This window comes from Capra hircus, chromosome 3 (assembly GCF_001704415.2).
Source record: "Capra hircus breed San Clemente chromosome 3, ASM170441v1, whole genome shotgun sequence".
In the NCBI taxonomy this organism is placed as follows: Eukaryota; Metazoa; Chordata; class Mammalia; order Artiodactyla; family Bovidae; genus Capra; species Capra hircus.
The window spans coordinates 31476219-31578277 of record NC_030810.1 but is presented as its reverse complement, the minus strand read 5'-3'; the positions used below and the strand labels follow the sequence as shown (position 1 = coordinate 31578277).

The window sequence follows — 102059 nt, the reverse complement described above, 5'->3', positions numbered from 1 at the left end:
ACGGGGGAGCATGGTGGGCTGCCATCTATGGGGTCGCACAGAGTCGGACACGACTGAAGCGACTTAGCAGCAGCAGCAGCAAACAGCAGGAGAGCCAGCTTAGAAGAGTTCAGTTACTTACTTTTCCAAGGTTATACAGTTAGGGAGTGGGGGAGCTGGACTGCAAACCTGGGCACTCAGGCTCCAGAGTTTTAAACTCTTAACAGTGATGCTCCTCTCCTCTCCATATTGGACACTGGACTAACAAAGAATTTTTTATGAAATGTAGAAGAAGGTGCTGTGTGTGTGTGTGAGTGATTGGCAAATCCCCACCCACTGCATCCCAAAGAGCATGGATCCAAGTTCCTCAGCTCCTTTTGATGCTGAGCACAGGAAGTAAGTATTTGTTCTGGGGCAGAGCTGAGTTGTTGTGACATGAGTGGGTACCCAGAGAAGATGCTGAACAAGAGACAAGAACAAGGGAAATTCATCACTGAATGAGAGACAGTTTGAAAAGAAGGAAAAAAAGAGAGGTTGTGGTGTTTCGAAGAGGAAACACATCAGGAGATGCTCAAGCTGATGGCTGTGGAGTGATGGGCAGTGTAAACCTCTGTGCGTCTGTACGCTGTAGTCTGCTCACTCATGCTTTTGTGAAAATCTCGTTTGGGAAGGGAAGTACTTAAAGGTGAGAATAAGAGTGCAGTTGATCTTTAGGTTAGTAAGCACCAAAATATTTTTATTTTTTAGACTGAGTCAAGTGATCATTTAAGCTCTGTTTTTCTCTCTCATTCCATCTCATTAGAACATCCATTAATATTTTCTTTGCTCTCAGGCACTTCCTGTTGGATTGCATAACATCATGTAAATTTGTTGAAATCAAATTGATGGGGGAAAAACAAAACAGTTGATTGAAGGTGAATTGGTTCATCCTGTAGTTTTTCAACCGATTTGTTTTCAGCCATATGATCTGCTGTAAGTTTGCCGCTGGGCTAGGTAGTTGGACCCAAGACCATAACATGTCCATGACACCAGAGCACAGGTCCCCAGCACCCACCAATCACGCCGCCTAGCTCTCTGGAATTGAGTCAGTAGAACAACATAGAAGAGGCCGATCCTTTACTGCTCAGGGCTTGCTGCAGCAAGCACGTCCATTCTGTCTGCCTTCTGCATCCTCGTGTCCCCTGCAATTGAACTGACGGGTCCAGGCCCTTGTTTGGCTTAATATTATTGCTTTGCCGTCTGCTGTTATTTCAACAGGCTAATCCAATAATGTTTTATCTCTTTCATTATACCGAGGCTGTATAATTTTCTTGTGTTATAATCTATCTTCTTTTAAGATTCCCCAGAGACGGGGAAGAGAGGTTCTGTCTTGGGTTGATGGCAGGCTCCCATGAAGCTGATACAGGCACGTGGAAGGCAGCACTGCCAAATTAAATTCTGAATCTCAATCACAGCCACCGCTTCTAATGGGAAATTTGAGTTGATTATGGAGATGACAGCGCAGGTTCACGTTTATTGCATTTAGCAGAAATTGTTTATCCTATTAAATACAGTCTTGAAGGAGAGACAATTGAATTGTAGAACACCGGTGAATACCCGGGTGACGCCCAGGCACAGCTAAACTGTGTAATAATTATATTCTTATTTGTGGGCTGAACTTCCCCTCGTGGCTCTTTCTGCAAACAAATGCATTTAGGAGGAGGCTGAAACAGAGTGTAAGAATTAAAATAAATGCAGACTGTGCTTTTGGAAAACCTTGGCAATGGTAGCTCACACCGGCATCCTCGTGAAGGAGCTGCAGCCTCCGTGGGGCCTGGGGCCAGGCAGTGTGTAGCCTGGCAGTGGTCCTGGACGCTTGATCACAGCCCAGGATACCTGGGGGTGGGTGGGTTTTGCATCTCAGAGTGTGAATCTCTGAAATGCTGGGGGCTTGGCCATGTGCTTGATGTCAAGACAGGGAGTTCTGTGTCTACACTTCCTCTGTGACCTTGGGGTAATAATTTAACTTCTGTGGGAATGGTAAGTATTGTAATTATTTTCACAATAGTAGTAATAATAATAGCTGCCAATTATAGAGCACTTCTCTGTTTATGAAATCTTTTAACCTGCATCATCTCGTTTCATCTTTATTTGAATTTGATGGGGTAGATATTAATACAGTCAGCAGGTGACATGTAGGGAAAGCTTCAAAGGGAAACATGATCCTTGCCATGAACGGGCTGACTATGAAAATCAACACAGATGCTGAGGCCAAGAGAAGAGGATCTGCTGGCAGAGAATCCAGAGGAAAATGGCATCTTCGTTTTAAAGGAGAGGGCTCCAGTCTGCTGCCAAGCACATATACAGAAATCCCACTGGAAAGAGTGGGGCTGGAGCAGAAAGCCCTCAGGACACTTGGCCAGGTCTCCCTGGGGACCTTTGTAATTAGCATCTTGTTGGACACATTTTCTTTTACAGGTTGAAGATGTCCTTAATGACAGCTGTCTATTTGCCAGTGTTTCCAGGCTCTGCAGATACTGTATTATAGTTTGTTTGCTGTCTCCTATTCTTTCTGAAATATCATGTCCCTGAAGCAGAGATAGTGCCTATTTACTGCACTCACGTGTCCCAAGTATCCAGTACAGGGCCTGGCACAACAGGCAACGATAAGTCATTGCTGCATGAATTGATGAGAAGGAATGTGAGTAGGGCCAAGGGCAGAACCATCCCAGGCCAGATAGACTCTTTAGTGGATCGGTGGTACGTGATGGTGGCATCATAAAACTTGGGGTACTGCAACCTTGAGATAGTGGCGACCACCCAGCACTGACAGGGAGGTGCATTCAGCCAGCTTGGTGGACAGCTCCATGGAAGAAGAGTAAAACAAAAGAGGCAGAAAAATTGCTGATGCAGGTAAGGCTGAAAGCACAATCCTTGCTAGGGGACTTCGAGGCACATACTGGGGACCACTGGAAATCTCCAGGGAGACTTTACAGAGGAAGAGAGCTGAAAACTGTCATCATTGGTGAGGTAAACCTGAGAAGCACACATATATATATAGAGAGAGAGAAAGAAACCAAAACTCAAGAGGGTTAAAAAGCCTGCCCAGTGTGCAGCAGAGGTAGGAGAGGAATAAAGAAAAACTTAGGAAAAAAATCTTCCAGCATCCTCTCTTCACCTCATTTTCTCCTTTGTGGATTAGTACTGAACCTAGTATGACCACCTCAACCCTAACAGCAGCACGCAGAATAGTACGCTTGACACCTCTGAGGATTCCTGTTTATAGGATGCTGCCAGGAAATCCGATGTTTCTATTTGGTGTCTTCCTCTTTGAGTTGTCTTTCTGGACTGTTAATTCCAATACTGAGGGAGGAGGGGTTCAGAAACTCAAGGGTGAGTTTGCTGCGATTCCTTGGAGGGGGCTGGGGGTTGGGGGAGCACCACGACCTCTTGGGCAGAGCTGGAAACAGGCGAACAGGGACGGTGTGAGGCTGTGCTGAGAAGTGTGTGCCCTGGTGCCAGGCTGCTGCTTCTGTATCCTTGCCTGGCTCTGTGATTTCCTAGCTCTGTGGCCGTACACAAGTTCCATGCCCCTCTGTGCCTCGTTTGCTCGTCTAGATGATGGGGATAGTCACAGCAATGTCCTCCTAGGGTTCGGGAGGATGTGAATTAACCATACTCAGGAGAGTACCTGGGACAGTCAGCACTCCATAGTATCCTTGACATCACTGCTTCTGGGGATTTTCAAAACATCAGCAAGAACTATAGTTTGTGTGTTTGGTTTTCTTAAAAAAAAAAAAAGTCATTTCAGACTGCTTTAAACTGGTTTAGTACATTTCGGTACTAAACCCACTGTAACACACAAGAACAAGAAAGACATAAAATAGCTTAGCTCCTAGGAGATATCTTAATAAAGGACATGGAAGGCTTTTATATCCCAAGCTCTGGGTTATTAAGGGAAAATGTAACAGCATAATAACTAATATTTGCAGAGGGCATTACCAGTTACAAAGAACTTTCACATACCTAATCCAGCTTAATCCTCTCAATGCCTGCAAGAGGAAGGATTTATTATCTGCCTTTGACAGGTGATGAGACAGAGCCTCGGAGAGTCTGGGTGATTTGCCCAAGACCACACAGCTTGAAAGTGGTGGAACTGCCTCAGTCCGTGGGTGGCTGCCGCAGGGCTCCCCAACTTGCTGCAGGTCCAGTTTCATTGTAGGGTGGGTGCCTACCCACCTGCCCACTTTCAAAGAAGAGAGAGAGAGGCCCCTGGTCTGGCATTCCTCCACTAGAGAAGCAGAGTCATTTATTAATAGAAGACTTTGAGGCAGACAGACAGAGAGGTCAGACCCCACACCACCGTTTCCTAGCTGAGAAGCCTAGATGATTCCCTCATCCCCTCTGTGCCTATGTCCTCGTCAGAATATAGGGTCAGTAATCCCCACGGCACAGGCATGAAGCTTGAATGACATGGCACGTGCAAAGGGACTGCTCTCACCCCAGAGTGCTTGGTCCACAGCGGTGCTCAACTGCCTTCCCCTGCTTGGTTGAGAAACCAACCCTGCCTGACATCTGCTCGATTGCACTCTGCCTAGCGACTCTCCCTGGTTGAGCGTGAAGATTGCATTTTACAGAATGGAAGAGGAGAGGAAATGGGACTTGCTTTTACAGCAGGGAATTCTTGGAGGACTGTCAAAGGAAAGCAAGTGGCTGTTCTGACATTCACCTCTGTGCAGGAGGCTGCATCGAAGCCTGGACACTCCCATTATTGGAGGCTGCGGCCCGCAGTTATCTCGTGTCTACACCTTGTAACCCCAGGTGCTCCTTCATCCATCACTGGCCATTGTCTGGTACCCATTCCTCCTTCCTCCACCACCTCCCGCCAAAGGGGCCTCCTTGTTAATAAGCCAGTTTGTTCAGATCCTGAAAACTATCTGATTCTGGTCCCTTTTATCCCAAACACCATCCATCCATCAACTGCCTGCTCCATGTGCTTGGTTAGGAAAATGGGAATGGTCGGGGGAGAGAGACAAATAATAGATAAAACTTCTTAGCTGCTATCTCTAAAGAAATAGAATGGATAAATAGATCCATCAGACATGTATCATGCCATTGGACAGCAAAGTCCATTTGTGAAAAACAGGATGGGAGGATTTATCTCACATTTTAAGCTGTTAATATAGGAGGGAAACATATTTTCCTTTATCTCTCCCAGAGGAGAGGGGAGTCCCTAAGCTACAAATGCATAATTTTTAGTTCAGTTTGATGGTTTTCCCTTCACTAAGGTGGAAAAGGTGAGGGTCTCCCTTAAATGTATGGTGTGGGCTTCTCTCTGATGTGCCAGGAAGGATGTAGGACCTGAGAGCACTATGAAAACGTCTTCCATGGGGTTGTCTCTCACCAGTTCCTACATGCTATGTGCAGAGGCTGTTTCAGAGCCTTTGCCTCTAGCACAGAGGGACCAGAGGGAGAACAGCATCCCAGTTTTTACTGGGAAGCTCCTAGGTGTTCAAGAGCTATGCTAGATACTGGGGCTTCAAAAGTAAATCTCAGTCCCCATCTGCCCTGCAAGATGTCACTGTGTAACTTGGCTACAGTGATGGGGTATGGAAAGTTCTGGAATCCAGAGCTATGTGAGGGAGTAGGATCTGATGACATGTAGGGGGGCAGAAGAGGTCAGGGTTGGCTTTCTGGGTAAACGGACAGCTAATTCTTAGCCTGCAGAGTGTGGTTAAGAGCTGGGAGAAGGTGGGGGCCAGTAGGCAGCAGGGCTTCTCAGGCAGTATGTACAAAAACCTGGAGGGGACACGAAGCCTATATAGGGGATTAAATTGGAAATATTAGGTTGCCCAAAAAGTTTGTTCAGCATTTTCTATAAGCTCTTATGGAGAAACCTGAACAAACTTTTTGGCCAATTCAGTAGTTCATTCAGCCAACAAATATTGATCTAGTCCCCTCCTAAGGAGAAATACTATTCTAGATACTGGGGGTCCAGCCATGCAAAAGCTTTCATATTAATGAGGGGAGGCACACCAAGAAAAATACCTATAATCTCAGGTAGTGACAAGTACCATATGAGAAAAAATAAAAGAGGGTAAGGTGTTTAGAGGGGAATTATTTGAGCAGAGAGGGGAGTGAAACAAGAAAGTGAGTCTTGGATGAACTCCTTTAAAGGATGAGCATTTCAGGTGCAGGAGAAAGCAGGTGCAAAGGTCCTGAGGCCTGAGAGAGCTGGATATGTATGAGGAACAGCAAAAAGACTCCCATGACTGGAACAGCAGGACTGTGGAAAGGGTGAGTGGAAGGAAATGACATCTGAGCGGTGAGGGCTCAGCATTCAGGGCTCTGTTGTCCTGTTAGGGACAGCAGATGTTTCAGTCTATTGGCTCACAAAGTCTGCAAAGGGAGAAAAGATGGTGTGATCCGTGGCATCAGACCAGAGAAGACCTTGTGAAGCTAGCTTTAGATTCTTATGCTTTAATATGATGTCTGTGGAGTGTTGAAGCTCCAGGACCTCTCAAGGAGGGCAGGGTCATGACTGGAAAGTGGCCATCTGTGGAAATCTCCCTAGGACCACAAGCTGCTGCCATCAGGAAAGGCCCCATGACCAAACCAAAACATCAAACCCAGCTCTTCCCAGCCTGAGGAGGACCAGTGACCACCCCCAGGAGCTGAGCGGAAACTGTTTTCCACCCCCTCGTGAAATTGGCCACCTCTCAGCCCTGCACACGCTCTTTCCTCTGAGATGTCCAACCCTTCTTCACCTTTCTTTGCTTTTCTAGTGTTAGTCGCTCAATCGTGTCTGACTCTTTGCGACCCCATCGCCCACCAAGCTCCTCTGTCCATGGAATTCTCCAGGCAAGAATACTGGAGTGGGTTGCCATTCCCATCTCCAGGGCATCTTCCTGACTCAGGGATCAAACCTGGGTCTCCTTCATTGCAAGCAGAATCTTTACCGACTGAGTCGACTCCCACACACTTCTTAGCCTCTGCTGGCCATCGTCTCCTGTCCTATTCAGGCTGTCTTACTGCTCCCCAGGTTGGGCTTCCTGCTGATTTGGGACCTGAGGCCCTGTTCACAGGCCTCCTCCATCAGACCAGATAGTTCTTCCAGTGCTGGGACTGTGTCTGACTCATTTCTGTTCCCCAGCACCCAGCCTAGGGCCAGGTACAGGGGTCCCTAGAGTGCTCACCCGTATCCCAAGCAAGGGGGTAGCCTCCCTGATTTTCTTCGCAGAGGATAAGCCTCTTTCTGCCAAGCTGAATCACTTGCCCTTCCTCAAACGGCACCCGGCGGCTTCCTCTGCTGTTTCTCATTTCTGCACCGTGCTTTTTGAAGCCTCCCCTTTCTCTCTGTCCATTTTCTTCACCCTAAAGGCATCTAGTTCAGAAGAGATTCATTGAGTGCTGAACTCTTTAGATCTTCCTCTATCTCAAAGCAGAAAAAAAGAAAAAAGCCTCTCCTTATTGCTTTTCATTCTGTCATTAATTTACTTTTCAAAAGACACCTTGTCAAGCTGAAGATTATATCTTTAAACCATGTTTTTACATCCACTACCTATAAAACTGTAGATTATAGATCTTCTGAAAAGACCTGAGGGAGAATACATTTGACGGGTTTTATGCCTTTTGCGTGATGAGAGCCAGACATTCTTGGAGAGGGAGAGATGCTGATCTGGTAAAGGGTGGCTGCTGCTGCTGCTGCTGAAACTGCTGGTGCTGGGGCTGTGTTTTCATTTCTAAAGATGCTGGGGATTCAGCATCCTCAGAGGGGCAGGGCAGACACTGGCCTTGCTTCTGTGGTTCAGACGACAGGAAATTGGCATCACTCAGCTGGTCGTTTTGGCTCACAGGTGGGCCAGGCAATTGTTTAATCCCAGTGTTCTCGTCTTGCGTCTAAAGCACTACACTTCCTAATGAGCTCCCTGGCCCCCGTTTCTCCCCTCTCCCCTGCACCCCACACGCCACATCCCTCCACTGGCAGGGAGCCCAGAGCAAAGGTTGGGGAGCGCATGCTTGATGGACTGCATTCACACCCTCGCCAGCCTGTCGGCTCCGTGGCCTACCAGATGCAGCCTCACTGGGACCCAGTTTCATCAGCTATAAAATGGGACTCGTAAAACACACCTAAGAGGGCTTCATTGAGGCTAGGTAAAGCACACAGGGAAACAGTACTGCGGTGCCCTTTGGTCACCCATTTCACAAACGTGTGATGACTCCTCCACTCTCAGGAATGCCCAGCCTTGACTGCCCTGGAATTGCCTGGGAAGCGTTCATCGATTTATTTACTTTTAATTGAAGTGATACTACTTAAGTGAAGTATAGTTGATTTACAACATTGTGTTACTTTCAAGTATATAGCAAAGTGATATATACATATATATATAGATAGATAGATATTTCTTGTTGTTGTTTAGCCGCAGAGTTGTGTCTGACTCTCTTGTGACCCCATAGCGGGTTCCCTATAGGAACCCCGCTAGGTTTCTCTGTCTGTTGGGATTGCCCAGGCTAGAATACTGGTTGCCATTTCCTTCTATGGGGAATCTTCCCGTCCCAGGAATCAAAGCCATGTCTCTTATGTCTCCTGCTTTGGCAAGCGGGTTCTTTACCACTAGCGCCACCTGGGCAGCCTCCAATAAATAATAAGTGGAAATTACTTATTATGATAAATTAAGTTTAAAAAGTAGGAAGTAAGTTAATGACGGAAGAGGCTGGTAGGCTGCAGTCTATGGGGTCGCAAAGAGTTGGACACGACTGATCGACTTCCCTTTCACTTTTCACTTTCATGCATTGGAGAAGGAAAAGGCAATCCACGCCAGTGTTCTTGCCTGGAGAATCCCAGGGATGAGGGAGCCTGGTGGGCTGCCGTCTGTGGGGTCGCACAGAGTCGGACACGACTGAAGCGACTTAGCAGCAGCAGCAGCAAGTTAATGACAGGATGAGAAGCAATCTGAGAGTCTTTTTTTTTTCTTTCAGATCAGTCTAGAGTACAGAAATAAACTTCTAAACTATAAGCTTTAGTTCATAATAGTAACAGTAAGAGTGATGCTAATCATTTCACATATGACTGGCATTGTGCCAAGTATTTTATATAACTTAATTTATTCCCCACTCCCTATTCCAACACATAAGCACCCACACACACCCCTAATACACTTTCTCGGGTTCAAACTTTCTCACATGCTGTATTTCTACCTTAAAGTTCTTCTCCCTTTCTACCTAGTTCAAAAATCCCTCAAGGTCTAGGTCAAGCCCCATTCCATATATTTAATATACACAAGGAAAGGTAAATCTCTCTTTCACCTGGTCTCCTTTGGCACTTATTTTATGTGCCATATATTTTGACGTTAATTTAGCAGTTAACTTCCTGTGACCCTAACTTCTGATTTTTTTAAATATATATGAATGGTTGAGGGGCTCCCCATGTGGTGCTAATGGTAATAGAACCTGCCGGCCAGTGTAGGAGACATAAGAGACATGAGTTCAATCCCTGGTTGGGGAGATCCCCTGGAGGAGGGCTTGGCAACCCACGCTAGTGGATTCTCTTGCCTGGAGAATCCCATGGACTGAGGAGCCTGGCGGGCTACAGTCCATAGTGTTGCAAAGCATTGGATGTGACTGAAGTGACTTAGCGTGTATGATTGAGGATTCTGGAAGGATAGGGAGATATATACATATATATATATATGTGTGTGTGTGTGTGTGTGTGTCTGGAAAAGGTGATGGCACCCCACTCCAGTACACTTGCCTGGAAAATCCCATGGACGGAGGAGCCTGGTAGGCTGTAGTGCATGGGGTCGCAAAGAGTTGGACACGACTGAGCGACTTCCCTTTCACTTTTCACTTTCATGCACTGGAGAAGGAAATGGCAACCCACTCCAGTGTTCTTGCCTGGAGAATCCCAGGGACGGGGGAGCCTGGTGGGCTGCCGTCTACGGGGTCGCACAGAGTCGGACACGACTGATGCGACTTAGCAGCAGCAGTGTGTGTGTCAGTCAATACATGGTTTTCGCACCAACTGGGAGGGCAGGTTTTACCCTCAAGGAGCTCACAATCTTTGGGTCAACAGAAAACTCAGTGCAACACCCATGTTTGCTCTTTGAGGACTGATTGGAGTACTGTGGGGACAGTGAGGCAGGCTGATATGACTGGCTCTTCCACAGGTGAGCAAAGTCGCAGCACAGGGAAAACCACTCAGTTGCATCTGACTCTGCGACCCCATGGACTATACAGTCCATGGAATTCTCCAGGCCAGAATACTGGAGCGGGGAGCCGTTCCCTTCTCTGGGGATCTTCCCAACCCAGGGATCGAACCCAGGTCTCCTGCACTGCAGGCGAATTCTTTACCAGCTATATCCGAAGGGGAGCCCGAGGTGCCTGGCAGATGCATGGATTTCACACTTCCCTCTGGGAGTGGAGGAGAGACCACATTTCTGAAGTGATTCTTTGTTCAGTCCCTCACTTCACCCACAGATGCTTGTTAATTCCCTCCGATTCAAGGCGCAGCCCTGCCCTCTGGGGACGCAGTGCTGAATGAGACAAAGCTGATCCCTGCCTTCCAGATTACCATCCATGGGGAGAGAGGTCAAAAATAGTCACAGGAAATGTGGGATCCAATATATAATTACTAATTGTGAAAAAGGCAATGGAAGAAAACTAGTGTGCTGTGAGAAAATAAGTGGGAGAAAGGTGATATTTGTGGTAAGAACTCAAGCAAACATGAGAGATTAGTTGAAGAAATACAAGAATATGTTGAGTCCCAGTGAAGGAAAATTGACGGAACTTGAGTCAGTCTTTAATTTTTCTGTTTGTTTCAGTATGTCTTCTTATCTTGCAAACTAACAATGGTTCTCCAAATGGACAAATGTTATCAAAGAACTGAGACTGTTCTCATGGTGCTTTGTTTCATTGGTAATTGATGGTTTCAAAAGTATCTGCCTGCCTTGTCCCTCCACCATCCTAAAAGTTCCTCTAAGACATGGATGGAGATAGTTCATTTTCTTTTCTTTTCTTTTTGGATGATCCAAAGTGCCATGAGCAGCTAACCCTCTAATTAACTCTCAACACCCAGTTTTGACTGAGTTGTGTGGGTGATAGAACTGTTGGTTGTTGATGGCACAGTCTGGTCCAGGACAAAGAAAAAGTCCGTGCTGATGGGTATCGTCTGTCAGCTGAGTGAGGTCTGTCTCCATTGGTCAGCACAAGCAGTGACATCCGCTGTCCCTGCTCCAGCCTGTGCCTGGAGGCACTCAGCATGCCTGGGTCTGCACCCTGTGGCCTGGACACGAGGCACCTCCGTTCTGGGGTGCGGGATTGTTACACTCTCTCCTCCTCTCCTGGGTGCCCGATCTGCAAGCCGACCAGGAACTCCAGCAGCTCCAACGACCATCCGCCTTAGCTCCTGCATGGATGATTTCCCGGGGAACAAGGTTAGCATACCAGCAGCAGCTCGGATAGTGAAGAATGAAGCCCATCCCACCGCCCTAGAGTGGTCTATACGCTCTCCTTGGGGAAATGCCTGGGTGTAGCCAACCAAGACCTCTGTGCTTGCTGCCTCACACTTAATTTGAAACTCTTGAGTGGAGTGAGAAGAGGCCACTGGGAGCCCATCTCATGAAACTGGAACCCACGGTTCCATGGAAGATGGATAGCAGAGAGAGGCATGGAGGTGTCTGCCTCTGGAAGAATGACTCCAAGCCAGTGAAGTGTGTGCAGAGAGGGAGCTCATCCCAGCTAGAGCTTCACAGACAAAGGCCAGTCAGACATCCCTAGGGAAAGGATTACTGGGCTTTTAAATGAGGGTTCAAAAACCAACCCCCTCGTCTCTGATGGAGCCTCAGTGGTTGATAGATTCTCTGCACAGAGCATCAGAACCCGTGCTGAACATGCACTGTCTCTAGAAACCCAGCTTACACAATCCCTCTAGCCTGGGACATACTGTCTGTATGCCTCTGGACCAGCTCGTCTCCTCTCTTAGCCTGAGTTTTCACTTCTGTGAAGGAAAAAGGATGGATTCATCCAGTGGGGTTTTTCCATCATAACTTTTTACATTACTGTTGTTGTTTTTTCCTTAAATGAAATCTTGGATGGGACCTGACATGGAAGTCAGATGAAAGTGAAGCTGTCCTATTTGTAGCTGTGGTGTCTATTAGGTTTCCCTGCTCCCCTGGGGCAGCCCCTAGGAGACCGCAGGCTTCGTCAGATCCCAGTGTAAATATCACTGGGTTAGATTATCTTCAAGTCCCTTCCAGCTCTGCAATTATACTCCCTGGTGGGGCAGCCACAGCAGGGTTCTCTATTCCTCTTACCTCTGTGGCTTGGTCCCTACAGGCAAAGATTTGCTGGGAAAATCCCTCGGGCCCTCCATTAGTGGGTCTCCATGGTGGCTGATTCCCCAGCCTTAGATTTCCTTGCCAGATTGATCTCTGTCTGGCTGAAAGTTCAGTCTGATAGCCTCACGGCCACCCAAGGTCCATACCCTGCTTAGAACAAGGTTAATGGAACCCCCATGAGCTGAATGCAACTGACTGAATGTACTCTTGCAGGGAAAGCAGGGCTGTGAGGAGGCCCAGCGCTCTGTGCCCTGCCACCCCCTAGATCCTTGTTATCATGTCCCCATTCTCTAGTGCCCGCCATGGTTCATGTGAGTCGGCGTGATCACCACCAAGCCCAGCACTGGATCGCTGGCAAGGCATCTCTGGGTAGTCCACACCGCCTGTTCCCTTTGTACTATGCTGTGTGGACAGGAATCCAAACAAGTCCCTGGCTCTAGGGGCCCCTGACATGCTCTGATTCTAATCATCCAGATAGAGCCGACATCTGTTCTTTTAAACGAGGTCACCGTATAACCAGCACTTGGACCATATCCTCCCTGTCCACTCCCCAAAGAGATAGTCAGTGCACTCATCTCAGACTCTCTGCCTTCATTCCCCACATGTCCTGATGCTTAGGACAGTAGTCCCCAGCCTTTTTGGCACCAGGGACCAGTTTCACAGAAGATAGTTATTCATAGACCGGGGTGGGGGGAGATGGTTTCAGGATGATTTGAGCGCATTGCGTTTATTGTGCACTTTTATTTCTAATCTAATGCCACCTACAGGTGCACAGCCCGAAGGTTGGGACCCATCTTAGAATGTAAATTAATAGAAGGTAACAGTTAAGAGCCTGGGTCCCAACATCAGATCACCTGGATCCAAACGCTGGCTCTGACTCTCCCCAGGTAGATGACCCAGCAAGTTATTTCACCTTCTTTCTGCCCCGTATCCTCATCTGTGAACTGGGGTGATAAAGCATCACTGACTCTATGAATACGAATTTGAGCAAACCCCAGGAGATACTGAAGGGCATGCTGCAGTCCCTGGAGTCGCAAAGATTCAGACAGAATTTAGCAACTGAACAGCGACAACATCACATTCTCCGAGGGACAAAGGGTTTATGCACATGAAGTGTTGCAATAGTGCCTGGTGCAGAATTTGTTATTCTTTCTGTTCACTGACCTTTGGTTCCTCTGGAAAGTTGCCTGGCCAATGAGGCAAATGGGAGCTGAAACGCAGTCCAAACTCCACTTGAAAAGTTAAGAAATCCCTGGGCCTTGGAGCTGGGCAGTATCAACCCTGCACGATTTTCTGTGTATCTCCCAACTTACACACCTAACAGGCAGTTTCTTTTTCTCCAGTTCCCATGAGGAAACTGTACCAGGCTCGGCCCATATAATGGTTCTGCTTGGGTTTTGTTCTCTGCCTCTTCCTTCATAAGGACTCTAGAATTGACTCACATCTTTGCTTACCCTTCTTGGAATTCTTCCTACAGGATATCAGGCAGCTTGTTGGGACCCCATTTTTATTCCCTTTAGCCCACAAAGGAGGGATTTAGATGCAGCTCCAACTCAGGACAGATCTTCTATCAGTAGAGTTCTCTCTTCTTTTTTCTTACATGAATGAGCTTGCCACACAAATTAGCTAGTTTAATTCTCAGCACACTGTGATGCAGGTACCAACATCACCCCCACTTTACAGGGGACGCCTACCCAACATGAAAATTAGCACCACTGGGATGTGAAGGCCTATTTGACACCACAGCTGTGTTATCTTGCCTCCCATTTAGAACAACGCTCCCATCAATAAAATTGTTACCCACCATCATCTCACTCTAAAACCAGGCTCCTATCCCATCTACCCCATGCCTCAATAGTTTGTTTTACAGATAACCTTAGATAGACCCTTCCAGAATTATTTTTCTTTACATTTTCATCATTGCAGTTGTCAAATGAGACTGATTTATGCATTGATTTGGTAGCCCATATTTTTACCATCATTCTGTGTACAAGTATACATGGAAAAATTGGAAGCTTATGGATTAAAACGTGCATAGAGAGTCTTGAAGCTCAAATGGAAACATAGATGAGAAAGATGGGTCCCAGAAAGAAGAAATGATTATCAGCATATCAGTAAGTTAGTGAAACAGCTGAGATTCACACGCAGGTCTCTAGACTTCATCTTTAAGGGACTTGGACCCTCATTTGAGAAACTTCTTTTCTGATGCAGTTGCTTTGTGTTGCAGCTTAATAGGTTTAACTTTGAAACCTTAAGCATTACATTACTTGCCCCAAGCTTGTGTTTAGTCACGACAACTTACTTATCCCTTGTAGTGGATCGAATAATGCCCCTCAAAAGATAGGTTGATGTTCAACCCCATTATCTGCAAATGTTACCGTATTTGGATATAGAGTCTTTGAAGATAAAATCAAGTTAATATGATGTCATGTTGGATTAGGGGAGGGCCTAGTCCAATGACTAGTGTTTCTATAAGAAAACAGAGATGTAGAATGGAGACCACCATGTGAAGACAGAGGCAGAGACTGGAATGGTGTAGCTACGAGCCAAGAATGCTTAGTGTTGCTGACAAGCGCCTGAGGCTAGGAGAAAGAACAGATTCCCTCATGGAGCCTCCAGAAGAAAGCAGCCTAGCCAGTACACCCAGAATGGGATTTCTGATTTCTAGAAGTCTGAGACAATACATTTCCATTGCAATAAGCCACCCAGTTTTTGATAGTTTGTTGTGGCAGCCTTCAGAAACGAATACATCCCTCCAGAAATGAGCCCTGTTGTCCATATGCGCCTCGGTCTAAAACTGTTCTCATCTGAGAGAGGGTCCTGATAGCAGGGAGAGAGCATAAGAACTGGTAAACACAGGAGTCAGTCACAGAGCTCAGAATGTGGGTTCCTATAGCATGGGCAAGACGGCACAGAGGAGAGAGGCTGGGAACCCCAAGAACCCTCTGAGCTGGAGTAGGCTAGAAGCTGAGTAAGGATGCACGGGCCTTACCCTCTGACTGCATTTGCTCACAGGCAAGGCCCTGGTGACCCACGGGGCACAGACACTTGCAGCTGGTACCCTCAAGGATGGGCTCCCCATTATTGAAGCAGGGCCCACAGCGGCAGGCGTTGAATTCCATCAGGTACTGGTCCAGGGCCCGCCTCAGGTTCTGGCGCTTGGTCTCCAGGGACCCCAGGTTCGTGTGCCGCAGTATCTCATGGATTGGCCTTATCTGTGGGCACAGAAAGAACAGAGGACTGCACCCTGGGCTCTGTACAGCTTCCCAGAGCCCAAGAACTGGTCATCAAGCCTCGGGAAGGCCTGCTGCACCCCAGGCACAGAGCCAGATTATCCTGTTGCATTAGATCCAAGCAGCCACTCTGTAAAGTGGGTATTAGGTTTCCCAGGCCATGGATGAAGAATCAGAGTCTAAGAGTGTTTGAGTGACCAGCTCAGTACCACACACAATGGACCATACTGAACATGGTGCTACATAACTCTGAAACCTGTGGTCCCCAGATCCCAGAGGAAGACAAGAACCCAAAAGCTAGCTGTGCCAACTCATCCGCCCCCTCCAGCATTCTTAGGAAGCAGGAAGAGCATAAAGTACTTATATGTCCATGTGTATGTTTTATTGTCAGCCTTCAATGCAGGGATTAGTTAAGTTCCTGATAGGCAGTTGTGTTGCCACTGCTGAGCACAACCCCTAATGGTGTGAGTGTGGGGTTTGCCTGTGTGTATGCTGGGGTTGTCTTATATTTGCAGCAGCCCATTCTAGGCAGGAATGTAGCCCAGGGTTTCTCAGCCGCAGCACTATTGCATCTCCAGCTGAATAACTCTTTATTGGCAGGGACGGGCTGGCCTGTGCATTGTATGATCATTAGCACCATTGCTGGCATTTACCCACCAGATGCCAATAGCATCTTCTAGCCATGAAAATCAAAACTGTTTTCTGATATTGCTAGATATCCCCTAGTGGGGAGCGGGTGGTCAATCCCTGCTTGGAAAGTCATAGATAGAACAGAGAGCATTGAATCTGGGGCTAGGAAATCTGGCTTCAAATCCCAGCTCTGCTTCTAGCTGTGTGATTTCTGTCCCATTACACATGGAGCCTTCCTTCCTCGTCTGTAAAGTGAGAAAAATAGTCCTACCCTCCTGGTTTATCAAGAGGATTAAAGTTGAAAGACAGGCAAGGGCTGTCACACAGTCACAGCTGAATGAATGCTGCTCACTTCTCAGCTGTGTGGCCCAGAACTGCCCCTCCTAAGCCTGAGCCCCATTATCTATAAAATGGGGATAATAACTTACTTAAAATTCATGTGAGGATCTAAGGAAATAATGAATGTGAGATACCATTGCAAAGAGGAAGAACAGAATAAAATAAAGCACCATTTTTATTAGATGTGATGATAGTAAAAAAAAATTTTTTTAACTGCATGTATATATGATTATCTGCAATATGCTTATAACACTATTTTTTAAACACATAAACATGAAAATTCTTTCCCAGGTCTCTCATTTTACAGGAGAGAAACCTGAGGAGCTGAGAGAGGAAGGATTTGCCAAGGTCACAGGGCCATTCTGAGATGGGACTGAACCCTACTGGAGCAAACTTACTTCTCAAGAATCAGAGGTCAGGAAGGGCACTCGCCCTGCTTTGAGTGGGTTCCTGGAAATGTGTACAGAGAGACCTGTGGCAAACACACCTTGTCCTGTGACCAGGGGCTGTGGCTGAGGTCACCAGGCTGGTCATGTTGGTACTGGCTGGGCCCCCAGCCACGGGGAGGAGACCATTACTGGAAGTGCAGGGAATCTGGCCCCACTGTTAGGAAATGGGTGCAGAATGGACTGCCCTGGATAAATATGACTTTTAGTTCCAGAGAAAGCCAGGACCATAGGGCAGCTTCCCTTTCACCTTCCGGGGGAGCCCAGAACTCAGACCTCCATGTCTCCTTTCTATTCCCTGAATCCTCAAGAAGAGGGTGTGGAAGGGCTGGTGGGACTTAAAGAGGGAAGAAGATTGGGGAAATGATTCTTAAAATGTTAGAGCTTGAAAGCTATTGGCAATGGTCTTGTTCCCATTTTACAAATGAAAAAAAAAAATCAGAGAAGGAAATTAGTATGATATAACACACTATAAAATAACAGATAACATATAATAATGTATACCATAACAACATCATCACATGGCATGATTCCTGTGTTCACTCAATCTAAGCACCTGCCATAAATAGACACTGCTAAGCCCTGGGAATATGCAAGTGAAAAAGGTTCTTTCCACTGTGAGCATCAAGTTCCAAATAACTCTCTAACTGGCCTCCCCTCTATGTCTGTAGTCTGATTGCCTATCTGTCTGTCTGTCTCTGAGCATTTTCGTTTAAAGCACAGCTTTAGTTGCATCAATCCCCTGCTCTATGACCTGCCAGCAGCCTCATGCATCGAATCCAACTTTCCAGGGGTCATCACAGGTTGTGAAGAGATCCTGAACATTAGAATCAGTCAGTCTTGGCTCCAGCTGGGCTGTGCCATTTTCTAGTTCTGAGATTTGGCCAGCTTCCTTAATCTCCACAAACCTGCCTCCTTATCCGACTTCACTAAGTACTGATACCTCTTTCCCTAACCTTGAGACGTAACATTTTACTATCCCCATGTTACACAGCAGAACCCTGAGCCTCAGAAAATGAAGTAACTCATCCAAGGTCACACACACACATCAAAAAGGTGGCTGACCCATGGGCCAAACTACATCTTTTTCACTCCAAACCCAAGCTCTCTCTCCCAAAAGACAGTATTGAGTCTTCTCCAAATCACGCACGTCAGTCTTCCCCTTGGATGTTTAGCTCAGAGCAAACAAAGAGCTTACCTCTTGCCCATGAAAGTTGATATATTACTCCTGATATCAATTTTACAGTTTTGCCCAAATCACTAATAGCTTGATGATAGCAATTTTCAGACCCTATGTGAATTACAGGTGCGTGAAAATGGTCCCTTACTTATTGGAGAAGAAATGAAATCAAGGTTAATCCATCTGACCTCTTTCTTCATAGAAAAGAGGGTGTTGAAATAGATTTTTAGGTTTAACTGTTTGTATATATTTTAAAGAGAAGGAATGTGTCCACACCTGGAATTTTTACCTATATATAGAAAATGAGCAAAGGTTAGGAAAAATGGGCAAGAAAACAATAATATTTTACTTAAAAGCCCAAAATGCAACTCTCGTTTTCTAATGGCTTACACCTTCTTCACCCTAAACTCAAGCTGTCTCTCCCAAAAGATAGTATTGCGTTTTCTTGCATATGAATTGAATAGTGTGATGATACTGGTAGAACAATTTACTTGCTTTACAGTTTGAATACAACTTTACTTCCTTTGTGGGGTTGGAGATTTAAGGTAAGCTTTCTCAATTTTGGTGCTGTTAGCACCAGCAGCCAGGTGTTTCCTTGCCGTGGGGGCTGCCCTGTGCACTGGGGAGTGTTTAGCAGCCTCCCTGGCTTCTGGCCCCTAGATGCCAATAGCATCTTCTCACTTGTTACAAGCAAAAATGTCTTCAGATTGCCCAATGTCTCCTGGGGGAGAAAAATTGACCCTAGTGGCTGAGAACCATGGCTGTAAGGACAGTGCTAGAATAGAGAGAAGAGAGAACTGGACATGAAGTCCAAAGGTCTTGGATCCAGGTACTTCCACTTATGGGCTCTGTGACCCTAAATGATTCCCTTGATGACTTGGAACCTCAATTTCCTAATCTTTTATTTTATTTTTTTATTATTATTTTTTTTATTTTAATCTTTACTTTATTTTACTTTATAATACTGTATTGGTTTTGCCTTACATTGACATGAATCCACCACGGGTGTACATGCGATCCATGGGGAGAATCCTGTCTGTGCCAGAGGTCATCGTGATGAGATCATTTAGAGCAGGGGCAGCAGACTGTAGCTTGAAATCACACTAAGCCCACAGCTTGTTTTTGTATGACCTTTGAGCTAAGAATCATGAACATTTTTACAAGATTGGAGACAAAGAAGAACTTGTGTGAAAGAGACTGTATATAACCTAGAAACCTAAAGTATTTACTATCTGCTCTTTACAGAAAAAAGTTTGCCAACCTCCAACTTAACAGATGTGATTTAAAGTCTTTTATGTATAAATGTGAATAGTGCTTTTTTTATAAGGTGGCCTACTCCTGAAGAAATTCTAGGACTTCTAGTATAACACTAGACCCTAACCAGATGGTAAGCTTGTGACCCCAGCTCTCCTGTGGCCTGCACATAGAGTCACACATCCCTGTAGTCAGGCTTGGGTAAGGCCACCAGTTCAGCGTGCTGTTACATTTAATCTTGTTTTTTGATGGACTCATAATAAGAAATATAAAATGATCTGGTCTGCTTCACTTTCATTCCTTGTGGACCTAGAGTTTCTTCAACTGCGAAAAGACTTACCTCAAAATCAATAACAGCAGGATTATACTTTAATGACCTCCCCCAGGAACGGTACGTAATGATGCTGCTGTCTTGTGTCAAGCCACCTCCCCAGCCAGAGCTGCCACCGCGCACCCGAGAAATGAAGTCTTCCATTCCCATGGCCTTCTGGTCCTTAGCTATCATCGAGAGAATAATCACATTAGCGCATTTCCTTAGATGCCAAAGGACCAGTTGGCAAGCTCCACTAGATGAGATTTGGAACAGAGTTTAAGTGCTCTCCTTACAGCTGTCTCCCAGTCTTCTACCTTGCTCAGTTAACTAGCAGGACAAGGCAGAAAAGAAGCACCAACACTTGGAAATTGGCTCATCCTTTGGGTTAGAGCAGGCCCTGGGAAGACAGCTCAACCCAACATGGAGGAGGGAGAAGAAGGGAAAATGGATAATGACTGATTCATTCATGTATTCATTTACAGGCTGAATGTTTGCTTGGCACTTACTATATGCCAAATAGCTTCAACCAAATATTACAGGTGCTATAACTGATTTCTCAGTAGAGGTTCAGAGAAAGATGTGGTCAGATCTACAGTAGGAGGGGGGAGGTGGTCAGGTAAAAAGTCAGTTACCTAGAAGAATGGATAAATCTTGGCAGGTAAATGGAGGGAGGAGGGAAAAAGGCAACTGAGAGAAGTAGTTGACTTAAGCCCCTGAGACATGAGTAGCCCAGTGCAATGGAAGTAACTTGAACCTCGTCTACTCATCCATCTATTATAAACTATTTTAGCATCCTTGCATCTTGTGTGTCTTCCGCCTGGAAAAAAATGACTCAATACATGTTGAATGAATGAATGAATACATGAGCATGTATAGTGACCTGTGCAGGAGATGTTATAAAGTATTCTTGCACAATTTTTCTCTAATAATTATTCTTTGACCTTGGACTTGGTAACCATATTTTTATCTCTCAGCAAACTTGTGTCCTCCCTCTGAGCTGTACCTGATGGGGCTTGACTTCAATCGTTAACTTTCCAGATTCTGTCTGCACATGCCTTTCCTCCCAGCTCTTACTCAGATCTTTGGTGCTTGAAATCTAAGATGTTATACAACTAGGAAGTCAGGCATTTCTAAGGTGATCTTAGCCCACGTTGAGATTCAAAATAGGGTCACTACAGGTCATTGGTTTGAGGTATTCAGCAGATACACAGTGCAACCATCGACTGAAATGGAATCAACTGGGAAGAATATATATGCCTCGATTATGTGTCCAAGGGGGAATCTGGCTTCTTTGGGGGGAAGCCCATTATTAATACTTGCTTAGTTTGCCATCTCCAGATTTTTCACAGGGTCCTAATGATAAACTTCCTCTAGTTTGTATCTTCTCTGAATACTCAATGCCCAAAGAGACTCCAAAGCATCTCTTGATTTCAGTGCTGTTAATACCTGTAACAGGAAGCAGAGAAATACAGAATGCTGAGACACGAAAGACAGTGAATATGTACAATCAGCTCATAATAGTAGCTCATATCTCACCAGCTCACAGTAGTAGAAACTAGCTTCTATTTTAGAGTCTATGAGATCTGGGTTGAAATCCCTGTTTTTAACTCAGGTTCAGTGTTTTCTTCCCTACGGTCCCAATGCAAATATTCTTGAAATAAGAAGGAATATGCATTGCACATGCTGGTTGGTCAAAAGTGCTTGTTCCATTTCCTTTGCACACTCTCCACGGGGCCTCCTTGAGAAGGTGATTCTGTCTGATCCATCTCCTTTACCCCTGTGCCTCATGCAGTGCCTGGCCCACGATTGGCACCAATCTTGCATATGTTACCCCTTCTTCTCTCCTTTTTCACTGTCATTCTGAAGTCCGCACAAGCTCCAATTTAAATACCATTTCTTCCGTGAACACTTTTGAATCAGAACACGTCCCCCTTTCTTCAAAGATACCCATGTGCTTTGTTTGGGCCTGAATGATCATTTGTGTCCCAATTCTTTTTGCCCAGGTCTTCTTTGCACCTCGGAGAGGCTAGGTGCTGTCAGAAGATTGATAGATCTCCGTGGGGAGGCTGCCTGACTTCTGACCCCATGAGAACCATGAGGCTCATATTAGCTGCCTCTGTCTATATCTGAAGAGCTGTTGAGGAATCTGCATTTTGCAAGTGAAGAAAATAATTCTCAAAGGAATGATGTAATTTTGCCCCAAATCCCACAGACTGTAGGTGAACAGATTGGGGTTTCCAACCCTTGGTCAAGCGGCAAGATAAGGCTGGAAAAGCAGACCGGAGCAAGATATTGACCATTGCTACAAAGTTCAACTTCCTCTGTAGCTAAAGGCTTCTGAAGGCTGTGAACTGGAGTTTGTATTTTCAGCACATCATTGCTTTTCACTGCAACTATAAATAATTATAACTAGTCAGTGTATTATCCTGGCAACCACAAAGGAAAGATCATTTAGGTTGTAATTCAGTTAAGCTAAAGATTAGATTCAATATTTTCAAGGGAGTTTTGGGCAGCAAGTTTACTTGCTGGCATTCCTATGAAACTAAATTCTATGAGGTCAAGCACTGACATCTTATTTAGCACTCTGTCAGTCTGCCATGGAGAAGGATCTCCATAAATACTCTTAGGATAAATGATTGATGAAAGTGAAAGAGGAGAGCGAAAATGTTGGCTTAAAGCTCAACATTCAGAAAACGAAGATCATGGCATCCAGTCCCATCACTTCATGGGAAATAGATGGGGAAACAGTGGAAACAGTGTCAGACTTTATTTTTTTGGGCTCCAAAATCACTGCAGATGGTGATTGCAGCCATGAAATTAAAAGACGCTTACTCCTTGGAAGAAAAGTTATGACCAACCTAGGTAGTATATTCAAAAGCAGACATTACTTTGCTGACTAAGGTCCGTCTAGTCAAGGCTATGGTTTTTCCTGTGGTCATGTATGGATGTGAGAGTTGGACTGTGAAGAAAGCTGAGTGCTGAAGAATTGATGCTTTTGAACTGTGGTGTTAGAGAAGACTCTTGAGAGTCCCTTGGACTGCCAGGAGATCCAACCAGTCCATTCTGAAGGAGATCAACCCTGGGATTTCTTTGGACGGAATGATGCTAAAGCTGAAGCTCCAGTATTTTGGCCACCTCATGCGAAGAGTTGACTCACTGGAAAAGACTCTGATGCTGGGAGGGATTGGGGGCAGGAGGAGAAGGGGACAACCAAGGATGAGATGGCTGGATGGCATCACGGACTCGATGGACGTGAGTCTGAATGAACTCCAGGAGATGGTAATGAACAGGGAGGCCTGGTGTGCTGCAATTCATGGGGTCACAAAGAGTCGGACACGACTGAGCGACTGAACTGAACTGAAATGATTAATGAATGAAAATGAATGCCAAGAATTGTTTGGTAACAGCTTCTGATGGAAAGAATCTTAGAAGCCAGGAATCATGAATTCAAATCCCAGTCGCTTAGATGAATGGACAAAGAAATGACTATATATGGAATAATTATATACATATTATATAATTAATAATGATCAAATAGTTATATATAATTATAACTTATATATAATCATTATAATTATATAAGTTATGTTATATACTTACATATAAATAATGTATGATGACATAATTATATGTATTAGTGTATATAATATAATAATATATAATATATGTAGTTGTTATATATTAAAAATTATATACTATGTATATACTCTGTATAGCCCATATATATGTGTATATATATGTATGACATATATATATATACACACACACACACACCCTATAGATATATCCCATATAAAGAGATCCTACCTTAAAATGTAAAGAAATCCTGCCATTTGGGACAATGTGGATGAAACTAGAGGACATTATACTAAATGAAAAAGGTCATACACAAAAAGAAAAAAAACTTTACGATCGCACTTATCATGAGCTCTACAAAAGTCACATCTATAGAAGCAGAGAGCAGAATGGTGGTTTCCCAGGACAAGGAGCTGGTTGGCAAAAGGGGAGATGCTGCACAAGGTTGCGGTTGTGTTGGAGAAATAAACCTAGAGAGCTAATACACAGCCTGGCGACTCTAGTTAATAACACTGTATTGAAAACTGGAAATTTGCAAAGGGAGTAGATTGCAAGTAGTCTTATCACACACACACACACACACACACACACACACACACACACACATACACACCTGACTGTGAGAAGAATATGTGTTAATTAGCTCGACTGTGATAATCATTTCATATATATATATATAATCATCATACTGTATATTTTAAATATATACGAATTTTATTTTTTTTAAGTGATACAGAACACATCCCAGTCCCTGACACCATGTATGAACTTAGAAAAGGTCCCCAATCTCACAGGGTCTCAGTTTCCCATATATGGAGAGAAGGAGTTAGACTTTCTCATCCCCAGGCCTCTCTTGGCCAGGGCCCTCTGAGCCTCTGTGTGCAGTGGTTTCTGAATAACTCTGAGCTGAGAGTTTCTGGGAGAAGTGATCCTTTAAGTACTAGCACTCAGCACCAAGCAAACGGCTTCTTCTGCCATTTCCGTTCAAGTACTTTTAATTTTTAATGCACTACTAATTGAGGAAGATTTAGCATATTTAATTGTTTTGATTAAAAATTGCTTCAACAGTGATAAACAAAAGTGGATGAAAGGAATTCATGGGCAGAAGCCAGAGTGATTACTTAGGTGAGTGGTGGAGTGCTGCTGAATTAAAGTGACAGGACGGGCTGATTAGTGGGGGCTGGAGGATGCCTGTGGAGTGATTATGCTCATGAAGGGTCTGCCGACAGCTTGGCAGGCGCTGCTGGGAAAAGCAAATTTTACAGTAAGGCTTGATTGCAAAGAATTGCCTCCTGAGGACCCTGAAGGAGGGTACCAGCCAGCAAGGGGAGGTCTGTGACTTAAGAACCACACAGCGTGAGGGCTAAAAGTATCCTTAGTCACCTACCTGACATGTCTCACGTTTAGCTGTGACATGCTTGGTTCATAAAGATTAATTGTCTTGCCTAAGACCACACAGTTAAAAAGAACAGTGGAGCTGAGATTCAAACATGTCTGTCGTGCTTAGAAGAATTAGTGGTACTTTCACTAATTCCAGTTATTTCATCAGAATAAATTCTGCTGAAAATTTTAGTAAGCATCTACTATTACCATCCCAGGCCTACTGTATGTTGGTCAAGGTAGACACTCTGAGGATAAAACTGATATAAATATGATGCCAGTCTGAACAAGTAAGGTCCTGGCCTTGAGAAGTTAGCAGATGCGGGCCATATAGTCAGTGAAGACTCAGTTGGATCTGAGAGTTGCTCATTTCGATACACCAGGGCTAGAAGAGGAGTCTCTTGCCAGAAGTCATGGGGACTGCAAGTCAGAGCTGTCTAGAGAGCACCCATGGAAAACCAAGACCAGTAAGCTGGGATAGGGGCCGGGGGAGGTCAAATGTGATGCCAAAATCCAGGACTTGAGGCTGGTATAGAAGCTAAGACACAAAGCCAGAGTGCCGGATGCAGAGAGCAGAGGAGGGGCTGAGGGGACGAGCAGAAGCGTGTCCAGCACGACTGAGTAACACTTGCCCAGACGGGCACACGGCGTGGGGGGACAGACAGGACCAGGCGGTGCTCTGCCAGGGCTCCACCCCATCTCAGCAGCCCCACTCCTTAGATGTCAGCTCTGGACCAGATCAAAGTGGCATTTGCTTTGGGCTGTTGAACTCAGTGAATTGGAGTTGATGTTTGCTGAACCTGGCTACATAGTGAGATCTTCTGGAATGCTTATTAAAAACAGGTTCCAGGTCCCCACTTCTCTCGATTCTGATTCTGTATTTCAGAGTAATCAGCAAATGATATTTTAAACAAGCATCTCGTATGAAACCTATGCAGTGCCTCTGGGATCAGATATTAAGTACCCTCATCCTACAGAGAACCTCTGGTGACCTGTCACAACAAGCTGTCCTCCACCCTGTCCTAGTTAATGCCTTAAATAAGGACCTAGCAGCCAGGCTCATTGTATCTACCCAGGCGGAAGGAACTAGAAAATGAACCAGGATCCAAAAAGCCCTCAAAAGGCTGATGAACAGACAGACCAAGCACGAGAAATGAGATTCAGATTGGAAAGTTACAAGATCCTGTCCTGGAGATAAAATACCAAGTACATGAGCACAGTAAGGGATAGAGTCAGCTTAGCAGGAGAACCAGAGAAAAGGCCTAAGCGTTTTAGATAACTTCCAGCTCAGTAGGGCAGTGACACCAAGTGAAAATTATAATCAATAGAGGAAAGGCAGTGATAACCTCACTCCTTCTGCACAGGTTAGAGAAACCCGGAACCTGGAGCCAAGTTCTGGGAGCTATACTTTTCAAAGGAAATAAGAAAATGAGACATTCGCTGGACACCACGCAGCCTTTGAAAAAAAGGAAATCCTGCTGTATGCAACACCATGGCTGAACCCTGAGGACGTTATGCTAAGAAGCCAGTCACAGCAAGACCAGAACTGCATGATTCTACTTAGTGTGAAGTATGTAGAGTGGTCAAGCTCACAGAGGCAGAGCACAGAATTGTGTTTCCCAGGGGCAGAGGAAGAGGGTAATGAGGCATAAACTCTCAGTTACCCTAGATGAATAAGTTCCAGAGTTCCTGTTGTATCACTCTGTCCTTAGAGTGAAGAATTCTGTATTGTATGCTAAAACATTTGTTAAAAGAGTAAATCACGTGTCAAGTGTTTTTACCACAATAAGATAAAAAAAGAAACTGGGGAATGATTGGGTAAGAAGAAGCATAAGGTTGAAGAAATCCAAAGCCTGGTCCTTTTGGGAATGTTTAAGGTTATGTGAACTTCCAGATGTTCAAGCTGGTTTTAGAAAAGGCAGAGGAACAAGAGATCAAATTGCCAACATCCTCTGGATCATCAAAAAAGCAAGAGTTCCAGAAAAATATCTACTTCTGCTTTATTGACTATGCCAACACCTTTGACTGTATGGATCACAATAAACTGTGGGAAATTCTGAAAGAGATGGGAATACCAGACCACCTGGCCTGCCTTTTGAGAAACCTATGTGCAGGTCAGGAAGCAACAGTTAGAACTGGACATGGAACAACACACTGGTTCCAAATAGGGAAAGGAATACGTCAAGGCTGTATATCATTATCATGCTTATTTAACTTATATGCAGAGTACATCATGAGAAACACTGGGCTGGATGAAGCACAAGCTGGAATCAAGATTGCCAGGAGAAATAGCAACAACTTCAGATATGCAGATGACACCACCCTTATGGCAGAAAGTGAAGAAGAACTAAAGAGCCTCTTGGTGAAAGTGAAAGAGGAGAGTGAAAAAGTTGACTTAAAGCTCAACATTCAGAAAACAAAGATCATGCCATCTGGTCCCATCACTTCATGGGAAACAGATGGAGAAACAGTGGAAACAGTGGCAGACTTTATTTTGGGGGGGCTCCGAAATCACTGCAGATGGTGACTGCAGTCATGAAATAAAAAGGCACTTACTCCTTGGAAGGAAAGTTATGACCAACCTAAACAGAGGATAGGTTAGTTATGACCAACCTAAACAGTAAGCAGAAGTAGAGCATATTAAAAAGCAGAGACATTACTTTGTCAACAAAAGTCCATCTAGTCAAGGCTATTGTCTTTCCAGTAGTTATGTATAGATGTGAGAGTGGACTATAAAGAAAGCTGAGCACCTAAGAATGGATGCTTTTGAACTGTGGTGTTGGAGAAGACTCTTGAGAGTCCCTTGGACTGCAAGGAGATCCAACCAGTCCATCCTAAAGGAGATCAGTCCTGGGTGTTCATTGGAAGGACTGATGTGGAAGCTGAAACTCCAATACTTTGGCCACCTGAAGGGGAGAACTGACTCCTTAAGAAAGACTCTGATGCTGGGAAACATTGAGGGTGAGAGAAGAAGGGGACAATGGAGGATGAGATGGTTGGATAGCATCACTGACTCAATGGACATGAGTTTGGGTAAACTCTGGCAGTTGGTAATGGACAGGGAAGCCTGGTGTGCTGCAGTCCATGAGGTCACAAATAGTCAGACACAACTGAGCGACTGAACTGAACTTAACTGAAGGTGATGTGGGATGTTTATCGGAACAAGGAAGGAGAGATTTCTCTCTCAGAGAACTAGACTGAACTTCCCAGAGGGTTGTCTTAAGGAAAAGGAATTAATGGCTTGTTGGTGGGGCTGCAAGGGCAAGAACTAGGACCAAAAGGGCAGATGCGACAGAGAAAGAGTTTGAGACGCAATGTAAGGAAAATCACTGCAGCACTCAGAGGCCAAGATCATTGCTTTGTGAGGCAGTGAGCTCCCCACATCTGGAGGGTACCAAGCAGAAGCTGGCTGTGTGCTTGTGAGTAGAAGGGTTTGGAGTATTGACAAGTGATCTTTTAAGAGCTCCTCTAAAGTCAAGATTCTGAAACTTTAAGAACATACCAGAATACTTGAGGAATATTTGGGATAACTTCATCCTGTCCTTAGTAATTTCTTGTTGTGTGCCAGGCATCTGGGAAATAAAGAAGGGTAAAGGGAGTGTTCGCTCTCAGGGCGCTTACAGCCAGGTGTGGAGACATGGATAGGTGAGCTGACAGTTCTTGTACTGTGTGCTGAGGACTTTGAAAGAAGGCAACAACTGCACAGGTATAAAAGGAAGGGTACCAGAGGCAAGTGTGAAAGGATGAGTAGGGATTAACCAAATTGTGAGGAGGACATTGAGAGCAGAGGGCGGGCACGAGGAGGCCTGGGGACCCCGGCAGCAAGATTCTGCTCAGAGAGGCCAACATGGTCTAAGCTCAAGAGTGGAAGAAAGGGAGACGCAGATCAGTCCAGGAAGTGCTGGGAGACCCCTGGGGCCCTCCACACTCTCATCTGGTCCCTAGAGGAGCTGCTGTGCCCGCCAGGGAGGCGAGGAGCCCGGGAGACGTGTCTCCAGCCACCGCGTCTGCTCCTTGTTTTCCACCTGGTCTGGGCTGTGTGCAGGTGCGAGAGCTCTCCTCACACCTCGTATCTCCATGTGGAGACGCTGGATCCACACAGCTCCGAGGCAGAACCAGGCAGCCTGACTTCTGAGGTGTCAGAAGCAGCAAGTCTCTGTCATTCCTCAGATGAAAAGCATCGAGTGGAAACAGCAGGTGTGATGCATTATTTATCTCTATGCAACAAACAAATGCCACTCAGGTGGCTGTGATTTATGTGCTGTGTTGCTTTGCTACATTGGTTGCTCCCAAAGACAGCCTCAGAAAGGAAAGGAAGAATCTTACAGTCTATTTCATGCCGTAACATTGGAAAAGATGATTGTTTAGTGTGTGGCTGGATGAGCCGGGAAGTGTTGGCTAACTTACTTGCCCCGTCTGTGCTTCTGTGTATCCAATAAAATGCATGCTTCTTCCCAACTACCTGAGAATAAGAGTGCCAGTAACTCTGCCCTGGCATGTGCTGTTCCCTGTAAAACTCCCCTTACTTCCTTCCCTGAGTTCCTCCCACTCAGCTCGAGGAAGCTTTCCCTTACCCCCAAAGGCCCTGTATCCGTGTCCCCACGGCATCCCTATGCGTCCATCATGGTATCCCCATGCCTCCCTATAGCATAGTATTTAGCGCACTATGGCAATTGTCAATTTCTTGATCTGTTTTTCCAATTATTCTGCAAACTTACAATGTCATCTCTTGGATTTTCAAGACTTAGCATGTGACAGGCCCCAGAAGTGCCCAGGGATGCGCAAATTCCAACCTATTTAGACAGTACCTCTAAAATGTTTCTTTGAGAGTCACTGGTCTTCTTTTGGTTGGTGATACAAATTGCATCTTTGTAGTATCTCCTGTTTGATTGAGTTGGTATTTTATAACGCTCTTTCATCAACATTATCTTATCAGAGCCTCAAAACAATCTTACGGGACCAGGAGGCTTTGCTCTTTTTACAGGCAAACTAGGGTTGGAAAAGGAAGTAACTGTGGGGGTTAAGCGTGTGAACTCAGGAGGCAGAGTTCTACCCATCCCTGGGAGTGTGGCTTTGGGTGAATGACTGAGCTTCTCTGTGCCTCATGTTGCCCATTTGAAAATGGAGATGAAAATGGATTCTATACATGAGTCTCTAAAAGCAGTGTCTGGTACAATTAAGTGTTCAACAAATTTTGTTAGTCTTTGCTGTGGTTGTTAGGTAACTTGCCTTAAGATCTATGACTAATAAGCCCAAGAATCAGGGTTTGATGCGAGGTGTGCTATACCCAAACTCAGGGCCCACTCCATCTCATCAAGGCAGTCTTACTCTGCAGGAAACATTCATCACGGGGCATGAGTAGCAGCAGCCTCACCAAGACTTTCATTCCACGACCCCCTCATTCCACAAAGCAGCTCAGAAAAGGACTCTGTGCTTCCAATGGCTATTCTGGGGGCTGCGATCTCTTATACTCCCCTGCCTGATGAGAGGCTACCCTCAGAAACTCTGGCCCAATAGATGACTGTGGTCATGACAAGAGGCTGGAGGATAGCTGAGGGCCAGGCACTGTAGTGGAGACTCATCGAGCTGGAACGTCCATGCACACTGACTATCTGGACCTCTCTATATCACAGTTATCTATAGCATGGAGATTAGAACACTCTCTGTCTCACAGGGTTGCCCTAAGTGTTAAATGAGTTAATCCATGCCACGTACAGTGCTTCAGATAGTTCCTGGCTTGAAAGTAGCCAAAATGGTCAAGAATTACTATTATTACTGCTGCCAGAAATGCCACACCATACACAGGCTGTGCTGTTGGTTCCTGATTCTGAACTGGAAAAATCAGAGACTAAGGGAGGCTGAAGAGCTTATGAACACCTGTTTTCTTAATCAACTTCTTTGTGGTGTTAGCTGTACTGTAAACTGAGACAGAATGAATGAAGAAGATGGAACATCCACATTATGTGCTGGGCAAAAATTTTCCAGGCATTATTTAATATGCCAGATCATTCCACAGCAGGTATACTTTTTCCCATTTTAGAGATGAGCAATTCAAGGCTTAGATGGTTTCAGCCACTTGCCCAAAATGATACAATAAATAAATAGTAGACCAGGGATTGAACCAAGATCTGTGTCCAGAGCCCATTTTCTCCTTGCCACATCACTTGTGGGAGAGGGAGCTAAGGGTGGCCCTGGGTGTAATTTTGATATCATCATCACCTTCCTTTCAGGCTGAGGCTGTTTTCAGTGATAGAGGTGGAAAGTCAAAATCAGGATAAATTCAGGAGGATGGTGCTAAGGGTCTCAATTCCATGTGTATGTAAATGACTTAAGGGGGGTGGGGACAGAGCCAAGACACCAGGAGTCTGTCAGTCAATCAATACCATCCATCACTGTGAAGCCTGGTTGTCATGGTAACTGAAGATAAAGCCCGGAGCTTGTTAGAATCTAGTGCTTCCCTGTTCAGGGTGATTGGTTGGTTAGCAAACACAGTGAAAGACCTTTTGGGCCAACCCAGACTACTTAGCCATAAGTACAAGACCCTTTGCAGTCAGGTTCCTGCCCAGCTCACCGTCCTCACTGTTCAATCCCACTCAGTCTCTGTAAGGATTCACCTCTGACTCTTCAGAGTATAAGAGAAGCTCCAGAGTGTGCCCAGCATCTATGGGTTTAGATTCTGAACCAGCCCTGCTAGAAAGCACTGAGTTTCTAATGTGAGTCAGCCTCAGCCTCTGGGCAAAATTCCAGGGACACATCATTCACAATTTGCACTACGGAAGCAGGTGGTTGTAATAGTGTGATATACATAGAGCTATGTCCTGGGTACATTGAAGTACCTAAGACAGGCTCCCAAACCAGAGCCAGGGAGATGGAAAGACTGCCTGGAAAATCCTGAGTGAGCAGAGACCAAGGGTGAGTAAGCATTAGCCAGGTGATGAAGACTGAAGGAGGGGAGGGGAACAGAGTCCCAGGTGGAAGGAACAGCACCAAGGAGAAAGTGTGATCAAGTCAAGGGACCAGCAAGTAGCTCAGTACAACATAGACCCAGCAGGAGCTGTGGGCTGGAGGGCTGAGTGCATGCTCCCTTGTCCAGGGCAGGGACCCTCCTGTCTCAATCCTCACCTTTGCATGGCTCCAGCAGCTTGCTGTTCTGTAACTTGTCACCCTCTCTGTGGCTTCCTGGAAGCCGACACTGACTACATTTCCAGGTTACTGATACATCGTCACTCCTCCTGCAATAACCTAAACACTGGATTGTTCTCATGTATGCACTGGCCTCAGGGGCAAGCCCTCCACAGAGAGTCTGGCCTTGGGGTGAATCACTCCTCTCCTGTTGCTCATTCTTACCCCTTGCTGCTTCAGCCACTCCCACGCAACTCCCTCCTCTTAGAAAGATCCAGCTACGTGTTCCACCAGGCACGCTCCTACTCCACCTAATTTCAGAAGATCAGGTTTCAGTGTCTCTGGAGTCTAGAAGATGGGACGGAAGAAAGGGGCGGTGCTCCCTCCTTTGTACTTCTACTGATTTTTTTTATCACAGTGTATTCTTCTTAGCCCCCAACTGACTACATATTTCTCCAGGATGGAGATCTATGTGTTTTACCCCATATCTCTGGAAATCATGGGTTCTCTGAATATTTACTAGAAAAGTAGATAGATTGCTGAATGGATGGAGATTGGATTATGAGAAGAGTTTTCCTTGGAGATTGTTTCCTGCCTCTTAAGAAGGGAAAAATGCTCTGCTCAAAACCTTCCTGAAAGGGAATTATAAGCAAAAAAATAGCAATAATATACAAATGTGATGGAATATATGAAAAATTTGAGAAACTTAGATTACACATCCATCTTCCCCAATTATTTCTCATATACAGCTTAACCATCTGGGCTGCCTTTGTCCCATTCTAGTAAAGGAACAGAAAATACATAGCTCAGAGGTTCTCAGTCCCTGCTCAGACCCTTTAGGAATCCACCCCTGACTCTCTAGAGTGCAAGGAAAGCTCTGGAGGCTGTCCAGGATTGGTGGGATTTGATATTGAATTACCCCAGCCAGAAAGACACTGAAGCTCCTCCATGGGTCAGCCTCTAACGCTGACAGACATCACTGATTGGCCACAGTACTTTCTGGCTGAGCCCTTCTCTGGTGTCACAGTCCTCGACTCAACAGTCCCAGTAGCATTTGCTATTAAAACTCCCTGCCATTGGTGGCTTAGATACATTTTATGGCCTACAGGTCTTTAAGGCTTACTTCTTTGTGTGCCCTGGGTGCCAGCACACCATGCTTGTTCCTAGCTCTGTGAATGTACCCAAGCTTCAGAACAGACCATCAGTAGCTAGTCAGGTTAACCCTTAACAATTCTCTGTTATAATTCCCAGTCAAGGTTCAAACTGACCTAATACTGCCCTTAGGAGTGAATAACGAGTATAATACAACTTTGTGTGTGCATGCAGGCTAAGTCCCTTCAGTTGTGTCAACTCTCTGTGACCCCATGGACTGGAGCCCACCAGGATCCTCTGTCCATGGGACTCTCCAGGCAAAAATATTGGAGTAGGTTTCCATGCCCTCCTCGAGGGGATCTCCCCAACTCAAGGACAGAACCCACGTTTCTTACATCTCCTGCATTGGCAGGCTGACTCTTTACCACTAGTGCCACCTGGGAAGCTGATACTACTTCCTTCAGTTGAGTCGCTCAGTCATGTCTGACTCTTTGTGACCCCATGAATCGCAGCACGCCAGCCTTCCCTGTCCATCACCAATTCCCAGAGTCCACCCAAACTCATGTCCATTGAGTCGGTGATGCCATCCAGCCATATCATCCTCTGTCGTCCCCTTTTCCTCCTGCCCCTAATCCCTCCCAGCATCAGAGTCTTCTCCAATGAGGCAACTCTTCCCATGAGGTGGCCAAAGTACTGGAGTTTCAGCTTTAGCATCAGTCCCTCCAAAGAACACCCAGGACTGATCTCCTTTAGGATGGACTGGTTGGATCTCCTTGCAGTCCAAGGGACTATCAAGAGTCTTCTCCAACTCCACAGTTCAAAAGCATCAATTCTTCGGTACTCAGTTTTCTTCACAGTCCCACTCTCACATCCATACGTGACCACTGGAAAAATCATAGCTTTGACTAGACGGACCTTTTTTGGCAAACTAATGTCTCTGCTTTTGAATATTCTGTCAGGTTGGTCATAACTTTCCTTCCAAGGAGTAAGTGTCTTTTAACTTCATGGCTGCAATCACCATCTGCAGTGATTTTGGAGCCCCCCAAAATAAAGTCTGACACTGTTTCCACTGTTTCCCCATCTATTTCCCATGAAGTGATGGGACCAGATGCCATGATCTTCGTTTTCTGAATGTTGAGCTTGAAGCCAACTTTTTCACTCTCCTCTTTCACTTTCATCAAGAGGCTTTTTAGTTCCTCTTCACTTTCTGCCATAAGGGTAGTGTCATCTGCATATCTGAGGTTATTGAGGTTTCTCCTGGCAATCTTGAGTCCAGCTTCTGCTTCTTCCAGCCCAGCATTTCTCATGATGTATTCTGCGTATAAGTTAAATAAGCAGGGTGACAATATACAGCCTTGACGTACTCCTTTCCCTATTTGGAACCAGTGTGTTGTTCCATGTCCAGTTGGAACTGTTGCTTCCTGACCTGCATATAGGTTTCTCAAGAGGCAGGCCAGGTGGTCTGGTATTCCCATCTCTTACAGAATTTTCCACACTTTATTATGATCCACACAGTCAAAGGCTTTGGCATAGTCAATAAAGCAGAAATAGATGTTTTTCTGTAACTCTTGCTTTTTTGATGATCCAACGGATGTTGGCCATTTGATCTCTGGTTCCTCTGCCTTTTCTAAAACCAGCTTGAACATCTGGAAGTTCACAGTTCACATATTGTTGAAGCCTGGCTTGGAGAATTTTGAACATTACTTTACTAACGTGTGAGATGAATGCAATTGTGCGGTAGTTTGAGCATTCTTTGGCATTGTCTTTCATTGGGATTGGAATAAAAACTGACCTTTTGCAGTCCTGTGGCCACTGCTGAGTTTTCCAAATTTGCTGGCATATTGAGTGCAGCACTTTCACAACATCATGTTTCAGGATTTGAAATAGCTCAACTGGAATTCCATCACCTCCACTAGCTTGTTCTTAGTGATGCTTTCTAAGGCCCTTGGGTATTTTTAAAACCTCACTTAACCACTTTCAAATCACAAGTGGTTTAATTGTTTTAAAAAAAGAAGATAAGCAAAATAATATCCAGAGATATCACAGAAGCGCTGAACCAAGAATTAGAAATCGTTATTTCATCGTTCACTTTGCTTCTAAGCGGTGGTGTCACCTTGGATGCATCATTTATCATTCAGTACCTTGTTTTCATCATTTGTAGAATGGCTACAGCCATAAAAGACAGCTCAAAGCATTGCCAGGAAGCTTAAATGGGATGAAATTCATGTAAGCACTCAGTATGCTGCCTGCCACAGAGTTAGAACTCAGTGATTGCTTGTTTTTTTCATTTTTATTTAGATAAGCTGTTTCATTACATGAGCGTTCACACACCTGTTTCAGCAGTTAATACTAACAGCTGCCTCTAGATTTCCCCTTTGACTACCTTCCTGTATTGGTTAATTGCCTGCATCAATTTGACTGGGCCAGGGTGTCCAGATATTTGATCAAACGTTATTCTGGGTGTTTCTGTGAGCTATTTTTGGATGATATCAACATTTAAATCAGTAGCTTGAGTAAAGCAGATTGCTCTCCCTAAAGTGGGTGGGACTCATTCAATTTGAAATCCTGTATAGACAAAAAGACTGACCCTTCCCTGAGTGAGAGAGGATTCTTCCTGCCTAACATTCCTTGACATAAATCACAGCAAGATCCTCTATGACCCATCTCCTAAAGTCATGGAAATATAAGCAAAAGTAAACAAATGGGACCTAACTAAACTTAAAAGCTTTTTCACAGCAAAGAAAACTATAAACTAGGTGAAAAGACAACCCTCAGAATGGGAGAAAATAATAGTAGATGAAACAACTGACAAAGAATTAATCTCCAAAATATACAAGCAGCTCATGAAGCTCAATACCAGAGAAGGAAACAACCCAGTTAAAAAGTGGGCAGAAGACCTAAATAAGCATTTTTCCAAAGAAGACATAAAGATGGCTAAAAAACACATGAAAAGATGCTTAACATTGCTCATTATTAAATAAATGCGGATCAAAACTGCAATGAGGTATTACCTCACAAGGATCAGAATGGGCATCATCAAAAAAATCTACAAACAATAAATCCTGGAGGGGGTGTGGAGAAAAGGGAAACTTCTTGTACTGTTGTTGGAAATGTAAATTGATACAGCTACTATGGAAAACTGTATGGATCCCTTAAAAAAAAAACTAAGAATAAAACTACCTTATGACCCAACAATCCCACTACTGGGCATATACCCTGAGGAAACCATAACTGAAAAAGACGCATGTACCCCAGTGTTCATCACAGCACTATTTACAATAGCTAGGAAATGGAATCAACCTAGATGCCCATCGACAGATGACTGGATAAAGAAGTTGTGGTGCATATACACAATGGAATATTGCTCATCTATAAAAGGAACACTTTTGAGTGAGGTAGGTGAACCGAGAGCCTGTCATACAGAGTGAAGTAAATCAGAAAACGAACATTGTATATTAATGCATACATGTGGGATTTAGAAAGAGGGTATTGGTGAACCTATTCGCAGGGCAATAAAGAAGGCACAAACATAAGGAACAAACTTGTGGATACAGCCGGGGAAGGAGAGGATGGGACAAACTGAGAGAGTAGCATTGAATCATATGCATTACCATATTTAAAATAGATTGCCGGTGGGAATTTGCTCTGTGATGCAAGAAGCTCAAATCTCGTGCTCTGTGACAACCTAGAGGAGTGGGATGGGGTGGAGGGTGGGAGGGAAGTTCAAGAGGGACATATGTATACCTATGGCTGACTCATGTTGATGTATGGCAGAAACCAACACATTATTGTAAAGAAATTATCCTCCAATTAAATTCAAATAAACTTTTTTAAAAAGGGAGGATTCTTCCTGCCTAATTGCCTTGAACTGGAAAATTGGCTTTTTTTCTTGCCTTTGGACTCAAACTAAAACATCAGCTATTTCTGGGTCTCAAACCTCCAACCTTCACATTGGGACTACACCATCAGCTCCCCTGATTCTTAGGCCTTTGAACTCAAACTGGAACTAAATCATCAACTCCCCTAAGTCCACAGCTTGCCAAATATGGATCTTGGGACTTGTCAGGCTCTATCGTTGTGTGAGCCAATATTTTACAAGAACTCTCTTTACTTATATAAGTAAAGTGTGTATTGGAGAACCCTAATATACTTCCTAGTGCCTTTGTCATGGCTAGTGATGACTTTTCCTTTATTTAAAGTGATTAGATGAGTGGCTACAGTCAGCGGAGCACACTGGGTTAAGACAGTATGACTACCCCCAAAAGCAAGCAATACAGCTGACATCATGATCCAGCCCATTTACAGCCAGCTGAAATAACCATACTTTCTGTGATGCTTGCTGAGGCTTCCCTTCCTACTGTATTCTGTTTCATTTTATTAAATGCTAGTCCTGGCTCACTAAATTTCTCTTACAATCTGCTAGTGGGCTGTAGCCTATAGTTTGAAAAACCCTAGGTAAAACATCTGTGAGGCATTATAGAATGTTTATTAATATCACAGGTTCTCACGCTGAACTTGGACTCCACCCGTAATAACAAGGCAAACTTGACCTTGCACAAGATATTTAACGTTGCTGAGCTTCAGTTCTTCATTTGTAAACTGAGTGTTATAGTATGCTCTTCCCAGGTCTTTCCTGAGGATAGAATGAGATAGTGCATTTAAATGCCTAATTCAGTGTCTGCCATGTGATGAGATGCTCAGTAACTGCTAGCCATTTTACCACTGCTTCTAGAGTTTAAGCCCTTGGAATATAGTATCAGAATGAATGACAGAGTGTGAAGAAATGGGGAGGAGGTGATGGGAGGTAAATACATGGACAATATATAAACTCTATCAGAAGACCTTAATTCAATACCAATTGAATCATACTGAGCCAGTTACTTGGGCTCTTTAGACCTAAGCTTTCTCTATAGAATTGGGGAGAAAAATATTAATAAATTCCTTATAAGCAATTATGAAGATCATTTTCAATACCAGATGTGAATGACTGTATTTTACCAACCTTAGGAGTTAATATATTTATTAGAATCAAATATTTTATATATATTTTGTTAAAACCAAATATTTTAGTTATTTCTAAGTACAGTGAAAACAAAAATAAATTGTTAATTCACTATAGGTGGTAACCAATCTGGTTGTCCCTATAATAAATCATCCCTGACTATAATCACATGATTATAACAGAGAAACCCTGTTACCTGCTATATGAGATAATAGGATCCATGTTGGTGTCTAGACAGTGCTAACCATATTTTGTGCGCTTAATATATGTTTGTTGAATGAAAAGCGATTGAATAAATAAAGAGAAGGAAAGAGGACAAAGGAAAAGAATGTAAAACTATAATTGGCATCAACTTTAGTGAGATTTTTGCCATGCCCCTATGGCTTTTTCTACCCAGTGTGTTAGGTAGTAGACCAGTTGGCCCAAGGACCCTAGTTGGAAAGTGATGATCAGTGATGGGCTGAATGTATTGCATTTTCACTGAAAGGGTCATTTCCAGGGTCATTGTTATCTGGCATCCATCAAAGGGAGGCATGATGGAACATAGGCACTGATTGGGCTTGTTAAGACTTTGAAAGATAGTGAAAAGAATTCAAACTGACCTTGATCAATGGGAGGAGCAGTCCCTCCAAAATGGGATGAAGCTCTAGGGACAGAAATGAATGATCTTGATTTTTTTAAATGGCCAGGTAAGGGACAGAAGCATGAATGCTAAGATTCCAACTCTTACAGCAGAAGTGTTGGCCACTGCAGGCTGGGCATAATGATGTTTCTTCCATTTGAACAATGTTTCAAAGCTGACCAGTTGCAGAGACCTATGAGATAGGTTGCCTTATTGTCCCCACATTACAGATGAGAGGATAGTTAAGATTGTAGAATTAACAACTGGACAGCTGGGAGTAATGAATATGGTAATAGTAACACCAACATTGTTGTTGTTCAGTCATTCAGTCATGGCTGACTCTTTGCAACCCCATGGACTGCAGCACGCCAGGCATCCCTGACCTTCACTATCTCCCTGAGTTTGCCCAAACTCATGTCCATTGAGTCAATGATGCCATCCAACTATCTCATCCTCTGTCATCCCATTTTCCTCCTGCCCTCAATCTTTCCCAGCAGCAGGGTCTTTTCCAATAAGTTGGCTCTTTGCATCAAGTGGCCAAAGTATTGGAGCTTCAGTATCAGTCCTTCCAATGAACATTCACAGTTGATTTCCTTTAGGATTGACTGGTTTGATCTCCTTGCTGTCTGAGAGACTCTCAAAAGTCTTCTCCAGCACCGCAGTTCATAAGCATCGATTCTTTGGTGCTCAGCCTTTTTTATTGTCCAGCTCTCACATCCATACATGACTACTGGAAAAACCACAGCTTTGACTAGATGGACCTTTGTTGGCAAAGTGATGTCTCTGCTTTATAATATGCTGTCTAGGTTTGTCATAGCCTTTCTGCCAAGGAGCAAGAGTCTTTTAATTTCATGACTGCAGTCAACATCTTCAGTGATTTTGTAGTGCAAGAAAATAAAGTCTGTCACTGTTTTCATTATTTCCCATTCTATTTGCCATGAAGTGATGGAACTGGATGCTGTGATCAAAGTTTTTGAATGCTGAGTTTTAAGCCAGCTTTTTCATTCTCCTCTTTCACCTTCATCCAGAAGCTCTGTAGTTCCTCTTCATTTTCTGCCATTAGGGTGGTGTCATCTGCACATCTGAGGTCATTGATATTTCTCCCCACATCTTGATTCTAGTTTGTGCTTCATCCAGCCTGGCATTTCTCATGATGTACTCTGCATATAAGTTAAATAAGCCAGGGGACAATACACAGAGCCTTGATGTACTCTTTTCCCAATTTGGAACCAATCTTTTGTTCCATTTCTGTTTCTCACTGTTGCCTCTTGACCTGCATACAGATTTCTCAGAAGGCAGGTAAGGTGGTCTGGTATTCCCATCTCTTTAAGAATTTTCCACAGTTTGTTGTAATACACAAAGCCAAAGGCTTTAGCTTAGTCAGTGAAGCAGAATTAGATGTTTTCCTGGAATTCTCTTGCTTTTCCTATGATTCAACAGATATTGGCAATTTGATCTCTGGTTCTTCTGCCTTTTCTAAATCCAACTTGTACATCTGGAAGTTCTCAGTTCATGTACTGTTGATACCTAGCTTGAAGGATTTTGAACATTATCTTGCTAGCATGTGACATGAACACAATTGTGTGGTAGTTTGAACATTCTTTGTCATTGCCTTTCTTTGGGATTGGAATGAAAACTGACCTTTTCCAGTCTTGTGGGCAATGCTGAGTTTTCCAAATTTGCTGGCATATTGACTGCAGCACTTTGCAGCATCTTTCAGGATTTGAAATAACTGGCTGGAATTCCATTACCTCACTAGCTTTGTTAGTAGTATTGCTTACTAAGACCCACTTGATTTCACACTCCAGGATGTCTGGCTCTAGATGAGTGATCACACCGTTGTGGTTATCCATGTCATTAAGATCTTTTTTGTAGAGTTCTTCTGTGTATTCTTACCACCTCTTCTTAATATCTTCTGCTTCTTTTAAGTTCATGCCATTTCTGTCTTTTATTGTGTCCATCTTTGCATGAAATACTCCCTTGATATCTCCAATTTTCTTGAAGAGATCTCTAGTCTGTCCCATTCTATTGTTTTCCTCTATTTCTTTGCATTGTTCACTTAAGAAGGTTTTCTTATCTCTCCTTTCTATTCTTTGGAACTGTGCATTCAGGTAGGTGTATCTTTCCCTTTCTCCTTTGCCTTTCACTTCTCTTCTTTACTCAGCTATTTGTAAGGCCTCCTCAGACAACCATTTTGCCTTATTGCATTTCTTTTTCTTAGGAATGGTTTTGGTCACTGCCTCCTGTACAATGTTATGAACCTCTGTCCATGGTTCTTCAGGCACTTTTGTCTATCAGATCTAATCCCTTAAATCTATTTGTCACTTCCACTGTGTAATCATAAGGAATTTGTTTTAGGTTATTCTTGAATGGCCTAGTGATTTTCCCTACTTTCTTCAATTAAAGTCTGAATTTTGCAATAAGGAGCTCATGATCTGAGCCACAGTCAACTCCTGGTCTTGTTTTTGCTGACTGTAAAGAGCTTCTACATCTTCAGCTGCAAAGAATATAATCAATCTGATCTTGGTATTGACCATCTGGTGATGTCCATGTAAACAGCCTTCTCTTATGTTGCTGGAAGAGGATGTTTGCAATGATCAATGCATTCTCTTGGCAAACTCTGCTAGCCTTTGCCCTGCTTAATTTTGTACTCCATGCCCAAACTTGCCTGTTTCTCCAGATATCTCTTGACTTCCTACTTTTGCATTTCAGTCCCCTATGATGAAAAGAACTTCTTCTTCTTCTTCTTTTTTTTTTTTTTTTGGTGTTAGTTCTATAAAGTCTTTTAGTCTTCACAGAACAGTTTAACTTCATCTTCTTCAGCTTTAGTGGTTGGGGCATAGACTTGAATCACTGTGATGTTGAATGGTTTGCCTTGAAACAAACCAGGTTCATTCTACCATTTTTTGAAATTGCACTCAAGTACTGCATTTCAAACTCTTGACCATGAGGGCTACTCCTTTTTTTCTAAGGGATTCTTGCCCATGGTAGTAGATATAACAGTCATCTGAATTAAATTCACCCATTTCCATCATAGTTTTACTGCACCAACATCGTGTAGCAGTAAGTACCATTTTTAAACTCTTATTACTATATGTCAGGCCCTGGGCCACCTAATCACATCTCTTTCTTTCTCTTAGTCACTAAGTTATGTCCAACTCTTGTGACCCCATGGACTGTTGCCTGCCAGTCTCCTCTGTCCATGGGATTCTCCAGGCAAGAATACTGGAGTGGGTTGCCATGTCCTTCTCCAGGGGATCTTCCTGACCCAGGAATCGAACCCAATGGAGGCAGATTCTTTACTGACTGAGCTTTGAGGGAAGCCCTGATCACATAGACTGTTTCATTTCATATTCATAACAGTCCTATGAAGTGTCTTCTGTCATTGCCTCATTTAGGGGAACAGGAACCAGGCAGGAAGAGGGAGGCATTTGCCTGAGGGCATTTGCCCAAGGGTCCCATGGTCAGTCAGTGGTAGAGATGAGATGTGAACACAGGGAATCTAAATTAGAACACTTTTCAGTAATTGATGCTTAATGAGTGCTCATTATCATTAGCATTACTCTAAATATTTTCTGTGGATAACTTTTCTTATTCCTCACAATTAATATGAGTTAAATGCCATTAATACCTCCAGCTTAAGGGATGAAGAAATTAAGACTTAAAATGATTAAATAATCTGCCCACAATCACACAGTAACATGACAGAACTCATATTTTCAAACACTAAGGTATACTAACATCCTGCATTTAGGGGAAATCAAATCTCTTTAAACACTTACCATCCAAAATGTACTGATGCTTGGAATTATTCTCAAACAAGCCTTTATTATCACTCCTATTTGGGTCTTAAAAAAAAACTGAGGTTCAGAGAAATTAAGTTCCCTGATCGGGGTCATGCAATACTAAATGGTAGAACCAAGCTCTCCACCCAGATGTGTCTGACTCCCAAGTTTAGATTCCTCACTACCATCTGCCAGCATATTTCTTCATTCCACAGACTTTGATCAAATGATTCTGCTACTTACTCACCCCACCTAAAACTGTAATCTATAATAATAACCACTGCTTACACAGTATTTTCTTTATCATGATGCTTTTTAGAAATATCTTCATTAATTCTCATAATGGTTTTTAAAAGTAGTTTATTATACTTACATTAGTTGTGGGAAAACTGAAACTCAGAGATACAAAGTAGTAGCTTTTAAATGGCAGAACCAAAAGCAAAGATATCTTTGTAAAAAGAACCCTTTTCACTACCACATTGCCTGATGGCTTTCATGGGGCCATAAAGTACTATTGGCTTCCTTCACAAGTGGAGCATCAATAGAAGTCACTCTCTGTAAGATCATTGCAGACCTTCTCAATATTCCAAACTGCAGAATCCAGAGACTTCCCTGGTGGCTCAGCAGTGAAGAATCCACCTGTAATGCAGGGGACTCAGAGACATAGGTTCAAATCCCTGGGTCAGGAAGATTCCCTGGAGGAGGAAATGGCAATTCACTCCAGGAATCTTGCCCGAAAAATCCCATAAACAGAAGATCTTAGTGGACTATTGTCCATGGTGCCACAGAAGAGTTGGACACACCTGAGTGTCTAACACTCAGCAACAGAATCATGAACCTTTAGAGCTTTGAGGGCTAGTAGTTTACTTTCTATTCCATGCATAGCTTCCCTCACATCATCCCAGATGGAGGTATCTTATCTGACTTACTTAGATACCTTAACTTATAAGAAAATCTGTTTCATGTGGCATTTGAGAGACAAAGGTCACCGAAGCTAAGCTAAATGTGTCAAGGAAGCCCGAATGCCTCAAGAGGTAAAGAATCTGCCTGCAATGCAGGAGATACAGGAGACAAGGGTTCGATTCCTGGGCTGGGAAGATACCTTGGAGAAGGAAACGGCAACCCCCTCCAGTATTCTTGCCTGAAAAATTCCGTGGACAGAGGAGCCTGGCAGCTACAGTCCATAGGGTCACGAAGAGTCGGGCACAACTGAGCATGCATGTGCAAGGCCTACCTACGTTGGCCATCAAGGGGAAGCTAGCCCATTGTCTAGCAGAAAAGACACATAGATAATTACAATCAGTATGGTGCATGAATTTATATATACATACATATAGATTCTGGGTTATTTTCCTGGCTCGAGAATCCCTGCCATATTTCCAAATGCCTAGAGGTACCTCTCCTAGGAAGTTGGCCCTCCCAGGCACACTCATCATGTTCTTCTCACCCTATTATGTGTGTGTGTGTGTGTGTGTGTGTGTGTGTGTGTGTGTGTGTGGTTGAAATATAATATAGAAGGAGTATTTACACTTCACAATTCACACCCAGGTCATCTGCAAATTACCCAAACTCTATTTTAAAATATGTCTCGAATCGATCATGTTCTTTCATCTCCATTCTGATTCCTTACCTGGATATCAACAGGAGTCTTCTAACTGTGCTCCCTGAGTCTGCTCTCACCCCCTCAAATCTGTGCTCTCCAAACAGTGGAGGGACCTACTGACGCAGAGATTAGGCCATGGCACTGCTGGGTAGCATTTTAGTGATTTCCTTTTCACTACTGACAAAGTCTATACTTCTTACTATGACCAGCAAGACCATCTGCAGCTATTTCCAACCTCAGCTCCCTCCATCCCCTACCTTATCTGCAGGCTTCAGCCACACATTCTTATTTCAGTTCTCAAACACTCCACGTTGTCCATTCTGCCCAGGGCACCTTCCCTCTGGTCTTGGGAATCTCCTTCTGAGTATCTTTTTGGACCTTATCCTATTTACTCAAGAGATTTTCCCAGATAATCCTAAACTGATTGTCTTCTCCCTCTCCTTCCGCAGTTAGTCTCTATTTCTACAACCTGCTCATTTTTCTACGTAGCTCATATCACAATTTGCAATTGGCTCAGCTGGTAAAGAATCCACGTGCAATGAGGAAGACCTGGGTTTGATCCCTGGGTTGGGAAGATCCCCTGGAGAAGGGAAAGGCTACCCACTCGAGTATTCTGGCATGGAGAATTCCGTGGACTATATAGTCCATGGGGTCTCCAAAAGTCGGACACGACTGAGTGACTTTCATTTCACTTCACTTCATGTATCTATTCATTAGCTCACTCAGCAGAAGCTATTGAGGCCAAACACTGTTCTACGAAATGAATATATAATAGCAAACAAAACATATGAGGTCTCTGCTCTCATGGAACATGCACACTAGGAGGAAGAGGTTGACAATAAATAAGCATGTGAACATGCTAATTACTGAATATGTGATAGCCTGAGAATTAAAATAGGGTGCGGTACCAAAGAAGGACTTGCTACATGGTCATAAAAGGCCTTTTAGAAAGGCAGGTATTTAAGTTGAGATTTGAATGGTTAGAATACAGCTATGCAAACATCAGAGGGAAGGGTAGCCCAGACAGAGAGAACTGCTAATACCAAGGCTGTAGGCTAAAATAAGCTTGCTATGTTAGAGTGTTTGCAGAACAACAATGACAACAACAAGAATAGAAAGAAATGAAAGAAAAAGTAAAAGGAAAGAGGAGAAAACTAAAGAAAGACAAAATAAAAGCCATCATACTCTAGCAGTGGCCAGATAAGAGATCACAGTAGTTCGGACCAGTTAGATGGTAATGGAGATGGGGTCAGATGCCATGTATGCTTTAGAAATAAAAGATGACAGATCTCACTGATGAGGGGCAGAAAGTAAAGGAGGAACCAAGAATGACATCTGGATTTTAAGGTGTTTATTTAGTTTCTTCCACTAGATTGTAAGCTTTGCAAGAACAGGAACCATATCAATTTTGTTTACCTGCCACACAATAGAAACATATTTGATAAATGCATATCTGTATGAACAAAACTATGAAAGAATGGGCAGAGGGATGTCAGGGCAGGTTTCACAGAGGTGGGGATACCCATACAAGGTTCCAAAGAATAAGTTGAAATCTGTCAGGTTGACAAGATGGGGAAGCATTTTGGAGGCTGACAGACAGCACCAACAAAAGGAGGCAGGAAACATGCATGAACAGAACAGTGTCACTGAAGTACTAGGTAAATTATCAGCTCGGTAATAGAGCCAGACTCCAGAGAGGCCATATGGTGAATGCACTATTCTCTTTGTCATATTTTTATATAAAGACAAATAATAGGAGCTCCAAAGAAGGGATGAAGGAGAAAAAAGTCTAAATCCAGAAATTCCAGCCCAAAGCCATTCTGATCCCTGTAGAATGCAGAAAGCTGTCAGCAGCAGCCCTTGAGGAAAGTCTAGGGTCCCATTGAAGTCTAACATCACCTCCTCAACATCCAAGACGTCCCTTGATTTTTGATTCACGGTTTCATGCTGTCTTTAGGGGAGACGCATTTTATCTAAAGGACACATAGAAGAAAACAGCCTTGCGCATCCTCTGGGATGAACCCATAGAGGATCTGAGGCAAACCCAAGGACAGATGAGTCCCCAAAGCAAAGCAGCCCATGTGTTCATTTAAATCATTCCATTCCAAGCTCAGCTCTTTGAGGGAGGGGATGTATTCCACACTGTGTGTTTCTTAGAAACAAGCACTTAATAGAATATAAATATTATTAAAATCATATAGATCAGAGAGAAAAAAGACATTGAAAAAGACGAGAGCGAGAGAAGGAGTGAGAGAGAGGGTGAGAAAGAGACAAAGAGAAAATTAGACAAACATCAAACATGGAGTGAGAGTATGCGTGAGTCTGTTTGTCAAAGGGAAAGAAGGTAGATGTTTTTGTTCTTTGTAGGTTAATATGTAAATGACATTCTGATTTATTAGCGGGCTCCAGCAGATGAGGTGATGATTAGCACATTTCCATATTTATAGAAAAGCAACACTAACTTTCCGGATTTATAGAAAATCAGCTCTTCACAAATAGCAAATTGTGCTATTATCGACATATGGCTTTCTATAAACAGAGCTGAGGTAATTATCCCTGGGACAATTCGTTGGTGGGCTCCTTTTGAATATTAACCACATTGGAAGCCCATTTCTGCCTCACAGATTTTAAAGCAGAGGGGGCTTGAGATACCCCAGGCAATTAATTAGTAATCCAGTACCAAAGACAGAGCCCAGATGAAAGGCTGTACCAGAACACATGGTGAAAAGACGCAGGTCCAGGGGTCTGATGCCAGTTTCCTGCAGCCCTGGGCCAAATATAGGGAAGTAATTAACTTCCCTAAGGAGCCTCAGCACTTCTGGGGCTAAAACTAGAATAACACCAACCTCTAAATGTTGTCAAGAATATTAAATAAGAATATATACAACAGCCCCAGAACTTAGTATGTACTCAATAAATGTTAGCTCTTTGTTCTTCCTCATGGTTTTGAGTGACTCTTAAAAAGATCCATGTGAATTAAGTTTTTCAAACTCTTTTTTTATACTGATCTATCCTGAACTATTTCATTTGTCATGACTCTGCACATATATATGTCTTTAACCAAAAGAAGTTTCTTGAAGCAATAACTTATCCTCGCTGCCTACAAACCATTATGATATTTTCTCTTCTGTTCTGTGTTGTTCAAAATGTTTGTGATCCATACATTGATTTCAGGATCTACTATTGGTTTTCAACCTACAGTTTAAGTATTATGCCACAGGAAGGTAGGGACTGTATTTAGATTTGCTTGCCTTTCCTAGCACAAACCTGTAGAAGATACTGAATAGATATTTGAATTATAAAAGAATGGATACAGAGATAGATGGACAAGTTTATGAATGGCCCTAGTTAGGAATCTAAGTTAACGCCCTCTTCAAACTCAGTGTCTTGTTTTGCTCACTCACTGTGTAAACCCTGTGTTGAGCGCTAAAGAGGTGGAAAAGTGTCAGACACGAGGCTTGCTTTCAAGGATCTTGCTGTCTAGATGACATGAGAAATAATTAACATTTGGAAAATTGCTTTAAAGACTAAACTGTGGAATTTATATGAATGTGTTGAAGGAAGGAAGGAATTGACCAGCCTGAACTGGTGCAGTCAGAGAAACTTCTTGAAACTTGGAGGTTGAACCTGGGCTTGAAAAATGGATACACCTCTCACCCTTCTACTCATTCACTGGTTCTCAAACTATACTAAGCATCAGAATAACCTGGAGGGTGATTGTCGAAACACACTGCTGGACCTACTCCCAGAGTTTCCCATTTAGCAGGTTTGGGATGAGAACCTGAGAATTTGCATTTTAACACATTCCCAGGTGATGCTAATGCTGTTGGTGGGAGTCCGCATGTTTTAGAACCACTATTCTAGCAGTTTGGAGTGAGACCATGGAGATTGTTGATGTCTTGCTAAGGATTTTAGGTTTTAGTATTAGCCTTGTAGGATCTTAGGCAAGGAGGTGACATCCTAAGATATGTGAGGCAGAAATATCCTCCTGGTAGCAGTGTTGAGAATGGATTGGAAGGAGTGAGTCTTCCTTTGAAGACCATTTCGGAGTTGCTGCAGTAGTAAGTGAAAGGTATAAACCCAGCCTCCCATTGCAGGAGGGGATGTAGAAGAAAGGATGGAGGAGAGCTGCTCAGGAGAGAGAGCTGAAGGGTCTTAGAGATCTACAGGGATGGAGGGGAAGGAGGGTCTGGGATGACTCTAGGTTTCTGCCATCACTGACTGCTTGGATGGCCGTTCTACCCACCAATAATCTACATTTAAAATGTTTTAACATTTTAAACAGCAAAACCCCAGAGACCCTTTATTATTAAAGAGATAACTATGGTGCCATAGAAAATGCATGATTTTGGACAGCCAGACAAGTCTGCATTCAAACTCTATCTGTGGTGCTTCCTAGCAAGCCACTTCACCCTATTGAACCTCAAGTTTCTATAAATAATAATACCAATGCTACCTTAGAGAGTTGTCATGGAGACTAAGTGAGATCATGCGTGGCTGAGTCAGTGACTAGAAAACTGCTCACCACGTCTGGTGTACGCGTTGAACACCATGTGCGTCGCGCACCCATTCTACTTACCAGCTGTTTCCATTTTTTCTCTGTTAAGCACGAGGATATACTCATAGACACCACCCATCGATCCAGACGTTATGTAATGGGTGCCATAGTCATTGATGAACTTGGCGTACATGCCATAGTGGTATTGCTCTGGAAGCTCCATTAGTGACTGCTGCATACCTTCATCCAGCATGATGTTTTCCCTCCTCATCTTAAAATGAGCAGTCTGCACCTTTGTGAAAATTCTCATAAAGATGTATTTCTGCCAACAACAACAACCACCATTAAATGAGGGAAAAGAACAGAGAGAGTATATATTTTACCACACGAGATCACGTAAAAGGTCAGCATTTAGTACCTGCAGATATATATATATACCTATGTATAACTGTGGGAATTATATGTAAAGGTATAGATATACTTACATATATATGTATATAAATATATATAAGGGGGGATTACTACATTTTGCAAGCATATATTAGGCACCAGTGTGTGCCTGGCTTCTCCTGTGCCTTCATCTCTTTCCTACTATGCCGTCCAGGTCAAGCTCTCATCAGCCCTCCCTGGGTTCATTATCTCAGCGTGCTTCACTGTGTTCCTTGCCTCTACCCTGCCCTCAGCCCACTCTTACCGCCGCATCTTTCTCTAATTAAAGCAGTATGCAACTTCCAACATAAGTATTAGGCATCCATTAAAGATTATGCTTAGGAATATTTTGATGACATTGTGAAATGCCAGTATCATTTAATTCATTGAACAAACTCCTATCAGTGCCTGTCATCACATGCTTTCTGCTAGGTGCAGGGAACATGATCTTGAATGAGATAGTCCCTGCCCTCATAGAGCTTATATTTTAGTGGTAATCTTATACCATTCAGCAATCAAGAAATGCAGGATCCTGATATAATAATGAAAAAAAAAAAAAGACAGGACCAGGGTGAGGTTGGATTGGTTTAAGAGGAAGTGGGTTATGCATGCACTTTCCTTGCAGAGAATGTAACCCTTGTTCCAAAGTGATAGTGAAAGTTGAAGGAAACGACCTGGTTTTTGAAAAGTCCACATTACCCTGAGAGTTGTATCTCAGAACAACACTTCCCTTCAGATCAATAGCTTATTTGTGGCCAAGCTCCAAAATGTAATTTATATTTGTTAACAAAGTTAACTTTTATAACTGTTTTTTCATCATGTAAAATCATGTTTTGAGTCCTCTGTAAATCCCAAGTTCTGGTACAATGTTTTGAGGCTTTGGGGTAAATTTCTGATCAATTCAATGAATATTGCTCTGGCTCCTGGTTGCCTCTCCATCGTTATCACTCCCTGTTTTCCCTTCCCACCTGGGCTTCAGACAGTGGAAGTCCTTTCAGTCCACATCTGTGTGAGGCAGTTTCTCATCTCCAGGCTTTTGCACATGCTCTTTCCCAGGCTGAGAATAGCCTTCTCTTAGCTTCTGCCTCACTTCATCCAGACAACTGGTACTAGTCTTTAGATATCAGTTAAGTCAGACTCCCTGACTTCCTCAAGGAAACATTGCCTGATAATAGACAGGATAATAGGCAATTAGTAGTAAATGGTTGATGAAGAAAGATTCATTGAGCAGGCCAGCCATCCAATCTATGGAAAAGCCTGGAAAAGCCAGGCTTGCTGTAGAATTCTTCCAAGTCTAGTTTAGAGGGCTTAGCTGTTTCTCTTTAAGACATTACCATTCTAAGTATTTCCCTGTATGCTCCAGGTAACCATGAAAAAGGATGGGGAAATGATAAGAGTACTAGTCTTATCATGCAATGTATTCCCTTTGTGATGATTCTGTATGTGAAAGTGTAATAAGAAAACAAACATGATTACCACTGATCAGACATTTCCAATTATACAAGCAAATGAAGGTTCAATTACTACTGTACTTTTTAATGCAGTTAAGGTAGTACGTGTTTGGCATAGATTATGGGATAGTGTGCAACATGGGCATTATGTTTTAATACCTTCTCATTATACTTGCTTAACTTTTTTAAGAAGGAAGCATCTTGTGACGTGGATACACCTATAGTCACCATGACTGGGTTGCTTGTAGAGCTCACACCAACGGTCAATCCTTTTGACACAGAATTGTCACTTTTCACTTTAGTAAGAAGATCATTTACGTCATTATATTTCTCTGCAGAGAATTTAGTATCTGCCAGGGCCTGAGAGGAAACACATAATGTTAGCTTTGTACACATAAAGTTATATTCCAATTCATAGGTAATATTTAAATCTTTTCTCTGTAAATAACCAATGTTTCAGATTATTATAAATACTCCTTTAAAAAGGCTATTCCAAATTGATACTAAAATGCAGAAAATTCAGCAGTGCTTAGTAATTAGTGGTACTACTAAAATATTTATTTAAACATATACACATGATTCTTATAAAATGTTATAATGTTCTGTGCATTTATTTCTTTCCAGAGGGCTTATCCTTCCTGTATAGAAGATAGGAAGATAGACACCCTTCCTTCCTGCTTGACTCTGTAGTGGGGAAATACAGAAAGCCGTATCTAGGCATGGACAAGAGGCAAAGGCAGGCAGGTGGTGACAGTTCTAAGTAGAGGTATGCTTAGGGACCACCCAAAAGTGTTTGGTTATTTCATTCCAGGATTGCATTTCTCAGCCAGCTTGACCTGAGGTCTGGTCATGTGCTCTGCTTGAGCCAAGGAAGTGAGGGTTAGGAGCCCATGGGTAGTTCGCTCTGTAATCACAAGAGCACGTGTTGAGATGGAGGCTCCATTAATTTGGGTCCTGAGTGTCTGTGATGATGACAGTTTCCTATCTATGTTAGGATGAATGAATAGCAGAAGAGGGGCGTTACTGTTTTAAGCACTGAGATTGAAGAATCTTTTATTGCCACAGCATAGCCTAGTCTATCTTGCCTGACACATAGGCCCTAGACCGTTCTCCGGTTAGGAAAACGGCAGTGCCTGTCTCCCAGCTTGGCTTACTTAGACCTGATGACAGAGGTGGAAGTGGGCTGGGGAGAGCCAGTTTCTTTTTTTTAATGTAACTATAGTTGATTTACAGCATTGTGTTAGTTTCAGGTATGTAGCTTCAGATTCATTTCCATTATAGTTTATTACAGGACATTGAATATGTTCTCGGTGCTATACGGTAAATCCTCATTGTTTATTTTATATGTAGTAGTTTGCATCTGTTACTCCCATACTCCTGATTTATCTCTCCCCTTCCCCTTTCTCCTTTGGTAGCCCTAAGTTTGTTTTATATGTATGTGAATCTATTATTATTTTGTGCTTGAGTTGATTTGTATTAATTTCTTAGATTCCACATTTAAGTGATCGTATAATGTTTATCTTTGCCTGGCTTATTTAGTGTGATTATGTCTAGGTCCAATCATGCTGTTGCAAATGGCATTGCCATTCTTTTTTTATGACTGAGTAATATTCTATTGTATATGTGTATCACGTCTTCTTCATCCATTCCTCTGCTGATGGACATTTGCTTCCACTTCTTAGCTATTGTGGACAGTGGGAACCAACTTCTTAAAACAGAATCCATAAGCCTAGCCTTATCCTCTGTCAATATTTTTCTTTTTAGAAATTTGAGTGGGGGAGGGTGAAGGATGTGACTAGATAGTTGTTCAGGGTCCTGGCATCCTATCATCTCTCTCTATAGATAGAATGTAGATAGAATATATATGATATAGAGAGAATTTGCATCATCTAGCTTCCCTTCTAAATGCTGTATAGCCAGGCTTAGTTCAGATAGATCTGGATTTAAATCTTGTCTCTGCTACCTATTGGGCCTGACATTTATCCCTCTAAGTCTCTGGGATTTTTTTTTTCTTTTTTTTTTTTGTTATTTTATTTGTTATTTTACTTAACAATACTGTATTGGTTTTGCCATACATTGACATGAATCCCCCTCGGGTGTACATGAATTCCCAATCCTGAACCCCCCTCCCACCTCCCTCCCCATATCATCTCTCTGGGTCATCCCAGTGCACCAGCCCCAAGCATCCTGTATCCTGTAGCAAACCTAGTCTGGCAATTTATTTCTTACATGACAGTATACATGTTTCAATGCCATTCTCCCAAATTGTCCCACCCTCTCCCTCTCCCACAGAGTCCAAAAGACTGTTCTATACATCTGTGTCTCTTTTGCTGTCTCACATACAGGGTTATCATTGCCATCTTTCTAAATTCCATATATATGTGTTAGTATACTGTATTGGTGTTTTTTTTTTTTTTTCTGGCTTATTTCACTCTGTATAATCGGCTCCAGTTTCATCCACCTCATTAGAACTGATTCAAATGTATTCTTTTTAATGGCGGAGTAATACTTCCTTGTGTATATGTACCACAGCTTTCTTATCCATTCGTCTGCTGATGGACATCTAGGTTGCTTCCATGTCTTGGCTATTATAAACAGTGCTGCGATGAACATTGGGGTACACGTGTCTCTTTCAATTCTGGTTTCCTCGGTGTGTATGCCCAGCAGTGGGATTGCTAGGTCATAAGGCAGTTCTATTTCCAGTTTTTTAAGGAATCTCCACACTGTTCTCCATAGTGGCTGTACTAGTTTGCATTCCCACCAGCAGTGTAAGAGGGTTCCCTTTTCTCCACACACTCTCCAGCATTTATTGCTTGTAGACTTGGATCGCAGCCATTCTGACTGGTGTGAAATGGTACCTCATTGTGGTCTTGATTTGCATTTCTCTGATAATGAGTGATGTTGAGCATCTTTTCATGTGTTTGTCAGCCATCTGTGTGTCTTCTTTGGAAAAACGTCTATTTAGTTCTTTGACCCATTTTTTGATTGGGTCATTTATTTTTCTGGAATTGAGCTGCAGGAGTTGCTTGTATATTTTTGAGATTAGTTGTTTGTCAGTTGCTTTATTTGCTATTATTTTCTCCCATTCCGAAGGCTGTCTTTTCACCTTGCTTATAGTTTCCTTTGTTGTGCAGAAGCTTTTAATTTTAATTAGACCCCATTTGTTTATTTTTGCTTTTATTTCCAGTATTCTGGGGGGTGGATCATAGAGGATCCTGCTGTGATTTATGTCGGAGAGTGTTTTGCCTAAGTTCTCCTCTAGGAGTTTTATAGTTTCTGGTCTTACCTTTAGACCTTTAATCCATTTTGAGTTTATTTTTGTGTGTGGTGTTAGAAAGTGTTCCAGTTTCATTCTTTTACAAGTAGTTGACCAGTTTTCCCGGCACCACTTGTTAAAGAGATTGTCTTTAATATCTAAAATGGGTCAATGGTAATATCTGTTCCATTGTCTTATAATGAGGATTCAGTGGGAGAATTTGTGTGAAAGTAGGAGGGGACACTTGGTAAGCCTGCAGTGAGGTGTGCTGTGTAGATGGCTCACCCACAGGGTGAGGGGCAGAGAAATGAATGGTTAGGAGCAGGCCCTGGAGCTGACTGTGAGCTCCATGGTGACCAGGAGACTGCAGAATTTTAAAGATGTGGAGAATCTTAGGGAACCTTAGCAGTTTTCAAGCACTTTTCAAGAGCAGAACCTCTTCTTCTTACAAAATCATGTACAGAAAGCCAAGAGATGAAGATCATCAGTGAAGACCTGCCCTCGGGGAAGCAGGGGCGCAGGTCTCAGGACCCACAGCCACCTCCTATCTTGCCCCCACTTTATATCTTAGGAACGTGAGCCTAGGGAGGGACAGTGAGCTGCTCACGGTCTGATATACATCTGTTCTAATAGTGTCAAAACCTGGAAATAGGGCTTCTGACTAGCAGCCAGAAAGTAGGGCCTCAGTCTATTTCACTGCTTTAGGACCAGAACTGAGATCTGGCAGAGGTGGTCCCATTTACAGTACAGGCCCATTTACAGAGGCTCCCTGGCCCTGACCTTGACTCTTCAGCCCTGAGCATGTGCGGGAGCAGGTGCACTGGGAGCTTCAGCCACCAGCAAGCCCCATAGGAAGTAAAATCTTCCAAAGCAAGTCATCCTATCTTCACCAACAGACTTCCCCTCCATGCCTCCCTGCCACAGTGGCCTGTGAGCACCCTGTTCAGACTTACTTCAAAGTGATATTTCAGGAAATTGTAGGGTTTCCGGAAGTATTTATCATCATCTCCATAGTAGAGACGCTCACAGGCGGGATCATACTGAAGCTCCCTCCATTCCCCATTGTATACAGTCTCACACTGGCCCCCGTAGTACCTGGCATCATACACATTCTGAGTTTCTTCCTGGGTCAGGATATTATACCTAAATTGAAAAGGAAAGCAGCTTCTAAGAGAGAGCACTGGAAAAGCAAAGAATAACACAAAATCTCTGCACATTGATGTAACTGGTAGGCTGAGCAGTGTTTCTCCAACTGAGTTATGTGAGGCACTAGGTTTCCTTGAAGTACCTTATGGGCCATTTTGGGTAAAGGTGGGAAACCAAGTGGGCTGGGCATGAGCCCCCACCTTCCCTTAAACCAGATCAGCCAGACAATGTCATTCAGCATCTAGGACAGGGCTCCCACATAGGAGGCCCTCCTAAATATTTGTTGAGTAAACTGAAGAAGAATATGCATGATTATCAAAATTCTGAGCCCAGGAACTAGACAGTCCAGACCAGTTTCCTGTCTCTCCCACATCTAGCTGTGTGATTGACCTCGGCCAGATCATTTAATCTCTCTGTGTTTCAGCATAGTCATTTGTTAAAACAAAAACAAAAAAAAACAGCTAATACTACTGCCCTCACAGAGTTAAGCATGAGTTAAAACAAGTAAAGGAATCATAATAGTACTCATATGAAATATTAAAAAAAATGTTGCTGTTGCTGGTTTTTGTTAGTATTATTTCAGAAGAAGTTCTGCTGCTAAAAACTAACTTTGAAATATTAGTATAGTTCATAGTGGTAAGCTGATGATCTAATCCTCAGAAAGGCTATAGTCCTCTAGGCAGCATGGAGAAACACAGTGTGAAGTCAGGGAGTTGAGTCACTAAGTCATGTCTGACTCTTCGCGACCCCATGGACGGTATTGCCCACCAGGCTCCTCTGTCCATGGGATTCTCCAGGCAAGAATGCTGGAGTAGGTTGCCATTTCCTTCTCCAGAAGTCAGGGAGACACCTGGCTCTGTCATTTACTAGCTGTGTGACTTTGTAGAAAGTTTCTACAAACTTCCTGAAGATCATTTTCCTCATTTGAAGAACAGAATAGTAAAAGTGTCATTTAGTGAAGTCTAAATGAGAGCATTAGGGTAAAACAGAAATACACCTGATAGTAATTCTTCTTTTCCCCTGGCCCAATACCATTCCAGAAATATTTTCTAATACTTCCCTCTCTGAGGGTGTTTCACGTCTATCTGCCTAAGTCCTCTGTTTTAGGTCATGGATGGTTTAACCATATTTAGGTAACAATAATGTGAAACAGGTGAAAGACAGCTTTGATTTCTTGAAAAGAGAAAGTTAACAAAAGCATGAAACTTGACTAAGAGTTCAAAGACCTTGCAATCTAAGCCTCTTATGTTGTAGACAATAAAATGATTGCTTTTCTTTTCATCTCAAACTTCTGTTCAGCCTTTAAGACCCAACTCGAATGCTGCCTCCTCTGTATCACCTTTGATTATCCTGGACAGATAATTGTCCCTCCTCTGTGTTCCCAGGGCATTCGGTGATTGCCTCTGGCATAGCATACATCATGTTTGTTTATTTCCTTTGTGAAAAAGCACAAAGGCAAATTAGCAGGGGAAGGATTATGAATAAAACCTGCTTCAAAAGAATAAGTGGATAATTATAGAGCACTTGGCGTATAGTAGGAATTCAATGTAAGTAAACTTCCTTCTTCTCTTCCTTTCTCCATCTCTTTCTTCCTATTAGTGGAAGTGATGTAATAATAGCTGTGATGAATTGAATACACATTTTACCAGACATTTAGTATACATGAGCTTTCAACCTCATAACAACTTTGCAAATGTGAAAATTGAAGCTCAGAAAAATTAAGTAACTTGCCTATAGTCAGAACTGGGATTTTTTTCCTAGATTTTTTTGGACACTACAATCTAGGTTCTTACTCTTTACCCTGCAATTTCTATCTTTCCACCTATGGGACATGTTGCTGCCTAAAGCTGATAAATACAGTCTCTCTAATGGACCAAAGAAAAACTCAAAAGAACCATAAGCTCCAAGATTGTACTGCAATCTCTAACCATAAGTAAAGCCTATGTATATTTGGAAAATCTGATTGCAGAAGCCCTGGTGGAAATAAAAAGAGAGAAATTCCACTTTTCGGAAACTTCTTCTGCAGAACTATTCATACATGTGTACAAAATTATATATATGAAAATGTTTATTGTAGCACTGTTTATGAAAGGGAAAAGGGGAAAATAATCTAATTATCTTTCAGTTCCATATGAGGTAATTTAATTATCATACAGTTACACTATAGAAGAATTGGGAAATTGTTTTGTTTTTCTTTTTTTTTTAATTTTTTTTTACAAAGGTCCATATAGTAAATAATTTAGGCCTTGCAGGTTGTGTAGATTTCTGCTGCAACTACTCAACTCTTCCACTGTAGGGCAAAAGCTGTGTTTCAATAAAACTTTATTTAAAAACAGACTGCAGGCTGAATTTTGCACCTAGGCCGTGGTTTGCTGATCCTTGTTATGGAATACTACATTGTTGCTTAGAAAAAGACAATAGATGATATGGTAGGAAATCTTCAAAATATTAAGTGAAAACAAGTTGTGGGCAGTATGTATAGTCTAATCATATTTATATAAAATATACTTATACCTATAATGCACAGTACATTTAATTGAATTCTTTCCATACAGTATATGTTGGCAGTGCATTTTTACATGATTGGGAAGTCCCAACTTAACAAGGGTCAGCTCCAGGGAAGGAAGAGAGAGAGGGTAAGTGGGTGGGACAAGGTTAAGGACAGTGAAGGAAAAAGTTCAGTTTTTACCTCAAATAGTTATTACTTTTGTAACAATAAATAAAAATTAAAAACTGGGAAATGCCTAAATAAGAAAAAAATAAAATATCAGGAAAGGCCTCTAAGATGAATAGAAAAACCACCATAATGTCAGCTGTTGGGAGTGGAGATGGCCCCTTTCTGCTGTTTTCAGTGTTCAGTGTGAGCAAAGTACTCGACCCTACAAGTATTACTATATTTTAAATTCTCCTGATGGAATCACATGAGATCAGGGTCATGGTCTGAGATCTTTTTGTCAATAAGGAGGTAGTCATTTTCCAAGTCAGCACCTCAGTATTTCATGCTCATACTCTTTGTATCCCATAGTCACTTTCAAAATCAAGATTTTGGTGGTAGAGCCTGAAATATGCCCTCCCAATATTCAGATGTTGAAGTCCTGACTCCCCAACCCTCAGAAATTTACAGTATTTTGGTGATAAGATCCTTAACACTGCAACTGAGGTAGAATGAGCTTGTTAGGGAAGGCCCTAATCCAATATGACTGGTGTCCTTACAAGAAGAGGAAGTTAGGGCAGAGTCATGGGCAGAGGGAAGACACTGTGAGGACCCGGGAGAAGACGGCCATTCAGCAGCCACGGAGGGAGGCCTCAGGAGAAGCAATCCTACCTTCATCCCAGGTTTCTAGCCTCCTGAGAAGAAAGTTTCTATTGCTTTAAGCCACCTAGTTTGTGGCATTTTGTTATGGTAGTCCCAGAAAATTAATATTATTGGTCCAAAAGAAACAAATACTTGCTCATCTTTTCATGCGTGTGTGGCCACATGCACTTACTGGATTCTGCCCTATCTGATAGGTGGGCTGTGATCTGAAGGTGATTAAAGCACAGTGAATGAGCGCTGCACGTCACAGAACCCACAGTGACTGGGAGTGGGCTGCCACATGGCCCAGCTGCTGGGTGATGATTACTACCTCTCTCTGTCTCCTCATCTGCAAAGATCCAGCTGCTGCTATTGATTTGTTTCACTGCAATCAATACTCAGTGACAGCCTGTTCTAGGAAAAGCTCTGATACAGAGGCAGAGGAGATGAAAAACATGAATCAGAGCAGCCTCTGCCCTCAAAGAGCTTATGTTCAAGTTAGGGGACAAGGCCCAAAGCAAAGACTAGCAACGCCATGCGTCACTATAAGCTCAGCCCTGTGCTGGGTGCTGGAGAAGCAGAGATGATGAGGGATCCCTCAGCTGGGAAACAGATGTCTCTGCCCTGTTGGCTAAGTGCTAGGAGAGGAGGACACACAGGGATGCTGGGAGCAGCGGGAGGGGACTGTCAGCCTAAACAGCATTGTGAGGAGGAGAGGGGGTGTCAAAAAGACCAGCTATAGGAGATGATGCCTGGGTGTCTTAACTGGGCTATTGTAGCAAAATACACCCAATACAATACCCAAGTCTGGGTGACTCAAAGAATTTTGACAAATTTATGTTCTCTCAGTTCTGGAAGCTGGAAGCCTAGGAGAAAGGTACCATCAGGGTTGGTTTCTGATAAGGCCTCTCTTCCTGGGTTGCAGATAGCCACCAGCTCACCATGTCCTCACATGGTGCCTTCTCTGTGCATGTGGTGAGGGAGAGCTCTCTGGTGTCTTTTCTTCCTCATATAAGTATACCAGTCCTATTGGATTAGGGCCCCACCCTTATGACCTCATTTGACCCTAATTACCTCTGTAAAGGCCCTATCTCTAAATATAATCACATAGGTATTAGGGTTTCCACATATGAATTTTAGGGGGATGCAATTCAGTGCATAACACTAGGTAAAAAGGTAACCAGATAGGAATATAGGGAAGGATATTCCAGAAAGAAGGAACTAACTTTATGAAATCTCAGAAGAAAAGTGAGTGTTGTGTGTGTGGGTTTGAACCTAAACATAAGGTATACAATGAAGTAAAGTTAGAATCAAGGATGACTGGATCACAGCAGATTAAAAAAAACAAACATGTGTCCTGAGAGGTGTAAGTCAGCAGCCGCAAAGTGGAGATTCAAGCTCCACTGTGTCTCACCTTAAAGTCCATTTTCTTGCCGTGTCTTGGTTGTATCAGCAACTGCAGTGCAAAGCAGAGTATGAATAAGGCTACCGGAAAGCGCACTTAGTCAGAGAAGAGTTATTTGGGGGAATATTGGAAGCCTTCGTAGAAAGTGTAAATGGGCCTTGGAAATGGAATTGGGGCAAGAGGAATGAGCAGTAGAGTGGGAAAGGGTGAAATAAGGATATGCAGATGGAGACACAGAGGGGAAAACAGGAGCTGTGTCATGTAAGAAGGACTGAGCAAGTCACCTGTTATGGACTGAACTTTGTGCAACTCCCAAATTCATATGCTAAGACTCTAACCCCCCACGTGGTGGTATATAGACAGAGACCTTTGGGAGGTACTTTGGTCATCAGGGTGGACCCCTCATGAATGGAGCTACTGCTCTTACAGAGGAAACCCACAGGGCACCCTGATCCCTTCCACCATGGGAGGACACAGCAAGAAGACTGCTAACTGAAAGAACACCCTCACCTGGCCAGGCTGGCACCCTGACCTCAGACTTGCAGCCACAGAAGTCTGAGAAATAAATTTCTGTTGTTTACAGGCCACCCAGTGTGTGGTAGCTTGTTAGAGCAGCCTGAATGAACTTAAGACACTAGAGGGACAGTGGCCTCTCAGGATGCACTCTAGAGGAGTTCGTCCCAAAGACCCTCTTGTTTCCCTGAAACCAATACTCATGACTGATGGGAGATCATGCCCCAGACTCACAGAGCCAGCAGGCAGTGACTCACCCCAAGGCCGCCCTCTCTGATCCTGGAATTGGGTCATACTGGCTGCAGTCATTTTCTGGAATCCTGAAGTCTTCACAGTCATCCTCGTCAGAGCCATCCAGGCAGTCCTGGTCTCCATTACACACCAGGTGGCGTTTCAGGCAGCGACCTGAGCAAGGAGAGGCAGTGGATCCTTCTAGAGCCTCCAGGACTCCTCCCCCTCCCTCACGATCCGTATCAGTTCAGTTCAGTTCAGTTCAGTCGCTCAGTCGTGTCCAACTCTTTTCGACCCCATGGATGGCAGCATGCCAGGCCTCCCTGTCCATCACCAACTCCTGGAGTTTACTCAAACTCCTGTCCATTGAGTCAGTGATGCTATCCAACCATCTCATCCTCTATTGTCCCCTTCTCCTCCCGCCTTCAATCTTTCCCAGGATCTTTTCAAAGTCAGCTCTTCGCATCAGGTGGCCAAAGTATTGGAGTTTCAGCTTCAACATCAGTCCTTCCAATGAATATTCAGTGCTGATTTCCTTTAGGATTAACTGGTTGGATCTCCTTGCAGTCCAAGGGACTCTCAAGAGTCTTCTCCAACACCACAGTTCAAAAGCATCCATTCCTGGATGCTCAGCTTTCTTTATAGTCCAACCCTCACATCCATATATGACCACTGGATCTGTTTAATCTCTGAAACAGCCCTTCAGTCCTCGGTGCTGTCCCAAATCCTCCTTTAATCCTCACTGCCTCCACCCTCCTCCCAGCCTCGCTGTCTCCTACCTGCAGGCCCTCAGATCAGACCCTGCCCCAGGCTCCTCCTTTCTATTCAGTCTCCACATCACAGCCCCAGGGGTCTAAAATGCTCTGCACCCTCCAGAGTCTCCCCATTCCTCTGTCTCCAAATGCCACCATGTGGTCCCCAGTTAAAAACCTGGCCCGTCCCCTGCCTCTCTTCCCAGAGCACTTATTTTGGGCTGATTGCAAGTTCCTAAACCCTTGTGCTTTTGCACATTTTGTCTATTAGCAAACTTGTTCATTTTCTAAGTCTCAGTTCAAGTACCGTGTTGAAGCCTGCCCTGACTCTCCAAAGCAGATTTAGGCACCCCCTGCCAGAGAATCTGTACATTGGACCCTATACATACACTGATTACACTGGCTATCACAGGATATTGTCATTGATGGCTTATTGGTCTGTCTCCCAAAGAGTCTAGGAGTACTGAGGGTCAAGCACATGAATTTTTTAATCTCTGCATCACCAGCAGGTAGCACATTACTTGGTCACCATATGCACTCAATTAATATTTATTCAATGAATGGATGGATGTGTGAATTGTACCTTTTAAAAATCAACATATGTTCCCAAAAACTTGCATCAGGGTTACTTGGATTGCTGGCCTGCCTTCAAATCCGGGTTCCTAGGTCCCACCCAAAACTTCCAGAATGATAATTTCCAGGGCTCTGGAGTTCTGCATTCTAACAAGCTCCTGGAGAACTGTTTTGTACATTAAGTTTGACAGGCACAGCTGTTATCCTGCTGAGATGCTACTCACCTGTCTCCTTACACTGGAAATCCTGTCCACACTGTGCTTGACTCAGACAAGCTGTGGGACTGTGACAGCTGGCTTGGTCCCAGACATTCCCACTGCAGATGGTTCCCCCAAACTTGTTTGGCTGCAAGAGGCTCCGGTATCTGTACTAAATCAGATTTGGAAACAGACACATTCATTGTCTTATCAATCAACCGAGATTGGTGCAGGCAGGTCTCAGCTCAGCATAAGGAATGACTGTCTTCATGATTGAGAGCTCCCTGCAAAGCTGTCTTTTGAGGGGATGAGTAATCATAAATGGTGATGTTCAACCAGAGGTTGTCATCAGCTGGAATATTGAATTAGGGGCTCCAAACATCAAATGAGAAGTCTGGACTAGGTATTTCTAGGGTCTTCCTCCTTGTCAGGAAGGACCTCCATCTTCTCTTTCTGAAAGTACCAGCTAGTACCTATTCATCTTTTAAGACTCATGGTTTACCTTCTTGGGAAAAAAAACTTCTATAACTCAGTTATATATTCTCAGTTCCCTATGAACCCTCTCTCCTAGCACTTGTCATACAAGGTTGTTATTGTCTACTTGTTACTTTACCTACCTCCTTATTTTAGGAACAATTTTCATATGGGGTTAGGGCTGCCAAAGGGAGGACCTAATTTCCACTTCTACTGCTTACTTTATTTCTTACTGTCTTATTTGGCTTCATATACTTAGCATTTGATCTATGATGCACTGCAAGGGAGGCACTTTTGGAAGATGTTTATTGCTTCTCTTTTGTAAAAATTTTTCTGCTCATGGCATCTCCTCTTTCCTTGTGACATATCTCATTGATTCAGGTAGGGGTGATGTCACCCCCTTAGTCACAGGGTTTGTGTGGATAAGAATGAGGCAGGGAAACCAGGGCCCCATATCTGCCAAGTCACAATGATTGGTTCATGACTCAGCCTTATGGCAATTATAGTCCTCTCTGGGAATTTTCTTTCAGACCTTTTGGAAAAGACAGTTCGTTTTTAGCTGAAGTTGCCTGGTATCAAGTGATCATGTTGCCTACGAGGTAGAAAGAGCCCACGCAAGAGGTTGAGAGACAAAGAGAGCTCTGAAGACACCATCTGCGCCTCTGTGTCCAGCTTTGATGGCAGATGAATAAATACTTACTGAAGGAAGGATAGAAAGAATAAAATGCATATCAATCTTGGGCTCAATGCTTTTATGTTACTGTTTTCTATAGGGTGTACAGTATGAGGTACTAGTATATAAGGAGGAAGCTGAACAGTAAGATATTCCAAGAAATTGAAGTTCCATCCCTGTCTCTGAGAACCTCAGAGTCTAGTTGACAAGATGAAAAAATATAACAACACAGAACACAGGGGTATAGAGAGCTTCATACAGTGTCAGTCAGCACCATATTTTCCGCTGCCTCTTATGCTGGCTCAGCCCACAGGCCCTGCCTTCAAGACTGTAAGTAAGTAAATAGGAAGGCAATGTCTTGAAAAGCAAGAGAACTGAGTTCCTGACTTGAATCTACCCCTGACTCACTGTGTACAGTATCAGTGCCTGGTACTTTCTGCCTCAGTTTCCAAATCTGTAAAATGAGGTGGTTGACCTAGTTGATTCACTAATCATAACTACTAATGATTCCTCCATCTGTGTCCTATAGTTGGAAGAGCACAGGCATGAACTTAGCCCAAAATTAGACCCACTTGGGTTCAAACCCCAGATTCACTTACCAACTGCCCATGAGCAAGCCACTTATCTTTTCTGAGCATCTGTTGTCTAATATGTAAAGTGGTTGTGATGATACCTTAGCTCAAGAGGGTTTTGTGAGAGCTAAGCGAGAGGTCTGAGACCATGTAGCCTTGTGCCTTGCATATCATTGGTACTTAATAAGCAGAAATGTTTTCTACATCTTTACCATTATCAATGCAGCCTTTTCCAGACGCTTCCAGGGATGAGTGCAAAGCAATGTGACTTCCCTTCTCTTTCATCTTGCTCACTTCTGCCTACATGACTGGTCCCTAGCAAAGAGGCAGTTGTAGCAAAAAGAAGTGAGGTTCCAACCAGTCTATCTGCCTTTTGTGCCTGTCACTTAGTAACAGCGACGGCAGATCTGTAAACTTGGTGGGAAGAGATTATAATTAATGGTCAATGTGGGAATAGAAGATATTTTCCGTGTCTACCCACATTCTTGTTCCACAATACAGTGAATACAAGAGAGCTTGTCATACCAATATAGAGCCAGCTCTCTTCTCTTCCTTGCCCTTAAAACACCTTCATTAGTTATGGGACCTGCAGTTCCTATGTGTTGATGATGATGGTGGTGGCTACCAGTTATTGAGTGCTTCCTATTGGCTAAACACTTTACATTCTCTTAAAAAATATTAGTATTTATTTATTTGGCTGTGCCTGGTCTCAGGAGCAGCATATGGGATCTTTAGTTGAGGCAAGCAAGCTCTCAGTTCGTGGCATGTGGGATCTAGTTTCCTGTGTGCATGCGTGAGGGCTAAGACACTAGTCATGACTGACTCTGCTGTCCATAGGATTCTCCAGGCAAGAATACTGGAGTGGGTTGTCATGCCTCCTCCAGGGGATCTTCTCCACCCAGGGATTGAACCTATGTCTCTTATGTCTCCTGCATTGGCAGGCAGGTTCTAGCACCATCTGGGAAGCCCTCTCGTTCCCTGACCAGGAATCAAACCTGGGGCCCGTGCACTGGGAGTGTGGAATCTGAGCCACTGGACCAACACGAAAGTCCCTCTACCTTGTCCATCTCACTTAATGCTCACAAATCTAGGAGGTTGCATTCTATTAATGCTCCCATCTTAAACTGGGTTAGAATTCCAGTTCTGCAGCTCACAGTGTGTGTGTCACTGGATAAATTCCTTAATTCCTCTGCCCCTCGGTGTTCTCATCCATAACATGAGAGAGATCTGAGAGTGTTCTGAAGATTAGTGATCACACAGGTAAAGACATCAGCTCTCTGTTTCATTCTGGTGTGTGCCCAGTAATAAGAGCTGTCAACTTTGTCATCATCCTTGTAGCTGTTGGACTACTCTGGAACAATTATGGCTGAGAAGGTATTGGATTAGGTAACCACTAATATCACTCACTACTCTCCATATAGCTCCAGGAGAGGCATACAGTTCAGATTCATGGGCATTTTGGAATCAGACTGGCCAGATTTTAAATTGAGGCTCTGCTGCATTCTTAATGGGCAGCCTAAGCAAAGGGTAGGACAGGTCTATCACACACTACTGGCTGCCAAAGTCAAATAAGAAGATGATTTATTTAAAGCATTAGCACAGTCCTTGGTCTACAGAAATCATTTAATAAATGGCCACTGTTATTGTCATTAACATCCTTCCTGTGGTTTCTATACTTGGAATGCTGGTGCAGGCATCAGGTTCATTCCCACCCACTCCCTAGTTTCTAGGTTGTTATCAAGTAATAAAGACATTGTATTGCAGACAGGTTGATAAGGATACTTCCCCAGGGACTTCTCGGTACCATTGCCCATGGTTGGTATCATTAAGACATAATTTTCTTTACCACCTAGTAGACAATGTTTCTTTTCAGAAATGTGCATCTTTGGGAGACTTTTGAGAGGAAGAAATATATTAACGAAAAGAAACTCAGATGGCCTTTCAATAAAATAGTTAACAGAATTTAACAGAATCATTTTAAGAATTCCTTTAAAGACATGACATTTTGAATCACTAAGAAAGTAATCAATGTTTATGTAAACTGTAAGTCAGTCACCTGTGCTATCTGCTATCTAAACTGTAACACAAGAGAAAAATGTAGCTTTAGGACGTTATTTCAATGTATAATAGGTTGAATAATGGCCACGCAAAGAAATCAAGTCCTAATCCTTGAAAGTAGTAAATGTTACCTTATTTGGGGAAAGGATCTTTGCAGACATCATTAATTTGGAGAAATTACTCTGGATTATCCAGGCGGACTCTGAATGGCATCACAGTGTCCTTGTAAGAGGAAGGCAGAGGGGGATTCCACTTATACACATAAGGGAGACACATAGAGGGGAGGGAGTGGTGCAGACAGACGAGCAGAGATTGGAGCGAGCAGTCCCCAGAAACTGGAAGAAGCAAAGAGCAGCTTCTCCTCTGGAGCTTCCAGAGAGAGCCTGACTCTACTGACACCTCGACTACAGACTTCTGGCCTCCAGAACTGTGTGAGAATGCATTTCTGCTGTTCTAAGCCACCCAGTTTGTGGCATTTCTCACAGCAGATTCAGAAAATTAATCCAGAATGTCAAAGCAGAATGAGAATTGGGAGGCAGATGTTTTTAAACCGGAATGCCTAAAATTCTTTGGCATATCCCAGAGGTGGGAGAGGCAAGATCATAAATTCTAGACTTCAGAGTCGAATAAACTAGGTCCAACTGGTGTTTCCATCACTGTCATCAGACCTTCCCAGAGCACTTTCCTGTCTCCCTGAGGAGGGGGCTGGAGGCAGGAGAACCATCCGCAGAGTCTGTAAGAGGTCAAATGAGAAAAGAACAGGGCTTGATTCGAGGCAGAGGGAGTAGGGGTAGAGAGGAGGACACAGAAAGGAAGTAAAACCGCTCACATTTATTAAACACTTACTATGTGCCCTGGTGACTCAGCCAGTAAAGAATCCTTCTGCAATGTGGGAGACCTGGGTTCGATCCCTGGGTTGGGAAGATCCTCTGGAGAAGAGAACAGCTACCCACTCCAGTATTCTGGCCTGGAGAATTCCATGGACTGTTTAGTCCTTGGGGTCACAAAGAGTCAGGCACAACTGAGCGACTTTCACTTCCACTGTGTGCCGGATGCCATGAAAAGCACTTTTGTATGCATTATCCATTTGATGTTCTCAGAAACTCTATGATGTACATACTGTTCCTACTTTCACTTATATATTAGGAATCAGAGGCACAGAGAAGGTAAAAGATATGTCCAAAATAACACAGCAATTAAGGTGCAAACCAGAATCTACGCTGTTCAATCAAAGCTGAAACACAGGCTTGACAGCAACAGGCTAGTAGACAAGGCTCAGGTAGTGGTGTACCACATAAGGGGGTGTACACGCACCCCTGTATCCAGTGAAGGTGTGTGTTATCTGCAGAGATTTTTAAATGCTAAGAAAACAGAATAGAAGTTAGTCTTTTTCTATCATGATAGGCCCATGATTCTCAACAAAGACAGAGCTGTAATACTTCTCCCTGCCAGAGCAGAGTGCACCCAACATCCCCCTTATGCTACTGAGTTTAGCAATCATTTTGGACCAATTAAAACCGCTTATGTGGGCAAGATAGATATACATCTGTTCATTGGACATGTCAGCCTTTTTCAGTGCATGAAAGTGAAATCCTCAGAAATACCCTGTGTGGCATGCCTTGGTTTATCTCAGTTTTCCATAGGTCAGGGACAGCTTGGCATTTGTTCCCAAGTCATTGGTCCCTCCAGATGACTCTCACAAGAGGGCAGTAGGTTGGCCAAGACCCAGAGGGGCCAGTGGGGATCATTGTGCCCATGTCTGGAAGGCTACTTTTTTCCAGCTAAGCCATAACATACATGTCTGTGTAGCCTCATCCAAATGCCTTACAGACAAAATCAGAATCAGAAATGTGTTCCACCGTCATGTGTGTATGGCTTCTGAATACCTATTTCTAGACCCATTTTCTCCCCAGACTTCTAGATTTATAGTGCCAACTGCTTATCCCCATTTGGATGCATACTACACAATTCAAATGCTAAATGCTCCAGAATTGGTTATTAATGTCTCACCTTTTTGTCCTGGCACGGAAAGCAGTCTGTCCACTCTGCCCAGTTGTCCAGCTGGCAGGAGACAGCTGTCGGGGTGAAACTCTCAACAGCTCGACTAACTCTCCTAAAGAGACGGAGGACCTCGATTCAGTTTTTAATTTTTTATCATGATCATTTTAATTTCTGTAATTATAAATGTGAAAAGGTGTTTTAATATGATGGCATCTTAATAATATGTAAACATGCTGAATTTTCCCCCAGCTTTATTGAGGCATAATTGATTAAAAAAGTGTATGGTATATTTATGATGACGGGTGTGATAGTTTGATATACATATACATTGTGACACGATTATCACAATCAAGGGAAATATATACCTCACCTCCCATAATTACCTTTTTTCCTTTTTTGGTGTGCTAAGACATTTCAGACTACTCTCTTAGCAAATTCCGACTGTACACTATGCTCTTACTAACTCTAGTCACCATGTTGCACGCTAGAAATGCAGGACTTTTCATCCTGGGAATTGAGAGAGTCAATTCCCAGTCAGGCTGATAAGAAGTCCGGGGTCCCTGAGGAGGAGAAAGTGGTCTGGGGCTCTCAAAGTGGAGATAGGGGTCTGGAATTCTCAAGGAGGAGGAAGGGACAAACATTTTTCTTTTTTCCTCTCTACATTCCTTAGTCTTAGTCACATAGTTTTTTTCTGATGATTATACAACAAACAACTCAGTTTAAACTTTGTACTAAGGATTATATAACAACAGTGTATTCTGCTTGAGGACAGTTTCTCCTTCCTGAAAACCTTCTGGCTAAGCCTGTTATCTTAAAATGTAAATTATGGGAGTAGGTCTAGGATGATCTTTACAACCTTGGGACTTTCTTTTGATTTATTGCAGTAACTAATTTAAAATGTATATAACTCCCCTACTTAGACTAGCGAGGGGGGAACTGTCTGCTCCCTTTCTGATGTCTATGTCAGAAGCTTTTGCTGTCCCTTTTTCACTTTAATAAAACTCTGCCACACAAACGCTCTTGAGTGATCAAGCCTGGTCCCTTATCCCAAAGCTAAATCTTCTTCGGAGATCATGAATCCGACATCATTCACCATTAAGATATCACTATGACAGAAAGTTAATATCCTGTTACCAACCTTTGCCCATGTTGTTCTCGCCCCAAGCCCCTCTATTCTATCTCTGGTTCTATGAGTTAGACTTTTCTTTAGATTCCCACATATACCTGAGATCATGCAGTATTGCCTTCTTTCTGCCTGGCTTATTTCACTTAGCATAACGTACTCCAGGTTCATTTATGTTGTCACAAATGGCAGAATTTCCCCCTTTTTTATGGCTGAACAGATGCTTAATTTTTTTTAATTTGTACAGGTTGCCCATTGATTTGGGCATCTGGTTACTTGTAGCCGCAGAACATGAAACAATATCACAATATATATTCCCTTAACCTTCAAATTATCCAGAAATAAGAGTGGGGATAGAGCAAGGAAATGAGAGGAACATTCATTCATAAAGGCACAGTTTTTACTTGGAACCCTGGGCTGCAGCAGTATTTCCAATACTTGATTAATTCTATCATCCTTCTTAAAAATTGCATGTGCTGTTTTTAAAACAAAAGATATATGGCCTATTGCTCTTTTTACCCCAATATTTTATTGTGGCAAAATATACATAACATAAAACTTATACTTTACCATAATCATTTTTAAGTGTGTAGTTCAGCGGCATTGAGTACATTCATATTGTTGTACAACCATCACCAGCTTCCATCCCCAGAACTCTTTTCATTTCCATGCATCAATTTTGAGATGTAAAATTTAAGCAAATAAAAAAAAATAACTGTGCATGTTTTCCCTTCAGTCAATCACAGTTTTAAGAAATAAAGAATAAAAATTTATTGTGCCTCTACCATATACAAGGAATGTGCTGCAGTGCTTCAAAACTCAGTCTGATTATGCCATGAGCTGGTCCTCATAATGAATGATGCCCTCCTAGGCTGCAACTCCAGACAGGAAGCCCTAGGATCCTCAGGAAAGTGGTGTTCACATTTATCATTGGTTCTTAAACTTTGGTCCTAGGAATCCTTTATACACTAACATACGATGAGGACCCTGAAGAGCTTTTATTTAAGGGGACTAGACCTATTGATAGTCCCAGAATTAAAAATCAAAACTGAGAAATTTTGAAGTGTTTATTTTCCCATTTAAAATCACTGTGAAGCTGTTACATGTTACCATGTATATTTATTTAAAAATCCATTTCCAAGAAAAATAATTATTGAAAAGTGTTATGTTTTATGTTTTTGCAAATCTCTTTGATGCCTGGTTTATAGGAAGCAGCTAGACTCTCACCTCTGCTTCTTCACTGAATATGTTGCTTTATGTTGCCTTAATTGAAATCTGTGAAGAAACTCCAGCGTCATACAGTTATATAGCTGGAAAAGTAATGTAGTTGAGGAGTGTTTTAATAGTCTTCTCAGATAATTGTGGATGTTCTTTGATGTTACACCAACACTTTAAAAGCAGTAATTTCTTAAATGTTAGTTGTAATCTGAAAGCCTATCGGTGAATTTTTAACCTCTCTGTTACATTAAAACTCACTGGTCTGTGCATGCCTTAGATGGATCCAGTACCCATACGCGGGCTACCCTGGTGGCTCGGTGGTAAAGAGTCACCTGCCAGTGCAGGAAATATGTGCTTAGTCCCTGGGTGGGAAGACCCCCCTGGAGAAGGAAACGGCAGCCCACTCCAATGTTCTTGCCTGGGAAATCCCACGGACAGGGGAGCCTGGTGGGCTACAGTCCATGGGGTCTCAAAAGAGTCAGACATGACTTAGTAAGTAAACAACAACAACATCCATACATAATTTTTATAACAGCAAGCATTGGAAATTGAGAAAATAATGGCTCCCAGAGTGAATGTATCTTAAAAATATTCACATATTTCAATATAAAATATTTTGAAGTCAAATTTATTAATATTAACAGTGATCTCAAGCTCATAGTAGTGAATATGTTATCCAAAATTTTAGTTTTCATTGGAAAGCCCAAATTTTGTCATTGGGAACAAATAATGCTATCTGTTTTCCTGTAAGTAATAGGCCCTCTGCTCATTTTTGAGACAATGTCTACCAATTATCTTAGCCTGAATAACTGTAGTTTGTCTAGCAGTCATTTTGTCAAGTAAAAACAATGTTCTAGGAAAAAGACATCAACATTGATTTAACTCAAACAGTTGCTTTTTCTCAGGACAGTCATCAGACTCAGGTACAGTAGAAGTTCTATATGCATTCTTTTCATTTGGCCACAAATGATATTTAAGCAACATGTTTTCAAAGATTGTATTTTAATAAAATTAACAATTTTAACTGTTTTAAGGAATTTTCTAAGTGAAACAACTTCTTTCCTATAAGTTTGACGTCACTGCCTTGATTTGTCGAGGCCACAGTAGCTTTATTCAACATTAATTTTATACCATCAGGGCAAACATAAACACAGTGAAAAGAGAAAATAATATCTTAGTATTATTGTGAAATTGTTTTGAATTCCCAGATACTGCCCTCATAAGATCTTGGGGACTGCCTACAGTCTGCAGACCACACTTTGAGAAACTCTGATTTATAAAAAGATGTTAGTATAGAACACCAGCTCTATCATCCCTTCAAAGAAAACTTTAGTGTTCAGCTTATCAGCTTCCTCTCTACTCCAGTTCCTCTCATCGCCCTGGGAGACCTCAGCATCGCTATAGACGAACCACTCAACGCTCTCTGCTCTCAGTTGTTCCTTTCCTTCCTCTTGAGTAACTCTTCTTTGTTCCGTCATCTTCCATGATTTCATCCTGGACGTTTGCTCTCTGAAACAGCTTCCCTTCCAAATGACTAATTCATGGGTCACCTATGAAGTTATTTGGGGTTCCACAACCTCTTTTCCTTCTATTTCTATATACTCAAGGATTCCCGCGAACTTTTCTTGGACCTCGTTGGGGCCTCCATTGACTCCTAAGCTTTCTCTCTAGCAATTAACACCTCCCCTGTTTTCATTTTCCTTCACAATCAGTTTTTATTTCATGACCCATCGTTTTAAAATTGTAATTATGTCCCAAATTCCTGGAACTCACTGTTCTGTTGATCACACCTACCAATGAAACCCAGTCTTGAAAGAATCCAAGTATCTTTCTCCTGGTTAATTCCCAGGTGTCTTCAGCCTCATCATAAACATCGGTTCCTTAGGAAAACATTTCTCAATACTCTGACTGATGAGACATCTTTCTTCACATGATTTGGTCAATCTCTGCACATTTTTGTCTCAAAACTTAGCACACTTATAGTATTTGTATAGTTTCTGCCATCTCCACCAGCTCATAAGCTGTATGAATGTGGGTACTTGTACTGTTCACATGTTTGCTACTGAACTCCCAGCACTTATCATGATGCCAGACCCAGGGAAGGTGTTCAGTAAATATTTAGGAAAGTAAAGAAAGGGAGAAAGAGAGAAGGAGAGGGAAGGAGAGGAGAAGGAAGGGAGGAAGGGAAGGAGGGAGAATTAAAGGGGATGGAAAGAATGAAACCAGTTTATGGACAATAGATGGACATTGTTTAGAAATTTATTTGAACTTAATTTCCAGTTAGAATCTAATTAAATAATCCTGGTGTCTAGACATTCAGATGGCTCAAAGTTTGGTCCATATGTTATTTTTCTAATAGATTGTCCTAATATTAAAAGTGTGAAGCATAGAAACACGGAGAAAAGCAAGGGTTCTAATCACCAGAAGATGGGAGAGAAGTTACAAGGGCAGAGGTTTGGGAGCAGAAAATGACTACAGCGTTAGTTCTGCGTCTCACTGTAGAACTGTCAAGATAATGTCATTGTAAGCCCACAGAGACTGCATTATGATGTCAAAATGGAAGGAAACAGTATTAATGGATGGAAGCAAAAGTTTAGACAGAGCAGTGGTGTGTTGCTGTGGTTTTAAAAGCTTTGTGACATGATGTCTAGACAGAGGCACACACAGTCGTGCTATCACTGAAGCAAGGCTACAGAAAGTACACAAGGACCATTTATTAAGTCGTTACAGGGCTCCAACCTTTTAGCCAATATCAATATGACTGGCGTTTTCTCTTATCATGCCAATGAATTTTTTAATGTAGTTTATTTTTTATGGATTTTGAAAGTCATGCATTCTCCTTAAGAGAACATAGAAAAGATTATAAAAGAAAAATATTATCCCAACTTTCCACCACCATTAATTCTGTTTTCTTCCCTTCTTTATTTCCATAAGAGAGTTGAGGTCATACTATTACATTTTTATATGTTTATCTTTCCATTTAATATTATCAAGGAAATATAAATTTTTATGATGACTGCACATTGTTCCATTCCACTAACATTAAACAATTAGAGTATTGAGCATCCAGTTTTTCTGTATTCTGTTATTTACTGAAGATACATCCTGTAGAATAAGATGGCTAAACTGAAGGATACAAATGGTTTTAAAGTTTATGACACATATAGCCAAATGGCTTTCCAAAAGAACTGTATCAATTTTTCAATTTCTTAAGGGACATTTTTTTTCTGTTCATTTATTTATTTTACTTTATAATATTGTATTGGTTTTGCCATACATTGACTTGAATCCACCATGGGTGTACATGTGTTCCCCTTCCTGAACCCCCCTCCCACCTCCCTCCCCATCCCATCCCTCTGGGTCATCCCAGTGCACCAGCCCTGAGCACCCTGTATCATGCATTGAACCTGGACTGGCAATTAGTTTCACATATGATAATTTACATGTTTCAATGTCATTCTCCCATATCATCCCACCCTCGCCCTCTCCCACAGAGTCCAAAAGACTATTCTATACATCTGTGTCTCTTTTACTGTCTCACATACAGGGTTATCATTATCATCTTTCTAAATTCCATACATATGCATTAGTATACTGTATTGGTGTTTTTCTTTCTGGCTTACTTCACTAATAAATCTGTGGCCTAGTAAATCTTGGCAAATAGTTTGAAAGCATCTCCAAGCTACTGAAAATTTACTCCAACAGTAAGATCCTGGAGTCTTTGATACTAGTCTTTAGTTGGCATCTATCTTGCTGTGCCACTCTGAGCAGAACCCAGAGAGGCTTTTAAGTTTTTCATCTGTAGAATCAACACAAGGAAACACAGGGGTCTGTGCAGGGTTCCCTCCACTCTGCATGGTGTGCTCTGTGGGGCACTGCTTCCTGAGTTATGCACTAGAGGTGGAAAAGGAAAAGAAGCAAAGTTACCTGGTCAAATAGATTTGGATAAATTGCATACAGCATACTGCTCTTGGAGATTTAAATGTCCAGTAATACTTTAAAGGCACTGAGAAGTTCTGCATTTTATTTGCTTAATCCAGCAGTTACCCAATTTTTGACCATAGGTCATTTTTTTTTTTTTCATGTAAGAAGACCATAGAGCACAGCTGAAGAAACACTGATGTAACAGAAAGGGGTTTAGAGTATACCAAAGATGTGTATAATCCAGATTCTGCTGTTTAAAGCTGAAAATCAGAGATGGTAAAGACTTGTGAGACTGTTTTGAACATGGGAATAAGATTACATATGCAAAGCCCTAAGCATCAGCCTGACATACATGCTAATTTCTTCTCTATAACCTTCTCAACCCCAGACATGCTCATCAAACCTCTTCATCTTCATCAAAAACATATTGAATGCCCACTCTGTGGAGTGCCAGAGACTAGTGATATGCTTCCCACCTGCCTTTTTAGATAGGGTGACATATTGGGCAGAAGGCCTAAAACCTGGAATTGAATGTGGCCATCTTAGCAATGTAGATCACGGAATAATTAATTAGCTACTCATCCCAGGTGAGAAGATCAGAAAGCCCAACCCTGATTACTTCCAGTGGGTCATCCTAATAAATTGGCTATGCATATATTCAAGGCTGATTGTCACTAATTATACAACCTTGAGCCACTCTCATTCAGTTACATGGAAATTTACCTCATGAAACAAGTATTGGAAAGTACTGGACTTTCAAAGTGCTGAGTCTCCAGTGACCTCCATGTTGCTAAATTCAGTGGAAAGCTTTCTGGCTTGGTCTTAATTGCCCTCTGTTAACCAGCATTTCCTTCTTGAAATATTTCTTCTCTTGGACTTCTTCAGCACCAAACTTCCTTGTTCCTTTCTTACCTCTGTGGCCAGTTCTCTTTGATGTCTCTGAAAACTAGAATCCTTCAGGGTACAGTCTTGCCTTTTTGCTTTTCTCATTTTTGAGAAAGTGGGATCCATTTCCTGAGCTTCTCATACCATCTGCCGTAATGCCTCTAGATTGAGATCTTCAAACTTGGAAAATTTGTCTTATTTATCCAATTGCCCCATTTTATATCTCCACTCATGCCTCTCAGGCATGGTGAACTTCATGGCTCCACGTTTAAACCCTTAATTTTCTTCTTTTAACCTGTTCCTCTCTCAGTTTTACCCAAGTCAGTAATTGGAACAACCCTAACACATGCTTGCTCAAGCCAGGTACCTAGCAGTGGCCTTTAATTCCTTCCATCCCCTCACACCCATAGCCAGTCCTTTGGAAATTTCTGTTGGTTTTGCTTTCAAGATGTATCTCAAATATCTTGCCCTCTGCCTATCTAGACTGCCTCATCCTAATTTTAGACATTATTATCTCTCACCCAGATCACTGCTTGGCCTCCCATGGTCTGAGATGGTCCACTCAATTTCCTCCAATCTTTGCTCTGCACAGACACATTTTAAAATGAGAAAGCAGATAATACCCGCCCTGTAGAAGACATTCCATGTGATTTTTTGTTTGTTTTTCACTACACATAGACTAAAATCCAAATTCCTCATGAAGGTGCCAAAGGATCTCTGTGATCTGGCCCCTGACCACCTTTCTGACATCTTCTCAGGACACAATCCCCTGATCTCATGCTGTCCCAGTCCTGCAGGTCCTTGAACCTGACAAGCCATTTCCCCTGGGGTTCCTAGCGTGTACTGACTTCTCCACTCTCCCTGCTCTTCACATGGGTTCTCCCTCCTCACCATCCTTCATCTCTCAGCTTAAATTTTAACCACCTCCACAGAGAACCCCCCACTTGCCTATTTTTAGATTGCTCTAGAGAAAGTAACAGGCAGGAAGGCCAAGGGTCTGCAAATGGAGGAAACAGGCTGCAAGTGTTAGACATTTTTTTATCTCTCTCTTAAGTGGCAGAAGGAAACAAGCTACCAGTGTTGGATTTTTTCCCCTTCTCGATACAAATTTAAAAAGGTGTCTTTTAAAATTCTATGTTGCCATAACACATACCTGATTCCACCTGAACTGAACCAATGCGTTTTTCTTATGGAAATGTTTTTCTTCAGCTATGGTAATGAACTATGTATTTACCCTAAACTCTGTCTTTAAGTTGGTTCCACCTAAGACTCGGAATCCATTTCACAAACCAGCATGCTTTACTCAGACAGTTGTTCCCCTAATCTATGTTAATGAGACCATACATTTGCTTGGAAATCTGCCTTTCTTCAAGATTCATGTCAATCATTTTATGGCCTGGGATGACTCACCTTGTGCCAATATTATCTCAAAATGTATGTTGTGGGTGAGGGGTCTGGTGCCACTCTGAGTTTTGAGACATCTCTTGTCTCTAATTAACAGCTTGCTGATAGGTATTTAACATACTGCTAAAGGCTAGCAGGGCAGCGCTTTCTGACCCCTTCTGATGTCTATGTCAGAAGCTTTCTCTATCTCTTTTATACTTTAATAGAAGTTTTAGTGCACAAAAGCTCTGAGCGATCAAGCTTTGTCACTGGCCCTGGATTGAATTCCTCTCCTCTGGAGGTCAAGAATCCCAGCGTCTTTCATGGCTCAGCAACAACCTTTTGCTCCGATAGCCTCTATTAAAGACGCTTTTTGTTTACTTCATAGTATTTACCACAATTTTTCCTGAAATGTTCAGGTTACATGCTTACTGACTGATTCCATCACTACACTGTAAATTCCGTGAGAGTCAGGGCATTATCTGTTTTGTTTGCTATGGACCATACCTCTTTTTTGTTTGTTTGTCTAGTCACTAAGTCGTGTTGGACTCTTGCAACCCCAAGGATTATAGCCAATGAGGCTCCTCTGTCCATGGGATTTTTCAGGCAAGAATACTGGAGAGGGTTGCCATTTCCTTCTCCAGGGGATCTTCCCAATCCAGGGATCAAACCCAGATCTCCCTCATTGTGGGCAGATTCTTTACCACTGAGCCACCTGGGAAGCCCATAAGCATACCTGGAATATGTATTAAATGAATGAATGAAAAGAAATGAATGAAAGAATGAGCAGTATCTACTGTGCTCCAGGTACACATAGAATTCCACACAGAACTTCTAGTTCTGACCCTTCTCCAGGCTCTCCCACAATATGCATAATACTCTTTCTTCCACATGGAGTAATCACACCCCATCCGTCTGCCCAGACTGTCCCAGTTCAGTTAGGTCTCATTTCCTCCAGATGGTTTTCTGCGTCCCACCGTGCATATTAAGTCTCATCAGTCATGTCTGACTCTTTGCAACCCTGTGGACTGTAGCCCACCAGCCTCTTCTGTCCATGGGGATTCTCTAGGCAAGAATACTGAAGTGAGTTTTCATGCCCTCTTCCAGGGGATCTTCCCAGCCCAGGGATCGAACTTGGGTCTCCTGTCACTCCTGCAGTGCTGGTGGATTCTTTACTGCTGAGCCACCAGAAAAGCCCACCTACCCTCTGCTAACATAATCCCACATGTGTAGAACCTCCCGCACTTTATGTCAACCCCTATCCTGCAAATTCTGCAAGGTAGGGGAGCATGACTCTACTGATCACTGTGGTCCCCTAGTGCTGAGCACAGTACCCGGCATACAGTGGGAATTCAATAAAAACTTTTGTATGAATATATCATCTCATTCAATCTTATATAATTTAAATTTTATCAGACTCCTGTGGAATATTATATCTATTTTATAGATAAGTAAAACAGATTCAGAGGAAGATGAAATAATGTGCTTAAAGTTATAATATATTGATAGTAAGCGGTGAAGCAAGAATTTACACCAAGACTTTTTCTGACTCCTTTGAATGAAAATGAATGAATGAATAAATGAACAAATGAATTTTTTTAAAAGTATCTACTGTGTTCCAGGTACACATAGAATTCCACACTGAACTATACATATTTAGAGAACATTCCAATATATACTAGAATAAAGTCTATATTGGAAAACATTCCAACATATATTCCAATATGTATTGGAAGATTTTTAGAAAACATTTCAATTTATACTGTGAAGGATTGCTGACAAAAGGGAAATAAAGTAATAAAAGTAGTTTTCTAAAAGCTTACCATGTGCCAGCTTCTATGATCAGCGCTTTATGTGAACTCTTTTAACTCTTGACAAGCACTCATGAAATATGTATTGTCTCTATAGATGAGAAAGTTAGCCTTGAAGGGTTTAAGCAACTTACCCAAGTTCCATAGCCACTAAGAGGTGAAGCCAGGATTTAAAACCAGGTTAATCGCACATCAAAGCCCACACCCAGTGCTGCTTGAAGTACAGCTAGAGATTAGTTACCCCGAAAGAAAAAAGTGTCCATAGTAATGAGACTCATTTTGAGTCACATAGACTACTGCACTGTTTATATTAGCTGAAATTTCATGTAGCCTGAATACATATTGATTTCCAGTCATCTGGACAACTACAGAAAATATTCACATGGCCCTGGCCCAGGATACTTTGGTGAATACTCTGATGCCCATGAAATAAAATAAAAAAAGAGGAGGGTGATTTAAATTTCATTAGGCTCCACTGCCTATTTCGTCTGTTTAGAGAAACAAACAGACCCGTGTAATTATTCTGTATGTTTGAGATCTTCACTTGTATTTCTCTAACCCCCCGCCCCAAGGGATTTATGTTCACTCTTCACCGGTGGAAATGTTGGGTTGGAAGTGGTATAAAAGCCTTTGGGATTCTTAATCCCAAACTAAATGTTTTTTTTTTACTTTTTAAAAAATTTGTTGGAGTATATTTGGTTTATCATATTGTGTTAGTTTCTGGTATATAGCAAATTAAGTCAGTTCTACACATACATATATCCACTCTTTTTTAGATTCTTTTCTCAATAGGTCATTAGAGAGTATTGAGTAGATGTCCCTGTGCTATACTGCAGATCCAAATTAGTTATCTATTGTACATACAGTAGTGTGTATATGCCAATCCCAATCTTTCAGCTTATCCTCCCCCACTTATCCCTTCTGATAACTGTTAACTGTGTTTTCTTACATCTGCGACTGTATTCCTGTTTTGTAAATAAGTTCATTTGTGCTATTTGTTTTGAATTTGGGCATTGTTGCTTTACCATGCTGTATCAGTTTCTGCTATACAACAAAGCGAATCAGCTATATGTGTATATATTCCCTCCTTCTTGGATCCGCCTCCCACCCACACCTCATCTCACCCATCTAGGTAAGTGGCATAATGTGATGTTTATATCTCTCTGTCTGATTCATTTCACTCAGTACAGCCATCTCTAGGGCCATCCGTGTGGCTGCAAATGCCATGATTGCATTCCTTTTATGTCTGAGTAATGTTCCGTTGTATGTATATACCATGTCTTCTTTAGCCATTCTTCTGTCGATGGGCATTTAGATTGCCTCCATGTCCTAGGTGTTGTAAACAGTGCTTATCAAAATGGGTGCTCAGTTATGGAAAGATTTTTTTTCTGATGGGCGAAGTGAAGTGCAGTCACTCAGTCATGTCCGACGCTTTGCAACCCCATGGACTGTAACCTACCAGGCTCTTCTGTCCATGGGATTTTCCAGGCAATAGTACTGGAGTGGGGTGCCATTTCCTTCTCCAGGGGATCTTCCCAACCCAGGGATCAAACCTGGGTTCATCGTAGACAGACACTTTACCATCTGAGCCACCAGGGAAGTCCCTGTAATAATACTGATCTAGGAATTAGAAGGCCTGACTGTGCCACTAGGAAGCTGTGTGACTTACATATGAAACTGCTTTGTTTCCTCTCTGGCCCTCAACTGCTGGGGACAATAATTACAACAATCTGAGGAAAATAATAAGGATTGAATTTGTCAATACTCATAAAATGCCTAGAGAAAACAGTCTGGTTGTTATTTAATATTCCACTTCTCTTTCTGGGACTCAGTTTCCTTATCTGTAACATGAGTGGATTCAGTTTGATGTCAAAGTCCTTCCTAATTCCAAAGACCCATGAAATAAAAGTGATGGAAGTGGCAAACAACGATTTTAAGAGAGTTATTTTAAGTATATTAAAGGGAATCATAAACATTATGAGAAGTGAAATATGTCCAAAAAAGTACCAAATGAAACTTTTAAAGCTAAAAAATTATAATAACCAAAATGAAAGATTCATTAAATGGGCTAAAAAAAAAAAAAAGATTAAATATTGCAGAAGAAAAGATCAGTAAACTTGAAGTTAGGATAGTATTTACAAAATGAAACAGAGAAAAAATGCTGCCAAAAACCATTTTTAAAAAAAGAAGAGAGCCTCAGGGCCCTGTAAGATAATATGAAGTAGCAGACTATATCTACAGTCAGAAGGAGAGGAGACGGTATGGGGCAGAAAACATATTTGCATTAATAAAAGCAAATTTCCCCCCAAATTTGATGTGAACTATAAATCCACAGAATCACACCAAGGCACATCATAATCAAACTGCTGGAAATCAATGATAAAATATTTGAGTCCATTTTTTTTTAAAAAGTTTGACACACAAAGAATAGCAAAGTAGACTTTTCCTCAAAGACTATACAAGCCAAAGATAATGGAATGATATCTTCAAAGTCATGTGGAAGGGAAAGACGAAACTTTTCATGTAGAATTTCATATTCATCAAAGATATCCTTCAAAAAAGGCAAAATAAAGAGCTCTTCTGACTAATAAAAACGGATCATTCTCTCACCAAAATTCATTCTGACCATAAGAAAGGTCAAAAGAAGTTTTTAGGAAAAATAATAATGGTATTAGAAGTGATACGATATTATTTGAAGGTAGGCTGTGATAAGTTAATGATGAATGTTGCAAAGCTTAGAGTAACAGCCAAAATAAATAAAACAGAATCACTAATAAGTGATTTGGAATTAGAAAAAAAAAATAAATCCAAAAGAAGACAAAAAAGGAGAAAAACAGAAACAAAGAACAGATGGGACAAGTAGAAAACAAATAGAAAATTAGTCAACCCAAACCCATGAGTATCAGTAATTACATCTTATATAAGTGGAATAAATACTATGATTAAAAGACAGAGATTGTTAGACTAGATAATAAAGTAAGACCCGCCTGTATGTTATCTGCATGAGTCATACTGCAAAATATAAAGAGTCAGATAAGTTAAAACAAAATATTGGGGGAAAAAATCGCCATGCACAGCCCAGGGATATAAAGCCTTTTGTAATGATAAAGGGGCAAATCATGTATAAACCTGTATATAGATAGATAACAAGAGAGCTTCAAAATACATGAGGCAAACAACTTAAAGGAGAAACAGATAAATGCAAAATATAGTTGAGGATTGCAGCATCTTTCCCTCAGTAATTGTTAGACAAGGAGGTGAAACTTGAGCAGCTTTAACAACCAACTTAATGACTTAAAACTGCACCCAACAGATGAGAGCACACTTTGAAGTACCCGTGGAATATTCACTAAGAGCATATTCTTTGTCGTAAAACAAATCTCAATAAATTAAAAGGATGGAAAAAATCTTTTAGCTTTTTAAAGCAACACACATGCTGAAATGCATTTTTTGTATAAAACACATAAAAGAGAGTCATGATTTTTGAGCTGAATATTATAATGTCTTTTCATCAACATTATCTTAAAATATTTTTTCTCAAGCAATTCCATTTTTCTAAGAATTTATAGTAATGGTGTAATAACACACAGGCAGTATAGTTTATAATAATGGTAAATATGAGCTTATAAAAGTAAATGTATGCCATTAAAAATGTAAATATATACCATCTGTTTTCAATGTTAGTGTTTATATAAGATTTTATTTGAGAAAAATAGTTATTTATTTTGCCATTGTTAAATTTTCTTAAAGTTTGAAATCACAGACTAATCCAAAAGATGCATACTAATTGGCACATTACAAATTTATTCTCATTTTTATCAACCATTGGAGAGAAGAAAGTACCCCCCAAAATGACAATAACAGTCACATAGCACCACTGGTAACAGCTGTCATTGAATGCTTATTAAGTACCAAGTGTCAGTTTAAGTACTTTTATGCACTTAATTGTTCCTGTTACTTGCCTCCCACTTTACAGCCCAGAAAACTTAAATAACTTGCCTAAGATCACACAAATAGTACATGCTGGTGCCAGAATTTGAACCCAGTCAAGTTATTTCACCATGTAATTTTGCATTTGCAAAGGCAGGGTCAGACAGTCTGGCATTAGACACAAGACCTTGTGATTTCCTACTTCAGCACTTTGCAACATATTTAATTGGTTCGCTTTTGCCTTGACTTCAAATTTGCCTCTTCACTGGTCTGTCTTATTTGATAAGTTCATCAAACATCAAGACTCTTTGTTCATTTTCAAAAAGGATTACAATGATAAGCTTTTATAATTAAGGGTATCTCAGCAGAGATTTCCTTTACCACAGTTCTCCGGCCTTTTATCTTCTAATTATTAGAGATGAATTTTCTGATTTTTCAAAATGGTATTTGCTTGAAATACAAGTTGCAAATTAACTGATTATAAAAATGCCTTTCCCCCTTCTGAACTGTTGTTAAAGGAACTCTCTCGCTTAGCATTTAAAAGCAATAATGAATTCAAAATTTTGAATAATGATTCAAAATTGAATCATCCAACAAGAATTTTAATAAAATTGCTCTACTTGAAATTTTCAATGTTTAGGAGACAGGGACCCCTTTAAAACTATCCCACAGGCAAAATCAGAGGCTATTTAAGCACTACAAAATACTTGATGTTAAGATTTAAAAAAAAAAAAAAACAACACATGAAGCCAGTTTGGGATATTCAAGAAAAAGGAATGCATAAAATGCAGTGCACATAGATAAATATCTCTTCCATTCAGTCCTCCATAGCAAAAGGTTGACTTTCTGGAATGAAATGACTATCTTTATAGTCTCTGTGTTTCCCAAGATAATTTTATATACTTTATCTAATTTTATCCTCCCCCAAACACTACGAGATGTGTATTCTTATATTTCACAAATGGACAAGCAGAGGTTAAATTGTCCAGTATCATTCAAGAGAATTATCATTTATTAAGCTGAATATATTTTATATCCAGGATCTTATTTCATGTTCATTAAGGGTATCCATGTGGTGCTTGTGGTAGAACCGACCTGACAATGCAGGAGACATAAGAGATTCAGGTTCGACCCCTGGGTTGGGAAGACCCCCTGGAGAAGGAAATGGCAACCCACACCATTATCCTTGCCTGGAGAATTCCATGGACAGTACAGTTTGGTGGGCTACAGTCCATGGGGTCGCAAAGACTCGGACACGACTGAAGCAACTTAGCACAGAACAACTGTGCTAAGCAACTCTTACAGAAGAGGTATCATCATTTTCATTTGACCAATCGAGAAACAAGTGAAAAGAGATTATGCGATTTAGTCCAGATGACCCAGCTCCTAAGTCTTGGATTTGCACACAGGCTTATCTGACACCAAGTGAATGCTCTTTTTACTGACCTGGAGTCCTTCACTGAATTAGCAATAGCGTGGAAAACAGTCACGTTCCATCCTATAACAGCCTGTTGCAAAAATGACAGCAGCTCATTTCCCAGCTAAGTAACCCTTTAAACTGCAAATTTTGCAGAAGCTCTTGGCCAACTCACCAGTTCACCTTCTCCTGTATGGTTACCCCAGGCTGATAAGTCATCAAAAATAAGAGGAAAAAAGCAGCAGCAAACATCTCATCCAGGAGCTACCAACCTGTATTACCTAGAGAGCAATAAAACTACTCAGGGAGTTAGAATAAAAGACATCTACAGTCTGGGATCTATCTAATGTTTGAAACTAAAAAAAAAAAAACTCACTTGATTCTCATTCAAATATGGTTAATTACTTACTAGGGTATTGATTAGCCAAATGCCCTAAAATTGTAAATACCAAAGGCCACTGCCCCTCAGATCTTTGGAAAAACAATATATATATGGTTGAGGAAAGGAGGATATTTATAATAACCAATATCAGCTGAGCAGAGGGATCTTATTTTCAGAATGAGGCAAAAACCAAAGCAAGATATAGCTCCAGAATTCATGATCTTTTCAAGTAGCTGCTGGAATTTCTAAGGTCAGATCAGTTTGTTTTGTAAGACTGAAATAAGGCTAATACTGGCATTTCAAACTCAGCCATAAACAGCCAGCAAAATACAGGAAATGCTACCGGTTACATGGGGAAGTTCTCCAATGTATTGCCAAACATCTGGGGTCTGAGAAATGTGGATAACTGAATGGGCTTTCCACCTCTCATCCAGACATTGGGTATCATTACCATCTTGTTTTTATTTTTTACCTTTTTTAAAATATTGGAGTATAGCCAGTTAACAATGTTATGATATTTTCAGGTAGACAGCAAAGGGATTCAGCCGTATATATACATGTATCCATTCTTCCCCAAACTCCCCTCCCATCCAGGCTGCCACGTAACATTGAGCAGAGTTCCCCTTGCTATACAGTGGGTCCTTGTTGGTTATCCATTTTACATACAGCAGTGTGTACATATTCATCCCAAACTCTCTAATTCTCCCTTCTCCCTATTCCTCCCCCTTGGCAACCATAAATTTATTCTCTAAGTCTGTGAGTCTGTTTATGTTTGTAAATAAGTTCATTTGAATCATTTCTTTTTTTAGGGTCCACATATAAGAGTCATACAATATTTCTAGCCTATTTGTGTCTTCAGGGAACCAGTTGCCTTAAATGGACATCTCCAGAAGCATCCTCTAGAATTTTAACAACAACCACGCACTGGACTGATGGCGCCATGTCCACATACCTTCTCTTACTTGTCCAGACATAGTCATAAATCAATTACATAGAGATGGTTAGATAGAAAGATAATAATTGAACATGTGTCAGGCATTTCATTTGTCTTATTTTACTTAATCCTCACACTAAGTTTATGAGCTGGAAATGATTCATTTCATTTTGCAGTTGAAGAAATGAAGATCCAGAGAAGTTAAGCTGCTCAGGAATAGACAACTGTCTTGATATCCTCAGCAATCATTAGATTCTATCATTAGCAGGATTGGCCAGTACTCTCATTATTCATCTCAAAATTATTTTTTAAAAATGTACTGAATAGCTTGCATGCCTAAGAAATCTGTTCGTGGTTTAATTGTGGAGATTTAAACAATGTCCTCGGTTGTTATTATCTCTATTTCTTCAGAGATTAAGGTGCAGTTTGACAGAGGTGAATACCAGTTATTCCAGGCCCTAGAAACCGCGCCTCATCCCCCACCTGCCCCGTCTCTGACTTCTGTGTCTCTCTTCCTCCCTGTCTTTGTTTTGACTCCTGGGTCCTCTTGGCTGTAATTTTACAATCCTTCTGACCTATTTGGAAAACTCTGTTCTTTTACTTTTTCCTCAAGTAATCTAGCCATGATTAATACCTCATAATGCTTTTACTGACATGTGGATGTGATGGGAGGTGTTATATCTGGACACCCTAGCGGCAGCTCTGGGAGGCACACGTGGAACCCACTTCTTTCCACCAACTCCCTAGGTGCCTCTGTCTTCCCTCCAGGTCCATCCAAAGTCCAGAGTCTGAACCAGGTCATCAGCTCCCTGGGGCATGTGGCTCAAATTTTCCTTCCGCAGTTCTGCAGCGATTCTCATAATGAGCAGACCTCTCCCTACGACAGGGGTCTCAGAGGCAATGACTTTGCCCCTCGGGGAATATTTAGAAATTTCCAGGGACTTTTATGGTTGTCACAATTTTGGAGGTTGTGTGGCTGGCATCTAGTGGGTGCTAAATACCCTACAGTGCAGAGGGCAGGTCCCCCAGCAAAGAATTCTCCAGCCCCAGATGTCAATAGTGCCAAGGTTGGGAAACACCACCAAAAGAGTGGTCTGCTCTTCCCTGACCCCTGGAATCCTGGTGAATTAAGCTTCTTTTTCCTTTTGCATGCAGATCATATTGTCTTTTTTGTTAGATCAGTTCCTTCTTGGCATTTCCCTGTGCAAGTCCCCTCAACCAGGACTTCAGTGGCACCCAGGATTCCTCCTTAACTTCAGGTAACCTCTCTCACCTTCCACACCTCCAACTTGCTTCCTTAAATCCTATAATATTTTCCCTCCAAGCTTCTCTCCTTCACTTTCCCTTTGATCCATTTCAGGGCCTTGGCTCTCTCCTAAACTTGTCTAATAGACTCCTAGGGTGCCTCTGTTTGACCTCACTCCAACCCTCCCTATGCATTACAGCTGGATTCACCTTCAGGAAAGCTGGATCTGAAAACATCGCTCTCCTGCTCAAAGACCTTCTGTGGATCCTCCATTTCCTGTGAGGTTAGAAGTCCAAATTCCTCCATAAAAGCCCAATCCATCTTTGCAACCTTATCAGCCACAACCCTCTAATTATCCTGCACATTATGGTCTAGTTTCCCCTCACCTTTCTCACACGTTCTCACTGCCGTGATCGTGCTCATGCTGGATCTGGACAACTTTTATCCATTATCTGCTTCTCTTCAGCCAAGTGTTTTCTCAAATAGCAGGTCCATCATAGAGCTTTGGCTGATGGCCCCATCTGGAAGGTGTCTCCTTTTTATCTTTGAACCTTACAAATACATCACCAGCACTTCTCATTTTTGCCATATGTTAAGTCCTTCCAACAGAGTGCTGTGTATCTTGAAAATGAAGGTTTCTTGAGGGTAAATTCTGTCTGATTCTCCTTTGTTGTCACCCTTATCATTGACCACTGAATCTTTCCTGAGAAATATTGAGTGATTGACCAAAGGACTAAAAATACTTCATAATTTCATGGTAGTTTCAGGTATATTTTCTCATTTAATCCTCAATATAATGTTGCAGATAAATGTCATTATTCTGAAGAGAACCCTGAGAGTCAATGATACAGTGATTAAAGTAGAAAACAGAACTAAGAGATACAAAGTACCAGTTTTTGTGTTTTTTATAAATCTCCTTTAATGTATTTAATCTTTACATGATCTTACAAGACCAGTAATAACAGTGTTGTTTTGCAAATGAGGGTATTGAATTTCAGAGTAGTTAAGTACTTTGCCTGCAGTTGCACAGCTGGTGAGTCTCAGAGTCATGGGTTTATTTGTCCAGCTTTAAAAACTCAGATAGTTTTTGGTCTGGTCACACAATGACTAAAGCAATGTATCAGGGCTAACACTTGGGTCTTCTAGCTCTAAGTCCAGTTCTCTGTTTACTATGCTTTAGCTCAGAGAATGAATACCATTTTCAAAGGCAAAAAAGCAAAATAAAGTGAATGGAGAGAGGCTCACAGGATAGTCTCAAGAGAGAAGCTAAATCAGATGGGATCATTCCCTGCCTCTGTGACTAACTGTATGAGTGCAAGTGTGTGTGTGTGTGTGTGTGTGTGCACGTGTGTGTTGGAATGGGGGCAGGGCACTCATCTGCTTTCAGCCAAAATCTTCTAAGATGAATGGGAAATGCCAAAAAGTTGTTAACTTTGCATATGCGGATTTCACCTTAATTGCAGCATTCTGTTATCAGAGATAGATAAAGTATCCTGCAGAGTAGACAGCAAGATGGCAGTTCATTTTGAAAACACATAACTTGTCTCGGGGAAATTCTTTCCACTATCTAAGTCAGCGTGTGAATTATGGCCTCAGAGTGGAACATGTCCTGTGTCAGCCTAGGCTCTCACTGCAGGGTGACAGCCAGGCCTGTGCTCTTTGAAAAGCTGCAAAAGCCCTAGGCCTATTCCCCTGTGCTGGGCCTGCAGGGTGCTCAGTGCAGACACATCAAAGTTCTGCAAAATGAATGCAAATAGAGGCAATTTGCTAGAATGGAAAGAGTGCAGCTGTAGGTCAGAAGACAACATTAACCCGTAATTGTTTCCTAACCTCAGTTTCTTTGTCTGTAAGATGGGCAAAATATTAACTATCAGATAGGATTGAAGAATTGTAGAGGAAATTAGAAAATGTATCACCTGGGAATTCTGAACATTAGTAGCTTGTTTATTAAAACAACCCTTCCCCTTCTTTTTGCTCCTTCTTCCCAAGACCAGTTTATCTCTTTCGTACTGTGGAAGCTTTCATTTAAGAACCAAGGAAGGGGGGAAGTGGGAGAAAGGTGAGGCCTGGCAAAGAGAATGATGAAGGAGGATCAAACGCATGTGGGAGGTTCATGTCTCCAGGTACCCCGGGCTTGTTGCAGGAAAATGGAGCATAAGAGAGTGGTCATGTCTCAGGTCTTGGGTGAGTCCCTGGGACAGGCTGCCGATGAGGGTTTTTAACTTCTCGCAGGAAATAATTCAAGAACGGGTCAGGGGAAACTGAAAGCAGGTTTACTGAGATACACGTTCCATAGGCCGAATGAGGTCTGTCTCAGAAGGCGAGAGCAACCCAAGGGCTTAGAGTCATCTTGGAAAGTGATAGTGGTCTGAAATATTGGGAAGATAGTGTTTATGGTCTGGGTAATTTTCTAGGTTAATGAATGGGAGGACTTTTCAAACTATTTTCAGGAAGGGGCAGGGATTTCCAAAAGTTGGGCCACCATCCATTTTTTGACCTGTTAAGGCAAAGGAGAAGCCCCAACAAGACGGTAGGAGGGGCACAATCATGTTTAAAATCAAATATCATACCCGCCAGAGATGCTCAGAGGGCACAAATGAAACCTTGTGCACACCAGGACCAAGGGAGAGGGGCAGTGACCTCCACAAGAGACTGGGCCAGACCTGTCTGCGAGTGTTTGAGTGTCTCCAGTGGAGGCACGGGTCAGCAGTGGCCCACCTTGGGGACAGGAGATCTGGCTGCCGCAGACCTGGGAGGCACGGTGTGTGGCAAAAGTCCTCTTAGAGAAGGTCACCATTAGCCCCACCATAGAACCGCCGAGCAGGCGACCCACAAACTAGAGAACAGTTACACCAAAGAGGTTCTCATACTGTTGCATAAGTACTAGGGCCCACAACAGACTTCCCAACCTGGGATCTGGCAAAGGCAGTGAGAACCCCCAGGGAATTTGACTTTGAAGGCCAGAGGGATTTGATTACAGAAGTTCCACTGCACTGAGGAAACAGACTCTTGGAGGGCACAAACAAAACCTTTAGCACACCAGGACCCCGGAGAAAGGAGCAGCAGTGGCCCTACAAGAGACTGAGCCAGACTTGCCTGTGACTGTCCAAGTCCCCCACAGAGGCATAGTCAACAGTGGCTTGCTGCAGAGTCAGGGCACTGACTACAATAGTCCTGGGAGCCTCAGCAGGCTGGCATAAGTCCTTTTTGGCCTCAAACCAAACTTCAGGGAGGGAGCACAGCCCCACTCATCAGCAGAAAATCGGATTAAAGATTTACTAAACACGGCCTTGCCCACCAGAACAAGACCCAGTTTTCCCGACAGCCTGTCCTTCCCATCAGGAAGCTTCCACAAGGCTCTTGTCCTTATCCATCAGAGGGCAGACAGAATGAAATCCATAATCACAGAAAACTAACCAAACTGACCACATGGACCACGGCCTTGTCTAATTCAGTGAAACTATGAACTATGCCATGTAGGGCCTCCCAAGATGGAAGGGTCATGGTGGAGAATTCTGACAAAACGTGGTTCACTGGAGTAGGGAATGGCAAATCACTTCAGCATTCTTGCCTTGAAAATCCCACGAACAGTATGAAAAGGCAGAAACATATGACATGGAAAGATGAACACTCCACTTTGGTAACTGTGCAATATGCTACTGGAGAAGAATGGAGAGATAGCTCCAGAAGGAATGAAGAGGCTGAGCCAAAGTGGAAACAACACCCAGCTGTGGATGCAACTGGTGATGGAAGAAAAGTCTGAGGCTGTAAGGAATATTGTATAGGAACCTGGAATGTTAGGGCCACGAGTCAAGGTAAATTGGAAGCAGTCAAACAGGAGATGGCAAGAGTGAATATCTACATTTTAGGAATCAGTGAACTAAAATGTACTGGAATGGGTAATTTAATTCAGATGACCATTATATCAACTACTGTGAGCAAGAATCCATTAGAAGAAATGGAGTAGCCCATATAGTCAACAAAAGGTTCCGAAATGGGAACATACAACAGTATGATCCCAGTTCATTTCCAAGATAAACCATTCAATATCACAGTAATCCAAGTCTAAGCCCCAGCCCTAATGCCGAAGAAGCTGAAGTTGAACAGTTCTATGAAGACCTACAAGACCTTATAGAACTAACACCAAAAAAAGATGTCCTCTTCATCATAAGGGACGGGAATGCAAAAGTAGGAAGTCGAGAGATACCTGGAATAACAGGCAAGTTTGGCCTTGGAATACAAAATGAAGCAGGACAAAGTCTAATAGAGTTTTGCCAAGAGAACAAACTAGTCATAGCAAACATCCTCTTCCAACAACACAAGAGACAACTTTACATATGGACATCACCAGATGGTCAGTATGGAAATCAGACTGATTATATTCTTTGCAGTTGAAGGTGGAGAAGCTCTATACAGTCAGCTAAAAAAAGACCAGGAGCTGACTGTGGCTCAGATCATGAGCTCCGTATTGCAAAATTCAGACTTACATTGAAGAAAGTAGCAAAAAAATAAAATAACTTATTCTACAGTGGAAGTGACAGATAGATTCAAGAGATTAGATTTGTTAGACGGAGTGCCTGAAGAACTATGGACAGAAGTTCGTAACATTGTACAAGAGGTGGTGATCAAAACCACCCCCAAGAAAAAAGAAATGCGAAACAGCAAAATGGTTGTCTGAGAAGGCCTTAAAAATAGCTGAGAAAAGAAGAGAAGCAAAATGCAAAGGAGAAAAGGAAAGATATACCCATCTGAATGCAGAATTTCAAAGAATAGCAAGGAGAGATAAGAAAGCCTTCCTAAGTGAACAGTGCAAAGAAATAGAGGAAAACAATAGAATGGAAATGACTAGAGATCTCTTCAAGAAAATTGGAGGTACCAAGGGAAGGGAATATTTTATACAAAGATGGGCACAATAAAGGACAGAAATGCTATGGACCTAACAGAAGCAGAAGATTTTAAGAAGAGGTGGCAAGAAAACACAGAAGAACTACACAATAAAAGATCTTAGTGACCCAGATGACCATGATGGTGTGATTGCTCACCTGGAGCCAGACATCTTGGTGTGTGAAGTCAAGTGGGCCTTAGGAAGCATCACTACAGCTAGTGGAGGTGACGAAATTCCAGCTGAAAGACTGTCTGCGAACCCATGGCCTATATAGTCCATGGAATTCTCTAGGCCAGAATACTGAAGTGTGTAGTCTTTCCCTTCTCCAGGGGATCTTCCCAACCCATGGATCAAACCCAGGTCTCCCACATTGCAGGCAGATTCTTAACCAGCTGAGTCATGAGGAAAGCCCAAGAATACTGGAGTGGGTTGCCTATCCCTTCTCCAGTGGATCTTCCCAACCCAGGAATCGAACCAGGGTCTCCTGCATTGCAGGCAGATTCTTTACCAGCTGAGCTATTTCAAATCCTAAAAGATGATGCTGTAAAAGTGCTGCACTCAGTATTCCAACAAATTTGGAAAACTCAGCAGTGGCCATAGGACTGGAAAAGTTTAGCTTTTATTCCAATCCCAAAGAAGGGCAATGCCAAAGAATGTTCAAACTATTGCACAATTGCACTCATTTCACATGCTAGCAAAATAATCTCAAAATCCTCCAAGGTAGTCTTCAACAGTATGTGAACTGAGAACTTCCAGATGTTCAAGCTGGGTTTAGAAAAGGCAGAGGAACCAGAGATCAAATTGCCAATATCTGTTGGAATATAGAAAAAGCAAGAAAATTCCCGAAAAACTCCTACTTCTGTTTCATTGACTATGCTAAAGCATTTGACTGTGTGGATCACAATAAACTGAAAAACTCTTCAAGAGATGGGAATACCAGGCCACCTTACCTGCCTCCTGAGAAGCCTGTATGCAGGTCAAGAAGCAACAGTTAGAACCTGACAGGGAGCAATGAACTGGTTCCAAATTGGACAAGGAGCACATCAAGGCTGTATATTGTCACATTACTTATTTAACTTATATGCAGAGTACATCATGTGACATGCTGCGCTGGATGAAACACAAGCTGGAATCAAGATTGCTGGGAGAAATATTAATGACCTCAGATATGCAGATGACAACACTCTTATGGCACAAGAAAAGAGGAACTACAGAGCCTCTTGATGAAAATAAAAGAGGAGAGTGAAAAAGCTGGCTTAAAACTCAACTTTCAAAAAATGAAGATTATGGCATCTGGTCCCATCACTTCATGGCAAATAGATGGAGAAACAATGGAAGCCATGGGGAAACAATGGAAGCCGTGACAGACTTTATTTTCCTGGGCTCCAAAGTCACTGCAGATGGTGACTGCAGCCATGAAATTAAAAGACGCTTGCTCCTTGGAAGAAAAGCAGTGACAAACCTAGGCAGCGTAATAAAAAAGCAGAGACATTACTTTCCCGACAAAGGTCCATCTAGCCAAAGCTATGATTTTTCCAGTTGTCATGTATGGATATGAGAGTTGGACCATAAAGAAAGCTGCATTGAAGAATTGATGCTTTTGAGCTGTGGTGTTGGAGAATATTCTTGAGAGTCCCTTGGATGCAAGGAGATAAAACCAGTCAATCCTAACGGAAATCAATCCTGAATATTCACTGGGAGGACTGATGCTGAAGCTGAAGCTTCAGTACTTTGGCCACCTGATGCAAAGACCTGACTCATTGGAAAAGACCCTGATGCTGGGAGAGATTGAAGGCAGGAGGAGAGGGGGACGATAGAGGACAAGATGTTTGGATGGCATCACTGACACACAGACATGAGTTTGAACAAACTCCAGCAGATGATGAAGGACAGGGAAGCCTGGTGTACTGCAGTCATGGGGTCACAAAGAGTCAGACACGACTGAGTGACTGAACAACAACAGATGGACAGTCTCCGAACTGTCATGGCACTGGTGGGTGTGTCATCTAGAATATACTAATACACTACAATGAGCATATAATGAGGTTCCAGGTCCACTGGAAGTCAAATCTTCCACCATCCTCGATGTAGCTGATTCTAACTAGGTTTGGTCCACCGTCTCTGTCATTCTCTACCAGTTGTGTGCTGCCCCTTTCCCTCCTGTCTCAGGCTGATCTTGAGCCTTCTGGAGGGAGACTGCTACCAGCAGAAGCTGATAGAATGATTGCAGCTGCGGGGCCTGGGTGACCAAGTGGCAGAGGGCCTGTTACCCTATCATTGTCCGGTTTCCAGTAGCATTCCAGCATCTCAAGGTTTGAAAACTTGGGGATCAATTCAAAGTAGCAACTTCAGGTGGGATAAGCCCAGTCCCACAATGATTAGAAGCTAATGAAGCTTCTTCAAGCTGGTTGGCAGTCCACACAGATGCGAAAACAATTTTTTATTAGTTTGTCTGACATCTCTCTCCTGGTGTCTATGGGAGTGTGAGTGTGGGGGTGTGTGTTTATGTGTGTGTTGGGGCTGGGTGATGACCTTCTACTCCATGCAGAAACTGCCCAAACATTCCAAGACCTGGCACAAACTCTGCAAGTAGTTTGCAGTCCATGTCCGCTGCATCGCCTTTCCCTCAGTCCTTTCTCAACCCTTTGCAAGACTGTGTGTCTCTGATATCTGTTTTTCCTTCTGATTACTTCATCAGCCTGGGGTTGCAGCCAACAGATTTCAGTAGAGGGTGTTCGGCTGGAAATGAAGTGGGGCGGGTTTGAGTAATTGGTCTCAGAGGCTTTACAGTGGGAGGGCTAATGCATGCCTGCTGCTCCCATGCTCTCACTTCCTGGTGAAGCTTTGCCTTTGCATTTAAGGGTTAGGATGAGAGGGAGTCAGTGGCTGGCTCATTGGCACAGGAATTAAAGACCTTTCCTCAAAGACGGCGCAGAGTACTTAAGCAGCTGTGGCCAAATCAGGGTGGTCCTTTGGGAAGTTCCTCTTGGACTTTGGCTGCAATAGAAACCAGAGTATATTTTGCACCTGAGCTAGTTCTCCAGGCAGCATCAGTTAATTGTCTCCTGTGTGATGCCTTCACTCACTGCACGCCGTGCAGCATCCTTCCCCCCTCCTCCCATTGTATACCCTGGCCTCATCCCCTTCTCTGAAAGACAGTGGACTTATGATTCTGCGACTCTAGGAAGATAAGGCCATGCTGACCCACAGTCTCCATGAATCGGATCTGTGAGAGTTCAGGAATGGAGCTAGCCTTTCTACAGCCAGACTGATTCCCTGTGCCCCATGAGTAGACAGCAGACAATAAGGGACCACAGAGTGTGCACAGATATTAAGAACAGTAATAAAGCTCACCGGAAGTCAGTCTGGCTTTTGGACGCTTACCATATATAGGCAATTATAAGCCATGTCTGAGGTGATGTTTCCTTCCCCACAGCCTTCCATCCTCCGTTCCCTGCCAGCATCACCCTGAGAGAGCTGGTTCCTTTCCATACCCCCAGGACACTGGGGTCTTCTTGAGGGCAGAGGCCAAGTTTCCATCACCTTTGTGTCCCCAGCTTTGGCACACAGTAGGTACTCCATAATATGCAGCCCAGTAGGAAGACTACAGTTTTCAAGTCCGACACACCCAGATTGAAGTCCTAGCACCATCATGAACCAACTGCAGATTTGGACAAGATATTTTGCCCCTATGCCTTAACTGCCCCTCCTGTGTAATGGGTTTGATAACATCATGCTATGAGTGAAGGCATCACAGAAAAGGAGACAACTGATCAATATATGTGTAAGCTCATCTGTGGTACACATATGCACATCAGTTCATTCAGTCGCTCAGTTGTGTCCGACTCTTTGCGACCCCATGAATCGCAGCACGCCAGGCCTCCCTGTCCATCACCAACTCCCGGAGTTCACTCAGACTCACGTCCATCGAGTCAGTGATGCCATCCAGCCATCTCATCCTCTGTTGTCCCCTTCTCCTCCTGCCCCCAATCCCTCCCAGCATCAGAGTCTTTTCCAATGAGTCACCTCTTCACACGAGGTAGCCAAAGTACTGGAGTTTCAGCTTTAGAGTCAGTCCTTCCAAAGAACACCCAGGACTGATCTCCTTTAGAATGGACTGGTTGGATCTCCTTGCAGTCCAAGGGACTCTCAAGAGTCTTCTCCAGCATCACAGTTCAAAAGCATCAATTCTTCGGCGCTCAGCTTTCTTCGCAGTCCAACTTTCACATCCATATATATATGTACATGAGTGAAAGTGAGTGAAAATCGCTCAGTCGTGTCTGACTCCTTGTGACCCGATAGACTATACAGTCCATGGAATTCTCCAGGCCAGAATACTGGAGTGGGTAGCCTTTGCCTTCTCCAGGAGATCTTCCCAACTCAGGGATCGAACCCAGGTCTCCCACATTACAGGTGGATTCTTTACCAGCTGAGCCATAGTACCTCATAAATCTCTGGAGAAGGAAATGGCGACAAACTCCAGCATTCTTGCCTGGAAAATCCCATGAACAGAGGAGCCTGATGGGCTACAGTCCATGGGGTTGCAAGAGTCAGACACAACTTAGTGAGTAAACCACCACCACCTCATAAATATTTGTTAAATTGACCTAAATTAACATGTATTTCCATGCAAAATCAAGATGGATCCTGTTTTTCTTTGCAGTCCTCTTGCTTCTTGCCTTCTCTGTCATGACCGTCTGCTCTAGAAACAGCCCCCTGTGACACTGAGGTGGGGGCCTGCCCTCAGCAGCAGGTGTTCACGTGTCATCTGAGGACTCAGCGATGCAGTGAGGGCCACTGAGAAACTGATAGAATGGACCTATGCGGCTGTCATTTTTCTCTGTATTGCTGCTGCTGCTAAGTCGCTTCAGTCATGTCCGACTCTTTGCGACCCCATAGATGGCAGCCCACTAGGCTCCTCTGTTCCTGGGATTCTCCAGGCAAGAATACTGGAGTGGGTTGCCATTTCCTTCTCCAATGCATGAAAGTGAAAAGTGAAAGTAAAGTCCCTCAGTCGTGCCCAACTCTTAGCAACCCCATGGACTGCAGCCTACCAGGCCCCTCTGTCCATGGGATTTTCCAGGCAAGAGTACTGGAGTGGGTTGCCATTGCCTTCTCTATATTAGGCATCTGTTATCAGGCCCTAGGCATTTACTGCTTAAATGAGGCTTCTTAAAGACAGCAGCACCTGTAAAACTCCAGCTAACAGTAACCCAGGGGATTGATCAGTCAGACCATAAGCTCTGGGAGGACTGCCCAGGCATGTTTTGTTCCTTGTCGTATCACCAAGTATTTGCGGATTATAACCAATCAGCTTGTTATCTTCATTCTGTCAGAGGTTGGCACTCAGTACTATGGCGGGCACTAAATACTCAGGGGTGGGTGAAGGGAACACAGTCCCTGCCATCACAGTGCTCTGCCCAGATTCACTGTGCCATGGGGACCTGCAGGGGGCCAAGCTGGGAGTATCATGAACAGCTGCTTATACGTGGTTTGGCCTTTGAAGAAGGCAGTGGGGGATGGGTGGGAGGGAGAAGTTACTTTAGACAGAGGGGCGATGAACGGCATTCCAGATGGAAGAAACTATGTGAGCGAAATCATGAAGATACAAAGGGACGTGACCAGTTTGAGGACCAACAGCTACCTGGTGGAATAGGCAGACACATAGGTAAGGACCACATCAAAGGGCTCCTTTCTTTTGCCAAGACTAAGATGTAGATTTTACCCCTAAGTGCATGGAGGGGCTACTGCATAAACTGATGCAGCAGGGCCCCCTGATCACAGTCCTTTGCACTCGGGACACGTGCTGCAGCTGAGGCAGAGGAACCAGCTTAGAGACAGACCCCTGGGGGGTGGAACCCCACGCACCTGACACACAAGAGGAAATGCTTGGGGGTGGCCAGAGAGGATGCTTGGAACTCAGAAGCCCGGGAGTCAGGCCTCAGCATGCCTATGCTGCCCTCTGCAGGGTGACATTGCATACCCTTGGGACAGTCACCTCAGTGTCCACACCTGACGGCTGCCTCTTCTCTACAGCCTCCTCTGGTCTGAAATCTTAGGCTTCTGCGATTCTGATCTGAGACCTTGCCCTTCGACTACAGGACTAGGAAACAAAGCTCTATCTATTTCCAAACCCGCCAAGTCTCTCTTAATACTTTTATTCAGGACCTGTCTTCCCAGGAGACACTCGGGGCTGTCAGTCTGTAATTAGACTCTCTCCCCACTCGTACAGCCAGGCGTGCAGCATGGTTGCTGAAGCCGGATTAACCCACTGTAAACAAATTTGGTCAGTCCCCTTCTCGCCAGCCTCCGTTCCAGTTGAGCAGATTTCAGCAGCTCCTGGGTGAATGTTAATGCCTCCTACGTACGCGGTTGCAAGAAAATTATCACGTGTGCCTCTCCTTGAGATGCTGTGGGTTTCGCTTCTCAAACATCTCTGTGACACAGCATGGGGCAGGGGTGTGGGAGGGGGCAGGGAGACAGCACAAAGACATTCGAAAGAGCCTCAGGCAGGAGCTTGGGGACCTGGCTTTCAAGGCAAGCTCAGCCACTAATTTTCTTTGTAACCTTGCAAAACTCACTTCGGTTCCCTGAGCCTCAGGTATCTCAACTGTAAAATGAGTCTGAGAACACCTGCCTCGCAGGCCTGCTGAAAAGGGTAATTGAGGTAATGGACGTGAGAGCCTTTGGTAAAGCTTTGTGGGCGAGGGGCCAGTGTTGAGGATCACAGGCTCAGCTTTCCTGTGCAAAGGATGAGGGAGTCAGTGCAGGCCTAGAGCATGTGGGAGTGTGAGGTTCAACAACCTCATCAGCAACAGTCCTCGAAAACAGGAGGAGAGCAAACCTGATGCCCCATGCTCTGCCCTCTGACCGAAATTGCCCGGAAAGCGGATGTAGGTTTTCAGTCTACAAGAAGAAGAGTAGTAACATTTATTGAATTGACTTAATTGTGTTCTTCTTGGGATCTTTATGACAGCTTCAGATGAGAATTCTTATGCCCAGTCCACAGATGGAGAAACAGACCAGAGAGGGAGATAGGATTTGAGGCCATATCAGTCAGCCTGACATTAAAGTCTATCTCCACTCACTGTCTTTGGAATTACAAGCAGATGAAAGTCAGATTTAGATGTGAGACAGATATATAGTGTGTGGTAAGTCATTTCAGTCATGTCCAATTCTTTGTGACCCTGTGGACTGTAGCCTGCCAGGCTCTTCTGTTCATGGGATTCTCCAGGCAAGAATACTGGAGTGGGTTGCCATGCCCTCCTCCAGGGATCTTCCTGACCCAGGCACACCTCTGTCTCCTGCGTTGGCAGTCAGGTTCTTTACCACTAGCGCCAGCTGGGAAATCCATAGTAGGTTATGAAGAAAACAAAGGTTGTGTTTGGTAGAGAACTACTAATCTTTTCCCAGGGAATCTAGGAGGATGAATCTATGTCATAAACTATAAGCATCAGGCAGGCAGTGACTGTGTTCATCACGATCCTCACCCACCCCCCACCCCCCCATACCTAGAACACTGCCTGGGATAGAGCAGGCCCTCAGTAAACATTTGTTGAATGAATGAATGAATGAATGAACCCCATGAGGCTCATAGTCACCCCTTTAGCTTTTCTGGCTGATCGCAAATAGAAAGTGCTTCACAGAAACTGCCCAAGGAATTTATACACCTTTCTTCCTCCAATTGTTTCCATCTCTATCACTATATAACAAACTATCCCACAGTTCAGTGGCTGGAAACAACACTGATTCGTTATTTCATGGGATCCTGTGGAAGGTCACTGATGGGACTGCATTCAGCTGAGAGCTCACCTAGAGCTGGAATAACCGTAGTGGCCTCTCTGCCTTCTGGATTTTTTCCTACAAGTCCTCTCAGCATGCAGTAGTCTAGCCGAGGTTTCTTTCTAGCAGAGCAACTGACTTCCAAGAGAGAATGCTCTGCTTATAGCATACCTGCTAATGTCCAACTGGCAAAGCAAGTTGAATTAGGATCACTGTGGGAGAAGGCCACACAGGAATATCAGGATGTTTGGTTCATAGAGACCTATTGGTCCCATCAATCTTCACAAGCAGCACCTAATAGTGAATTTATGTGTGTAAAGTGGTTAGAAATGGGCCTGACACTTAGTTTACACTATTTCAGCATTAGTAATAGCTGTTCAGTGTTAATAGCTAATTACTGTAAGTAAGTTAGTCACTGCAGTTGTCTTTATTTTATTGACTATGAAATAAGAAAACTTCCCAGGCGGCTCAGTGGTAAAGAATCTGCCTGCCAATGCAGGAGATGCGAGAGATGCAGGTTCAATCCCTGTGTGGGGAAGATCCTTGGGGTAGAAAGCGGCAATCTGCTCCAATATTCTTGCCTGGAAAATCCCAGGGACAGAGGAGCCTGGTGGGGTCACAAAAGAGTCTGACACAGTCCTTGGGGTCGCAAAAGAGTCTGACGAGACTTAGCAACTATACAACAACAATGAAACAAGAACCCCCATGCTAGGGACACTCCAGTGTATCCCTCTTGGTCTAAGCATAGTAGTCACTGTGTTACTGAAACGACATAACTGTGTTTGAAGACCTGCATCAGCAAGAAACTATGAAACTGAATACTTATTTCATCTTTTCCCCTACTCATGTCTTTTTACATACCTTCCCTAACTTGGGTATGCTTTGTGCTTATTCCTGAAAGTGATGTCAGACCCTAGATGAGGATTACTTCTTTCTGTAAGAACCCATTCACTGAACAACAGTGTTTTTGCCTGGAGAATCCCAGGGACAGTGGAGCCTGGTGGGCTGCCATCTATGGTGTTGCACAGAGTCGGACACGACTGAAGCGACTCAGCAGCAGCAGCAGCAGCAGCAGTGTGGTATCTTTTCCCTTTTCCAGAGATTCACTTGGAGATGGACAGGAAGCCCAGTTCTGACAGATGAGCTGTACAGAGAAATCTGCTGAGGAAGGCATTCCACCCTGATGAAAAGAAAAAGGTATGCAAGGAGAATCCCTGTTTCTCTTCCTGCTTTTGGACATAGTTGTGTGCAGGCCTGAGCTTCCCTGGTAAAGAATCCATCTGCAATGCAAGAGATATGGGTTTGATCCCTGGGTTAGGAAGATCTGGAGAAGGAAATGGCAACTCACCCCAGTATTCTTGCCTGGAGAACCCCATGGATGGAGGAGCCAGACGGGCTACAATCCACAGGCTCACAAAAGTGTTGGACATGACTTAACTAACTAAACAACAACAACAATGTATCCCGGCATGATAATCAGAGATGCCTTTTAAGCCTCTGCTATCACCATGAGAAGAATATGCTCTGGGTAGCCCTCTAGTCCCAGAGGATAAAGACACATAAAACAGAAAAACTCAAGAAGCATGCAGAACTTCAGCTTGAAGTAAGAGCTGCTCAGTTAGATCCAGGCTCGATCTGGCTGCCACACCTCAAGCAGAGCTGCTTAACTGACCATAGCTGGATCTGCGGGCAAGGAATGTGGTTTAAGCCACTGAGTTTGGGGACAGCTTGTCATGCAGCACTATGTGGCAATAGCTAACCCATGTTATTCCCTCGTCTACTGTCAGCTGAGCTTCTGAACTTGCTGTCTCAGCCCAGAACCACCCTGAAATGAAGGGGAGTAAAGAAAGTTCTTGAGAGTGGTGCCCTTGGATTTAAGAAAATGCAAGGCCTCCTCCGGGTTTATGAACACCAGAGACTTGCTGACATGGCACACGTGAGCAAGGTTAAGTAGGGACCAAGGAATAGAACAAGGAAGTTGTTCTTAAGTTGTTCTTAACTTCCTTGGGATAAGGCAGTTGAAATACTGGGTTGAGTCTATCCTAATTCCAGAGAGCAACCAAAAAGCTAGATTTACAAATAAAATATGAGAAAGCCGATTTCAAGGGAGCTTAGCTGAAGGCCATGACTGGAAAAGAAGTGAAACTGTATCCGGTTTATACCCCTCACTGTAATTATTCAATAAATCTGCTCCACCTGGTACTTCACTCTGCCTCAAAAATACAGTGTCACTTCCAACATGGAAATGTCACTGTGCCCGCTGTCACCTGGGCCGTCAGTGAAATTCTCGACACTGCTCTCAGCACGTCTCCCGTTCTGTCTGTTCCCTATTTTCTCGCTTTGGGCCAATATATTCCTCTATACCTGGCTTTTGCAGGAGAAATCTTTCAAAAGATATTTCAGTGTATACGTAATTAAACCTTGTCTCCACGCTTATAGAAACTTTCAAGGAATATTAGGAATTTAGTCAAGTGTGATCAACACTGTTATTGCTAAAAATTAAAATTATTAACGGCAGCAGCAATGGCAACTACCATTTCCTGGGCACTTTCTACTTGCCTAGCTCTGTGGAGGTGTTTTGCATGTAATTTATTTAACACTCCTGCCAGTTGATTAGATGGATATTATTAGCCCATGTTCTCCTAATAATAATAAAGCAACATCTGCCAGCATTGCCTCCACACCAGACGTTGAAGTGAGCCCATTACATGCAGTGCCCCCTCCCCACCCACCTTCTCACACAACCCTGTCAGCAGGAGTGATCGTTTCCCCATCTGTCAGATAAGAAAGCTAGACATCCTGAGGATAAAGGGACTTGCCCACGGCACACAGTCAAGAAGAGGCAGTGCCAGGATTTGAACCTTGATCTTCAGACTTCTAATTCCATATTCATCTGTTCCAGGATTATTTATCAAAAGCAGAGACCATGTACCCATCTTGCTACTCTGACCTTGTGGCCCCAGTCTAGACTGGGGCTCATTTGCTCCAGAAATCTCACTTAGCCCACCCTCCCCCACAAAAAAAAGAACTAGATTATAAGATTCAAGTGTGATCCCATGGGGATGAAATATGGTGATTTCAGGGCAAAGGCAAGCACACACAAAAAAGTCAAATGACTTTTAGCTAAAATCCAAGCAGCAGCTCCCTTCTGTCCCCTCTGCCTCAGAGATCAAACTGTCACCAGCCCCAGGACGGAGGGGACCACACCTTGCTGATGTTGGGGCTTTGACTAGGGAGCAGCCAGTGGGCGTTTAACAAAGGAAACACACACACATTTTCCTTGCATAAAATGGTACAGCTCTCAACTTCCCTTTTATATATTTTGAGTCCTGCATTCACTCTGTGAAATAAATATCATGATGCCCCATTTATTTGCATATATCCAGTTTCAAATTCAACTCTCCTTTACTGAAGACCTAATATATGTTAGGAACTTTGCTGGACTGTTTCTGGACCTCATTTTTTTTTTAATGTTTTTTTTTAATTTTTGTAAATTTGTTCATTTTAATTGTAGGCTAATTACTCTACAATATTGTAGTTGTTTTGGACCTCATTTAAAGCTCAAAAATTCTCTATGAAGTAGAGATTATTCTTCCCATCTTGAAGAATAGGGAATGACGACCCCAAGCAGTGGATAACATATTCAATACTGACCATCAGATCAGTGCTAGATCTGGATTTGAACCCAGGTCACCTGTGATCACAGCTGTGCTCGGCACTAGGCTGCTACAGAAAGGTCCCCGCT

General features: G+C 42.8%; 1 protein-coding gene across 1 annotated transcript; it reads right to left on the bottom strand.

The window, feature by feature from the left end:
- On the bottom strand, nucleotides 10567-83433 carry C8A (complement C8 alpha chain). Its single transcript, XM_005678355.3, has 11 exons — nucleotides 83261-83433; nucleotides 67404-67506; nucleotides 61644-61788; nucleotides 60121-60268; nucleotides 54458-54647; nucleotides 50408-50608; nucleotides 48450-48690; nucleotides 21009-21134; nucleotides 19716-19873; nucleotides 15286-15508; nucleotides 10567-11362 (listed from the first exon to the last, which is right to left on the bottom strand). Exons 1-11 carry the CDS (start codon nucleotides 83335-83337, stop codon nucleotides 11211-11213), a joined length of 1764 nt encoding a protein of 587 aa, XP_005678412.1. The 5' UTR covers nucleotides 83338-83433; the 3' UTR covers nucleotides 10567-11210.

Coding starts and splice junctions, on each gene's coding strand:
- C8A (XM_005678355.3), bottom strand. CDS start 83,337: ATGTTTGCTGCTGCTTTTTTCCTCTTATTTTTGATGACTTATCAGCCT. Junction 60,269..61,643: donor TTTCCAGTGTAAGGAGACAG/GTGAGTAGCATC, acceptor CTCCTTGCTCAG/GTCGCTGCCTGAAACGCCAC. Junction 54,648..60,120: donor TCAGAGAGGGCGGCCTTGGG/GTGAGTCACTGC, acceptor TTTTCAATTTAG/GTATAATATCCTGACCCAGG.